At 34.3% G+C, this 139,786-nt stretch overlaps 18 protein-coding genes, 1 long non-coding RNA gene and 1 other non-coding gene across 27 annotated transcripts; 8 read left to right on the top strand and 12 right to left on the bottom strand.

Annotated features, from left to right (window-relative positions):
- Positions 1–12,881: 12,881 nt before the first annotated feature.
- TRNAN-GUU (transfer RNA asparagine (anticodon GUU)) lies at positions 12,882–12,955 on the bottom strand. The gene has a single exon. It is a non-coding gene; the product is annotated as a tRNA-Asn (tRNA).
- Positions 12,956–15,073: 2,118 nt separating this feature from the next.
- Positions 15,074–23,404, bottom strand: LOC133680062 (nucleobase-ascorbate transporter 12). The gene is made up of 10 exons (XM_062102866.1): positions 22,613–23,404; positions 21,800–21,897; positions 21,527–21,697; positions 20,762–20,862; positions 19,659–19,794; positions 19,465–19,515; positions 18,650–18,937; positions 17,298–17,532; positions 16,310–16,596; positions 15,074–15,689 (listed from the first exon to the last, which is right to left on the bottom strand). Exons 1-10 carry the CDS (start codon positions 23,142–23,144, stop codon positions 15,468–15,470), a joined length of 2,121 nt encoding a protein of 706 aa, XP_061958850.1. The 5' UTR covers positions 23,145–23,404; the 3' UTR covers positions 15,074–15,467.
- Positions 23,405–27,622: 4,218 nt separating this feature from the next.
- On the top strand, positions 27,623–29,823 carry LOC133679630 (probable ribosome biogenesis protein RLP24). The gene is made up of 5 exons (XM_062102284.1): positions 27,623–27,781; positions 27,962–28,075; positions 28,928–29,041; positions 29,164–29,300; positions 29,394–29,823. The coding sequence occupies exons 2-5, from the start codon at positions 27,995–27,997 to the stop codon at positions 29,566–29,568; spliced, it is 507 nt and encodes a 168-aa protein (XP_061958268.1). The 5' UTR covers positions 27,623–27,781; positions 27,962–27,994; the 3' UTR covers positions 29,569–29,823.
- A 606-nt stretch (positions 29,824–30,429) lies between these two features.
- LOC133679681 (uncharacterized) lies at positions 30,430–33,044 on the top strand. Its single transcript, XM_062102352.1, has 2 exons — positions 30,430–31,579; positions 32,663–33,044. Exons 1-2 carry the CDS (start codon positions 31,303–31,305, stop codon positions 32,692–32,694), a joined length of 309 nt encoding a protein of 102 aa, XP_061958336.1. The 5' UTR covers positions 30,430–31,302; the 3' UTR covers positions 32,695–33,044.
- Positions 33,045–40,206: 7,162 nt separating this feature from the next.
- On the top strand, positions 40,207–41,583 carry LOC133679781 (uncharacterized). Its single transcript, XM_062102474.1, has one exon. The coding sequence runs from the start codon at positions 40,498–40,500 to the stop codon at positions 41,398–41,400; it is 903 nt and encodes a 300-aa protein (XP_061958458.1). The 5' UTR covers positions 40,207–40,497; the 3' UTR covers positions 41,401–41,583.
- Positions 41,584–48,779: 7,196 nt separating this feature from the next.
- On the bottom strand, positions 48,780–50,144 carry LOC133679463 (uncharacterized). The gene is made up of 2 exons (XM_062102065.1): positions 49,069–50,144; positions 48,780–48,970 (listed from the first exon to the last, which is right to left on the bottom strand). The coding sequence occupies exons 1-2, from the start codon at positions 49,790–49,792 to the stop codon at positions 48,867–48,869; spliced, it is 828 nt and encodes a 275-aa protein (XP_061958049.1). The 5' UTR covers positions 49,793–50,144; the 3' UTR covers positions 48,780–48,866.
- A 535-nt stretch (positions 50,145–50,679) lies between these two features.
- LOC133679464 (stress-response A/B barrel domain-containing protein At5g22580-like) lies at positions 50,680–51,518 on the bottom strand. The gene is made up of 2 exons (XM_062102066.1): positions 51,187–51,518; positions 50,680–51,099 (listed from the first exon to the last, which is right to left on the bottom strand). The coding sequence occupies exons 1-2, from the start codon at positions 51,318–51,320 to the stop codon at positions 50,877–50,879; spliced, it is 357 nt and encodes a 118-aa protein (XP_061958050.1). The 5' UTR covers positions 51,321–51,518; the 3' UTR covers positions 50,680–50,876.
- Positions 51,519–55,436: 3,918 nt separating this feature from the next.
- On the top strand, positions 55,437–56,271 carry LOC133679899 (18.1 kDa class I heat shock protein-like). Its single transcript, XM_062102628.1, has one exon. The coding sequence runs from the start codon at positions 55,614–55,616 to the stop codon at positions 56,088–56,090; it is 477 nt and encodes a 158-aa protein (XP_061958612.1). The 5' UTR covers positions 55,437–55,613; the 3' UTR covers positions 56,091–56,271.
- A 1,427-nt stretch (positions 56,272–57,698) lies between these two features.
- Positions 57,699–58,479, top strand: LOC133679927 (18.1 kDa class I heat shock protein-like). Its single transcript, XM_062102668.1, has one exon. The coding sequence runs from the start codon at positions 57,837–57,839 to the stop codon at positions 58,317–58,319; it is 483 nt and encodes a 160-aa protein (XP_061958652.1). The 5' UTR covers positions 57,699–57,836; the 3' UTR covers positions 58,320–58,479.
- Positions 58,480–59,797: 1,318 nt separating this feature from the next.
- Positions 59,798–65,311, top strand: LOC133680519 (uncharacterized). 2 transcript variants are annotated; one of them, XM_062103520.1, is made up of 19 exons: positions 59,799–60,124; positions 60,199–60,236; positions 60,329–60,351; positions 60,442–60,548; positions 60,632–60,683; positions 60,846–60,930; positions 61,687–61,777; positions 62,337–62,375; positions 62,514–62,581; positions 62,698–62,760; positions 62,890–62,945; positions 63,026–63,099; positions 63,358–63,450; positions 63,545–63,646; positions 63,837–63,917; positions 64,126–64,217; positions 64,350–64,365; positions 64,664–64,774; positions 64,875–65,311. In XM_062103520.1, the coding sequence occupies exons 1-19, from the start codon at positions 60,011–60,013 to the stop codon at positions 64,974–64,976; spliced, it is 1,407 nt and encodes a 468-aa protein (XP_061959504.1). In that variant the 5' UTR covers positions 59,799–60,010; the 3' UTR covers positions 64,977–65,311. The 2 variants fall into 2 exon arrangements, with proteins under 2 accessions (XP_061959505.1, XP_061959504.1); XM_062103521.1 differs by lacking the exon at positions 60,199–60,236 and having other exon boundaries at positions 59,798–60,124.
- On the bottom strand, positions 64,564–68,211 carry LOC133680520 (uncharacterized). The gene is made up of 2 exons (XR_009836337.1): positions 67,201–68,211; positions 64,564–65,438 (listed from the first exon to the last, which is right to left on the bottom strand). It is a non-coding gene; the product is annotated as an uncharacterized LOC133680520 (long non-coding RNA).
- An 8,271-nt stretch (positions 68,212–76,482) lies between these two features.
- Positions 76,483–77,812, bottom strand: LOC133679141 (dehydration-responsive element-binding protein 3-like). Its single transcript, XM_062101646.1, has one exon. The coding sequence runs from the start codon at positions 77,626–77,628 to the stop codon at positions 76,759–76,761; it is 870 nt and encodes a 289-aa protein (XP_061957630.1). The 5' UTR covers positions 77,629–77,812; the 3' UTR covers positions 76,483–76,758.
- A 7,174-nt stretch (positions 77,813–84,986) lies between these two features.
- LOC133679259 (tRNA dimethylallyltransferase 2) lies at positions 84,987–90,467 on the bottom strand. Its single transcript, XM_062101802.1, has 10 exons — positions 90,138–90,467; positions 89,109–89,188; positions 88,635–88,703; positions 88,354–88,426; positions 88,155–88,276; positions 87,715–87,789; positions 86,445–86,855; positions 86,015–86,090; positions 85,763–85,923; positions 84,987–85,619 (listed from the first exon to the last, which is right to left on the bottom strand). The coding sequence occupies exons 1-10, from the start codon at positions 90,448–90,450 to the stop codon at positions 85,470–85,472; spliced, it is 1,530 nt and encodes a 509-aa protein (XP_061957786.1). The 5' UTR covers positions 90,451–90,467; the 3' UTR covers positions 84,987–85,469.
- Positions 90,468–91,569: 1,102 nt separating this feature from the next.
- LOC133680039 (uncharacterized) lies at positions 91,570–93,401 on the bottom strand. Of its 2 annotated transcripts, XM_062102826.1 has the most exons (5): positions 93,343–93,401; positions 93,008–93,310; positions 92,667–92,777; positions 92,057–92,136; positions 91,570–91,948 (listed from the first exon to the last, which is right to left on the bottom strand). In XM_062102826.1, the coding sequence occupies exons 2-5, from the start codon at positions 93,266–93,268 to the stop codon at positions 91,864–91,866; spliced, it is 537 nt and encodes a 178-aa protein (XP_061958810.1). In that variant the 5' UTR covers positions 93,269–93,310; positions 93,343–93,401; the 3' UTR covers positions 91,570–91,863. The 2 variants fall into 2 exon arrangements, with proteins under 2 accessions (XP_061958810.1, XP_061958811.1); XM_062102827.1 differs by lacking the exon at positions 93,343–93,401 and having other exon boundaries at positions 91,570–91,938; positions 92,056–92,136; positions 93,008–93,336.
- Positions 93,402–97,059: 3,658 nt separating this feature from the next.
- LOC133680038 (uncharacterized) lies at positions 97,060–102,796 on the top strand. The gene is made up of 3 exons (XM_062102824.1): positions 97,060–100,160; positions 101,291–101,598; positions 102,257–102,796. Exons 1-3 carry the CDS (start codon positions 97,306–97,308, stop codon positions 102,604–102,606), a joined length of 3,513 nt encoding a protein of 1,170 aa, XP_061958808.1. The 5' UTR covers positions 97,060–97,305; the 3' UTR covers positions 102,607–102,796.
- Positions 102,797–103,162: 366 nt separating this feature from the next.
- LOC133680223 (pleiotropic drug resistance protein 2-like) lies at positions 103,163–109,620 on the bottom strand. The gene is made up of 20 exons (XM_062103029.1): positions 109,457–109,620; positions 109,233–109,353; positions 109,045–109,133; positions 108,875–108,959; positions 108,521–108,805; positions 108,351–108,441; positions 107,306–108,206; positions 107,055–107,215; positions 106,796–106,899; positions 106,528–106,687; positions 106,386–106,436; positions 105,955–106,085; positions 105,534–105,866; positions 105,119–105,409; positions 104,948–105,031; positions 104,591–104,724; positions 104,269–104,496; positions 103,992–104,163; positions 103,625–103,879; positions 103,163–103,432 (listed from the first exon to the last, which is right to left on the bottom strand). The coding sequence occupies exons 1-20, from the start codon at positions 109,618–109,620 to the stop codon at positions 103,163–103,165; spliced, it is 4,110 nt and encodes a 1,369-aa protein (XP_061959013.1).
- A 4,855-nt stretch (positions 109,621–114,475) lies between these two features.
- On the bottom strand, positions 114,476–116,301 carry LOC133680539 (protein BUD31 homolog 2). 4 transcript variants are annotated; one of them, XM_062103544.1, is made up of 4 exons: positions 116,213–116,301; positions 115,830–115,930; positions 115,541–115,728; positions 114,476–114,783 (listed from the first exon to the last, which is right to left on the bottom strand). In XM_062103544.1, the coding sequence occupies exons 2-4, from the start codon at positions 115,921–115,923 to the stop codon at positions 114,628–114,630; spliced, it is 438 nt and encodes a 145-aa protein (XP_061959528.1). In that variant the 5' UTR covers positions 115,924–115,930; positions 116,213–116,301; the 3' UTR covers positions 114,476–114,627. The 4 variants fall into 4 exon arrangements, with proteins under 4 accessions (XP_061959528.1, XP_061959529.1, XP_061959530.1 ...); XM_062103545.1 differs by having other exon boundaries at positions 115,830–115,946; positions 116,213–116,295; XM_062103546.1 differs by lacking the exon at positions 116,213–116,301 and adding an exon at positions 116,110–116,206.
- A 589-nt stretch (positions 116,302–116,890) lies between these two features.
- On the bottom strand, positions 116,891–118,957 carry LOC133680538 (uncharacterized). Its single transcript, XM_062103543.1, has 5 exons — positions 118,452–118,957; positions 118,229–118,364; positions 118,066–118,133; positions 117,892–117,978; positions 116,891–117,216 (listed from the first exon to the last, which is right to left on the bottom strand). The coding sequence occupies exons 1-5, from the start codon at positions 118,854–118,856 to the stop codon at positions 117,151–117,153; spliced, it is 762 nt and encodes a 253-aa protein (XP_061959527.1). The 5' UTR covers positions 118,857–118,957; the 3' UTR covers positions 116,891–117,150.
- A 560-nt stretch (positions 118,958–119,517) lies between these two features.
- LOC133680640 (serine/threonine-protein kinase D6PK-like) lies at positions 119,518–126,155 on the bottom strand. 3 transcript variants are annotated; one of them, XM_062103670.1, is made up of 3 exons: positions 126,021–126,155; positions 121,896–123,798; positions 119,518–120,644 (listed from the first exon to the last, which is right to left on the bottom strand). In XM_062103670.1, the coding sequence occupies exons 2-3, from the start codon at positions 123,593–123,595 to the stop codon at positions 119,786–119,788; spliced, it is 2,559 nt and encodes an 852-aa protein (XP_061959654.1). In that variant the 5' UTR covers positions 123,596–123,798; positions 126,021–126,155; the 3' UTR covers positions 119,518–119,785. The 3 variants fall into 3 exon arrangements, with proteins under 3 accessions (XP_061959654.1, XP_061959652.1, XP_061959653.1); XM_062103668.1 differs by lacking the exon at positions 126,021–126,155 and adding an exon at positions 124,765–124,958; XM_062103669.1 differs by lacking the exon at positions 126,021–126,155 and adding an exon at positions 123,894–124,544.
- Positions 126,156–135,185: 9,030 nt separating this feature from the next.
- LOC133679769 (serine/threonine-protein kinase D6PKL1-like) lies at positions 135,186–139,427 on the top strand. Its single transcript, XM_062102456.1, has 2 exons — positions 135,186–135,746; positions 138,585–139,427. Exons 1-2 carry the CDS (start codon positions 135,220–135,222, stop codon positions 139,378–139,380), a joined length of 1,323 nt encoding a protein of 440 aa, XP_061958440.1. The 5' UTR covers positions 135,186–135,219; the 3' UTR covers positions 139,381–139,427.
- The last annotated feature ends 359 nt before the right edge of the window (positions 139,428–139,786 follow it).

Genomic DNA, 139,786 nt, shown 5'->3' with positions numbered 1-139,786 from the left:
AGTGCTTTTAAATTTAAAATATATCAACATGATTTGTTTAGATTTTTTTAATTTTTGATATCAACATATTAAAATCAACAAAACAACATTTAAAAACATTATTTTGATACATTTTTAAATAAAAAATAATTTAAAAAAACATAATTCACCGCAATATCAAACTGGTTTGAAGTTGGAAAACTTCAAAAATGATATAATTGTCAAATATTGAGATGACTAAAATACTTGTAAAACAAGCCTCTCTAATGAGTTATGAGATCGTTTGATATTGAGTTAGTTAGAGAAAAAAAGAGAGGAGCACCATTTAGGTCAAAGCCCAAATAGGATGGCAACAATAATATCCCCAACAATCCCATGTCATATGTGGCCACCACCCACGCTATAATGTTTAGCCCCAAATAGGAATGCCTCTTTGTCTAGGTCATGGCCTAAATAGAATGGTCACCAACAATCCCACGTCATATGTGGCCACCGACCATGCCACAATATTTGGCCCCCAAATTCTCTCAAACATTTTTCGAATCACAAATTGAATTTTTTAGGGGAAGTCACATTTTAGAAGGGACTAGATAGGTGACTCACGCTATGTCACCGGCCTATCATTTTTTTTATTGTAGAAAAGAATTCAGGAAGATGTAAATTTATTTTTTAAAAAAAAATCTAAGATTTTGGTCATTGACTCGAGATAAAAAAAAGATTTAAATGCAGTAAAAAAAAGCCCAAGTTAAACTTGATAAACTTACTGAATCCATGACCCGAGACATAATATCATGATAACTTTATAGAAAAAAAAGGTTAAAAAAATAAAGAATACCAATTTTCAAAAAAATTAATTAAAAAAAAAATTCATTCGAGTATTGCCTTAAATTTGATGTCAAAAGATGGAATCAATAAATTTAATTTAATTAAAAAAAATTCTTTTTAAAAAAGTGAAATTTAACAAAAACCGAAAACAAAACTCAAGGCAACCCTTGTTATTTAAAAACAAAAGAAGATAAATCTCACAGAAAGAGAGTAAAAAAAGAATGTTAGAGGATGAAATATGAGTGGGAAAAGGAGTTTTTTAAAAAAATCAAGCAAGCCCGAGCAAACCTTATAAATCATGGTTAAACTCTCAAATCCGCAATCTGTTAAATTTTTAACCTGTACTCAACTCAGGAGCTTGACATCTAAAAAAATAAATGTTGAAAGATGAAATTAATTAATTTTATTCAATTTAAAATTAAAATTCCTTCAGGAAAGCTAAATTCAACAAAGACAAACAAAAAAACAAAAACCGAGACAACCCATGTTATTTTCAAAATGACTAAAAAATAGCATAGAAAGTGAATTAAAAAATAACAAAATGTTGGAGTATGGGAAAAAAGGTAAAAAAAAACCCAAAGAAATCTATGTTTATTTCGTAAACTGGGGTTAATCTCTGGAACCCGCAAACCATTAAATTTAGACTCGAACTTAATTAAGAAGCTAAACACCTGGATAATTAAATGTTGAAAGATGAAATAATAATAATAATATAATAATAATAATAATAATAATAATAATAATAATAATAAAATCAATCTTAAAAAATCATGCAAGGTAAAAAAAACACAACAATAAAAATAGAATTAGATTTGACAAAAAAAACAACTGAAGACTGATGAAATTGCAAAAAACAAATGCCAGAACCATCTAAAAAAATAATAATTAAAAGAATAGAAATCAAATCTGATAGATGAAAATATCAATAGTGAATGAAATTGAAAACAATTCTTAATTTAATAAACTATTCTAAATATAAAAAATTACAATAACAAAAAACATGGATGAAATTGAAAAAACCCTTTAATTTCATAAAATATTCTAAATTTTAAGAACCGAAAATCAAGTAGGAAAGAGAATAAAATAAAATAAAATAAAAGATCACACGTGGCACACAAACCGTTATAGAGCTACATGCGCCACTAATCCATGGAGAGGATGTCGAGATGCTCTGGAAGCTGCACTAGAATCACGGTTTTGACCACCAGACAGCGTTGCATGTGCTATTTGAAGACGACTGACATTGTTCAACTGATTCCTTTTTTTTTTAATTTTTTAATTTATAAAAGTTTTTCTACTGCCTTCATGGACACCAATAATTACCAAATGACCATATGTGAAAGATAAAGGAGCCCTTGGGTCAAAGATAATTGTTTTTAATTTTCAAGAGCAACAAAGTAACTTACTTGTGCATAAAAAAAAAAAAAACACAAAATTATCATCCAGCACCTTCCTTTCATGAAATGACCAGAATACCCAGTGAAAAATATCACAATAATACTACTGTACCTAAAGCATGAAACTTTGCCCACGAAAGCTTAAAATCAACCTAGTATAGAGTATAATATATTAATAATGTAATGCTATGGTGGTCCTTCAATTCAACTACCCATCTAACAGTCAATACTCCTCCGTTACGTTAGATGGACAACCTTTTATCGTACCCTGAGGAGGGGAGCATCTCATTCTTTCTCTTCCTTCTTCAGGCTCTTCAAAAACCTTTATCCATCCATACCCTGAGACTGGGGAGGGGATCCACTGGGCTGGCAATTGCTAGTTTACACAAGAGGCTTGACGGAGAATTCTATTCCCTCAAATTTCGTGTCGTGGTGATTATCTTTTCTTCTTTTCCAGAGGTCTCGAGATATTTTTCGTTCTAAATAGTAAATAGTAATACACTTGGCTACGGAAGATTGTCAAAAGGTCGAGATGACTAAAATACTATAAAACAAGTCTTCCTCTTGGGTAACAAATCTTTTAAAAATCTTAGAAAATGAGTATTTTGAATAGAGCGGGGTAATAGTAAAAAAAAATAAAAAGGGAGAAACCCTAATCATGTTTTTTATTTTTATTATTATTATTATTATATGGTATATCATAAAACTAACGAGCTCGCAGATTTTTCACTCTACCTAATTTTGATCAGTAAAGATTTCCTTGTACTTAATTTGGTGAGTTAATCGTGTATTTTTTACTATATGAGGTAAAAAAATAAAAAACGGAAAAGGGCCCTTTGCATCATGCAAATAATATTGTTGAAACTCGGAGTTATAGCAAGCGGTAGCATAGGCTATTATATTCTGCTTGAAGCCTTGAACTGATCTGGAAAATTTACCACTCACAATCTAACGTCAGCTAGTTTTTTTAGTTTAATACATTAACTTTATAAAAAATAATTGATCTCGTAAAAGTTTTAGTGAATCGATTAAACTCGAAAAAGGCCAACAACATCAACTTTTTTTAGAAAAAATAAAATAAAAACAATTTTCCTGATGATCCATGTGCACCGATGGTTGGTAGGAAAGGCTTGGCGTGATTTTTTTCCCTTTCTCTTTTTACAAATGCATAGCCACTCATTCATGGGTGTGGAATATACAGGCTTTCACACCCGATAACAATTGACCTGTCTACACGCTACAGCATTCATTTTTAAACAAATCAAAGTAACAAAATTTAGTAACAGCGTATTTGGTTCTGTCATTTGCTTGAAAATGTTTTTAAATAATAATTTATTTATTTTTTACATAGAATTATTAAAAAAAATAAAAATTGGACACGTTTTCCCAAACATGCACTTCTTCCCCAACAAAACAACGTCTGTCCTTTCCATTAATTGATCATTCACAGGACAAATCGAAAGGCCTGACATCCATTCATCCAATAGGGTCAAAGGGCTACCTGTCTTGTGCAAACACATGTAGTTGGCAATGTTGATACGTTACAATGACCGTTTGTTTGTTTGTTGATAACTACCTGTGTTTTTGGAAAGTAATTTGTTTTAAAAATAAATTATTTTATAATATCATTAAAAATAAATTAAAATATATTTTTTAGTATTTGGTTATGCTACGAGAAATAAATTAAAAAATAATTTATTAATATTTTTTTTGAAAGAAACAATAAATAAATTTTACATATTAAAAAATTGAACAAGAAAAAAATTAAAAAAAATTCATAAATAATATCAAATAAAATAAATAACTATTAAAATAATAAAGATTAAATCTAACAAATAAAAAAAATTAAAAGATGATGAAATTAAAATAATAATAATTACAATTTCATAAATTATTTCAAATAAAATAAATAAAAATAAAAAGAATGAGGATGAAATTTGATAAATAAAAAAAATTCAATTAAAAAAATAATAAGAGAAAAGCAAATAACAATAAAAAAAAGGATCAAAGTTAATACTAAAACCAAATCAAATCAAATTCTAAGGGATGAATTTGAAAAAAAAATATTCAACACAAAACATATAGCAATTAAAAGTTTGAGGACCAAATTTGATATAATTAATAAATAATATGATATTTCTACATTTTCACAACTTTTCTAGAAATCAAGCTAAATTTTGCTTTGACTGAAAAATATTTTTCGTTGATCAATTTTTCTAACGACAAACAATTAACGGATAAAAGTTTGGAAAATAATTTTCAAAAAATCACTTTGCATAAAATAAATATAAATGAGCCTTAAAAAAATAAAAAAATTGAATAGTTAACAAGACAAATAATAACCCACACCAATTTTTTTTCAGCTATAACTTGGTCAAATTACCATCTATATATAAAAGAATAATATTTCCAATTAAAGAATCTAGCACTAACAGATGTGGAGCAAGTCCAAAGTCCAAACCCAACAAACCCAACATCATAAAAATATTTCTTACAACAACTTTATTAATTAAAATAAAGAGTTATCCATAAACTTATTAATTTTTAGCAGAATTGCATGCCCCCAATACGAACTACTATATACTATTGTATATCAATTAAGAACGATCACAATTAGTTTTTTTAATCTCCTGTACAATATAATTGGAACCCCACTAAAACTCGTAACCTTTAACTAAAAATCCCTGCCTGAATCGTCTTAAATCCTTCACGAATTGTTCTAAGATGAAGAGCCTATGCCATTTTAGGCCAGGGAAAAAAAAGAAATTAATTAAGAACTAAGAAACAAAGCTTAACAAGGAAGGTGATCAAGAACACGCACTCGTGGCTTCCTCTGTTGTGATTATTTAAATAAATCTATCCACAAACAAGTTTTGAAGTAGTTTAGCATCCATTTAATTTGGACCAAATTCGTGCCGTAAAGTCGCATCCTAGATAATGTTAATTTGACTTGACTAGAAGCATCTCAAATCCACAGCTTAAAAAGGGTCGATCCCTCTCTCTGCATTATTATTTTTTTTCTTTACCAAACTCCTCCTTTTCAACCTCTAAATTCAACTATCACGTACTCTGACCAATAGGGTCTTTGGTGTTTCGCTATAAACCGCTTGTTATTGGATTTTAATTTTAATTTTATTTTTAAGTGACATGTTGATATATAAAAATCATTTAAAAAATTATCATTATCATTTTAATTTTATAAATAAAAAATAACCACAACAATATTTCCCCACGCTTTTTCGGTCATAAGTTATTGGTGAGAAACACAAGAGACAACATTTGCCTCCCCCAACTACCGCGTAGAAAAATTTTAGACTACAAAGTTACTATATAACACGTTCGCCACGCTCGTGATGCCTCTACCACACGTGCTCAACTCCCAATGACAACAGGGTCTCGTGCTCTTGTCTAAATGAAGAGGACTTGGTCAATTGTTGACGCTTGGAATCCCGTTTTATTAAACTAGGGGTGGTATGTAAACTATTGACTAGAATATTTAGGTTGAATTTTAAATTAAAATTAATATAATAAAATCTAATTAATTTAAAAAATTAAACTTATAAAAACTCGATTTGACTTAATAATTTTTTTAACTACTAGTTAAACTCAATAAATTCGATAAGTTACCTTGTAATAAGATAAAAACTCAATTTAACTTTTTAATAATTTCTTTTTAATTTCAAAAGATCTCTTGAAAAAGCACCATTTTAAATTAATTCATCAGCTCACCAAATCCATGTTCTAGAGCCAGAGTTAATGACTTTGCAGGCATCAATGCAAATACAAGGTTGTTTGTCTTTGTTTCAAATTTAATTGGCGTTGCCATCAAAGAGTTAAAATTAATGGAGAGAATCTAAAGCCATTCGATGACAATCTTTGTGCTATCTGATAATTTTTTGTGTTACCCTTTTATATGATTTTGATTCTTGAAAGAGGGTATCTCTAGCACGGACATCGTCTTCCTCATTTCACCGTCACATCGGCTAAGAGAGGAAAATGTGTAATTACGTTTAAATAGAGATGGCAACGGGCAAGGATGGATTCAGGCTGGCTTCGCCCTCTGAAGCTCTACCATCTGAACTTGTTAATTCATAGGATATTCTTACAAAATGGCCCTTCAAGTATTACACTTCTAGCTGGATTCATCCCTGGAATTCCATCCCAATCCGGCTTAATAAACACCCATCTGGTTATCTTCACGCTAATATGGTTTAAAAAGTGCATGTCTGTATATAAGAGATTATTATTTTCACTATAATGTTTTTGTGAGATTTATAAATTATTATTATTATTAAGATAAATTTATTTTATGTGGTATAAAAATTAATCTCTTGTTAGAAAGAAGAGAGTCATACCTTTGAAAGAAGAGAGTCATACCTTTGAAAAAAGAGAGATGCGAGGGTCACCTGAGCTACAAGTTCATCGACAAAGTTGATTCTGATAGGCTAACTACTAATAGGCCTCCGATCAGTTCTCTACTTCTCTTGAATTTTTTGAACTTGCGATAATGAAAAGGTAATTTGGACAGCAACTCTTCTAAGGGCTTTGGGCTGGGTAAATTACCGGGCCGAGTTTAGTTGATTGCTGCTTCGAAGCTTCTTTTTCTTCAAAAATAGAGGCAATTACGTACATAAGATTATACTCTACGTAAAAACAAACACAGCGTCACAAAATATTGGAACACCCAAGCTAAAGCATACCGTAATGCTTGAGAGGTAACGTAAGTAAAAACTAAAGAGGCTATTATCAGCAAGGAGAAGTTCAATACAAGGTTATTAAACTTGGAAATAATTTAGAACTTGATCTGAGTTAATTTTTTTTTATTTTAATCCCTAAACTATGTCTTTTTTAAAGTGACAATAATCCAAGACTTAGTTCTAAAGTCTGTGTGTGCGTGTGTTTTCCCAATACGACACTAGTGGGGTATAGCTATCTATCCCATTTATTGATATGAAACCTCAGCCGTTTCTATAAATGAGGAATCAAAATAACGAGCTTTAATTTTGTAGGATAGACTTCGATTTGCCAATCAATGCGTATCTGGTGGCAAAAGTTAGTCTTTTTCGAACAAAGAATCTCGTAAAACTGAAGCAATAGCACTCTGTTGGCCTGTTTTAATAACTTAGCTTAAGCTGTTTTGTTGATTTATCTTTACCATTAATCAGGAGTAACAGCGCAGGGTTAGTGCCCAGGCTACAGTTCCTACTCCAGCTCCTTCGTGCATCGCCTAACTTCCCCTGACAACGCCCTCTCCGGCTAAACAATGGGTACTAAAAAAACGGCTTAAATCATCGAGGCATTTCGGAAACCAGCTTTCTGTGAACATTCAAGCATTTGTGTGTCGTTCCATCACTTTGGTTCAGTTTTGCTACTATCAACCAGTCAATAGATCCGATGTTGATACAATAGGATAGCAAGGAAGATCAATATAAAAAAGATGGAAAGAATAAGAACTTCATCATAATAACAGATATATCTGGTAGAATAGAAGAGCTTTATTTATCTATAGGATATACAACATAGAGATGGCTGGATCGTTTTCCCAGATGGGGTGGTGTTTTAGCCACTCATACCTAAGCTTGTTATCGGAGATGCTATGGAAAACTTGTGATAACTCTCGATTTTTTCGATGTCTAGACCCCCTGGACAGATGGGGCTACAGGAATCTAGAGAATTCCTCCTAACTCGACTTTCTTGCCATGAGATTCTTCTGCTCATGCGTTGTCCTTTTTTTCTTGGACTGCCTTGGATTCCATTTGAGTGGAATACTTCACTGGCATTAATTCTCCTGCAATAATAGCATCTGAGATACTATTTTGCAAGTTGTTTCCTTGCAAGGCTTGGAAGATAAACCTCCCACAATCTCTCCAGATGTAGTGATAGGAATAATCTGACAATGCTTGCTGAATCCTGTCTAAACCTTCCATACGAATATTGGATTGGCTTACTATTTCAGGATTTAGGCCTCCATGACTGGTGTCTTCCTTGGAAATCCAGTGTTGTGACTTGTCTTGAACCTTTTCTCTGATTACATGAATGGAGGGGAAAAATTGTGGTTTCCGTGCTCTCATATCAGCAATGTTTTTCCATTCCTTGTTGTGATGGAGAGGACTTGCAGAAATAATTTTGACCCATATCCTGGCTGAGTCTCCATTATTTTGCTGGATGAGGAACCTTGCAAATTTCCTGAACATTGGAGGAGAATTGCAGAACTGGTTCTCTGATTCTATTTTCAGATACTTGACATGCCCCATGTTTAGTGAGAAATTAAGTATATCAGGATTAACGACTCCAAGGATCATTATTTTGTTATCCCTTCGCTTTTGCCGAATGAACTTAATCTTGTTTTCCTCAGCTGCTGCTTCATTTCCAAATAAGGAAAGGTACGCCTTCACATTTCCTTCTTGGAGGTGGCAGTATGATATGAACCATAAATCATAATCTCTAAAATATGTTCTAAAGATTAGATCATGGTAGGTTGTTTGAGGCAGTTGAGCGTTTTCATCGTAGGCACTTGTATCTGCTTCGATCCAGGGATAGAGTGGCTGGTAGGAACACCAGTCTTCTTCTTGCCTGGCTTTGTTAGCTATCTGGCCAACTATGGACCTGCCTTTGTTAAGGCGAGCAAACTCCCTCTCAACCTGCCTTAGAGGAAAAGGTGCCATTGTTCCTGCTCTTGAGTGATTCCAGAGATTGTCAAGAATCTCTTTCTGATAAGCAGATACAATAGAGTTCTTCGAAACCTTCCATCGCTTGAGGTTTTTAGGGGTTAACAAGAATCTTTCTCTTTTGAGATAAGCTGTTGATTCTTTTTCTTCTCTATTGTTAAGAACTTTCTCTTGTCTTAACTGGAGAGGAGATTCCCCTTCATCCATGCCTGATTCTTGAACCGGTTGATCGATGAATTGGTCTCCGATTTTTCCGGTAGCATTCGACCGGTGTCCGTTGGTTCTTTGGTCATGTGGGTTATGGGCCTGTAGAATAGGGTAATTTGTTTGGGTTGCAGTAGGTTTGGGCCGAACGGTATTTACTGTTTTGAAGTCAGAAATGGGCTGATCTTCTCTGGGCTGAACTTTGATCTGTCTAATACTTGAGGAAGCATTAGCAGCTTCTTTAGCCTCTGGGGCTTTTCCCATTTCAGAGGTGACCGGACCAAGACTGACCGTTTTATTTTTGTCTTTACTTTGAGGTCTCGTCATTTTAGTGGGCTTAATAGCCTCTTGACTAAATATCGAGGCTCAGGGGTTGTTTAGTGGTGGTGTGGGTGGTCAGCTGCTGGTGGCGTATTGGTTGCTGTGTGGACTGGAATCGCGTTGTGGTGATGCGTAGGGGCTGCTGTCATGGACTGGTTCGGTTGAGAACGGTGGCTGCGTGGGTCTGTCAGGGCTGTCGGTGTGGTGGCTGCTGTGTTGCCAGGTTCCGGCAAGGAAAGGGGAGAGAGTAAGAATTCTTTTTTTGTTTCTCTCTCTTTTGTTCTGAATGTCTCCAAAATTTCTCTCCCACTGCTTCCCGTATTTTTCTCTCTCCGAAAATTTTCCTTCCCCTTTATCAGGCAGTCCTATTTATACCATCTTTTTCCCCCCACCTTTTTTTTTCTGCATTCCAGCGGGATTTCTGGAAAGTGCCCCTCTTTTTCTTTCCGTTTCCCCTTCGTTCGCAAGTTCCTCTCATTTTCTTTCGTTTTCCCCTTCTTTCCTAAGTTCCTGTCTCTTTCTTTCGTTTCCCTCGTCCTAGTTTGCTTTCTTCTTATTTTTATAGTGGAGGGGTCACATGTTTTCTGACCCGCCTTAGTTCCTACTAGTTAAAAGTATCTCGCATTGCGTCGGGCTCGTCTTTTATTTTCATAAAATAATATTATCAAAATCTAAGACTCAAAAAAATTGAGTTTTATTGCAGATTCCAGAGAATTGGATTTTGTTGTATTACCTATCAATGTTGGGTCCACGCTAGGACATATTAGTCTTGGAATCTAAGGCCAGACTTAAAACTGACGGAGCTCCTAAAATAATTTGATCATCATAATGGACTCATTAGCTTTAAATTGGGTACGGTATTCGGATCCGGGAAAATTGGGTTGTGCGCCGGACCCATTAATACCTATGGCTAATGAGTCCTGCGTCATGATCTAATTTTTTGGGGTTCACAGTCCAAACCCATGTCTAATTTGTCTCGCTCTTGGATCCAAGGTTAATGAGTCCTGCAGCTGGACCCATTCAAATTTATTAATTATTATAGTAACAATATCAACTATAATACAAATAATAATATTTAACTTATCTATCCATGTTCTTATATTTTTTAATCTTTTTAAAAAATATTTATGTTTTTATTTTATAGTAATAATAGTTTTTTTTATTTACTGATGATGATGATGATGATAATAATAATAATAATAATAATAATAATAATAGTTTTTAATTTCACCTTTCAAATGAAACCATTAATGGTATTTCTTTCAAATTTATTAATGGTTATATTAATAATTTTAATTATTATAAAAATAATATTGATAATAATTGATTTTAATTTTCAAATTAAATCTATGTGTTTTTTAGTGGCCTAAGTCCAAGATAGTGGCGGTCCAACATGCATGTCAGAACCACTACTAGTAGATATGGCAGCAATCAAGTCCAAAGTTATTGGACTTGGCAAGTAGCGTAATTCAAGGCACCTGAACTTTGATAAAGTTGAGCAAGTTCAAGAGACACATAGACCTGGAAGCTAAGAAAAACATGGACTTGGCAACGGGTCGAGTCCAAGGGATAATTTGCCCCACCAAACAAATTTGTTATTTTTCATTGCAAGGTCTGTAGACCTAGGAAAACAGGTATGCAGTTAGGCGTCTGTAGCCTCATCATACCCCACCAAACAGTGCAATTCACAGTAAAATCACTCATAATCTACCGTAATTCACTCTATAGTACCAAATAATGCAATTCACAATAAAAACACTCACAATTCATAGTAATTTACTCTATACTAAAACATTGATCCCTTTTAGTTGTAGTTAATTTCTTCTCCTTTTTTTTTCACTTTTTTTTGTTAAATTCCTTCTTATTCTCTTTTCTTCTTCTTCTTTTTTTGTGTTTTGCTTTTTACATCTTTTCTCCTTCACTTGTTTTTTTTTTCCGACTATATATTTTTTCTATTTTTATTTTTTAAAGCTTGAATTTATATTAAAAATGTAAAAATATTAAAATGAAATGGTCATAACCTCCAATAAGCTGGCCAAGTTTCGCTGAAAAGATTTTTTTAAAAAAAGACAAAATGTTGAGACGATGAGGTTAAAAATGGAACATGACATAAGCCAATGTTTTGTATAGTAAAAAAAATAAAATTAAGGTTTTTAAATTCTAAGGTTATAGCCTTATATGCATTTAGAAATGTTTTTATTTCATAAATTCTAATGAATAAAAAAACATCCATTGTTTATATAATAGTAAAAATTAACCTACCAAAATAATCCAAAATCAAGTAAGTTAAATAGTTAAAATTCCAAATTAACTAAACAGATAATTAATGCAGCAAAAATAACAATTTTTTTGATCTAATTTGAGGGCATTTCTGATCTTAACTAATTATAATTATTTTTATCATACTTAACATTTGACCTATCTATGCTTAATTTTTAACTGACTTTATGTATCTGATTAATAAACACACCCATAAGAATTTCCACTTCAATATGTCAGGAATATGATTCATACATTGGGTTCGTGTGTAGCTTCATTATTTGAATTTATTCAATAACCCATAAGAATTTATTCAATATGTCAGGAATATAATTCATACATTCAATATGTCAGTACTAGCTTCATTAATTAATGTATAATAAATTTAATAATTCGGGTTGATAACTATAGCAATTTTATTGAATTAAAAGAAATTAACTACAAAGATTTAATTAAAAAAAATAAAAGGTAATTTCTGAGCATATTTAAAGCTGCCCGATCCCTGTAAGAACTTATTTGAGTTTATTAAATCCTCTGGTGATTTAATAGAATTTAAATCCGGTCCAATGATTATATCTTATTTGAGTTTATTGTCAAATGTACTAATAACGAGAGAGGACTTGCAGTTAGCAATGGAATTTTCAGGAAAAATATCTCTTGATGTCAAACTGATCGTAGCAACCCTAATCACGAGTAACGTTTCAGACATTTTAGTAAGCCTTGGTATAATCAAACCTCTCTTGAGTCTCAATCTACTGGAAATCATATATATATATATATATATATATATATATATAGCTTCTGGCTATGAAGGGAACAACAGAGAGGTGGTCCTTGAAATGAGATCGAGCGGGCTTTAAAAGTAGAGGAGCAGGAGGAAGCAATTGAGGCGAGACTGAGACATTATAGCTAGCACTAAGCACTGGGATAATTTGTGTTTGTAGAGTATTTTTTAAAAAATATTTGACATATATAGCACATTAAAGTTATAGAAAAATATTAAAAAAAAAATTCAATTTAATATTTTTTAAATGAAACTCATTTTTACGTATCTAAAAACAAAAAACTAGCGTATACAGAGCTGAATTACATTGTAAATGTAAACACCATGCTGTAGCAAAACTTTGCTAGGAAACAATGTCCTTTGTTCCTGCTTTTGTAAGTGTGATTTCTGCTCCTCTTTAGTACGAAGAAAATATATAAAAAAAAGTGAAAACAATATCCAAGGCGCTAGAAGGAGGGCTTGAACCTCCGACCTTGTGGTTAACAGCCACACGCTCTAGCCAACTGAGCTATTCCAGCTTTGTTGGTGCCAATGCATGACATAATTTATAAATACAAATACCATCAGTTAGATTTCAAGGTCAAACCTGGATGCGATGGTCACTTGCAAGAACATTCAGACCAGGTCGTGCGAGGACCATTTTTTATTTCAAGTTTGGCAAAGGATTTGGGTTTCATTGTAGACTTTTAAATTAAAAAAATTGCTCAGAAAAAGGAAAATTGAAACATTAGACAAAATTTAGCCCATTGTGCGTGTTAATCAATATTGTAGAGAGGGAGGCACAGGTTGTAGAATTTATCTAGTCATTTAACTCGCGCTTTTGTTATAATTTTTTTTTTTAAAATTAAGTATATATGCTTCTTCAATGTATTTTTTATATAAACCCATAAAAAATTAATACAAAATAATAAGATTGCATGAATTAGAATCTTAAACAAACCAAATGTTAAAAGATAAACTTGAAAAAAAAATTACACTAAAGAATCTAAAAAATTAAGGGTGAAAAAAAATAATTAGAGGGAAAATAAAAATTTTTAGTTAGAAGGTTAAATTGAATTGAAAAATAACTTTAATAAAAAAAAAACAAATTAAAAGAATAAGGGCTAAATTAGAAAAAATAAAACAAAAAAAACTTTGATTGAAGGATGAAATTGAAAGCAAAAAATACTTCAACAAAAGGGCAAAGAAAAAAAACTAAAATTTTAAAAAATAAGAACCAAAAGGAAAAACGAAACGTTTGAAAAATTGTAATTAAAGAACTAAATTAAAAAAAAAATTATATAGGAGGCATAAGAAGAGATAAAAAAAAATTTAAAAGAATGAGAATTGAAATTAAAAACAAAACAGATGATAAATTATAATTGAAGCGATAAATTAAAAAACTAAAAACATCTTTAAAAGGAATAAGAAATAAGAAATTAAAAGAATGAGGATTGAAACTATAAAAAGAATAAGAATGAGGACTAAAATTAAAAATAAAACATATGAGAAAGTGTAATTGAAGGACTAAATTGCAAAATTAAAAATATTTTATAAAAAAAATAAGAATGAAATAAGAAATTAAAATAATAAAGACTGAAATTGATAAAAAAAAAAACGAACAAAGAGGATAATGGTGTTCTTTAGCGGTAAAGAGAGAAAAAAGAAAGGGAAAAAAAAAATAACTGCCAACAACAATTCGACCACCTTTAGCTACCACATGTCACTCCAAATGGATAGGATGAAGCATTTATAGAGACTGCAGAAAGCCAGATTTGACCACCTGGTGGCGCCAAACACGCCGTTTTAATGACACAAACGCCACCCACGTGTTGACACATACAATACATGCGCCAACACCTTTTCCCATTTAAAAATTAATAAACAACATGAAAAATATTAAAATACAACTTTTGCAATTATAGAAAATATTCATATGAAAGTATAAAAATACCCCAACATGCAAAGTGTCTTTTTTATCTCATTCAAGGTTAAGTTCGTATTTATACAGTACAATGACAATAAAAAAACCAAAGAAGCCCTCACCAGCAAGACGCTAATTTTTTGATTTGGGAGTGAAGAAATTTTTTTTACTGTTAAGAAGCTTATGAAAAATCAAAAAAGTCCTTGAATAACTTTGTTAAATTTTATTGATTTTGAGGTTAAACAAGTATTTTTACCATGTTAAAAAGTGAAAAGACACATAAAAATAAAAAAGTGAAGGATAAAATAGTAATCTTATTATAACACATGAAAACTACTATCCTACCTTCAAGCTAAGCCTCATAGATTAATAAATAAAAAAGTAAAATAATTATTTTACTATAACAAATCACACATTTCACTATGAATGAATTGAGCTACAGTTAATGACCAACGAGTTTTGAAGTATTTGTTAATTAATATAAAAAGTATTCAACGAAGAAAATATAATTAGCTACAAAATCTCATAGAAATTAAATGTTCGAAGGATAATTATACAAACAAGAAAAAGCCAGACAGAGACAAATAATTGAACCAGACAGGCAGAGACTAATTTTTCAGAAACGTCAACACAGATTATGCAAAGCTTTTGCAGTCTTGACGACGCAGCTGTGAAACTTATACCTTAAAGGCAGGAAAAAAAAATATGATGTATATAATCTCAAATCCAGCACTCGAAGAAGAAGGTGATTGAAATATAATTGGATAAAATATACATAATGAGGGTGGATTATCAATGTTTTCTCAAACATAAGAAGTCCCTCTAAGACAAATTTCAATGGCAATGATTCAAAACTAGATACATCATTGATAATTTCAAGTTACAGCACAAGGAGATCCCTCTGGATCCTCAAATGTACACAAATAACTCATCTCTATAAGACCCACGAAGGCTCAGCCGTGTAAGAAAAATCAGTCTGTTGCCTGCTATATACCAATTTGAGCCTAAAGGGACTTTCATTTAGAATCACAAGGCAGATCCATCAATCATCCCATCTGGAGGGCTGCCACTGATGAGCTTTTGACAATGGGACAGTGGCCAACGTCACAGCTATAAAGCCTTGTGTCTCACAGTCCAACCCATTTTACCCATCTGAAAATCCGGCCAACTCTGAAGGGCAATTCATAGTCTTTCGTAATGGCAGGCTCCCTTCTTGCTACCTCGGTTTCAGACCATACATAGACTCCGCGCTCTTGTTGACTGCCAGGCACAGTGTTGTCCAGGATAACAGCAACAAGGAACGCGATCACCATATTTAAGGATAGTACTGTGTTCAAAAAATAGTTCAACTGCAAGGAAAAAAAAACATGATTATCAGAACTGTCAAGAGAATCTGCGATGATGTCACAAAGGTAATTTACTTTTATGAGAGACATGGTCTCGTAGGAAAGATCAGGTTTGAAGCACAAGGGTCACCAGAGACTTTCAATAAAACAGGAATTGAAACATGGGAAGTCGGGATCTCAGGCTTGCTTTCAGAATGGGTTGGTGAGCCCAACAATTTGTGGTTTTGAGATGAAAGGAAGTGCTAAATGAAAATGCACTAATTAAAAGATAACAATTACATAGAATAATGGATCTTTGAGATATCGTGTAGATAATAATAGTATAAGCATCTATCCGAACAACCTTGACCTCTGAAGGTACTGGCCACCCTAGACACCGTCATGATGAATGATTTGAGGATAGATGCAATAATGCTTCAACACATTTTAATTGGCCAGAAACACAGAAAGTAATTCTAATTTATGTTTCTAAGTTTTTAGTTTTGTGATTTTGCTACCAACCAATAACACGCCAAAATTTTAATAGAGAATAAAGGCACAGCATTTGCTAGGAAATTGTCTAGATGAGTTTAGCATGCAAACCAAAAAAATTAATAAAGAATAGAAGTTAACAAGATGCATACCCCTCCATATTTGCTGCGGAATGGTCCGTGTGTGGCCACAATGTATGGCTGTAAATAACTCGGGACAGACAAGTTTGTATTTGGAGAGATGCCATATTGCTGAAAGTATGATGGTACTGAAAGGGAGAAAAACAATGATAAACCAACTATGATGATATTCCGGGAGCTTCCCGCCTCACTATAACGCAGGTTTGATAATCCCAATGCTGCAAGCATTGCCCACATGAAGCAAAGGAGAGCAGCAACCATGACTTCAGGAATTGAGGCAATAAATCCTCCAACTTTACCTGTTTGAATAGCAAAGTTATGATATATAAGTACTAGTACAAATGCTTTACCTGTTTGAATAGCAAAGTTATGATATACAAGTACTAGTACAGAACAATAATAAGAAGATTAGAAAAGAAACTGTGAGCCTCTGAACTGGATCAAGTGCCATAAGCTTCTAAATTCTAATGCTTTTACCATTCAATAATAAATAAATAAATAAAACAAAAACCTTTTAGTTAAAGCAAAATGTGCCACATAGCTTGCCATGGGCACTCTATAACATGCATGTGGTGCAAGCAATTTGTCTTCTTCCTTTTCTTTCTTTCAAGAAGTTCCTCAAGATTGCAACAATTATCTGGCACAACTTTAACAGCTACTGCAATCGCAGAGGACATGGTGATGAACTAAATGACCTTTTGGTTTCATTACAAGGTAAATGCAGGCCAAAGATTGCAGCATGTTAAAACAACACAGGTAAGAATTGCAGAATGATAGACATAACCACAAACCACTCAAATACACATTTTGAGCTGACTGTTCCGCAAAACATCCTGGACACACCAAATGGAAAAGGCCCGCCATCATAGTTAATCAAACAATCCATACAAAACATACAATGAACATGTTATAAGGAAAACATTGCAATAGTTACAGGAAAAATCTGAACTAACGCATGCTTTGATTAATGAAGCTGTGAACAGTAAGCTTTAAGACTTACCTATAAGGGATAAGAGGATCAAAGCACAGGCACCTAATTCAACTGCTCTGCGGCTCCCCATTTTAGTCACAGCAATAGTGTGCACATTCTCAGTTATAGTAGTAGAACCAGTTCCAGTACCCCATAGACCAGCCAAGACACTACAAAGGCCTTCAAGACCAATCCCCCGACTAACAACCCCTGGGGTTGGAGGCCTAGAGGCCGCCAACAATGACGATGCATGATATGAGCCAACCTGGTTCAAACCCAAATCCAAATAAGGAATATAGTCATTTAATTCTTAATAGATCATATTAGCAGCTTTATACAACAATAAATGCTTATTTTTTTTCATGTATGTGGGCATTACTTCCAAATAAGGAATATAGTCATTTAATTCTTAATAGATCATATTAGCAGCTTTATAATAAATGCCTTTTTTTTTCCATGTATGTGGGCATTACTTCCAAAGGGATATATGTTTTTACTTTATAATCATGAGACCACATGTCAATGTCTCTAAACTTCAATAAGCACAACATATAAATTTTATGTTTTTCTGGACACAAGCACTCTCCTAGAGAACTTTAAGAAAAAAATCATTTATGAATGAATAAATTCAGAAACACGCACACCCCACAATACTTCTTGGAAGTAGAAATTTGCAATTGTAATAAATGCAACTTTTCTTTATAAAATCCAACAGCTGTTTTAACAAATATTAGCTAACATATAGTTAGACATGGATCTTTACGAGAACTAAATATAAATGAATCAAATATGGGTTAACTCTCTATTGGCCAGTACCGGTCAAAATATATAAATATTAAAGAGAACACTCTATTAGCCAAAGTTGTTAGGGTCATTGTCATTAATATCTATTGATATGAAGTTTAGCAAATTCACAAAGTACTATTTAGACACCTACTAAATTACTTTTAGCGATTTCCACAACTTTAAAATGAGATATCTTATGATCCTAATTTAGACAACCACGATCTCTTTAGTTGGATTGACGCTTAGAAAATGATCCAAGTGAATGTATAACATGATTAGTATTAGCTTCTCAAGCAAGCTTCAGACATTTCACCAATTCAACCAGCTTATTCAGAATTTTACTTCCTCTTTTCCCTTTTTTCCCCGGTAAATTAGGGCAAAATCCAACAATAATATTTCATTTATTTATTTAAACTAAAACATTTGGGTTTTTATGCGTGTGGAAAATCAAGGATCTTTTATAATAATGATCAATACATGAATGACTGCAACTTAAAAGTAAAACAAAAAAAATGAATGGCGTATAGGAAATTAGATTGTTAGAAAATCTTAATCTCCAAGAGAGGTGTCAATCATGACATTGAAGGGAAACTAACCGAATCTACAGATGAGATGATGGACACCGCGCACATAACGAGAGCCATTTTCCACTCAAAAACAGGAGTACCCCATTGTAATGGATAAGGAAACCTAAACCATGGGGAAGATTTCAGTGCATGGGAAGTATCAACTCGACAGTGCTTTATCCTGGAAACATGCTTTCTGCAGTGGTCAGATATAATGTTTGATGCTGGAACGTTTGCATCACAACCTTTGTAACTATAGACTCCTGCTTCAGTAAGAAGGAAAGCAGCCGCCCATGTGATTGCTAGACCCAATGGAACCTGGGATTGAAAAAGTGATAACCTCATTATCTCACAAACTGCACATAATTTTTAACAGTGTAATGGTCCAATAGTTTAAGTTGCTACAGCAGGGTGCAATGTTCAACTTAATACTCTCCCTCATGTGCACCTCAACCCCACCACCAATACTCAGACCACAACCAGAAGGCCAGTGTGGTTTGAGCACTGAAATACTGTGTCAACAATATTAAAGCTTAGCATTGGTTTGAACTTATCCAACGCCCATTTTGTTTCTTCTATTTTGTCAGTGCTGTTGGATTGGGCCAAGAAGTGAGTGGTTTAGACTGAGAAGTCTATTGCTGCTTGTGGAAGAGGACCTCATCGTAGTGGCTGATAAGTTGCACATAGTCTCACACCAGAAATTTTGTAATTTGGGCAAGCTCTAACAAACCTTACATTATATACAATGGAAAATCAACAATAACAGAATGATGGGAAAAGCGAGGAGGGGCAAGGCAGCAGCAACTAAACATATTGATGGAAAGCTAACACAGCAGAAAACTTACCGCATAAATTAGAAATATGCGATGACCAAAAACAGATATCTTACGCAGGTACTGCAGAAAGTACAGAAAACATTATTTTAGTTGTTTTGGCACACAACTGAAAACAGATATCTTATGAAGGTTCTTTTAATTAAATTAAAAGAAATTGAAACTGAATAATAATTCAAGGAAAAATTTAACTTCACCACACTTACAAGAGAAAACATAATAACCAGCAATATCTGCACCACACCAATCTCAAGACAGGTACCAACTCGTGGAAAACCATAACTATAAAAAGAAAGTCCAACAGCAGCAATAGTTGGGGCAACAACCACTGGATTGATCAACCTGAAAATTAAACAGAGACAAACAGAGGTTGAGTTACTGCACATCTTCTGCAAAAGCCTGACTTGGATACATTCTTAACATGCAAAATGAACTTTCTCATTCTTGGAAAATACATATCATCACATATCATGTTATCCTATAAGAAAAAAAAATCTCAAACCTAAAGAAAACAAAAATCAAAATATGATTTGAACAAACTGAAATAAATAATTTAATTGTGGCAGCTAATAAGGTGGTAACACCCCAAGTAGTCATTGACCCGACATAGCATGATGGATTGGGCCTTATCCTCACAAGGTCCAAAAGCTTAAACTTCAAGTTATTAGTAGTGCACTACTCAGGTGCTCACATGCCCTCAATCCTATCCGATGTGGGATTGGAGCAAGGATGTGATACTGAAAAAAGTGGCATAAAGGTGTGTTGGTTAGAGACTTATTTGGAAGTTTTCAATTTAAAAGCTCGGATAAAACTATATTGCAGTAAGTTGCAAATTACTGCGTATACTATTAGCCTGTTGGAAAGAAGAGGATTCACATGACTTGAACACCCATGTTTTTGGTTTCCATAACAGACATTAAGAAAAGTTAATGGATGGGCAATATTGAAACTGTAAAAAAATTTAGGGTAGTATTGCAAGAATTTGACCCTTTAGAAAAAAATTGAAAATTGATGCATAGATAAAGAATGAATTTCTATTTTACTCACAAGGTAACAGGATGTAAAAGAAGGGTATACTTAATGAAACTCTAAATGACAGCCAATGTTTCCCAATGGTTTATCTGTCCTACATCAATTGCCAACAACAAATTGACTCCACTTCATATTTAAGCAATTATTATGATACAATTATGAAACAATGTAATTCAATCCACTCAACCTAGAGTAGCTCTCTAGACGGAATACAAAGATGTGAAGGTGAAGTGACTAAGTTAAAAAGTGCAAAATAATAAAGATGCTGAAAATGTACCTCAAAAGAACTGACATCAGTCCACTATATCCAAGTATTGTTTGAAAAGCTGAAGCTATAATGATAGCTCCTTGTAGCTCCTTCATTATATGCTTGAAATTCTGCAAAGGAATATTTTTTTACAAATCTTGTTGGAACATGAATTTCTCAGTAGCCAAAATTACGATAAAATTATGCAGGTAATCTGTTATTTCTTTGTTTACAACCATATGGAACTTAAATCTCAGAACAACATTTATCTTCCTATGTGTATGTATATATATGCCATAGAACTCTGCCATGCAACGGTTCCTATATGATATCTAGATTCTAGTGTATGATTCCACCAAGTAAATTCATATTATCAGATTACTGTTTAATGTAGTTAACATAGAGTGTTGGAGGCTAGTTGGAAAACTGATTTGATAAAGCATCAGGCATCTGCATTCTACTGCTTTTTTCTCAAAATCGCAAGCTGATGAATACTCTAAATAACTAAAACCATTTCTGAGAATGATGGAAGATAAATAAAAGTAAACGTGGTGCATGGAATGGTAAAAGGTGAACGGGCTGCTTTCCACATCAAAGAGTCCTAATTATTCAAATTAATTAAAAGATGAAATTCGTAACAAACATCAGCCTCATGTAGAAGAGGCATGTGTTTGGGTATGAAAGCACAACACAGCAAGCTCACTTTTTTATCCCAGTTGCCTGGTGACAAACACAAAAAAGACAACCACTAACCTGTATATCTCAAGTAAACATAAAATGAACAGAGGAACATACATTTCCATTTAGTCCTTGAAACTCTGGGGAATTGATTATTGCCAGTGCTGGAGCAAGGTAAACAAATGATGGGCCTTGTATCAGAGGCAATCTTGACCCAAATGATGTATGCAACAGCGTGGTGACTCCTGAAACAAAGAGCACTGTTGACACCACCGTTGAAGTATCCTCCTACACCAACTAGATCAAATCAGATAAAGCTAATCACAATATATTTTCTACCAGACTATGAGAATCATAACAAGTCTAAATAAATAATTCACTACTACTCACATAAGTGCCACCCATTGCAGGAACTATGACAAGTGGAATGAGAATCAATGAACCTAACATTGAAAGGTAATGCTGGAACCCATATAGACCAATGGGAACTGAAACATTACACAAAACCATAAGCCAATAAAACTAACCACAAAAACCGATTAAAAAACACATGTTAACCATTACAATCTATACTTTGAATCAATAAACAACAAAAACTTCAAATATCAAACCAAAAATCAAAACTCTTCTAAATTTCCAACAAATCCAACAACAAAAAGAGTTCTTCCATCATATCCAGTAAACAAAAAGAACCTGAAGCATTATACCAAAAACAAATCATGAATACTTTAAAATGACAACTAAAATCAACAGAAAAGGTGGCATTTTTTATTGCCCCATAGTATCTAACCGTCACCAATAAATAAACAAGCCCCATACATCATATATCCGTTCAAAGAATCACCCAATAATTTCAGACTACCAGCAAGCCAATACAATATTTTGTTTACTTGCAATTCCTAACGAAGTCAAACCTCCACGCTCAAAATCAGCACAACCCAATTTAAAAACATTGCTAAAAATGAATTAAAAACACTTTGTTTTACTCGCAAAACCTAATAACCTACGAAAACTTAATCCAAACTAGCAAAAAATCCAAAAGGAATCATTCAAACTATGAAACCAAATAAAACCCGGTTCAAATTACCAATTACAAAACAACAAAAGCACGCTACTTCCACTTCCCTCAAACATCATTGTTACCAATTAAGAAGCAACTAAAGTCAGTATGTAAACCAATCAGTCGGGGAAAAAAACACTCACCAAGACCGGGAGTGTCTCTTAACTCATACTTCATGTGTGTGTGTCTCCCTCCAGCAAAGCCATCATCCTCCACGTCAATCACTTCCTCGTTCCTCGCCGTTGCTCTTCTCGGTCCCGACGGTGGCCCATTAGTACCCGCCCCATTTGCCCCGTGACCGGAACCATCCTTCTTTGCTCCCCCACTACCACCATCAGAGTCCCTCCTCCTCTTCACCACCGTCTGATCCTTATTCTCTGCTGGGAAAGCCACCACCGTGTCAGCCCCATTCACTGCAGGCGGTGGCGGCACTGGTAGTGGCTGTGGTGGTGTTGCCTTGACCCGACCCGCTTCAAGATCCGGTTGGGCATCCCGTTGCTCTTTTGGCCTCGGAGGGAGTGAAATCTGTCCAGAATCACTTGCATTGGTCTCACCAGAAAATTTGGGCCTGAAACCAGTTTTTTTAGCCCATGAAGACGGCGGCATTGCGGCAGATTCCGGAGCTGGTGGCCTTTTCCCTGGTATGGGTCGGGCTTTCGGGTCGGAGTTAGACATTTCTATCCTTAACACTTCAACTTCTTAATCTCTCTCGAAATCGCATAGCACAGGGATAAAATGTATTGTAGATCTGAAATGGGTTGCAAGGGTTTTGAGTGTTTAGTAGGGTTTTAGAGATAAAGGTTGTGTCTCTTTTTAGAGAGAGAAACTGAAGCTTCTTTAGAGAGAGAAAGGAAGACAGCTAAAAAAGCAAGTGGTGGTGAAGGAGATAAAACCGCGTCAGCTATTTGTTGTTTGGTTTTGTTTATTTATTTGTTTATTTGTGTGTTTGGTCTCTTATGCGAGATTACAGGAGGTGATGTAATAAAAATGTTAGGACTCGTGGAGGGCTTTTAATTAGCCGTTGCATGATTTTGTTTTAATTTAAATCATTGCGTGTGTTTCAGGCAATTTCAAGTTCTAATCAAAGTCATTCCCCAACAACTTTGTTGAATAATGAAGACTTCCTAGTTAAGTGGTAGTAACTGAAGTAACAGTAGCCACGTAGTCAAAGTCATGGGTACAAGACTTGCCTCCGGGATTTGATTAAGGATATATCGTTTTTTAAAATATTTTTATTTAAAAGATATATTAAAATAATAATTTATAACTTATAAAATGACATTATTCTGTAAATTCTTTTTAAAAATTAAAATAAAAAAAACAATTTAAAATCAAATCCAACTTGAATTCTAAATAAGTTGAAGTTATTATGTAAATTCTTTTTAAAAATCAAAATAAATAAAAATTATCAAAGATAATATTGACTGATTTGGGTATTATGAGGATATTAATGGTAAGGATATCTGATTGTGTGAAATATTGATAAACATGTATTAATTTTATTGTCAATACATGGAAGTGTGATTGAAGTCTAATATTGTGGTATTAATTAACTTGCCCCTTCAAAGCCTCAATTTACGAATCATGACGTGGAGTTTCACGAGTCAGAATTAAGCAAAGCATGCTGCATTTGCTAAAAGAGATATTGATTAACGTTAGATATGGATCGAATCAATGCATACTCTAATTAATTTCCATCAACTTTGACAAATAATTGAATTTCTTCCTTTCCACCGGTCTCTTTTAGCTGCAACGCTAAATTCTGCCAACCACGCACAAGTAAATGATTGGTAGTACAAAATAACCATACACGTATAAATAAATAAATAAATAAATAATAGCACATCATAAAATTTTCACCGGTGTTTTAGGATAAAAGAAACAAGTATAAAAAAAATAAAAACATATGCTTTTTTTTATATATTTTTTTATCTCCTCTACTTGGAAATAACAAGTAAACAGTATCGAAATTTGAATCATAAAAAAGAGGGAGAAGATAACTAATTCCTTGCATGCCAGCATAAACTCTTTTTTCACCCGATTAGTAGGGGGAAAAGGACAGGTAGAAAATCCCTATAATTAATGAAGGAAGTGCCGCCTCTTGTGGGTGGTGAAGTCCAGCATAGTTTTCCGGTGACAAAAGAAAAGGGTATCACGGAAATTGGCATGGATTGAAATCTCAAAGCCAATAAGATTTGAGGCTTTTTATTTTGGTATTAAATACCAGTCGCGAGGGTGACATTGAATGTTCCTTGAAAAAGACAATTGAACATGGAGCAATCGAAGTTCTTCTCCCTAATCTGCTGCTTCCAGAAGAAAAGGCTCTTTTCCTCAGAGAATCGTCAGTGGTGTGGCCTTGTGCGTGAAAAGTATAGTAAAAAAACTAAATTATTTTAAATTATTATGGATGACCCAGAAGAAGATTTGATTTCAATATCTGCTGAACCAAAAAAAAGTAAAGGTAACATTAGTTGTTGTTTTTTTTTTAATGTGTTATTGTGGGGGGGATTTTGGTCGTTTCACATGTTATTACCATACTAGAGAGTTTACGTGATAAAATAATTTTCATAAAAAATAATAATATAGAAAACAGATCCGTTTACCAAGTTGGAGCTCAAAAATCATCACACATGCCACCATGCAATTTATAGTATATATGTGTTTATCAACCTCATAATTATATGTCCACCCACAAATCCTCATCGAGTCAAACATCGACACACATTTTTAGTATCATTTTTTTCATATATATTCTTACCTGTATTCTTCTAAAAAGCTTGATCATTTAATTAATTATTTATCTGTGTAAAACTTGATCATTTACATAGAAAATGTATAGCAATGGATCATGAATATGTGACTTGAGATATATATAAACTATATTCTGGAATAGTTTTACAAAGCAAATTAGCATAATATTCTAGCCAAAACGTATATATAGAGTAAATTCACACCAATCTTTTAATCTTGAGATGGATAACGTGGAACCTGAGAATACATCGAGACAAAAAAAACAGGCTGAGAATATGATAGCCCTTGATAACAAGATCATCTCTCACCACCATCCATAGCTTTATTTCTTCCACCAAACCACCAGAGCCTGATCACAATGATTCTTGGGGCAAGTTAAAGAAACAAGCTGGCAAAATGGATAGATGGTCCACAACTCAAAGAGCCATGTGCAACGTGTACAGCAGATAATAATTAATAATTGACGATAGCCTTATTCCACAAGCAATTGACGAAACTACAACTAGAAACAGAAGGGCTGCTGCTGCTAGCTGGAATGTGATAGTGGAAGAAGAAGATATACCCCAAGAGGGAAGAAAGCAACGGCTCTTTTGTCTTCAGCCAGGAACCATAGGCCATGATCAGAGAGCCAGATATGCAGCAGTGTTGTAGTGTATGTTACCAAAGTACCAGCTAGCCGTTCGAGCTTGACAGAGACCCGTGTCAACTGGTCTGGAAATGAAATGACCCTACCATATCTAAATGTGCGAAGCTCATTATTAGTTGTTGCCTTGTTGTGTGTTGATGTGCCCTTTACCCAATTGCTTAACACTTGGCTGTGTTTATAGTGGCTTTTGCATGGGTGCCACAGATTACTATTGCACATGTCTTTTTTTCATCAACAATCATCTCCTTTATTTTCTTCCTTTTATTTTCTTGTCTGTCTTGAATCGTTGATGAATGGAAGTAGAGATGCAATCAAACAGTTTCTTTTTTGTCCTGTACAATGGCAATTGTTTCGAATTGAACTTTATTCTTTTTTGTCTGTCTTGAATCCTTTATTCTCATGTCTAAATAAGGTTAGATCTTATACCTAATCTTATAATTATGAAAATAGGGATGATTTTTAATAAAAACAATTGATAAACTTAATTGAGGTAATTTTCTTTTTTTAAAAAAAAAACCTGTCCAAAATTGCCTTATTCGTGATATAAATGTTTTGCTTCTGCTTACACTGTCACAAGGTAAGCTAAAACAGAGATTCAATGGGTTGAATTAAGGGAAGAAAAAACACTTCGGCCTTGCAACCATGGAAAGCCCAGATACCTGGCATGGAATAATAGATCGTTAGCAAGAGGCCCGAAAGGATTAAATCCAATAGTATGAACTATCGAAATCAAACAATGAAAAAGAATAAAACAAATGAATTGTTTAGCAAAAATAAATAAAATAATGAAAACACACTTGTTTTTGTGAAAACTATTATTCACATGGTGGTAAATTATGTATGTAAATAATTGTTTTTTTTTAATCCAGTCATGCTTAACAATAATCTCATAACTAAAAATATCATAGCAAAAAATAATAAGTTTCAAATTGAGAAATATCATGACTTTAAACAAGAATAAACTATGAAAGTAAATATAAAAGTAGATAAAAACTATCAAATTGAGTAAATTTTTACATGCAAAAATCAAATTAAACACCTCAGTGCAATTCAGTAATAAAAAACACTTGGGTCTAATATTAAATTAAAAATAACAATATCATGTATTTTCATCGTATTACCAAGACATTAATGTCTAAAATAAAAAACAAAATTATAGGTGTTAAACCTTGTACGATCTAGCTTGGTAAATTAACGTAAAAAATCTAAGACTCAAAACTTAATTCAGAAAAAATTTCTAGTTGAATCTAACAAGATATCAGATATTAACTTGATAAAAATTAATTGATCTAATTAGATTTTTTCTCGCGCGAATCACTTGATCAAATCCAATTGAATCAACAAAAAAAATGATATAATGCAAATTTAATAAAAATAATTGATTCTAATTATTTTAATAAGTAATAAACTAATCCACTAGGTAAATTTATTTTTGGATTAGTGCTATTTAAGAGAGTGGTGAGAATTATTTTTTAAAGTGTTTTTTTTAATATATCAAAATAATATATATATATATACACATTTTATTTTTTAAAAAAATTTATTTTTTATATTAGCATATATATAAAAAATTAATTCAAAACTAAAAAAAATTAAATTTGTTTAAAAAACGTAGACTACAATATCATAAAGTAACTTTGTCCGCAAGTTGTGGTCTGACATAACACAAACAAAATGTTACATACGGCGGTTAACAAATAAATTTTTTGAATGGGGTCAATTCGTAAATTTATAAACTAACCGGGACAATTATAAACAAGGAAAAAACTCCGTCTTAAACCCTAACTTGCAGGGTTTTCCTGCCCTCTCCTCCGCCCCTCTCCTCTTCCTCAACCCGAACAACGAATCAAGGCATCTCACCCAGTAATCCTGCAGGAAACAACAAGAACAACAACAAATCGAAGTCTTAAAATCGGTAAGTCATCAATCTCTGCTCGAATACCTTAACTTTTGTCGATATCGATTTTTATTATTGTCACCTAATTTTCTTGCTGTAAGTAAATTGCAAAGAATTTGGGGTTCCGTGACAATTTCTCGTGGTTAACGGATTATTGGCAATTAGTTTATTCTTTATATGTTTTGTTTGCTACTTCAGAAATTGGATTTTGTTTTTTAAAGAAGAGACGCGATGAGGTTGGAGAAGTGTTGGTTCTGCTCCTCCACGGTATACCCAGGACACGGTATCCAGTTTGTCCGCAACGATGCTAAGGTAAAATATTGGTTTATGTCATTTGTTTTGTAGCTGTTAACCTAGGATGCAAATGGTATATGTTGAATCAATTCGAGAGTGAAGGGTTTATAGCTGTAAATTGTCGTTGGCCATGCTTAGGGGGGGATGAGATTGTTACTTCTAAGTCAGTGAACTCATGATGTTTCTCTTTGACCGTTGATTTGGTGAGCTCATCGTAGTTTAAGCAAGTTTCTTTTTATTAGTTGCATCTGCGTCTGGAAGATTTGGTATTGTTGTATCTGTTATTGTTCATCTACATTTTGTTGACCTTTTAATCAGCGGTGATCTCAGGTTGCGTGTTTTTGTATCAGCTTAAGGCTTGGTTCACTAGCCTCAATAATTTAGGAAAATAAAATTTGTGACACTGCAAAGGTTTTGAAGACTAATAGTAATTGATTGAACTTGCTGCAATGGTATTGGATTTCTGTTCTTTAGTTGAAGTCTGGCTATCACTTTGGAGGTTGTTTTTTGTTGTTATCAAGGGTACTCGAGGGCTTGGTTCGCTAGCCTCAGGAATTTAGGGGTCAGAGATTGAAAATAAAATATGTGATTATGCAAAGGTTTTGAAGATTAATAGTAATTGATTGAACTTGCAGCAATGGTATTAGATTTCTGTTCTTTAGTTTAAGTTTGGCTATCACTTTGGAGGTTGTTTTATGTTTTGTTATCAAGGGTACTAGTCAGTAATGCATTGTATTGTTTGTCCAGTGAAATTTTGCTTGACAGTTTATACAGTTGTGAGTTTCTGATTTATATTACTGATCTAACTTATGATATTGTCATTTAAAAAAGTTGGGCATCAAGTTTTCAACAGTCAAGCCTTTTTTGCAGATTTTTCGATTTTGCAGATCCAAGTGCCACAAGAACTTCAAAATGAAGAGGAACCCTCGCAAAGTAAAATGGACCAAGGCCTATAGAAGATTGCATGGAAAGGACATGACCCAGGTTAGGGGACACTTTTCACTTTCACTTGTGTCTTTAGCTGCTGTCATCTTTGGATTCAAAAATTAAATCCTTCAACTTCATCACCGTGCTTGTCCTGTTTCTCATTTTCTTCTTTTGAAAAGGATTCGACCTTCGAGTTTGAGAGAAAGCGAAATAGGCCTGAGAGATACGACCGGAATCTTGCTGAGAATACTCTGAAGGCCATTAAGAAAATTGATAAGGTCAGATCTGACCGGGCAGCAAACCACATAGAGAAGAGGTTCTACATCCATCTTATCATCACCTTTACGAGACAGCATTATTAGATGTACTTTTTTTTTAATCTATAGATATTAATTGAAATTTTTGGCAGGTTGAAGGTCAGGAAAGGCAAGGAGCGGAGGGAGGCACAAAAAGAATTGGAGCAGTCTATTCACCTGGTCAAGGCTCCTCAAGTGCTTCGACAAGATCAATCTCTCACGTTACCCAAGATCAAAGTCCAGGTTTCCCAACCAAAAAGCGAGCAAAATCAGGCAATGGAAGAGTGATTTTATCAGCCAGTTATTTGGTTGTATTTTTGCACTATTCTCTGCATTTCTCTATCCTTTTTTTTTTCCTTTTACTTCTCGAGAAATCCTGGTTAAGTCGTTCTTCAGCATTTCTGCTGATGCATTCATTTGTTGTTAAGGTCGCTTATGGAGGGGTAGGAATTGTGCTCAGTTTTCATTTCTTTTCTATGACAGTCAAGTATCACTGAAAATTGTACTCCAGCTATATCGAGTCTTTGCATGTTTTAGCTATTACTTTTTGTCTCCAATTACTGTTCATTTCCGTAACTTTTTCTTGCGGCCTGGCAAATGCATACCTATACAGAGTGGGCTGGTGTTTATTTTGGAGGGAAAATTTCAACTAAGGATCTGTTCGGCAGTCACTTTACTTTACTTTTTCTTATTTTGATAGAACCTCTTGGCGTTTTACTTTGGCCAGTGAAATGGTATGATTTGAACTCAAAAAAATAGCTCGGTATTGTTTTTGTCTGTTGATAATTAATGGCAACAACAAAAAATCCTTATACCCACCAGTTCGGTCGGCCATGTAGAATTTTTTGTATCAAGATAATTTAAACTATTAATGGTGAGCAAATATTTTAACTGGAATAATAATCTTTTAGTTACCAATCAAGCTTGAAATTGCTATAAAGATTAACATCAAATGCAAAGTCCAGTAGGCAACAGGCTACAATTTTATCAGGTAAATGGAATTTGTTAAAACAACGTTAAAAATTCATGTCTTTTCGTTTTTTTCTTAAAAAAACAAAAAAAAAAAACTCAGGTTTTGCCGTGACACGTTTCATTCGTCTGATGGGATACAGAAACAACGGTAATAACTGTCCACTCAACCAACAAAACGAACACAAATTAGCGCACACTCACTAATCACAAAGAAAACCACACAAGAAACACTCGCAAATGATTTCAATTTCACCTCCACCGTCTCTTCCTCTCCGCCACCACCACAACCGCCTCCTTCTTCACCGAAGCCACCGTCTCCTCTTCACAATTGGGTCATCTTCAACCTCAAGTATCCAAGAGGCGTTAGAGGAAAAAAAAAAAGCAAAAGAAAAGGACTTGTTGAGCTCGGATTAAAGCAGCAAAGAGACTAGTTCTCGTGCGTCACGGGCAAAGCAAGCGCAATGAATGATGGATATAAGCTCCGATTTCTCTGTTTTGACTAAGAAAGGCGAGGCTCAAGCCAAGACCGCCTCTCGCCAAATGCTTCTCGATGATTCCTTCGATGTCTGCTTCTCTAGGTCAGGTTCCACTGTCTCCTTCTTTACTGCCGTTTTATGGAGCTTTGATTGTCGTTTTGAATTTTATTTTTTTTGGTTGATTGTTGTGTGAGTTTTGTGTTTGTGGTTCACTTTCAGCCCCTTGATTAGGTCGAAAAGAACAGCGGAGATCATATGGGGATTTGTTATTGGTTTGTCCTTTATTTGTCTTTTGGAAGCTAACTGGAAGAACATTTTTAAATAAAAATTTTAAAAATTATTTTAATATATATTTAAAAAACATACTTTTAAAAAATATATCTATCACTAATTAGCAACTCTATCCTAGCCCAGCAAAACGCAAAGGGTGGGACTTGTGGTTACTATGGGCCTTGTGAAATTAAGAGGGCCCATGGACCAGAATCCAACGCCATCATCAACATAAAGAGGTGTTGACTGTTGAGGTTTTAAAGAGGTTTTAGGGTTGAAGGAGAGAAAGAAAAGGAGATTGGAAATGGCAAATTGGGCATGTGCAGGGAGGTCTACCTCCAACATAATGCGAGCAGCACTAAGAGCAACAAAAAATTCAGCATCACCAACAACTAGGGTTTCTGTTTCTCAATTTTCTTCTCCAATCCGTCTTCCCAATTTGACCCTCCATTGTCACTCCCGCATTTCGTCTTCGAGATTGGTGCGTCGAGAATTGAGCTCGCTTCTTCCTGTCCACAGCGCCATTGCTTCTGCTTGCCTTGTATCCAAACTCCCAAGCGAAGTCAGCACCTCCTCTGAAGGTCTTTCTTTTCAACCCTTTCTCTCTTTTATATCTTTGAAATGTAATGAATGGCATTTTAATTATCGAAAATGATATTGAATACTATTCGTGATTTAAAAATGTAAAGGGAAGATTTGGGTTGAAGAATAAAGGAATTGGGAGTCGTATTTGCCATGAATCCGGCACTGTCAAGAAGTTTTGAGTACTTCTCTTAGGTCCCAACTGGTCAGAATTGGAAGATTTGTTGCCTTGAGCTTGTTCTCCTGCAATTTTGATAACTTGTAGGGGGGATTGTAGCATTCTATGAAAGTGAAAATTTGAGCTTATTGTTCTACTGTGAAGAATGGTTAAAGAACAACTAGGTATCACCCACCAGTTGCTTTTCAAAGATGAATTTTCCTCTAGCGGTCCTGGGAATTCTGTCTTGAATGAATGGAGAGGAAGGAGGCAAGGGGCTTGTGAGATTACTTTTGGGAAATGTGCAGTTGCGAAATCCTAAGTCAGCTTGGTATCATGAGAACGGTATAAAACAGATTTTGCTGAAAGCTTTCTGTTCTAGTTAGTACTAAGGATTTTTAGATACTGGGAAGGCTCCATGATGCAAAGATCAAAGGCATATCCTGGAAACAAAGATGAATGTCTTAACCCTGATTTTGATGATCAAGGTCTGCCTTTTGCCTGTCCTTTGGTTACTTCAATTGATTTAGAAAAAGTGCTGATGAAAATTTGAGGAACTTGTATTGGATTTAAGGAAGATTGGCAAGGATTATTCTTTTAGTTTGTGGGTGTGAGTTGTCTGTGTTTATTGAATATCCAATGTTGCCCGCTGAAATGTACTTTCCATTTGTTTACCTTTTAAGTAGTAGAGATAAACCGTTAATAACAGAATTGAATGAAGGAAAAGCTAAGCAATTCCAACTAGTTTAGAACTTAATCAAGTTGAAAATAATGTTTTTCCTATTTGTGTATAGCAGCTTTTGCAATCCATATAAGGTAAAGCTATCACCAGTTTTTCTTTACATGCTAAAATATCTAATTGCATTTTGGATCACTTGAAGAATAGGGCTTTATGACAATTTATTTTTTTATGCTTTGATTACAGGTAGATTTGCTAATTATATCAGTCCCATCTAGTGCCGGTGCTTGCAGTGGCAAAGAACGATTAGTTGAATGGCAATCAGTTTTTTCAAAACTGAAATTCAAGTTTCCTGAGGTCAACTTCTAAACATGCTTGTTTAACTACCTTTAATTTAATAGTCAAGTCTTGAGATATCTCATGAAATTCTTCTACTCTACCATGTGATGAATTGGTTTTGTGATAAGTGGCAGGATGATTTTATTCTCTATGTCCTTTGATCATTTGTGAATTTAAAATTTCCACTGAGGTGATAACAGTATCTGAATATGATTATGATACTGACTTTTGTATCCAGTTAGTGCATGAATAAAATGGTACGCATGTGGAGACTGTGTAGTTAATTTCAGCACTGGAAATTTCCACAAAGATCAATAATTTTGGGAAATCCATATAGAGAAGAGATTCTTGTGGTGGTGGCATCCATATTGTGTATTCCTGAGTTACGTAATTTTTATTCACCTGCTTGACATAAAATGCGAATGTTTTATACCTATCAATGGTTGGCCATTTGGTCAGAGAGTTTTCTCAGAAATGAGATGTTGGAGATTCATTTGATTTGTATGGTTTGATGTTCTTTTCTACTCGTTATCCTTGAAAATCTAGCAGAGATTTGGATCTGGGACAAACATCTCAGTTCTGAATGTTTGCTGGGTTTTATATGCCGGAGAAAAAATATTTTTAAAGGCTTGACTTAGAGGATGTCCAAGGACTAATTTGGATCTAGGAAAATTCTTATATAGTTTAATCTATGTACAGAAGCCAGTTTGATTGATTGATGTGGTAGAATCCATTGTTGTGATTGGCTAATTTTATGTGTTCAGATAATGGTGTTTGGCCAAGTCAATATATATGAACGAGTTAACACTGTAATTTCTCTTGATTTAGTTGTTTTCAAATGATTGAAATGCCTTAAATTTGTTTCGCTGCTGTAAAGAGTTATTAAGAATCAATCTTTGATATCGAATATTTTTTAGGAATGTGGTTGTATTTCAAAGTAATTTTTATTTGGAAATGTATCAAAATAATATTTTTATTAAAAAAATTGTTTTTGATATTAACACATTAAAATAATTTATAAACACCAAAAAAAAAATAATTTAAAATAAAAAAAATATAGAAGTTTTTAATTTTTTTTTTTGAAATATAAAAACTTATCGATATATCACAAACTAGATCGCCCATAATCAAAGCCATTTTAACTGCTTTTGTGGTCCGGTGTTGCATTCCACTTTATGTTCAGTGCAATTTTGTCATATTTGTTTTTGTCTTAAAATGATATACTTCATGGGCAATATATCCTAGTTTATTTTATTTTGTGCGAAAAAATTGGAGTTATATCATTTCATCTGTCACTTATTGTCTTGGATTCATGGTCAAAAATTTCAAGTCACCAACTTTCTACTGCTACTTAAGTAAAGGTTATATTATGGTTCTTCGAACTCATGTATGGGTATGGTGAAAAGATACGGCTGTAGTTGTTAAATTTACAGTGTAACTTGTTAAACCAAAGTCCCATGACCTACCCTAAGGCTTAGGTCACGGGTTGGTTGGCTGAACTCGGATTAATCCGGGTCAATTAAAAATAGTGTAGTTTTAATATATTTTTATTTTAAAAAAATTAAAATAATATAATTTTGATTTTTTAAAAATAAATAAATAAATTGTGTTTTGACCTCATCGATTGTTTAATTTGAAACCGTTCTAGTTAAATCCTTAGTTAGTGAGTCCCCGGGTTTGCGCAGTTAAAGAGAAATCATAAGTATCATTTTCTCTATCAGTTTGGCTTGTAGTGTTCAAAGAGATAGTATTTCCTGCAAAGACTATCAGATGCATTATGACAAATGGTAAGATATTTATGCTGGAAAATTTGTGCCTCTATTATGGTCATACATGTAAGCTGGGGCGGAGCTGGGATTAGTTAATAGGAAAGGTAAAAACACAAGATATAATTTATTATTAGAAAATTCATTTATTTAAAATAAAATAATACTATATTATTCTATATATAAACACTAAATAATAAAAAAATCTAAAATATTTTGCAGTAAACCGGCCCCTGCTTGTCTCCCCCTGGTTCCCGCCCCTGATGTAAGCAACTTGGCGATGTAGATGTAATAACAACAGAGCTGGCTACTCCAATAATGACGTTAAAAAAAAAAAAAAAAAACAGGTGCAAAAAATTAATACGGAATACGAAGTGTCATTTTCGGTGGTAATGGTTTCTGTAATTCTGTTGCCAGGGAAATAGAGCTTACAACTTCCCAGAAGCAGCAAACCTATCAGATCTCAGCTGCCACACAACACTACCAATATACAAATATCCATTCTTCACTCTACATTATTATAATTGATATTTTCAATGCTCTTTAGCTTGGAGAACTGAAATTGCACATGCAATTTAGTAGCCAAGATGTTTTTATTTTTATTTTTTATTTACCAGAAGGAAATAATAAATGAGAGGATACGGTGGCGTGAATAAGATAATGAAGAGGGAAAGCGTGCAAGTTGCTGACACTCTTCTTGTTTATTTGCTGGGTGTTTTTGGGATCGATGGTCATCCATTTTTTTTTATTTGCAGTAGCTTCTTGTGATGATGACCAAGAAGCAAATTGTGTAGAAGTCAGCCTTCAGTGTGCTTAGATTAAATACATCGCCCCTTTGTTTCAGGGAATTGTTTGCAGTTGAGTATTACAGTCAAATGGGAGACAGCAACAACTCAATTAGTTATACAAAAATTTACTGTATGCTGCTCTCTTCTGACTCCATTTTCATTTTTTCCGTGCCTGTTTTTGAACTGTTTTATGACAAAATGTTGAGCCTTGCTGATTACTTCCAACTGTATAGTCAATGACTACGTGCCTTTTGGTGATCGTTAGAAGTTAATTTGGCATATTTGGAAAGAAAAGAGGTAAGAACAAAAAATCATTTTGAGGCCAGGGAGGTGTTTAACTTGAGGTTTAGAATTAATGGTTCGACCTTCAAACGAGTTTAAATTGTAGCTAATTAGACATATATATAGGTGTTTTGTCCCATGATGGGTTCAAGGGGTAAGCAGAGATTCATTCAACCTATTGACTATAAATTCGATTTTCATCGTTAACTTTTAAAATATGGTATATATTCGATTAACTTTTAATAAATGAGAGAATATTATTATACAAAAAAAGAGTGTGTGTGTGCGTGTGTGTGTGTGTATGCAAATTGATGGCATCTAGTGATATCAGCACGAATTTGACATAATCAATCCTTCGCATTTAAATTCCTCTCTATTCTGACACTTTCCTCGGTATTATGATTTCTTCAACTCTCCAGTCTTGTAGGGTTGCACACTCCAATTGTTTCAGAAAACAGTTGGCTCTAACTGATTACTAGGTCCTCTATACTATCATCACTAGCAAGTTGCAGCATGCACGACATGATACTTGCTAGCTTTCCTGACAAGAATAGATTCATGTATTCTACCCTATAACCAAAAAGTTATTGCTGATAGGCAAAACCTAATCTGGCTACAAGCCAAGTGTTCTTTAAAAATTCCCTTCATTATTAATGTATAATTTCTGTGAAGTTTCATAAAGTGTAAGCCAATCTCAAAGCACTGATGAACATGTAAATAAAGAAAAGATCATGTGCTGTGGCCCCAAGTAAATCGTGGTTAAATTCTACTCATTGCTGAGAATGGCTGAGACAGATCAGTAACACAAAATAAAATAAAAAACCCAATAAACCTTTCAATGAAAAAAAAATATATATTCAGGTGGGTACGTTTATACAAAATTCAATGCTGGTAATTTTGTTTTTGGTCAAGGAAGATGCCAAATGGTGATTAGGGTTGGTGAGAATTTCTTGGAATCATGTAAAGCCAAAGGAGAAGAATTTCTTCCCGATAGGATCCTGTTTTCTTTATGATTGTTGCTCTCACGTTTCCTGATGATCTTAGCTGCTTCGACGGCTACCTAACACAGGGATTACCAGCATTTAAATACTGCATGAACAACAAGGAAATTTGGAATACTTTTATTTTTCGGTAACCAAACCAAAGAATAAAGTTGTTCCCTTGCCAAGAAATACAAAGCTTTAGCCACGCATGGATTATGAGTTAATGATGACAGATCAATCAGCTTTAATTAAGTATACTAATTAACAAAACCTTTTTTTTTCCTCAGGTGTTTAGGACCATAAAATAGAAACATTGTTAGGAATTACGATTATCTATGAATTACGGACTCCAGTTGTGCTTAGGTTGTTGCAGTACTCTTCACAGATTCGATTCCTTCTCTCATCCTCCTGTTATATATGTCTTCTGTGGTCATGCTTTTGTTTCCCTTTGCATGTGGGAATTAATTTGTAAGAATATCAGGTTAATTTATGATTTCTGGGATTGGAGATATTTTTTCTTTATATTTAAGATAGTTTTAGAGTGCCAAACCTTCTTAAATCAATATTATTCTTGAAAAATAAAGAAATTATATCTATCTCGAGTTTTTTTAAAAAAAATATCAGAAAATAATTATGATAGAAAATTGAAAGAAAAAAAAAATATATGCTTCAATTCTTGGTTTTTTATTTTTTGAGAATTTTGTAATTTCAGTATGGATAAAATATAAAGTACACGTGCCATGAATCACAATTAAAAATAAGGATGTCTAATTAACTTGCTAAGCTATCATATGTGTGACGAATTTATGAATAAATAAAGGATGATTTACAACGCTACAACAACTTTGAATAATTAACAATGATGGTTGTTTTCTAATTACTAGTATGAGTCACTTGATTATCTTAACACCCTTGAGATCCAACTCAATCAACATCTCAAACTAATTAAAAGGGGTAATATATATAATAATAATAAAAAGAGTTACCCTTTATGTATAGCCTAGCCATTGAAAAAAAGGGGGGAGATCAAAATATTGTCGATGCCTTGATGGGATGCTAGGCTGCCTATGAACTTATATATATATATATATATATATATATAGCCCAAGATCCCTCTCAAACAGTTTTCGAGGAGTGGATTCAGCATTCTACAGCATGAGAGTTTGCTTGGTCATAATGAAGGAACATGCCCTTGGTGTAGGGCCAAACCATCCTGTGGCCCATAACACAAAAGCATGCCTCCTCTCTCTTCACTTGTACTCAAGGAGGTGTCATAATGCTCAACTTGGATTGTTTTCTATGTTTCTTGGGACGGATTCCTCTCGTCGTTTAAAACCTTCTTCTTCTTCTTCTTCTTCCTCCTTCTTTTTCCCATCCCATTAATTATTATGTTTCATTAACAATGAGGATAGTATTAGCACCCGCATGTGCTAATCACAAGGCATGCCTTTCTGCTTTCCTTTTAATCACTGCTTTTAGCTTTTCAAAGTATTAAATCATAGCTTGTTTTTCTTTTCTTTTCTTCTATTTATGCAACTTTTTGACCCAAAATACCAGAGCTTTGCTTTACTCTTGCTGGACCTCTAAGATAAACAAATTCAAACAACTAATTAATGTCTATCTATCTTTTCTTCGGAGAGTTTGGGAGAGACGGGGGGGAGGGGATTCTTTTGGAATACTTTATAGTTTTATAAAGCAAATTTATTCATAATTTGAATTATGTGAAAACAAAGAATAAAGGGTTTGTTCCGGGTTGAAATCTTTTAAAGACTAAAAACATAAAAAAATATGGGAAGATAGTCAAAATATTCAATTTTTGTTTATTTATATCATTACTTGTCAAAAAATTATTACAATTCTTTATATAGAAATAAAATAGAAAACCCTAGTAATATCAAATAGAAAAATAAAAGTAGAAAAATCATTCTCTCTAAATAGAAAAAAAAAACACCATAATATAGAATAGAAAAATAAAAATAGAAAGCAAATTAACAAAGAAAAATATATATTTTCATGAAAAATATCTCATGCATCACAATTCTTGATTTCATGTTTGTTTTTTACATGGCAATTTGTATAATATATCACGTATTCTTAATTTTTTATTTGATTTTTTATATGTTGTGGACTTTGTATTTTATATTTATTTATTAATTGAGACATCCTTTTTTAGACGATTGATTTTAATAATAAATTTTAGATTCCATGAACTAAACATCACCTATTTTTCCACCTTCTATAAAATAAATTTGGAAATAATAAACCTCATTTAATAGGAGGAGCTTATTGACCAAGAATTTAAAAATAAAATATATTTCACTATGGATGATTAGTTAGTTTCAAGGTTGCATTTATTTTAAAGCTCTTTCTTCCCAACTGCAACCACATGATATTTTTTATTAAAGGTTGTGTGCCTGCAAGATCATCACTAATTAAAAAAAATTATTTCATATAATAGTAACTTATATAGTATATTACTCCATAATTATTTTAATTTTAATGAATAATTCTAAAAAGTATCATATGATTTAATCTAAATTTTATTTTCTCTATACTTTTATAAATTATACTTTACAGTTTACACACCCAATCAAATAAAAGATTCAAATAAAATATAATATTGAAGATGTAAAATGTTATTGAATATATATATCATAAAATAGAAAATATAATTTATGAAAATATATAAAAAAAATTAGATCAAATTATATAATCTTTTTTTAATTATTCCTAATTTTAATTCCGAGGCGAGAGTCAAATGAAAGTGATAACAACAATTAAAAAAAAGAGGGGGGGGGGGGGTGGAACAAAGGCAACTTTCTTGCTCTCATTATCCCTAGGTGTGTTGGGAGTAGCAGTTGGTGGGTCCCTGGCTCTTCAGACAATTTATTTTGCGGGGTCCAAATTTCGCTACCATAAATCATGTCTGTAGCGGAAATTCACACACAAGTTTTGTTCTATCGTATAATACCCAAGACATCTTGTCACCCTCCTCCATGTCTTATATAGCTGTTCTCAATTTTTTTCCCAACTTTCTTACCTTATCCTTAATGATTAATCTCACTATATAACTAACTGTCTCGGGTTGGGTTAGACCCAACCCAGGACCTGAATCATAAATCAGTCAGCTTGCTCTCTATAACCTAAATTTTCATTAAAAAAACCTTGAATTCCTAGATTTTTTAACTGAATTGTCCTGGTCTAGATTTTGGTGAACCGGGTCGATCCGCTGAGTGGTTTCTGTCTGTAATCAAAAGAAGGAACTAAAAAGAAATTAATCCCATCCCTTAAAAGAGCAATCAACGAAAATCATGTCACTCATTTTGCTCCTTCAATTATTCTTCTCTCTTTATATTACTCACCGAAGCCAAGGAATGGAATTAAAGGCAAAACATGATCATGTCACAAACTCGAAAATGATGCCGGTATTCAGATTATGCCCTTGCCCTCTTTTTCTCCCCGTCTTTATTTTAATTTTAATTTTAATTTTTTAACATGAACTGGCAGCTCAATCTTCTATTTATTTTTTTACAATCTTCTATTCTTTTCCTTCTTATAAGATGCATAATTTAAGGTGAGAGAGAGAGAATCATGTTAAATACAAATGGGCTGTCAGGAAAATAGATTTCCTTGCCTGCTCTCTCCTTATTTCTCTCCTTGTAATATGAATTTCCTTTGTAAAAAAAATAATTAAAAAGAGAGTTCAAAAGGCACCTACCCTGGCCAGCCTTTAAACTATACATTTTCTTCTTGCTATAAGCCAAAAGCCAAAAGCCAAAGGAGAGACTCCCATCTCTCTTAACACTCAGATCTCTCTCTCTATCTCTGTCTCTCTCTCTCTCTCTCTCTCTCTCTCCATATTGAAGAACCCAATTGAAGTTTATTCCATATCTTCATCAAAAGAATTGTTCTTGTTCTTTACAATGAGAGATATAGTATCTTGTTTTAGTGAAAATGCCATAGATGTGTCGCATTCTTCATGTTCTAGTTTCTCACACAATGCTTGTATCTCTCCAGGTCTAACCCCGTCTGTCCAAAACGCAGTCTCTTGTTTCTATAAAATCATCCTCTCAACTCAAAAACAACTCTTGGCCACTGTTTCTTGGTCCAAAAACCACACCAATCAAGGCCTTAGCATTAAATTTGGCAATGACCCTTCAACCTCTTTCAAACTCGGCACTCATACCAGGTTCTTTAGAAAGCTGAAAGGCAACAAATTGATTGAATCTGACACTTCAAAGATTGAAGTCTTCTGGGATCTTTCTTCTGCTAAATATGAGTTAGGACCTGAACCTGTTGAAGGGTTTTATGTCCTGGTCATGGTTGATTCAGAAATAGGCCTAATACTGGGTGATGTAGGAGAAGAAACTTTGACCAAGAGGTTCAAAACTAGCAGTACCTCGGTCGCTAAAGTCAGTCTTATTTCAAGGCAAGAACATTGTTCAGGCAATACTATATATGCTACAAAGGCACAGTTTTGTGAAACAGGAAGTCAACATGACATTGTGATCAAATGTAGTGGAGAAACTGAAGGCTTGAAGCATCCTGTATTATCTGTATATATTGATAAGAAGACGGTGATTCGTGTAAAGAGGCTGCAATGGAATTTTAGAGGCAACCAGACAGTTTTTCTTGATGGATTGCTTGTTGATCTGCTTTGGGATGTCCATGACTGGTTCTTTAATCCTGGTTCCGGCTATGCTGTCTTCATGTTCAGGACAAGAAGTGGAATGGATAGCAGACTGTGGTTGGAGGAGAAATTGGTGCAGAAAGAGCAAGAAAGGGTCGAATTCTCTTTGTTGATTTATGCCAGTAAGAGCCCTTGAAGAAAATTACTAACTTTATTCATGTTTTTTTTTCCTTTGATTTTAAGTGCCATTTCTTTTTTCCTTTCATCTTGAAAGGCATAGATGATTGAATTCTTGTGATCATATAAGAAATAATTTAGTTGTTCAGAAGCAGAAATGTGAAATTCAGATATAACATTTAATTAGTTGTTGCTTGATTTATATTTCTCTGTCGCTCTTTCTCAGTTTTTTTTTTTGGATCATTCTGTCTTTTTTTTCTAGGCTGGGATGAAGTTGAATTTTTTTTTACCAAATTATTAGTTTGATATCTAAAATTTGAAGGGCTAGTGAGTGGGATTATTTGGCGAGGTTCAAATTAGCTAAAAGGGGAAACAAAAGACACCCTGACAAGCTTTTAGGGATTTTGAAGAGCATCAAAGAAGATTTGACAAAAAGGCCAGGGTGAGGAAGATGGTGAAGGATCACAATGAAGATTGCTTTTTTTGGCTTGAAAAGGACAAAATAAAGTTGAATATCATGGCAATGATCACTACATTTTTACCAACTATGGATTTTTTTTCCCTTTTTGTTTTCTTATAGTTCAAGGAAAACATCTTGTGTTTTTGCTAGAAAATTTTTCCAAGCTCATTAAAAAATCTCTGTTAGGTGTTCGCCAGCATTTCTTTCCTTTTTTTTTTTTAATCTTTTTTTAAAACCGGAGGCACAATGAATTTTAGACTGCCTATTTCCAATTCCTAAATCCCCTTATCCTATCTCATTTTGAAAAAATAAAATAAAATAAGTGTTTATTTTAGAGAATTTTACCAATTGCATGTATTAATATTTATATTTTTTAAATAAATATGTGAATTCTCAAGGTTGTAACAATTTAATAAAAAATAAATTAACTGAAAAAACTAACTAATAAAAAATAACTAATTGAAGTTGAAATAACTAATTCTCAAGTTGTATTAATATTTCTTTCTTTTCTTTTAAAAAATTAAAAATAAAAAAATTAACTAACCTAACCAAGAAGTTGAAATGCTGGGGGGGAAAGTGAGAAACTTCCTTCTACAAGTATTGTCATTGTCATTAGTGTCACACCATCAATTATCCACCATATTATCTCATAAATTCATGCCACACATTTAATTGTTATAATTTTGAGAATCTACACATTTATTTGAAGAAAAAACAAATATCGGCATATTTATTATAAAAACTTCTAAAATACACACTCTTAAACATCTAAAGTTAATTTTAATTGCTGTTGGGACTGTTGTTTCAAAGAATTCCCAGAGGATGTGCAAGATTGTCTGACTACGGATAATGTCCCCCTTGTTTTTGGCTGACTCCACCAGAATAGAGGTTGAACCATGTTTTCTCACAATTCAAAACTAGACTGGGAAACTCTTACTCTTTTACCTCTCTAGATTTTATGCTCTGGATCCATATTTTTATTATATAGATGTTGAAGCAGTTGAGGCTTCGAAAAATTAAAGCTGGCGCCGCGCAATTAAGCCAAGTATGAACAAGCTTGTGATCTCTGGGCATGAGTCAACTTAATTCGATTTTGATCCAAAAGAGCTTTGGCCCACAAATTCAATTCAAGCTTGTGACACTGTAATTCAATTAATTTCAACCTCCCAACTTGTATTTATTCCAAACAGGTTACTAGGAGGTGTGTTTACGAAACCTTTTGTTTTTGTTTTTGTTTTTTTTTTAATGATTTTTAAAAGTGTTTTTAACTTGAAAAAATATATATAGTGGCAAAGTGCTAATATTAAAAATAACTTTTTTTAATATTTTTTTAAATAAAAAAATTATTTTAAAAATAACATAAACCACGATCACGAAAACTTCAATACTATAATTTGTCTTCACTTTGTGGTAAATGGTGTGACACTTTCTTTCTCAAGGTTCTTTCTTGCTGGCCCCTCAGCCTTCATATTACCATATGGCCCACAATTAAAACTAGGACAGGCAAGATTCCATTTTCACAACAAGTTGATTCTCTACAAATCTTAGACGTTTAATTTTCATAGTACACTCACTCCTGTTTACTGTGCTTGTGATTTAAGCCGGGTAATCATTTTTGTTTTCATAGTAACTCTTGATCGGATGATTTATCTATATTTGGTTTATTTATTCGTAGAGATATCTTAAACTTTGATATCAACGTAAAGATAATGGAACTTCTCTAATACGCATGGATCTGGAACAATAGGTGTTTGTTCTTGTTTTTTAAAGATAGAAGAAGACAAGGGAGGGAGGGAGGGAGGGAGGAAGAACCATTTAACATATCGAGACATGTAGAAAGGGGCTGGAAAAGGGAAAAGGGAAAGGAAAAGGAGCTGGGAAAAGGGAAAGGTTTGTGAAGACGAGAATGGTAGCTAGGTTGTAGGCTAGATTTGCTTTGTGAAATTCATCTTCACGTTGCTTCCACTAACTGCACTGTATTCTCTTGTGAGGCTGATTCTGATTGTAAGTTAGTGCCAGGGAAGGTCCAGGTGTTCTTGAATTTCTCTACGATGTCGTATTTTCGTACTGACAGTAAATTCCAATACTCTTTAATTTAATGAGAGCATCTCAGAGCACAATGTGGTAATCATATCAGGCATGCAATTTGCTGCCTCTCTCAGATTCATTGCCAGTGAAAGTAAAAGCTGGTTAATTCTGCTCGAGCTTGAGGGCACTTCCAAGTTCCAAATAGCAAGAACTTCCACCGCATTTCAGTGTTTGGAGGGAGGGACTGCCAACTTAGCCAAAACTGTCAAGTGGCTGCTGCCAGGAAGAAATGCTGTTAGTGGGTGGATTGTCACTGCCCTGCCTTTTCGTCCCAATTTTCTTGAAATATCTGGTATTAGCTGAAAGGGGAAAAACCAAATATCCATGCATTTATATATATCAGTTTGCGGATTAGGATACTCTCATGTTAATATAAGAATTATCGAATTGAAAATTAAAGATGACACTTAAAACATGATTTATAAAGGATTTGGATGCTGCCTAGTTATCTTCCAGCTGTCTCCCAAGTGCTTCCCACGTGTCTTCATCTGCAGTCTCCATGATTATCAGCCACTAGAATTGTCTTAACCTTCCTTTTCATTTCTTCTCCAGACAAGAGTTTTTTTAGAATTAAAGGTTTAATGGTTATTAACTGTAGAGTCTATATAATTAGTCAAGCTCGAATATACATATTAATTGAAAAAAAAATTCAGGTTCCATTACACTACCGCACTGCCAGACGGAAAAAAGGACTTGCAAATGCTAGAAATCTAACATACACAATGGCCCGAAAGCATTTCCCAGTCACTAATTCAAACTCAAGCCGAGGCTTGAAGATCCTTCCTTCTCGTCATTGTTAGAGTTCTGATAATTGAGAATTGAGTTTTCCAATATATATATCTCCTTAGTTAACTTTATTTACTCAAACTCTCCATGCATGCTATCCAGATACAATGATATTAGGTCCTCCAGCACAAAACGAGATCCAAGGAAAATCCAAGTCAATTATTAGGCAAGATTTCTATGATTTTGTCCAGATTCTTGAAAATTGGAAAATGATCGCGGACCCGTATACTTGTAAGAAGAAACAGGGGGAGTCATGGACTTAGAAAGTGCTTTCTTGAAGTAACTTGAGTCATTAAGAGCACGACCTCTGCCATTCTGGCAAGGAAAACTTGATCAAACAGAGTGCCGGTCAATCCATGGCATGTGTCTAGATTGTTGGTTTCCGTCCTAACTCCTAACCTTGCAACTTAAGACCATACCTGTCTTCAAGAACAACCGACAGCGTTTTTTTTCCTCTTTAGGACCACTATATTTACTAGTTCAAAGGCCATCCACTTAACAAGCAAGCAATGGTTATAATAGTTTGATGATTTAAAATGAAAGCTATGAAATCTGAAATTCCTGCTCTCAAATTGTGTTATTCAAAACCAAATGGGCCCCTTAATTAGTAGAAAAAACGAAGAGGAAAGTTTAAATTAAGGGATAGAAAGATCCTCTCATCTTCTCGAATTTGGTCCTCAGTGTTTTTGGCCACCAAATTTGATCCTAAACTAGCTGTCTCCATTTTCTTCAATTATACAATCAAATCTCAAACACCATCGCAAGCCTACTCAGTTTGAATTTTGGAACTTGAGGAACTTGACTACTCAGTAGAGGCACCTCCACAGAAACCTAAGAGTGAAGGGGCCTTTTGTTTTTTTTTTGTTTTTTTTTTTGGTTTTTTGTTAGGAGAAAGGCTGGCTTGCTAGTCCAGATTAGAGCAATCTTGGGCTTCTGGAATGCCTGTACCTTTTTATTTTATTTTTTATAAAGACAATGGGCTTATTGGTTAATAGTTAATGATAGTAAAATGCCCAGGTGTTATAAATTACTGTGGGAACGAATATTAATTTTTCATTTTTTATATAATTAATTAGTAGGGAATATTATTTTTTTTAGTTGTATTAAATTGAAAATTTTTTATCACTAGATTATCATTATTCTAGAAATCTCTTAATTTATCTTGATTAATTTATGAGATTTGTTTTTCTCATTGAAATTTATTTTTAAAATGACTCGAAATAATACAGAAACAACAATATGGTTTAATTTATGTTTTATGATCTTAATACATTATTAAAATCTTCAAAGGGCTTGGAATATCCAAAAAAACAATAATAAAATTCCTGAGATAAAAAAAAAATTACTTATAAAAGGTGTTTAGGATTATAGTGTATGATGTTTTTAAAAATAATTTTTCATTTAAAAATATATTAAAATAATTTTTCTTATTTTTTACATTAACACGTTAAAATTATTTTAAAAAACTAAAATAAATATTATTTTAATATCTTTTAAAATAAAAAAAAAACACTTTTAAAAACACTTAAATACAGAAGTTATGGGGAAAAAAAAAACTATATTGTGTTCTCTCCGGAGACGGTAGCCAGAAATGCGTAAATATTGCAAGAGAAAGAACAATAAACAAATCACAAGACACGTGTTCAAATATGCACAGCCATCCTTCTCTGCATGCCTCCCATTAATTTTATATCATTCTAGATAATTTTTTTAAATGCATCCATAATATTTTAATTTATTTTATTTTATATTAGATTTAGTTTTATTTTTTTTTTCTTTTTTATCTAAATTTTTTTTTAAATTTTACTCCTTAATATTTTATTAATAATAATTTTTTTAATATTTTTAGTTATAAGTTTAAAAGAATAACTCGAGTTATATTAGAATTTTTTAAATATTTTTTAATAGTTGAATTTTGTTGATGACATGTTTCTATATCATAATTTTGGATATTAAGAGTTTCCATGTTAACTTGTTTTGCTTTGAACAATATTTTTTATTTTAATATACTTGTTGTTATTATTATTTAATTTTTTATTATATTATTAAATTAATCAAAATTTAATCTGATTATATTTTTTTCTTACATGTTTTTTTAAAAAATAACCGTCTCCTGATTTTTTAGGCTGGAACAGTTTGAACAGTTTCTGCTCCATTGCTTGAAACAGTTTCTATCTTTTTAGGCTGTCATTATAAAAAGCAAAGTGCAGTCCTACTGCACTATGCTGCTGCGTTCGCACAAGTCGCGGCACAGATTTCTACATATTTGTGCATTGCATGCTTGGAGAATTCTTCTATGCACAGCTCAAAAGTGGTTTCTTTCTGCTGGATGAATTCATTTCAAGTGGTCCTTTCAATATATATATTATATGTGTGTGTGTGTGTGTGTGTCAGCACCCTCATGACTCCTGTGGTTTGTGTGTCGTTTTATGCACGCGTGCAAGATTTTTTTAAGTGGATTATTAGTGATTTTTTTATATATATATTTACAAGAAATGAGTTACATGAAAAAAAAATAAAAAAAGTCAAACTCTACCGTTACAACCTCAAATCATAAAGAAAATTTTGAATTAAAAAAATCTGAACAAGTCTTTGAACAATACTCAATTTAACTTTGTTTTTTTGAAAAACAACCTACAAAACTATTTAAATAGTAACTGATATGATTTAACTAGTTAAAACTAAATTAAATTAAAATTCTAAAATCTAATTAGACAAGGAATAGCTAGGGAAGGAAAAAAAATCTCTAACAACATCTTCTAAACCTAATTTTAACATATTCTCAATCTCAATTAATAACAACTAATTGATGATTTACAGAACTAATTACATGCTAACCAAATTTCAACTGGATTCAATATTTAAATTAAAAAATTATATTGTTTTTGTTACATATACATACATGGAGGACTTGATTAGAAATTAAATACTATTTGGCTGGATCTGCTTGCCGCATTATTTGAATCAATGGGAACCTCAATTAGTCATATAAGACCTAGTTATAGCTTATCGGCGTGGTCTAGAATCCTATATACGACATGGTTTCAAAGCACTCCCGTCGGATATTCACGATCCCGATTGAATTGTTTTTTTTTTTAAATAATAATAATTATTATCTTTGAACTTTAAATTTTAGCTAAAATAGATATTTACTTAAATGCAAGTTTATTACAGATTTGATTTTAAGTTTTGATTCAATTAAATGTTATGATTTTTAACATGTTTCTAACGGGCACTTCATTTTAAAAAAAAAATATTTTAATTCAAATGTAATTTAAAGCTAAAATTTATTTTTCATAAGATATGCCAAACATAGCCATAATCAAATAATCTATAAATTGATTTTGAAATTTTTTAGAGCTGTTTCTGAAAATAATATATGAGAAGCAAAATCTAGAATCTCTCAGTATACATGGATAATATTTGTTTACGTGGCTAAATTGTTAAGAATAAAAAAAATATATTTTAAAAATAAATTATTTTAAAAAGTAACGTCTAATTCAGTCAAGAACATCTAACACTGTCACGAACACGATATTATTAACCAGCTTTCAATGGTCTGGCAGTACTTACAGATAGCATAGGAGGCCAGGACCCAATGACACTATTTCAAAAGATCATCTTCTTGAGTAAGGGAGGTGCTAATGACTCCTGACAAGTTAAGCTGCCATTGATTACGATGGAGCAAGTAATTAATGAAAACAGCATTATAAATCTCTCTTCCAACCTAACATTATTAAAGACCAGAACATTGGATTAGTATTTAGTTAGATTAGTTTAATTCATCTAGCATTCTAAGAGTGCATTTGCAATTAAGTTGCACCTAAAGCCATTTTTGACACTTAGGGCCAGCTACATGGTCTATTTATTTCTTACTTTAATCAGTTTTTTTAGCACTAAGCATGCCTTTAACGTTGATTTGTTACGTCATTTGTCATCTCCTCTCCTCTAGTCACTTCCAGAGCCCCCTTTGTCCATTTCATGATGCCCGTTGCCCCATCTTCAATAATGCAGTCATGGGAAATGCCATGATTAAGCGCGATTTAAACATGCAAGAGGAAGGATAAAGAGAGGCAAGTACTAGATGTTTATTACAACAGGAATGTGAAAACAAATCAAGAACTGTGTATACAGTTTTAAGTTCTCTTGCATCAACAATGGAAGAAGAAAACCAACACTACAAAGAAAGAAAGTACAGATAAGAGGACATTGCCAACAGGCTTAGTTGATCCTGCCATAGAAATGACCTTGTCTCCTGCAAAATCAGCAACCAATGTTAAAAACTGGATGGACAAGAAAACAAACCAAAATACCAAACATTCAAAGAGATCACAGATGAGGATATATGCTTACTACAATCTTGAGGGTGGCATATGCACTTCAACCCAACGCCACAATTTCCATTAGATTTTTGGCACTCATTACAGATATCTGGCACATGATCAGGAATGTCAAATGATATCCTTGTACCTAATTCATATCCCTTGTAGTCTTCATCATCTAGAGACCTTCTATACACCTGGCTGTAATGGGAACAATTCAAATCTTTTGGATGAAAAGCCTTATCAAGATTTTCAAGATCGACAAGTGAACAGGAATAAGGGGCTTCAAGTTTTTGCCTTTGAGTTTTAGCAGAAGCTGCACATGGATTCAAGTGACTGCAGTTAAGCACAGATGATGGCATGGGAGAGTTACTATTTAAGCAATTGAAGAGAAGAAGTGAGTTGGGCTGTGGAGGAGTAGGAAAACCAGCAGATAGAAGTGAAGGAGAGATATAGTGCCTTGAAGAAGAACAAGAAGAGTGAGAAATGGTAAGTGTTTTGCTTGCATAATTGATGGAAGAGACTGGAAAAAGACCGAGAGAGGTTCTAAAGTACAGTTTCTGAGATCTGCATAGGATCATGCGGTTTAATGGTGATTTAGCAGTCGAATTTGGACTCCAAAAAGGAGTTTGAATTTGGATTTTTCCACAAAAGCTTGTGTTAGCTGTGTGCTGGCACAGGGAAGAAGTGAAGAAGAAATTGATCAGGGTGAGAAGAAGAGGATAGAAAAAGTTGAGTTTCTTAGATGTATGCATTTCCTTTCCTCTTTCTAAGCTTGTTGATCTTTGAAATGGTGAACAGGTGAAGAAAATTTCCAAGGCTCCTCCTGTCCTTGATGACTAGATGAAAGTAGATGAAGAAGAATCTGCTTCTATTCATCAAGGATAAAAAAATACACGAGAAAAGAGAATCTACTTTTATCCTTGCAATGTATCTTATCTTCTGTCTAGTCTTTTTTTTTTTTAATCCCTAGGTAGCCACTGGCATGGCACCTTTGATAACCGAAATGGAAGAACATGCATTCACATTATGTTTCCCATAGGTTCAATATTTTCTTTTCCTTTTGCTTCCCCTTTTTTTGTAGAATTTGAAATCTCACAGGGACCCTTTTTTACTTTCTGCAACTCTCTTTTTTACAGTGTGATGTTGCTTTTTAGATTCTGTTCGACTCTTTGCTCTTGCTACTCTAGTAGCTGATGATATGTGAATATGTGAGAGTAATGGAGCATTAGCCCACTTGCTGGTTAGCTGATCTCATTGTGCTCGTGCATTTTCTCACACACAGCTGATTATGAGCCGATACAAGTTGAGAATAAATTAAGGCAGAACAGTGAAGCAGTCATGGAACAATTTACTCTACCGTTTATTTACCTTTTGAACTGGGGAGGAGCCGAATAGGCGGACAAGGGTTGCTTTTTGCTAACATGAGCGATAGGATCATGATTAAGAATCCAATGTTTTATGGATCATTGATTACGTTAGATAAAGGTTTTGTAACAAAGTCAAGGTTTTGTAACAGAGTCAAGAGAGTAGTTTAAACACCTTTTGACTAACAAGTATAAGGTTCAAAAGTATAGGTTTCACAGCAGGGCAATCTGTCTATTCATCAGAAAGATGATAAGGAAAAAAAAAAAAAGAAAGATGATAAGAAAGCAAAATGATCATAAAACATTTCCATATTACAGAGGTTGAAGATCCATAGGGTGAGCTAGTAGAGGAAATACCTAGCCACTAACAATTATACAAAGCAACCACATAATGATTTCAAACTTTATAAAACACATGCAAGCACCAATTTGTTTTTTTTTTTTGCCTTCTATTATCATGAGATGTTCTAGATCATGCCGATGCCGATGCCGATGCCGATGCCGATGGCTTAACACAAACAGATGGGAAACAAAGCACCACAATTTTCTCAATAGCTGCTGAAAATGTAGCAGAATATTCAACATGGTTAGGATGGCTCTGAAATGCAGCATGGTCTTCCTTCTTGTCAAACGTCATGGAGAAGGAATGAGTAAAGCCTTGTGTAAGCATCTCTGGGCCTTCAGAATCCTGCCCCCTGTCAAAACCAAGATGCAACATGTAGTGCTTGAATTGACTTGTAAGTTACAGAAGCAAAGGGCTCGATAAAATAATAAAGACTTACCATTCAAAGGACTTGACAAGATCGACCTCTGAAACCAGCTTCTCCATCCCCTTTACAATATCCTCGACCACAATACCTTCCTTGAACTTAACAACCACTAAGTGCTTGATCTCTCCCATGGCTCCTGCACCCATGAACACCAAATGTGTTAACTAAAACCTAGTATATATACACGCAAATATTATTTATGTGTCAACTTCCACAGTCTTGTCTGTCCACTGTTACACCCAATGACACATTTCACCACTAGGGTTAGCAAATCTTCACCCACTCTTGGACAGCAAATGCAGCTTGAAATCTGGAAAAGTACAATAAATGCATTGCATGGCCTAGTGACCCACTAGTCAGTAATTTCTTTGCTCCAACTCTCAGCAAAATTGTCCAGTCTCCGTTGTCTTAACCTTTTTGCTTTTGCACATGAATGGGGTCCTTGATGGTTTAGTGCCATCTATTATTTCTTGAAATTTGAAATTTCAAGTGTGATCTTAGTTTTTTTTTCCATGGACATGATCATCACATATGACAGGCCTTTTGTTCTCTTTCTTTTTGATGTGTGTGGAATAATTCTTGAGGGAGAGCACTTTCGTTTTAGCACTACTCCTGTCTGAAATTTAAGTATACAATTGTTTTTGCTGAACTTTTCTCCATGTCCTTCCCATGTGCTCCTTCCTTGGTCGTCATAAATGGATGCCATATCCCTCCTTAATTATCTTTAAGGAATCTTTATTCAAGCCTGCCTTTCACAGAAAGGGGAAGTTGTAAGGTTACTATCATTAAGATCATTTCATGATTTTGGACATTTTAGTTTACACGCACCTTGCAAAAGCATGTTAACCATTGCCCCACAATTTATAACTAGCCTGATTTCGTTTGAAATTTGGAGAAGCTTCAATTTAGTCCCTGATCTATTACTCCTTTATCATTTGAATCCTAAACCTTTTGATTCTTTTCATAAAAAAATCTACCAAGATCTTCTCCAAAACATAACCGATATAAGATAATGTTATCTCTCTATACATCCAAGACGTTCAAACTTAAAATAAGCTTTAATATGTCTTGAGGGAAAGTTATATAACACTGGCAAAAGAGAACTTTCAAGGGGAAATGGCTCCACATGTTTTATATTTTAAGAGTTTCATAGATCTGTTCTTATATGTTATCTAACCCATCATCCTGTCATGTTTTCACCGTCAAAACTAACAAAAATACATCACCTGACATGTATATATATATAATCAAGTCCTAATTTTACATATCCAAGATACCCTTCACTAAGGAGATAGAGATAAGAGGGGAGGATTTGAGATCTAATTAGGGTTCGATAAACCGAAATTTAATATAAAATTATATTTCATCCAAATAATATGGTTTTTTCATGTAACAATTGTTGTGGTGTGTTGATTGTGTTTGGGATGAAATTGATAAAACTAAAAGGTTTACAACTCAATTGATAATGGAATAATATTTCAATGGCTAAATCATGGTTTCCTTTAAAACTCTGTCCATGGCATTTGGCCAATATGTGACACTGTCAATTCAAAAGGATTTGTTTAGATTCTCAGTTTAGCAATGATCTACAAGCTTTTCGTTATTTTTTTTTTGTTGACATAATGGCATCTAGGCTTCAGAGAAATATTAGCATATCCACCCAAGAGATAGAGTGGTCTTGACGTGTTGTTTCAAATCTGAACATTGATGGGTAGTTTTCTTACTTTTTGGTTGGAGTTGCCGGTTAAACCACAGACATTGGACACTACGAACCAGTAATCTTCTTTAATTATTGAGTAAGCATGCCCACATGACTCCATCAAGATCTTGACCACCTCTGTTTACAATGTCATTAGCTAGCTTAATAGCCAATATAGAAAGCAAGAAAAAAAAGAGTAAATCAAGTTTAACTGAAAGTTCCTCGTAGATTTGGCTCCAAATTGACAGAAAATGCCGGACTTTTCGCACCTTCATTTCCAGCTTAATCTGGTAAGTTGATCGTGATTAATTACTGTCATCACCTTTTTGTCCTAAATTATTTGACGTCATCTTAACAACAAGCTCAATAGTTTCTGGTTAATTAACTGATCAAATCTTGAACAGGGTGGTGAACTCCTTAGTCAATCTTGAACACCTTACTGTTAAGCTCAAGTTAACGAGGCCACTGGCATGGCTTAGAAGTGATGCCGGTAGAAAAATTAGTCTGCAAAATAATTCTGCTGTGAAATACTCCATGGAGGACCTCTGATGACATAAAGATACAAAAAAAATAATATCATGTACCAAAATTCGTGGGACCGAAAAACAGTTTGATTGGTGACTATACACTAGATTGAGGAAGCTTATCACCATGTCACTGGTTCAATTGATGGGTTATTGGCCGGCTAGATTTTCTTTGTTCGGTTCTGAAAGGATGTTTGATGGGCTAGATTTTTTTTAACAATACTATGCTCGTACGCACGTAGGGATTAATCAAAAATTAAATTCGAGAAATTCCTCAAATCTTCTTGAAAAACCAAAACCGGATTCAAAAATTTCTTTTGAAATAACAATATATATTAAAAAAAAACGATGATACATTGAGGGAAATAAACTTACAATTCACTGTATTAAACGGGTTAGTTTCAAGCTAAAAAAAGAAAAGAAAATGAACAATGAATCTTGGTTTACCCAACCTAGTTGAATTGTGACTCGATTAAATCCTATTTAAATTCAATTAGGTTAATTTCAAGATTTTAAAAAATAAAATAATATCGTTATAATAAAAATAATGATCCAATGATCTTTATTTTTTTTTTTAAAAAAAAAACCACTAGATCAGCTGTAACAGCTAAAAAACCAATACACCGGAGATGCTAAAGGGGACTTTTACTCGTATTTCGATCATGACTATCAATTATTTACTCTAGAGGTGATGGTAGAGGTGATGGCATCTATTTTTTTTTGTTCTTTTCCGATTCGAGGTTTATGAATTCACCCTGTGGCTTTTTTTACCCTACCGACAGAAAGAGCAAATCCCCCCCTCGTGCAGGGAATAATGGTTCGAGTATACGTCTTCTTGTTTGTACGACCCCAACGTTAACAAGAGTTGTTGGTATTAGTCAAGGTTCAAAAAAAAGGCTCCACAATCCACATCTATTGAGAGTGCGGTTGCCTGCTGCTCCATTTAGGACTGGGACAGTAGGTTTTAGGACACGGAGTTAAAGGACAGCTTGAATAAGGACACTCTTGAAGCCCTCGTACGTTTGGGTCCTGAAAGAACAGGCAATTTTGGTGTCCCTTCCTTCCGGGTTATTTTAATACATCAAGTCAATATGCAATGATATGTTTTATTCTTCTAAATCTTTAATTCAAATCTCAGGATAGCGTCTGGGTTATTTTAATACATTAAGTCGATATAAATGACGTGTCATAGAATCATTTTAAAACAATTAATTTTAACTGATCTGATAATACTTTTCATCATCGAATAAAAAAACAAAAACATAGTTGGCCGACGTCGAAATAAATTTGTTTATTTCCCTTCAATTAATTGAACCTGGACGGGCCCCAGTACTCTTACCTGGACTCTGTGATCTATGTTTTCAGGCCCTCGGCTTGGATTTATGATAAAAATAAAACAATACTAGCACCGGCCTAGATGTCATGCGCCATCGTTCTGGCGTCTTTGTCCGGGCAAGTAAATCCCTTCTTCCTCCCAGTTTTTAATCACCGCGCCATACTTCACGTCCAAAATATTCGACATAAGGTGTTTGGTCTCTGAGAAATTGAAGGAAGAATCAAAACCATATATTTCTAGAATATATTTATTTTTCTTGGCTTTCTTTTCTAATGTAATTTATTTATTTAGATGCCGGTGTAAATGGACCGGCATTTACAAAATACTTTTAAGGTTCCTTGAATTCTACAATTTGCAAAGGTAATCAATTATATGATCACTAGCTATAATATCAACCTTATAGCTGCTTAGGAAAATTTCCCGATATTTTTTGGCTCAGAGTCGTGTGAGTTTCTCGGCCATGTTGACTCGGACCCCATTATTTTATGACTACCTTGGGCCATCAATTGGGTCCTCACGGAACAATGTATATGATTAGCAGACCCCAAAAAAAGAAAAACAAAGGCTTTCGGCCCATTAGTAAGTCAGACCCACTTGAATACCAAATCCACACACTTCAATTCACAACCGAGAGGATTCTGGAATTTACGAGAAAGTTCGTCAATCTTCTAATTTTTATCTGATGTTTTTGGTTGTCCTTAAGAATCTTCCTTCATCGGCGTACAACTCGATCGTCCAGAACAAACCAGATGCCTCCTTTACTTCTTATAAATACCCGACTTGTTCTGTGACTGTCTCTCGCACATAAGAATCAAGAACTAGAAGAAGCAATCAAAATATTAGCAGCAACCCAGCAGATATTAATTCTCTGAAAAAGAAGATGGCAATGGTTCCAAGCTTCTTTGACAATCGACGAGGCAGTAGCATTTTGGACCCATTCTCTGCTTTTGACATTTGGGATCCACTCAAGGACTTCCCTTTCACTTCCTCTAATTCCCTCATCTCTCGTGAAAATTCAGCTTCTGTTAACACCCGCATTGATTGGAAAGAGACCCCAGAAGCCCATGTCTTCAAGGCTGATCTTCCAGGGCTTAAGAAGGAGGAGGTGAAGGTTGAGATTGAAGATGACAGAGTCCTCCAGATTAGCGGAGAGAGGAGTGTGGAGAAGGAAGACAAGAACGACACATGGCATCGTGTAGAGCGTAGTAGTGGCAAGTTCTCGAGGAGGTTTAGGCTGCCTGAGAATGCCAAGGTGGATCAGGTTAAGGCTTCAATGGAGAATGGGGTTCTTACTGTCACTGTGCCTAAGGAGGAAGTCAAGAAACCTGAAGTCAAGGCAATTGAAATCTTTGGTTGAAGGAGACAGATGCCTGGTGGTTAATATCCCCTGTTTGTAAGAATTATGGTTCTTTTGCGCGTTTGTTTTTCTCAGGCAGTTGGAAGTTCCGGTCTCCCTGTTTAACATGCACAAAAGTGTTCAATGTATTACATAACACATCAATTTTGCTAATAAAATTTTTCATCCCACTCTCGCTTTCCTTCCTGATGTGTATCTTTCTTTTCTTTTTCGTGTTCACTCTTTCACTTCCGTGGAGCATACTTGTTAACCCAATCTGGTCTAACAGCTTAATCGTACAAATTTAAGACTCGAAACTCTAGCTTAATTGAATTCTAATTGATTTAGTTTGGGTGTTGATATAGTGCAATTCATGATTTTAGTGATTTGATTCAAATTTGAACAAGGCCTTTTCCTGGATTAATTCTCGGATAGATTTGACAATTTTCCTCTTTGAAATGTCTATTTTTGTTTTTATGATGTAAAATTGGTAATTCCAAACAAGAAAGGGATATATTTCAAACGGATATATTCAACATGACGAGACCAAGTTCGAAGCCAATCAACAAAAATACAGGTTTGTTTTTATTGTTTGTAGGAAGTAAAACAGATGGACGCTTCATCACACTCACAGTTTGCATACAGGTTGAAGCCCACCAGAAAATATTGGATTAATGCAGATTTTACCAGTTAACAATGGAGAGCCAAACACCACTTATTAGAAGAGCCTGCTCCCCCCTGCGCGCCACCATGTCCGTCTCCCCCTCCTCTTATATCTGGAGTTTTCACCTTAAAGAACGCCGACAGTGAGAAGGATCTTTCTTGACGTTTTCAAGTTATTCTTACAAATTTGTGATCACATCCACTAGAAAATTTATATCTCCACCCATGCGATGTCCTATTGTTAATCATGGAAAAACCTCTTCTGGGTTTCCACTACCAACTCATCGGGATGGTAGAGATAAACGACATACCCGATATTTTCATGGTTATAATTCCTTGACAAGCAGGCTTACGTCTTGTAAATGGGAGCTTACGGAAATGAAAGACCATCTTTATCTCCAATTTCCTATTTTGCAAATACCAGATTACGAAAACGCTTTCACACGTCCATGACAGCATTTAATGGTAGAAAACGTTGATAGTACATCTTCAAAACAATCATCAAACTTAAATGAATTTTTTAAGTTTGAAGATTTGAATTATAATCTTAAATAAAATGATTTGAGAAAAATATATGATGAATAGTTTTAAAAAGTTATTTATCAATAATGACAACTAATAAAAAAAAAAAAACTAAAATCGAAACATCAACAACTTTGTTAGATTCAATTTTTTGAATCTAAATTGATTTTATGCTAATCAGTTAACTCTATTTTGTTTTAATAAAAAAACTCAATTAATGTCAAGTAGATTACAGGGGCCTATAAGCAAAATAGGAGACATAGGTTTGAGCCCATTGGAAGTTCAAAACCCTATCGAACAAGTCCATAAATTTCAATCCACAGCCGAAAAGATGAAGAATTTACTAGAAAGCTCATCAAACTTCCAGTTCTTAGTCCGGCGTTGGACCCAGAATGTTCCACAGTCAGTTCTCACTCCATTGTCCAGAACAAACCAGATTCCTCATTTACGTCTTATAAATATACCAAACCTGTCTCATTGTTCTCACATCATCAAGAAAAATCTGAGAAGAAGAGGCAATCGAGAATTCCACAGCTAGTCGTCAAACCAAAAGATTATATCCGATTAAGAAAGAAGAGAGAGATGGCATTGATTCCAAGCTTCTTTGACAACCAACGAGGCAGCAGCATCTTCGATCCATTCTCATCATTATACATCTGGGATCCATTCAAGGACCTACCCCCCTTCATTTCCTCTTCAAACTCTCTCTTTTCTCGTGAAAATCCAGCTTTTGTTAACACCCGTATTGATTGGAAAGAGACCCCAGAAGCCCATGTCTTCAAGGCAGATCTTCCGGGGCTTAAAAAGGAGGAGGTAAAGGTAGAAATTGAAGATGACAGAGTGCTCCAGATTAGCGGACAGAGGAACGTGGAGAAGGAAGACAAGAACGACACATGGCATCGTGTGGAGCGTAGCAGTGGCAAGTTCTTGAGGAGGTTCAGGCTGCCTGAGAATGCCAAGATGGACCAAATTAAGGCTTGTATGGAGAATGGGGTTCTTACTGTCACTGTGCCTAAGGAGGAAGTCAAGAAACCTGATGTCAAGACTGTTGAAATCTCTGAATGAGATAATCAATCCGTACTTGTAACATCTGAATGTGTCGTCCTTTATAAACTATACTAGGAATCTTGGTCTCCCTGTTAGCATTCACATGCCTTCAGTGTATTGCAATGTAAGATTACAGTTTTGTTAATCAAATTTCCTGTCTTCCTTGTGATTTTCTGAACTTTGAGATTATTGTTTTATTTGATTAACACATGATCTGGATACATTGACAGCAATAACAAGAGCTCCTGTTTAATATGACAAATTCATCAGCCAAAGGGGTAGTTACTGCAGAAGAAGAATTTGTTCAAAAACGTGGATTAAATCAACTTGGAGAACCAGCTGGGAACAAAAGAAGTGCCAATTTCATTATAAATAATTTGAATCAAGCTTGTGTCTTATTGCTGAACAATAAAATGTTAATAATACGACAAATCAAATTTATATTTTTGAATTATAAATATTTTCAGATGATAAACTCAGAAGAAAGTATCATAAAAGTTCTACCATGTTTTCCTCATGTCCCTTGAAAAAACAAAAAACTTAAACCTGTCCTTTTCTTGTTTTACTTTTTAATAAAGCAAGAGGGTGGTTATAATGGTTGTAAAAATTGTTTTTTAAAATATATTTTATTAAGAAATATATTAAAATAATATTTTATTTTTATTTTTATTTTTTTAAAATATATTTTAATATTAGCATATTATGTAAAAATATTTAAAAAATTAATTTAAAATAATTTTTTTTAATAAAAAATAAGTTACATCGTGGCCACATTAAACAGGGTATAAATTGGATATGTCTTGTACTTCAAAAGGTGAAGAAAATTCACTAATTTTACCCCCTTTTTTTTTTATATGGTCCAAATTAGATGATTCTCTGACTTGTACCTACCACTGACATCTAGTATACCAGCCCATATGCTGCTAACTATTATAGTTTATAAATCCCCTGAGCACCATCTCATAAATACCAAGATTTTTTTTAAAAAAATAAAATAAAATCATTTTAATAATAAAAAAAATTGATCTTGATTCACTCATTAACCCACCAAGTAAACTCACAGCGACACACGAGGCTTGCAGCTCAGTGGCCTTGGCAGGCTTTGCCCTGCCTGTGCGTCCTGGATTCGAGTACTCGAGTGTACCCGTATTTGAGGGTTTAGCTGCTGTGGTCAATTCGTGTGACTTGTTCCGCCCCCGTCCCGGGTTTGACCCTCTATGTGCACGCCTGTCACCCCCGCGGTGCCTTACATGCTCCTGGGCTTGCAGGATGTCCAGCGGGCCATGAAGAATAGTCGTGGTGCGCGTAAGCTGGCCCAGACACCCCACGTAAAAAAAAAAAAAAAAAAACTCACAGCATAATAACCTGAGTTTTTTTTTGAAGTCAGATGCCGGGCTTGTTCCGGCAACTATACAGTATACACCAGCACCAGGCCGGATTTCATTACAAGTGTAGCAAAGGGCCCAAAATGTCACTAGCAAGGCAGCTACGGCCTGCTACCCAACAAATCCTTTCTCTTGGAGTATAAACAAAACCTCCTCCATTTTTAATAAACCCTCGTAAGCAAGCGAACTCTCCATTAAATTCCCATCTGTATCAGACTGTCAGGGTATTAAATTAAATTCTGCAGGGCTTCATCTCTTTAGGCTTTACATTCCAAAAAAATTAAAAAATTACAAAAAATCCACCACTTATTTCTACTGAAGAAAATGGGGGCTTATAGCAACGAAGAACTCCCACTGCCTCCAGTTTCCGATTTTTCAAATACCCGACTATCCAAACACGTTCACGATAATGTCCACGGCAACATTTACCTCGATCCGGTACCCTTACTCCCTTTATCTCTCTGTAATTATTATTTTTTTCATTTTTTTAAATTTTTTCCCTTGGACTGCAGCTCTCTTTAAAGTTCATTGATACAGAGCAGTTTCAAAGGTTTTGCTTTTTATTTTTTTTGTTTTTTCATATATAATTTCTTTCCTGAATTATGCAATTTCACGTAATGCTTGTCTATTTATTTGTTACAGGCTGCGGGACCTTAAACAACTTGGTGAGTTCTGTGTTCTTTTCCTGAAAAATAACTTTCTTATTTAATTATTTTTTAATTATGAAAATTAGTTACGGTTTCCGGGTGTCTCAGGTGCTGCGCATATGGTTTATCCTGGGGCTGTGCATTCCAGGTTCGAACATTCTCTCGGCGTGTATTGGCTTGCTGGTGAAGCTGTTCAAATGCTCAAAAAGTACCAGGTAATAGAGTCATACACCTACCTAGCACCTATCCTCTTAATTGCAGCGTTTTTATTTTTCATATTTGCTACTGATGATTGCAGGGTTTGGAGCTAGGTATTGATAATTTTGATATTCAGACGGTGAAACTTGCAGGTAGTTCAACATGTTATACATATCTTTGTCTTCCCAACCAAACATGTTTCTATCCTGTTTCTTTTGTTATAGGACACTAACCAAATGCAAGGCAAGTGCCTCTCTTTAATGTTAGCTGGTGTTAAGGTTTTTTGTTTTGTAATTTTTTCATTCAATTTGTAGGACTTCTACATGATGTGGGTCACGGTCCCTTCAGTCACTTGTTTCAATCCGAGTTTCTCCCTCTGGTTATGAATGGCACGGAATGGTACATTTTACATCTTAGAAAGCGTGTGTGTGAGTGTTGTGATTATACAAATCAATTGTTGGATGGATGCCTTAGAATTAGAAGCCTAAATTTGAGGAGTTAATTTTTGAGAAACGACCTCCATTCCAGAAATCTATCTATTTAGGTGCAAGACTAAATCAATCCAATGAGTTAATTGTTGTAAAGTCACCATATTAGCCAATCAGAACTCGACAAGTGTTAAAATGAACCCAGTGAGATGTTGCCACTTGGAATCTACTAATTAATGAAGGTACTAACATTAAACATTTAACTCTCCCTCATGAATGTTCTTCACATTGTTTTTATTTTCCTCATATTATAATTCTAATAAAATTGGATGTATTGAATTGTCACGTTTTATTTACCATAAATTCCTTTAATCTTCTTATGAAAAGGACGTTGCAAAAACTCCAAAGAGATATGCAGCTAAACCAGTCCACTTGAGTTTTTTTTTTCCTAATCAATAACTCTACTGCCTTTTAAGCTTTATCCAACCATATATGTTAAATACTGAACCTATACTCCAAAAATAACAAATCTGAATGGGTCTTTAGGTCTTTTGCTTGCTTTTCTTTGTGTGAATTTGTTCTACTGAATCTTAGTGTTTAAAATATTGTTTCTTAATAGATAAAAAGGTAACAAAGCTTGAATGTGTTCGCTTCTTCTTCTTCTTTTCTTATATATTATTTCAAAAATCATTTCAATATCTGTTTATGACATTGTTATACTTACCAGGTCGCATGAGCAAATGTCAACAAAAATGGTTGATCATATTGTTGATAAGCACCATATAGACGTTGACTCTGACATGATGAGAAAAGTTAAGGTAATTTGATATTTTTAGGAAATTCTAATTCACATTATCTTTTGTGAATACGTGACTAGCATTCACATGCAAGCTACAGGTTCAATGAATCATGTGAAGTAAAATCAAAAGACAAGGTGTGGATTGACTTTCTGAAAGAAACAATGGATCTTATAAAGGGTTTTTCGCTCTCTAATTGATGCTTCAACAGTAATTTGAGCCATATATACTGTATATCATATTATTCTAATCTCTTAACATGTTTGGAAGCTCCTCTAGGTATTTCTAGATCACATGCATGGAAGCTATGCCCACAGTTCAAATTATAATATGCGTGTAAGGTCATGCTACACTAATTTATAGGCTCGTATGTGCACCTGTGATGATAGTTTGGGCCTTCCATTTTTTCTCATCTAGACATCCATCTTGTAATCTGATCCTTATATGTTCTCATTACATTTCCTTTTCATTTTGATAAAGTAACGTGGTTCATGGATTTTGTAGGATGAAAAACAAAAAAACTTTCTGAGTTTTTTTCTTTTTGTCATGATTTTTATATATACGTTGCATTTATTTACAGGAGATGATACTAGCTAGCTCAAGATCAGCACCAAAAAATGTAAGGTCTTTTTTCTAGGTTCTCCATCATGTTGCAATATATTGATAAAATGGGGGTGAAAGAAACTTGTTGAAACATATTGTTTTTTTATCATCTTAGTTTTATTTTCAACATTTATGGGTTTGCTTTGATGTGCAGGATGCAGGTGAGAAGCGCTTTTTGTATGATATTGTTGCGAATGGTCGAAATGGAGTTGATGTGGACAAGTGAGTGAAGTTTAGGGATTTTCCATTACTAAATTATGTGCTAAGTTTAGGGATTTTCCATTACTAAATTATGTGCTACATTTCTTCTTTTGATTGATGATACTGTTGATATACAGGTTTGATTATATTGTCCGTGACAGCCGAGCCTGCGGTCTGGGATGCAGTTTTGAGTTTCAGAGGTTTTTGTTAATATCCCTAAGTCAGTTTTTTTTTTCTGCAGCTAGTGCATTAATACAATTTATTACCTAGCAAAGCATTAGTAATATTTTGGAATAGTTTTCCAGTGCTATATGCTCTTCATTTTGTAGGTTGATGCAGACAATGCGAGTTATGGGTGATGAGATTTGTTATCGTGCCAAGGAGTGTTAGTATCTCCTATCCATCCATGAAGAAATTTAATTGTGGTCTTTATTGTCATTTTCATAATTTTGGGTATTTTGGCAGATCTCACTGTCCATAAGTTGTTTGCTACTCGCGCGGATCTTTACCGTACAGTTTATGTTCACCCAAAAGTAAAGGTATAAACTAGGATTGGTTATTGTCTTCTATGGTGGCACATCCCTTCTAATCTCAAAAAAAAAAAAAAAAAAAAAGAACACAAAAGTGTAGTATTCTTCAGCTGCTTCTGTCATGTTGACATGTTTTCCCTGTGACATTTCTTTCCTTGTTTTTCTTTACCTGTCAAGTTATTATTTTTTTATCTTTTGTTCTATTGCTCATTTTCCTCACTTGATTTGAAGATCAAAGCGGCTATTATGATGTTGATGCTATTGCAGGCTATAGAGCTGATGATTGTAGATGCCTTGGTGGAAGCAAATGATTATCTGCAAATTTCATCTTTCATTGAAGATCCTTCAGAATACTGGAAGGTAATGAAAGCTGTTTTCAATAAGAAGCTGGGGTGAATAGTTTTATTTCCTATTATAAGATAATGTTGTGCTTTGCTTGTTATCGAGAATGCAGTTAGATGATTCAATAATCAAAACTATTGAGACAGCTCCAAACCAACAACTAAGGGAATCCAGGAATTTGATCCGACGCATACGCACGAGAAATCTTTACCAGGTAGTGAATTTTTGCTGTTTAGCACTTTCTTTAAATAATATAATTTGCCTTTGTTTTGTATGTTAATTGTATTGAAGGAAGCATAGTAATTCATGTATTTGCATGTGATGTTAGCATGCTTTTTACACTACGGTTTCAGATACGGTGTGTGGGTGGTGAAGTTTAAGCAATTCCCTTTTCCTTGTGGCAGTTTTGCAATGAGTATGCTGTTCCAAGGGACAAGATAGAAAATTTCAAAGACGTCACTGCACAGGATATTGTTTGTTCCCAGGTTTTACACACCTTTCATTTTATGCTTTGAGAATTAAGGTCATCGCACAAACATTTCCATACAAAATGGGAGTGTGCTTGCTGCTGCTTCTTCTTTTCCCCATTTTTCGTGTGTGTGTGTGTGTGTTTGCAGGGTTGGGTATGTCAAATTTCCCTTTCTTGTGTGTGCCAAGCACATTTCTACTATATAAGCTATTTTTTTGTGGCAGAAAAATGGTGGGGTGCTACTGAAGGAGGAGGATGTTGCTGTAAGCAATGTGAGGATTGATTTGACTCGTGGAAGGCATAATCCTCTTGAAAGGTACTTGACAAAGTACAAGGGAAACTATTTTATATTTGAACATGGCATCACTTTTTTGTTGTAATTTTGGGTTGAACAGTAAATTCTACTAATTTTTGTTTCTCTTTGTTTGGTACTTGTAATCTTCTCCAGAATCAGTTTTTTCAAGGTAATCTAATCTACTTTATTAACCTCAATTGTCATGCACTCTAGTTTTAGTTTAGTTGGATGTTATCTGGTCCCTAAAATGACTATTTGACTTTTGTTCACGATTCTGCTTAGTTGATGGCATTTTCACACTGTTATCATAGGTGCAGGAGTTTCTATAATCTAAAAGTAATGAATTGGATGAACTTTTAGGAGAGGATTAGAGTGGAACTCAACATTATTATATGCTCAAGCCAGAACCCATATAATATTCAATTTTTTACACGTGGTTTTATTTCCTTTTCTTCTCTCCTGTTTAGGATTATGAGAGTGAAGAAAAATTTTCTATACCTGATGATCGCATCAGTCACCTGCTGCCTACATGCTTTCAAGATATGATAGTCAGGGTCTACGCCAAAAAGCCTGAACTGGTTTGAGATCCAAATGACATAGTAGTTTGATTGCAAATGGATGCCTAACCATGTCATACTATTTCCAGTAACATTTCTTTTTCTGAACATCATGTAACAGGTAGGAGCAATCTCTGAGGCTTTTGAAAACTTCCAGCTAAACGAGTATGGGATTAAGGCGCAAGTACATGCAACTCCAGAGAAGAAGAAACGACGAATGTAAGGTTTAACGAAGTGTTGATTGTCTGTCCATTCTATCTAGCAAGGAAAAATGAATGTAAGATGATTTATGTTTTTGAAAATGTTGAGGGAACATAATATACCTGGTTAATAGCGGAAAGCAGTGTAGATCCAGGTATCCCTGTACCCGCATGATCTTCATGAGATTGAGCTGGTGTTCTTGTCATCATTGCGAATGTAGGAGGGATTCGAGAGACGAAGCATGATGAGAGGTGAATTGCATCTTTCATTGAACGTCTTGAACATTCACACTGCTTTCTCAAAGTGATTTAAAGATGCATTTAATTAAAAGTTTGAACCTTGAGCATTTCCAAGAAATGATGAAAGCAAATTAGAAATATTGTTATTGGGTCTGATATAGCCCACCTCCATCTGGGTTGGTCTGGTGGAGGTAGAAGAAACCATGGGTTATTGTCATTTCCTTTCCTTTATTATAGCATGCAGCCTGCAACCATTTTTGTGAACGTGGAAATTTCTTTATCGTTATCCTAGCAAATTTGAGGCCCGTTATCACACACAGTATTACTTACAAAAAATAAATTCAGTTTTATAGCAATCATTTATGATTATGTTTAATCTTTTTATTACTAGAAATTATAATACAATTCTAAATCTGAATTAATTAAGTAGACATATAAAATAGTTAAAAGAGTAATGATCTTTTTCTTTCTTTATTTTTTTTTAAAGAAAGATTTTGGGTATCAATAATTGAACACTACCCATGCACCAAAGTTACCTGAGGGTCTGCAAGGCTCGGGTCAACTTAATTTTTTTTATCTTAAACAAATGGGTCAAAACTAGTTTGTTTTGTAAAAAAAAGTCAACATAATTTTGTTCTTAAACAAATGGGTCCAAATTAGTTCTGTAAAAAAAGTCGACGGATTAATTGACTGGGTTTTATCGGTTTAATTTAGGTTTTTTACTAGGTCATCTGATTTTATTTTTTTTGCTTTCTCTGTTTTTTCTTCTTATAATAATGTACTCTATTTGCTTATTTAATTATACAAGTTAGATGATATCAAGGTGGTTTCATATTTTTAGGTCCAATATTTTATGTAACTTTTAATACATTCAGTTTGAAGATCTAATCTAATTTCAAACTTGGATCCATCACTGTTTAATTAAAACTCAAGTTCCAACAGTAGTTAAGGTTCAATCATATTAGTTTTAGGGATTGATTTGATGTGGGATTCAGATGAATATATAAATCGAAGTTATGGTTTAAAATATGCCGAGGTTTAGATTTTGATGTACATGAAACCAATTCTCGTAATTTGATTCAATTATAGTATTTAATTGATTAATAAATTCAATCCACTTGTTTAAAAAAAATATAATTCAATCCATTTTGTTTCTTAAATTACTTTTATTATTTTCATCTTATTCCTTTAAATATATCTCAAAAAAGATATGAATATAGTGGGGAAGCTAGTTTTTAACATTAATTAATTTCTAAGAGGAGTTGGCCTTGGTTTGTTTTTGTATAATTTTTAGAGCTTGGATTTTATTTGAGATTCAATTCTTAACACTCAAAATAATTTTAAATATAAAATTTCTGAATTAAATTTAATTAAGAGGATTATTACAGAACCATAACAATTAAGTTAAACAAGGGATGAAAACTCATTCTTAATTTTATCACCTCCGTTGCCAATGAATCAAATATTTCTCAAGTTTGTCTTTCCATCCAATATCATCATAACCTTTTAATTTGAACATGAAATTCTCTCCAAAACAGTGCTGTTTTATTTCACAAAATAGCAAAAAAGAGCATGGATATTGGAATATCTAATGCTTTAGTGTTTTTACATCATCTTGGTCACCGTAGGACAGGGCAAGGGCAATTATTTTTGGCCTTGTTTCTATGGAGGAGACAAATTTGGTCGGTAAGAGCCTCCTCGAGAAACTTGGCTACAGGATTCATGTGATGAGAAGAGGCTTTTGGTGGCGCTAAAAACACTTATTCAACGATGCCTATGCATAGGTAGAAGTATACATCTTTCGTCTCACACACTTTTGTTTAAAATATATCAGAAATTATCCAGCAGGAGTGATATAGATTTCCAATTAAATTGATTTCCTTCCCATTGCACCAATATACATGTGTCACGATCTTATTGGTGTGTAAGAATTATGTTCCAAACGAATGTTACATCATACTAAAGAGAAACATATTTCAAGAAAACATCTCTGGGTAAAGGATTTACCTTCAAAAGGAGATATTGATCATCTGCTAGATATATCGCAATACACAGTTAAGATGGCTCTGAAAGTTTTTTTCTTTTGGTTCGACGATAAAGATATTTTCAAGTTAGTTTGTGTATTAATCAAAGACAAAGATTTTTCCAAATAATCAAAAGCTTTGAAAACAAACACATTAATTCACGAACACACGAGGTAAAAAACAAAATTCAGAGTGGAAGAAGAGCGTACCAAAGTTTGTCTCTTAGAAACATCACACAACTTACCAAGAAATAAATTAGAATGAGGCAAGAAAAATAGAAACAGATGTGGGTTTCACACTGACGAGTAACAATTTAATTTTCATGGAAGTCTGAATATAAATTAGGAGAAGATCTTTCTCCGCTTTCTGCAAAAATAGATAACAGAGTATGGAAAAGGAGATTTATTATAAAAAATAGGATTCAACTGAACCCTACCAATTCTTATTCATGGAAGTTGAACCCAAACAGTAACACATGCGAAAATATATCAATACCTGGACGGACCTTAAGAATAGGAATCAAATGGAGTATGATCATCAGTTAGTAGAAACTCCCTCTCCACCTTTAGCACCTCCAGCACCTCGCAATTCCAGAGTTTTCACCTTGAATAACTCGTGTTTTGATGAGCTAGGCTCCTCATCAGCGTCTGGTGCACATGCATGTCCCAGAAAGAATGCAACTCTCTGGTTCCTGATAGACGCTATAGCCTATTCGGCACCAAGACTACGGCGAACCATTTCCCACACAGTCAGATCTTGGCTTTGAGACTTGTTCCAAGACAAAGGGGTTGCCAACATATATATATATATATATTGGCTGTTTCCTTTGATTGGAGATTAGAGCAGAAGTAGAGCATAAATAAAGCATATAGACCGGAGGCTGGAGCATTGTTTATGACATGAAATTGGGAGGGTTGACCTTGGAAAAAATCAACTCGTGCTTGCATTTCGTGGATACAAAGGCTGAGCCATTTACCTAGTTGGTGGTGTTTGAATTTGGCTTCTTCTTGGCAAGGGACCGGAAGTTTCTTAAATTCCTACATTAATTTTGTAAGCTCCGTCACAACCATATTTTGGAAATTTCTAGATTTATTTTAACTTTAAACTATAATTTTTTATATTTTTAAATCATTTTAATAGGCTGATATTAAAAATAAATTTTAAAAAATAATAATAATAAATTATTTTAATATATTTTCAAGTAAAAAATACTTAAAAAAAAATCTCTACCACAATCTAAATAAGCTTTTAACCTGAATTTATTTATTACTTTCTAATAACTAGAAAATGAATATTGTAAAAATTTAAAATAGAAAACAATGATATAATCTGATATATAACATGAACAAAAAAGAATGTTATTATTTGATAATTTAATTATATATTTAACATCAAAATTTATATATAAAAAAATATGTTAGGATCATATTTAGCTAACAACAATTTAGGGATCTTGCAGGTTTCCAAATTAATTTCTATGACAAGAATTATTATGTTATATCTTAATTAATTTTCTAATTATTTTATGTTTTGTAATCTTATCGGTGTATATGACATCATCCATCGTGCTTTACTTGAGTCAACCAAGGGCACTTGGTCAACTTAACGAAATTCTATCTCAACCTGAGTTGCCTTATAGTATAAGTTTTGATTTGACCAGATGTTAAAAGCAGAAGGACCAACTGTAATTTTTAGCCATCCGAAATTGTATTAGATCTGCTCCCGAATGTTCGATATGTTGCCTGACTGACTCAGCCTAGCTCACTCTGCTCCAACTTTAAGACCTGATCTGATCCGATCATGTGCTGTTTGCTCTTAAGCTTTACAAGATGAACTTGCCAGTTTCAGTTGAGGTTCTTGTTACTTCTGTTTTCCATGGGGATTTCTATGCTGCTACCTTTGAAGCCTTAAAGTTCTTACACGTTAATTAGAGAGATAGTTGCTGTAGATATCGATCGAATGCAGCATCCTTGCTGATGTAACTGAAGAATTGAGCAACTTCCTCCTCAGTTCCCAGGCAATTCTCAACAACACTGTGATCACTTAAAAACTCGGCATCGGTAGGTGTCATGACGATTTCATATGAACTCACAAGACGTAAACGCATTTCAAATCTAAGGTTTGCTAGCACTCTCAAATCTTGTAATAGCCCACCAACTTTCATTGATATGCAGAGGAATTCCTGAACGAGTGTATCCATATTCAGTAAAGGAGTTCGCAGAAATTTATACAGATTTTTTTTGTGCTCGAAGCAGCTTATACAGTTTGGAAAGATTACCCACAGCTTATAAATAAAAATCGCAGTAGAGTTGAACCACGCAAATTTGCCAAAATATGTTTCACTTCATATATATATATAGCTTTTGTTTGAGGAACAAACCCACGGAAAGAAACTAGTTGTAGAATCTATAATATACATCGTATTTTTTTGTGGCAAAGATTATAGTGAATATGTACCCAAAATTACCTGAAAAATCTTTTCTTCTGTGACCTGTGTATCATAGAGCGAATTGGAAACCAAACACATAATACAGCTAGCCATGCATGAATATTAGATAAAAACGCAATTCAAAGCAAGGTTGTTAATTTTGTTCTGTTTCGTTCGGAATGGTCGAAATATTTCATATCAATTCAAAAAATAGAACAAAACAGAATAATTTTCATCTCATTTTAAATCTCAGTCCGTTTCAGATTTTTCGACTAAATTTCAACCAGAACGTTCCAGTTCTATTCCACATGTTCCGTTCCGCTCTTGAAAAGTCGTTGAATCAAATTGAACCTTGTTTAATTTTATTAATTAAATCACCCAAGTATAAAAAGCTCTTTTTCATTACTATTTTCAATAACAATGATATTAATAATAATATTGAAAATTATTATTATTATTTTCATTAACAATGATATTAATTTTTTAAAATTAGATTTATCACTAATATATATGGTTTATATTCATGTTGTTTTTTTCATATTTATACTTTATAGAAATTTGAGCAAAACAAGGGATGTTTTAGATTCTATTAGCCTTGATAACATTGACCTAACTTTATATTTAAAATATTTGTGTTAAAATATTTTACTTTCATAATATTTTGATATTTTGTTTAAGTTGAATTACTTTAAGTTAAAGATCTATTTAATCTTGACTATTTAGAAATATTTTAAATTTTAAAATTATATTTGTTTGGTATTGTGTTTGTATTGCATAATTTATAATTAATTTATCTTGAATTTAAATTATGTTTGTTGAATTTTATATATATATATATATATATATATATATATGAATAGTACAACCTTAAAACGACTTAAAACGACACGGCCAAATACTTCAAAATTAAAACATTTTATTTCATTTAAAAAATTAAAACATTTATTAAAACAGAATTAACAACCATAATTCATAGCAGGATTCATAGCAGGTTTTAACCATCTTGACTTTCCTCTAACTACACACCACAATCTACAACCCCAAAAAAATGGAACAGCCTGTATTGTAAAATATTGGTGGGCTTTCCATCACTAGCAATTTTCAAGCACCTTTATTAAGGGCCATCAGAAAAGCCATGACAAAATCAAAAGCTGCCCTTACCACAGGAGTCAGACATGAGCAAGTGAAGATCCCTTCCCGCCCTGTTCACCTCCTATGCCTCCCTTTAAATCTAGAGTCCTGACCTTGAAAAACTCAAGCTTTGAGCAGGACTCTTCATCGCTAACTTATCCCATATCGCCGACTGCAGCATCAATTTTTTCAGCCATGACATATGCCATAACATGTTTGGTCTGCCGTGTCTTTAATACTAAAACGTTTGTCGGCTAGTGACTAAACCTACTACAGGCCAAATGATTTTTAATTGTGCATATTCTGCCTTTGACCTTTGAGTTCTCTTTCGTAGAAGCAACTTTGCCTCAGCATAAACAATCCAAAAACACACAAAAAAAATTAATTTAAAACAAAAAATAATTCATAAATTTTTAAAAGTTTGGTTTGACCGTACGTAACACCAAACAAGTATCAAATTTAATATTGTGTTAATTACAAACCAATTAAATTGCATCTTCCATTGAGTTGGAACTTCCAGAATAGGCTATAAAATTATTAGAATGTCATATGAGGTAATAATTATTCAATTATTCTGTGCTCAGTTTATATATACTCTATTTATAATGTCAATAAAGAAGTATTCAGATTGAGAAGTTTGAAAGAAATTACAACAAGCTGTTAATAAAATAAAATAAATAGGATATCTTCATTTCATTGCATTTATCTAGTTGTAGACTTGTAGTACTGGGCAACCTACTGAACATGTTTCCTCAGCTAAATTCTTCAGCCTTTCATTTGTGTCCCGAGTTAACTGCAAAATCAAGCTCTCCCATAACCTAATTAAAATGTAGCTGCTACGCGGTTTCGGCTGGCCTTCCTTGATAGCTAGGCAAGATATTGCCATGGAAGTGGGTGTTGTTGAAGTTGACTTCTGCCGAGTCATGACTCCTATTTCTTAATCAATACCAAATGGGTGAGCTAATGAACCTTCCATAGCGTGCACACCTACCTTAGCATTACTAGTCAGCATAATGCATGGTTTCTTTATAAGAAAGGAAAGTTTTGTTCCTTCAATCTTTTTCCCCAAAAACATTGACAAAAATTCCTTACCTATATATATAGAGCTGCCCTGCCACAAAAACTGGAAAATTCTTGATACCACGAGGATGCAGTGAAGACCGAGTATGTTCAAATAAAAAAAATAAAACACAAGGGATCATCAAAACCATTTGCGAGGCCCGTCTTAAAGGGGTGTATATTTAAAAATCATTTTGAAATGAGATTTAGTTTCGATTAACGTTTATATAAAATTTAGTTTTTATTAAAATTCATATAAATTAATTTGAAGATGTCCTTAGCTTTTGAGGGGGGGGGGGGGGGGGGCTTGGTGTGTTGAGTGTTGATGGTTATATGTACTTACAATAAAAATGATTCGAGCTTGTACTGCCATAACCCAGATTAAGAAGGTATTTGGCATTGCTCAGTCCAACTATTTTTTTGAAAATTTTTAAATTATTTTTTTGATTTTTAGATATATACTGATATTTAAATAAATTTTAAAAAGAATAAAATGTTATTTTAATTTATTTTCAAATAAAAAATATTTTAAAAATAACATTTACTATATTTTCAAACCGACACTACATTATGACATACGGATCTCTTACGGCAAAGCTCACAATCAAGCAGGAATGCTGGAATAACGGGTTTTAAGATTTTAGTCCATTTGCTGGGTTTACTTTTATTTCGGCTTTGTTTCGGCTCTTGGGCAGCCTCTAGTGCCAAGTTCTGTAAGAAAATGACATTAATAATCTTTAATGACATTTTAATTATTATCAAACAATATTTTACGTTTAATTTTTGGTGTAAAGGATGAATAAGAACAAAACCCTATTTAAGTGGGTCTTAATCGGATTAGGCATACCCAAACTCATAAAAAATATATCTTAAGAAAAAAACATCTGAACTATAATACGAAAATAAATTTACTTACCAATTAATTAAACTTCAAAAATACATTTAAATCTATCAACATTTGAATAAACGCTCTCAAATTATTGTGACAAACGTCTATCATGGAATTCATTGATTTATCATGAGTTACATCATCGAGGACATGAAAGTTGGTACACATTTTTCACGCAGGGCATGGATATGAATCATGATAGGTGTAATTCTTTTCGTTTTTTTTTCCAATGCAATATTCCTTTTCCACAAGCCTAACTCCCTACTTTGCTTTTGTAATTAATGAAGTTCGAGCCTTGAAAAGAATTGGTGATGCCAAAGGAGCTGATTTGATGGCCTTCTCTCTAGCTAGGGTAGAGGGTAGAGACCACAATGCTTCATTGCGTCTACGATAATAACATCTTCTTCTTCTTCGTAATATGAAAGAAAAGAATTTCTTTCTTTCCTCTGTGTTATTCCTTTCTCGCATGCCTAACTCCCTACTTTTGAAATGAATAGGTTGTAGTAAGTGCTGGCTTGTGAATGCGTGATTAATCGGATGGTGTTGGGGACCTGTAACCAAAGAAACATGTCTCAGTTTTTTTAGGTTGAGAATGTTAACGGAGAAAGAGGATGGTTCCTGTACGTATACTTTATTCTAGTTTATTAATGAATTGGTGTGTTTATTAGTGTTATAATTAAAATTAACCTCATTTAACCGGCTCTTTTTTAATATAAGATCAGGTCATAGAATTTTTATTTTTATTTAAAATAATTTTGTTTTAAATAAAAGATCAAAAGAAATGAAAAAATAATAATTAAATTTATCTTGATTTTGATTGGATTATTCAAGTCATAGATCAAGTTACTTGAATTTGAATTTGCTTGAATCATGTGTAAATGGCCCAAATTGAAAGCTAGCTTATTTCAGTGCTGATTGAAAACGTGGGATAAATGATATTTTATAAAAAAAAAATTAAATTTTTTATTTAAAATTATTTTAATATATTAATATTGAAAATAATTTTAAAAACAATTACATGTGTTGGCACAATGTTGTGGACGGCAGCCTAATGAATACTTCTGGACGTCTGCAGAAGCTATTGCTAATGGGCTGCGGGTTATGTCCTTGGATGGATGGTAACTTCTAATCTCATAGTATTGGCTGCGAGACCTAGAATCTATGATTATTTATACTCTGGATGTACCTAAAATCTATCATATTGAACAAGTCAGGTACTCAAATATATTTTTTAATTTAAATTAAAACCTCTTTGGATTCCCCTCTTTGAACGTTCGGTCCCATGGCCAGACCAGCTTATCTAGGGTTGCTCGTTGGTTATTCCCTTATTTGAGCAAACCGCTGTCGTTCCATCCGGTCTATTGATTCCTGGTTTTGGTGTGCCCGGGAATATGTGATGACATTTACAGTTTTAATGTCCATATATAGAGATATTCTTACAATTGTACTGATGTCATCCAAAATAAGAGTAATCTTGCTCGTAGCGAATATAAAATCTCTCTATCTAATCAAATCCTAAAGTCCCATCACCAGCACAAAAGGGAAGATAAATTCCCCTCTATTAGTTTTGCAATGATCTAAAAATTAATTTTGATTTTTTTTTGTTCAAAAGAGATATTATTAACAAAGAATCTAATTCATAAATCCAACATGTTCTTATGTTATTTTATTTTATATGAATGTGATGTGAAACTGTTACCGGGAATTAAAAAGGAATAAATCCATAAAGATATATGGTGGTTATGTGGTCTCCTCCTATGACTAATAGATTCAAATGAAATGTTGACGGATCCTTTATCGGAAAACCTGGCCCCTCCAAAATAGGTGGTGTTTTGCAAAATCACGATGGAATATTTTTAGGTATTTTTTCTTTGTCGGTTGGGATCTTGGACTCCAATGTAGCTGAGCTGAGAGCAATAATCAAAGCTATCAAATTATCAGCCTTTAATTGCTTCCTACATTATAAACATATTATTATTGAATCTGATTCTGTCAATGTCATTAGCTGGATGAATAATCCTCATAATAGGCCTTGAATTCATCATAAACTCTTCTCTTCAACTCAGAGGGTAGCTTCATGTTTTGATTCAATTAGCTATACTCATTCTTACCGGGAAAGTAATCACATGGCAGATCACCTCGCTAAATAAGGAGTGCACATAATATCTGATTTTGTTGCTTGGCTATGACCCCCTAGATAATCTGTCGGTACTATGTTTAGCCTCTACAGCTTGTGGTATTTTAGGGCAACGTTTTGGTTACTATGTAGGGAACAGATAGTGGAAAGATTATGTTTCTATATTTAGCTAGTTAGTTCAGCGAATTTTTATTCTATGTAATGTGATTGCATAACATAATTATGTCTTATTTAACCCTATCAGCTTCTTTCAAAAAAAAAAATATATGTATATATATATATTCAAAGTAAGTCAAAAAAAGAAAGAAATACATCGTCGTCATCGTCAAGAAAAAGGGGGGAACGACAAGAAGACAGCCAAACTCTAACGTGAGATTTTCCAATAGCAAAGACGCAAGGCTTCCACCATATTGACCATAAAATAACGAGAATCAAGGAATGGAACCATGCATGCCTCCAATAGCAACGAAAGATTCAATTCCAAGAAACCAAAGATGAACCACTCATGGTTTTATAAAACCTTGAATAAATAGCGCATGCAGGGACATGAACAAACCATCATTAGCAACAGCAAGATCGTAGCTTTCAGTGTAGCTAAACTGATCAGGTTCTGAATTTGTTCTTTAAAGATTATTAGTTCGAGTGTTATAAATCTTAGAAACATTAAAAGCTTATCTAATTGTTAATTTTATTGTCCTGAAAAATTAGTTAATGTGCACGTGTAAATTAGCCTAGACATTTATAGTTAAAAAAAAATCAAAGCTCAAAAATATACTTGAGTCGTCGTATACAAGAGATGCATTGTACTCATCTTAATCACTCAAAAATTAAGAATCAACAACCACACTTACGCCATTCAGGACATTGATCGATACCATTATGACATGAATATATAATATTACAGTTGTGGATTTTAACTTTACCTTGGAAACTTAATTTCATTTAAAAAATAATAAATAATTTATAAATTAAAAACTTGAAAAACCTCTAAAATATATTTTCTTAACATAAAAAAGAAATTGTTTTAACTCAGAGGAGTGGATTTAGTTTGGTAAATGATAGGTAAGAGCTTGCTCCACTATGATTAATTAAGTGCCTTGATGTTCAAGTAGTAACCACTTGTATTTACTTCCAAGAAAGATATAAAACAAGGAAAAAGAGAAACAAAAGAGAGAGAGAAAATCAGTCAGGTGAAAATAGTCTTTTCATGAGTTACGGATTTGATTTTTTTTTAATCCAATCTATCTCTTAGGCTTAAAAAATAACTACTCATACACTAAGTACTCTATAAATACTATAATTGTTTTTTTTTTGCCTTCAACCATTATGAAATTTATTTTTATCTCTCCTCTTTATTAACCTCTGATCAAATTCCATAAATTTCATTTTGATTGATAATTGTATTAAATTGGTTACATATTTTTATATATTATTAAATATTTGAAGGGAATATATATATATATATTACAGTCATTAATTAAAATTTTTTTGGTAATATGTCATTCGAGAAGAAAATAAATCCTAAATAAATACTAAATTCTCATGCACTTTGAAAAGGGCACGGGATTATGGGGCATCGATCATGGATTCATGGTTGATCTTTATATAAGTGATCAGATATATAGGTCATCGATTCCAAATTATATACAACGATTCTCTCCCTACATAACAATAAATTGGTAGAAAAGAGGGAAAATTGAACTCTAAAATTAAGTTCTAAAGAGGATGAGTGGACTCCTAGAGCCTATGAACCCTAGAATCTTAATTAATTAAGAAGACATTATAATTAATGTTCTAAAAAGTCCATTTCCAATGAGCCCTAAGAAGGATAATGGATGGAATGGTAGTGTGCGTGCGTGCGTGCGTGCGTGCGTGCGTGTGTGTGTGTGTGTAGTGATCACTGAGAATCTAAGTAGTCGTCCTCCCATAATGTCAAGTCCGTAGAACAAGCCATGTCATCCCAATAAACTCCTCTTGCCATAGCTGGCGGGGTAAGGATCAAACCCTCTGCCATGCTATCAAGTAATCCTGGCATGTTAAACAATGCCTCCTCATCAAAGAACGTTGCATTGGAATGATTAGGCACCTTCTCTGAGCAGCAGTTATTAGAGCATGACATGACCATATTTGAAAAAGGCTCTTCATTAGAAACCTTCTTTTCATATATCTCAACACTTTGTGTGTCAATTAATGAAGGTCTTAAGACATTTTCTGTGCCCTTCTCATGTACTGGAAGATCACTTAAAGATGGACTCAAGACTTTCCTTGACCTCGTCACGCATGAAAGTTTCTTATGATCAGGTGAGGAGGAAGAAGAACACGAAGAAGCACTTCCTCCCAAGACCTCTGTAGCAGCAAGGGCAGCCCTTTGTATATCTCTAGCAGAAGACGACTTTGCTCGAGGAAGTATCAAAGCTGAATCGAGAAAGTTCAAGGCAGCAAGCTCTCCTTTAAGTGCTAAAGCAGCAACATCATGTGCCCTAGCTGCCATTTCTGGGCTCTTGAAGGTCCCCACCCAAATTCTTGATTTCTTGTTTGGTTCACGCACTTCACATACCCATTTATTCCCATTTCTTCTCCGCACCCCCCTATATACCGGATGCCTCGTCTCCTTGAACTTCTTCCTTCCCGCTTTGTTCTTCTTCAAAACTGCAACTGGCCGCTCTTGCCCTCGTGGAAGATTATTAATATTAGGGCTGTTGCATTGCTTGCATGATAAAGTCTGACGAATTGAAGATTGTGACGATGAATAATTCTCAAATTTCATTTAGGCTTTTAGCAAGAGGAGAACAAATAGTTGAGGGCCAAAGCTGCAATAGGTCAAGCTAGATATATAGAGTGATCGGCATATCACATATGTGTTTGGCTTGGAGGTGTACTAATTTTTTTTTTTTTAAGTTTAATATTTTTTAAACACAAATCAAACCTCTAAAAAGAAAGCACAATCTATCTCTCATTCAAATACACAAATGTTTATATATGCTAGTAAGTGATTCACGAGCCTGAGACTGCCGAAAACATTGTGCATGAGATTAATTAATTATTTGACCATTTCCTTTGAGAATTATTCAATCCGCGAAGCAGACATGGAAACGGACACGGTTTTAATTACACGAGCAACACACCGATGCTCGGGCATCCACATGTGTGGATCAAAATCATGGGGCCTGATAACCCCATTGTACATTTGAATTATTAATAGTATGAATAACAAGACAGATTAGTGGGACCGATATTTTCTCTGAAAGGACCCGCATTGATTAATGGTGTTCACGACCTTGAATGAGGACCCCTCGCTGGTTTCGATTTATCTGGAGGCAGTACTACCTGGTTTACAAACTCAGTAAGAGAGTGTTTGTCTACGTTGTTGCGTCTGCATTTTACAAACTCAGTAAGCAATCATGTTGTGTGGGTTCATTGAATTGGAAGGGGAGTAAAGGAAACAAAAGGGAAATCTAATTAACCTTCTCCTTTTGTTATGATTTACAGGAAAGAAGCTCGAATTTAAAACTTTTTAGAGAGAGAAGGACATGGGATGTGATGATTCATACATGTACCATAATTAAGTAGTCAAATGCTATGGTTTATTTTAAAAAATAAACTACGTACGTGTTATGTATGTCTTGTCCAAAATTTAAAACAATTTATTTTTATTGATTAAATTTTTCCCTCTTGGCAGATTTATGAAAACACGAAAGAGAATTAAATGAATCGACGTGAGCTATAACATAATTTCTCTCTCTCTTCATGACACGCATTTCTTCGATCCAAGACAAAAAAAAAGGTGGAAAATTAAGAAATAGCGGGGTGTCTTTGTTTTTCATGATGTGCAAGAAGATAAACATGGAACAAAAGAAAACACGGCCATCACCTCTTTTGATGACTTTAACGGACTACGTACGTTATTTTAGGCTCTTTTTTTTTTTTCTTGGGGGGGGGGGGGGGATAATTTGTCTTGATAAACAAGTGTAATCATGGATAAAACTTTCTTGGAGAGAATAATTCAATTTTTTTTTAAATTGAGTTCTGCCATGGAAAACAAAGTAAAAAAAACATTATATGGTGTTTGGAATACATAAACTGAAATTAAATTCTAAAGATAATATTATTTCTATAATTGAGTTAATATATAACCTAATATGCATATATGCATAGTTACTGTGAATTATGAAACGCACACAACTGCCCCTAAAATTAACAAAAGATATAGAATATACTTTTCCTTTTTGGAAAATGCCCCGCTCCTAAAAAAGAAAAAGCAAATTTCTCCAAATTACTATGACCCTTTTTTTTGTCTTTGAAAACATGTTTTTTTTCAAACAAATAAGTAAAGAACCTTTTTTTTTTCAAACAAATAAGTAAAGAACCTTTTGAGTGTGTGTGTGTGTGTGTTGTGTGTGTGTGTGTGAGTGAGAGAGAAAGAGGTCTTCAAAGGGTATAGCGTGGTGGCAAAGGACTTGAGATCTGCACAGCAGGTCTCGAGTTCGAGTCAGGGCGTGCACTTCTTGTAAGAGCCTAGAACAATCGAGATTTTACTCACTTATCTGGATCCATAAAATACACTTTTCGAGAAATAAAGTTTCCTCGAATCCAAAAAAAAAGTGTGTGATAGATGTGGACACCCAGAAAAAAAAATTCTCCAACTTAGCTTTTGTGCCGACTATTGAGGCATCAACAGTGAAGTAAACAAATTTGACTTGAATTGTCTAAAACACAACAGATTTTTTACTACAGAATTTGATCTTTTAAAGCAGCAGTGATCCCCCCGCCCCCTGAGCTTTCTAATTAACCCTGGTAAACTAAATTAGCCACATATATACTTAGATTTGAACATTTTGATATATTTACAATAATACTTGTATTAGTGGTTTAATCATCTTATCAAGAATTTGCCCATTACTCACCTAGCTTGTTACGTCTCTTTCCACCACCGGCCTTATATATATCTTCCAAGGTGGGAATCCTTGCCAGATCTTCTAGGTTTTAGTCCATGTACTGATCCCCTGATGGACAAATTAGAGCTTAATTACATGACAAAATCGAGGGTCTTCGTTTCTCCGAAGACGATATTTCTGTCATGGGGCAATGATACAATGACACATCGTAGCTGCACTACTTTGTTTAAAGGAAAGAAAGACAGTCCAGTTACTTGTGGCTCAGTTTGACGTTTTATAATATCAATTTTTTAGTTTTTTATTGTAAGATTTTAATTTTTTATTATATTTCTACGTACAGTATGGGAAATCTTGGACTTCGTATTAAGCTTAATCCGTTTGTAGTTCCCATGTCATCTTGCAATAATTATTTGGGTTTTAGCATAATTAAGCTGGTTGTTTTGATTCAATAACTGGTACTTCAGATTTCAATATCTATTGTAACCTCTGCTTGGATGCATATATTTGTTTACTTACTTGAATCGGTTGTTTCCATATTAGTTTGCTTGTAGCGCTAGGTAGAAGGAAGAGAGCCTGTATGTGCTCAACGCACGCTCTGGTAATTATTTGTCGCCATCATGATTGCTTGTTAATACATTCATAACTCCTTTAACAGCTATGAGAAGCAGAATCAAAGAATTTGGTTCAGCAACTTACCCTGAGTTCTTATACTTTCTTTTATTCCTCTGAACATATATAGCGAAGGATTTTGGTGCGGATTCCTTACTCCACTGGGAGGAGCCTGACTTCTTGTTGACATGTTTGCAGACTTGAAAGGCTTTTCCCTAATGAGACATCACTCTAAAGGCAAGATGCTTTCAGTTTTTATTAGTTAGTTCGCGTTAAACATTGATTTATTTTCTCCGTTTTAACAGTAGTCTAGTCCATTCTTTAACTATTGAACGAACACTAATCGATACATGCAGCTGAACAAAACTTGATGTTCATACATTGGTCATTGTTGAATCTTGTTTCCCATTTTCTTCTTTCATTTGTGCATTCTCTCTTGATGAAAGGCAGAAGATATTCTCACAGGGTCCTTTCGTATGCTCTCGTAACTAGTTCAATGAGAATCCTTGCTGAAGTTTTTGAAGCCGTCAATTGGGTGCTGGTGGTTTAACACTAAAACCTCACGCATGGAGGCACAAGTGCGAGCCCAAGTGATTCCTCATTCTTCTAATGATACATCAATAGAATTTTTGAGAAACACGTGGTGGAGGAAAGGTGAAGTGCTCTTTTCTGTAGAATATTACGATTCACGATTGACAGCACAGGTATCAGATATGATGGTGTCAAATCAGTAAGGATAGGGAGGGAAAAAATTGCAGAGTCCTTTCCTCTTAAAGGGCGTGCAGATGAGTGTTTTTTTTTTCTATTTTTAGACACTTTTTTAAAATATTTTTGTTTTAAAAAAATATTAAATTATTTTTTTAAATATGTGTTTTATGTTTGTATGTCATATATATATATATATATATATATATATATATATATATATATATATATATATATATATATATTATCACATAATTGTGTCAGTGCTCCCTCGTGATACATGTTAGTCTATTGACTTTTATTATTTATTCCACTGCAAGTGTTAAAGTTTACAGCCGTGCTTGTTTTTTATGGTTGTACCATGTTTTTTAATATTTTTTTAATTGTTTTTTGGTTTAAAGGTTTTTTTAGTTTTAAATTATTTTTAATAGGTTGATATTAAAAATAAATTTTAAAAATAAAAAATTATTTTAAGATATTTTTGGATAAACAAATATATTTAAAAAACATTGATGATTTCTTCATTGTTAATTAATGAAACTACACTTTCATTAAAAGAAACCAAAAGAGAACTTTTTGTTATTACTTTTCATCTCCTCACGCAGTACTTTGTACTGCAGCAGTGTTTTTTAAAATTTTTAATTTGATTGTTAAATTATTGTTTTGCATAATTTAGCTTTTTTTTTAACTCAAATTAGTGATTAATTACATATTTTTTAAAAGAAAAGATTAAATTAAAAGACAGAAAATTGACGTTAAAAATACATTTAAAATAGGTGTTAGGTTTGAAGTTTGATTCAAGAGTTCATTCCCGCCTATCTTTTTGAGCTATTTGATAATAGGGACATGTAATTTTAAAAAGAAATTAATTTTAATATCAAATCTTATTTTCTTGATTTTCAATCTTTTTTGGTGGAAAAAAAGAGAGGGGATTGCTGGATTCAGTATAAATAAAAAAAATTATGTTGGTGATTATTTTGACCACCAAATACAGTCGATTTTAAGTTCAGATTAGGTTTAAAAGTGTTTAAAGTCTTGAAATTTTTTTGAATTTCAAGTTGGGTTTTTTGTGTTTTTTAAAGTTATTGACTTGTTTAACAAGGTTTCTATGATATTTTCTAGGTATTTAAAGTAAAAAATAAGTTGAAAATATATTTATTTGTTAAAAAATCAAGGACCTTATTTTCCACCCACCACATCCCCAAATTCTATGGATTCCTGGATGGCGCATCATCTACTAATGCAAGTAACATGTTATTTTTTTCTTGAAATAATCAGTATAGACAACATTTCATCCACTCCATTAACAAAAAAAATAAAGACCCGCATACTTGGGCTTGCCCTTGCGAGCTCGCAAGTGGGTTGTTGCTTAATGGGCGAGGCGTTAAGCCCGGCTTACCATGCCCCACTGTATATGTCCAAATTCTTTTCTTTTGTTTAAAACAATGAATTTATTTTAATTAATGCTTTATTTTATATATGATTTAATTAATATCAAATCTTTGTGATTTTTTTTCTATTTATCTGTCTTTTTTAGATTGTAATTATTTTTTAATGATACTGGACATGTTTAATTTTTAATGATATTGGTATGATTCATTTGTGATTTTTTTTTAATTTTATATAGATTAAATTTATTTTTTAAAAAAATATTTATTTTTTATAAGATTTTTAATATATGCAGCTTTGCATAATATTTTTATTTTATTTTATTTAATGAACTTTATGTGTATGTCTGTTTCTATTACAAATTTATCAAACACAACCGGATAAATTACTCGTACTGCGATATTAAATATCTTAATGTACTTTTATCTCCTAGTTTGTTTTGTTTTGTTTTTATTTATTTCTTCACATAGTAGTAATTGACTTGTCTAATTAGATGTGTGCATAATTTCTATTTACATCTAGAAATTTTTTTATGTAAATAAACATATTGAAAAATTATGCATGTTTATTTTTTATTATTATGTTTTGATATTTTAGATTTGATTCTTATTCTTGTGTTTTTTTTTCTTGGTCCTTTTATAAATTTTTTATTAATTTTAATTTCACAATTCAATCCAAATTTATAGTATTTTTTTTTCATTTTGGCATTTATTCTTTTTATTCTTGTCATTTTTTTAATGTTTTTATTTTTTTCAATTTAACTCTCAAATTGAAAATTTATTGTTGTTCTTGAATTTATTTATTTATTTTTGCAATTTTAACCCTCATTTGTTTTATTTTTTTATTTTGGATTTATTTTATAGTTTTTATTGTGTAATTTTAATCCTCATAATTTTTTTATTTATAGTGCTTTTGATTTGATAACTCGAATTGAAAAGTTAACAAGGATTAAATTTTTTTCTCTCAATATTATCATTCAGTATTTATTTTTTTAATTTTTATCTTATATTTTTATTATATTATTAAATTAATTAAGTTAACGATTTTTTTTTTCTTTACAAATATAAGTGTACCCTCAACTTTTTTTCTTCCGGTTTAAAAGAATAGTCCGGCACATGACATGGCGTGGCGCCGATCTAGTGCTGACAAAAGTCGGTAATGAAATCCATAATTGCTAATTAATGAGACAACACTCTGATGCTGACTAAAGTGGGTAGTGAATTATAACACCCTTGCATTCACGTCTATCTGTACACTCACAAAATCAGAGCTTTGATATTTTGTACCCGCTTTGTCGTCCGACTCACTATACATAAAAAGTACTATTCATATTTCATAGTCCAGAGCTTGTCCCCACTGATTAAAAAAGAACAGTAATCATTGAATACCAATCCAATTAACCAACTGATCACTGTATCAACATTAGTTAATTACTTTTTATTAAAAGATATTGTTTTATTATTATTATTTTTTTTAAAAAAAAAAACTTCCTTCAACCAAGTTTATATACTACTAGATATAAGTCCGCGCTCCACTACGGCTTTTTTTTCTATTATTGTGCTGGTTATTAGATTTAAATTGCTTGGATTTAATATAATTGCCAAACTTGTTTGGATCTGGTATATGTTACTTTGATTTGACATGGTTGCTAGATCCAAATCGTTTGAATCTTTTTTTTATTTGATAATGGTGCAGACGACATATTGTTTACCCTAACTAACTTTTTTTTTTAAAGAGACATTAGACGAGGCGTTGCTCATCATACTCAGATTCCGATCACCATAGTGGCCGGCAAATCAGGGTAGCTGTTTTTTTTTTGTTAGAAACTCATTTTCAACCCAAAATATCTAGAAATCACTTTAATAACCTTTTTCAACTGATCTTTAACCTCCAGAAAAGCACAAAAAAACAGTCAAAAACCCAAAATCAACTAGGAAACCAATTTCTTCCTGATCTCATATCTGATTTTTTTAAGCATTTTCAAGATAAAAAAACATCAAGTCAAACTTTTCTCATCATATAAAAATATTTGGAATAAAAATCTAACGTTGTGGTCGCCAAAATCAAAGAAATGATATTTTTCTTTCTCCATCCTCTCCCTCTCCCTCTTCTCTCACCCGTTAAGAACTAAAAAATAATGGAACTAAAGTTTAGTACCAAAATGAAATTGTTAAAACTTCAAAGGACTGGTCATCTTATAGCAAAAAAATGAGGGACAATAACGTACTTTACAAATAAATTTGAACGCGCCACCCATATCACTCTTGTTTTTCACTTCAGTCCTTTGACTTTCAATTTAACCCTCGGTCGTAAAAAAAAACATCCAATTAAGCTTTAATTTGGGCTCAATTGCACTAAAACAAAGTTCAAAAATCAAATTGATTTTTTTATATAATTCTCACTATTACAATCCACATGAAACATGAGAGGAGAAACAGTAAAATGATATACAGTGAAACAGCCACGTGGCTTATATTATAAGTAATTTGTTCGAATCAATTAAGTTACTAAAAACCAATGAGATCAATTAGGTTTCAACGGATCAATGATATTTTTCATTCAACTTGAAATTGAACCTGGATCATACACGGAGTGACAGGTTTTATAGGTCTACCTGCCAGACCAAAGCCAGGTTTAACAAACTACGCAGAAAAGGAATAACTATCAAGCTAGGTCTTTAACCACGTCTTTCCGGCGCTAAACAAAACATGTTTCACATACAAGTAAACTGATATATCCACAACTACATCTCGCATCAAGATTGAGAATAGGAAAAAAAAATTGGGCAAAATGATAAACGAAGTTGCTGGTACCTTCCCCTTGCTAGCTCTTCCCATTTTTCACATTGTAAATGAGCTGGGAGAATCTAAAAGGCAGTCACTGGGAAATAATTTCAAGGATGTTATGGACAATCAACCAATTTGTTAGACCAATACAGGTGAGGTCCGCGTGCAGATACTTAGAACATTCCATCTCATAACTAGGATTGTACGATCATGAAAATTGGGGACTAGCTACTGTTGGAGATGACCTCCTGCTCCACTAAGGAATAGCTGTGACCTTGTGATTTCCGTAGCCGACAGATTCGTTTTCTATGCCCACGGCCCTGTTTGTGCTGTTCCCACTCATGAGCTCCTCTAAGCACTCTATTCCCACAAGCCTAACATCAACAAAGACGCAAGCAAGCATATTTCAGAGCCTGGCCCTTCTTCTTCCAAACACCAGCCGACATCGACAATTCAAGTAAACAAGTGAAAATTAAGAAAAACGGATAATTCTTCAAGTACTTCGAGACATACAAACCTTGCAAATGTATTGAGTCCACAAGTTCCTCTCAACTGATTTCATTCCACTACCAACATGCGTTTCCAAATCAGGCACTGCACTCTCCTCGGTTAGAAAAGCTCTAATAACATTCACAGCGGAGATAACAACTTGTCCAGCCCACAATTCATCCGATTTGCCTGAAACATGAGTACCCGTGTCATTTAGCAGGGTACATTGCAAAGCATGCTAAGAGAAGGGATGAAACAACTAGGACTTGGAAAGGCTTACATGATATGAATTCTGTTGCATCTACATAATGTATGTTCCATCCAAAGAATGTTTGAAGCCGAGTAAGCCTCCTCTTCTGTAAAACAATAATATTTAAATCACTGAAGTCTTTGAGCTGACCATAAAACATAAAGTTACATATGTTGGACACAATGAACACATTAAACAGAGAATGAGGTGCACCGTAGCAATTTCATGAATGATTTGAGTAAAAATATGATAAAGGATATAGGAGCTGCTTGTGCATTCAAGTGGCACAATTTTTGCATGTACAGTCACAAACACATGCACATATACAGTATAAGCAATGCTATAAACAGGAGTGATTGTTTCTGACGTGTGAAAAATATTGAATGTCTCAGATATGATCTTCAACACAAGTGCATGTCTAACAAAGACAAGTAGATAATGTGAGACAATACAGACTTACTTGTACACGAACAAGTCTTCTGGTGTTTGCTTTTACTTTGTCGATAGCTTCTGCCAACAGAATTTGAAGTTGGTTATCATCAGATGAATGGAGCATTTCCCTCATATTATCTTTCAACAGCTTCACATCCTCGTTTTTTGACTGCACAAAGAGAGATCTAGTAGAGTCGTGTCCTTTTTCATCTGACATGTAAACCTTCAGAAAATTATCAAACTCCCGCACACCAATGGCTTGCCGCAAACCTCGAGTATAATCCGCATTATAATTGTAAACCTCACAGACTTCACCAAGTAATCCAGCATCTATCATGCTATCTACTCTTCGTTCCACATACGAGTCCAGAACTGGGATATCAGCATCAACACATATAAAACAGCAATGGAACCTATAATTATCCATGCAACCCCAATTCTGCCCTGCCACAATCAAGATGTTACAAATTTTAAGAGCATGCAGGTAAGAATAGTTTCATTTCTACAACTCTGTTTTGTGAAGCTTCAATTCCAACAGTTGGAATTGGCTTTGATGGATCCAAATCCCATTCTGTTCAGTTAAGAGCTAACATGCTGAACCTAAGCTGCTGTGAGATTAGTTTTATTCCTCCTGGGAAAAGTTAATAATTCTTTCTAAATCCAGAAAATCTCAGTAAGGGATGCAGATACTTGCAGCAACCAATCTTCTTCAAGTAATATATACTGCATTTCAAAATTTTCCAACGTGAAGATGCATGCCAAGACATCAAGTAGCTAAAGTGTCAGAATTTTGTTGAATCATGAAAGGTTAAACAACAAGCAAAACAGCAATTTGAGAAGATGGCCTAAAGACCTAAAATAAAAGTTACATACAGAAAGCAAAGATATGTTAAAAATATGAAAATGAAAATAAAACAGAGTAAAATAATAGGTAAACGGAGACACACAAAAAGCTTTAGCGGGCATCTATTTAATATATATGGAAATCACACTTAAAAGTGAGGTGAAATTGAAAATGTGTAGGTAGCATACCCTCTAAATTTAAAAAACAAGTATTGATAAATAACTGCCCACATACAAGACATTCGTTTTTCCAAAATCAAACAGCTTCAAAATAATAGCAGAGTTCTATTCTGGTATAAAATATCTGAAATATAATGAGAAAATGTATAATCAAGCTGAATGGTGCAAAAGGATCCTTATAGCTGATGCCAACAAGTTTGGATTGATGTTTAGCAGTTGTTTATAATGAGAACAAATATGAACGCATGAATACATATTTAGTAAGAAATACGAACCTCTGCAGCCTTTCCCTGATAAAGTTTGCTAGGGAGGACACCAGAGCGAGCATACAAATTAAGGTACTGATTGATCTGTATAGAAAACAAAATTTAGCGATATCCAGAAGAAAAAAAAGAGTTAATACCATGTCTTTCTAGACTGATTAGTAGATGATGCTGCTGAAAGGGAGATGCCAAATTTACAATAAAAAATTTCTAATGAATTTATCAGTCCTCCCAGGAGAAGACTTTTTGTTCATGCACAATTAATTTTCTCTATAATTATGTTTCAGTTAGACAATTCCTCTAGGTAAAAAGAAGATGAAGTGAGCAGAATAGCGAAAAAATTTCCATTGTGGCACAACAATTAAGTCTATGGAAATAAGGTAGCTACAAAAATTGCACATTTCAACATGTCTTTCAAGGACTGCACTAACATGAAAAGTTCGAATCCCAACCTTTCTATGGTTATTTGGGTGGAGTCTGTTTGCTGCAACAGGATCAAGTTCTTTAAGATAGTCATAGCTATGATTGAAACTCTCTCTCCCAGAGTCAGTTGCATGATCAGTCTGCTCATCACCTGTTAACATGTGAAGCATATCAATCTCATTTAAATTGCAGATTAATGCAGATTAAGCCAATAGAGTTGGTGTATACCAGAAGGATGATTCAGAAAGCTTTCATCTAAATCATTTGCTGTATCATCTAGAAGGAATGGACTTACAAGAGCCTGAACGCAGTAAGTAAATGGAAAAGAGTAAAAGACAGCACAGCAATTTTTAAAAGGAAAATGAAAATGCAAGAGCTAACAATTTGTAATGTGAATATACTAAAAGAGACATATCTCTTCCTGGTCAGCCCAGAAAGCTCCTTGCCAGGAAATAAAAGAAAGACCTCCATGCTAGACCTTACTCAAATGACAACGCAAACAGCATTACCTGGATATAGTAATTTGTACCTCCAACAACAACTGGCAAGCAATTGCGAGACAGAATCTCATTGATGAGCTGAAATATAAAAAACTCAAATCAAATCAAAACATTCACATGATCAATTAAAATAATGAGAAATACCTAAGCCAAAACAAATGGTTGTGTTTGTTATAATTAGGACTCAGCACTAATTATCATTTGACAACTAATTGAGTTAGCAAGGCCAAAAGGATTGCTACTGAGCTTAACCAAATAACACCATTACTTTTTAGCCAAGTAAATAAATGGGAATTAGAATGACTCTATCAACTGTTAGTACCATGAAGCCATTTATTGCATTATTAGTAGCTATAATAAAGACCATGAAAATCCCAAAAACCACACAACATTTCAAAAGGTATCTGCATTTCCCAATGCTGAGAACCTATATGGCATATGCACAGTAACAAATGCTCAAGAAGAAGGCAAAAGCTAACTCACAGGAATAGCAGAATCCCGAAAGTCCTTAGCAGTGAATTCCACATTAGGATTTACTGTTCCCAAGAGATGATGTGGAACTCCTGCATCCATTCACAAAATCATAAAACAAAGAAATAATAATATCAGGAAATTTCTATGAAAATGAAGACTTTTTGAGGAAAAAATAACGAAAGAAAAACCCAATTTCCACAACCTAGGAAAAGAGGTAACCATGTACAGAGAGATGGAACTCATGGGCAGGACCAATAGTCGTTAGAAGATTATAGGCAGTCCAATCTCTATAACATAATCCAAGTGTTAGTGAGCATCTAGAAATAGAGACCCATTACATCGCTCAAACAATAAGCTATCTATATTATATTAGTTTTGCAGACAATAACCTAAATGTTGAGTACACTTTCCTTCCCTTATCTATAAAATATAAACATTTTCATTTCGAGCATTTGAAATCATCACACTCGGAGTCATAAACTCTACACCCTCTAATGTCTTTCTCTCCCGTTCATTCTAAGTAGTTTGGAAACTGGTCTAGCCTCTACGTAGCCACGAAGATTTGAAACTTTGTAAGATGTTGGTAGTTGCTAAGGAATTTCAAGGAGTCATACGTAGGATGCAAGATTATACCGTAATTCCAAAAATAATTAAATGGAAAAGAGAACTTCTAGAATATTTTTGCTAGAATGTTGATCCTTAATTCCACGAAGACAAAGACGTTGTGTTTAGTTAAATCTATTTGTTCTTACTTAATATTGCTAACACATTACCAAAAAAAATCTTTGCTTCGGTCATTTCATCAACAAAGTTGGCTAATTTATTGCCAAACCTCAGTGACTTAATCTTTCTTTTCTTTTTACGAATTTATAACCAAAACCCATCAAGATTTTTTTATTATTATAAGTGAAAAATAAAAAATTCATGGCTGTAATACTTGTTTGTAAATTGCACATTATATAGAAAAAGAACGCCACTTTTATAAAGAAGACGTAAGCACAACATATATTAACATGTAGGAAAAGAAAGAGAACAGACCCTCTTGATCAGAGATGGGGACTTTGTTGGTGAGAACATCAAGACCACGGTAGACCTGCATGGAATCAGCGTTGATGATTTCAACAGGGAAGTGGGCTGCTAAATCAATGGCTAGTTTTGATTTTCCTGAACCAGTTGGACCCATTATTACTACCACCTTTGGCTTCTCTTCTTTTTCTTCTTTCTTTGTAACTGTCGGCTTTTCACCTCCATCGGTATTGCTAGGGTTTTGCAGAGCTTCCTCGGCAGCACTGTCGCTCTCCATTTCTCTCTCCGTGCTTCTCTCGGAGGGAAGCCTCGCGGTACACGACATGTCAATCAAAGTGTCATGTAAAATATGTAATGGGTGGGTTGATGTGGCTCTTGGGCCTTATTAAATCATCTCCATTGGGAATAGTCATCTTGTCTTTACCCAACAACAATAATTTTTGGGCCTAAGCCTAAAAAACATCTGGGCCGATTATATCAGCACCTTCTTGAAATGATTAATGGAGATCCACGGTGATTCGCATCACGGAAATTTTATCAGCAAATAGGTACACAAGATAAATGATCTTGTATTTGGATTAAATTACATAATATGAAATTATTTATATTATTCGTTATAAAATTTTCATTATACCCAGCATAACTCTAGATAGATTAGTGTGGCGTGGGGTGTACATGGTTTTTTAATCCGGTATGGTTTAATGGTGGGTTGATTTGAGATTTAAAATTTAATTCAGATTAAATTTTAATTAAATAAAATAATATATTAATTTGACCAAACTTATTCAACTCATTATGATTTATGTTACCCGATTGGCCGAGTCAAGCTAGCACAAAGAAAAAACCATATAAGAAAAATATAAAATAACATTATTTAATAAAAATAGTTAATCTGAATTTATTTGATAATTTAAATTAACTATTTTTCATGAGTTGATTAATCTCTTGTGGTATTTTTTAAGTTAGATCTGTAACAAGATCTAATAATTATATAATATGAAAATATAATCAAAAAAATTATTTTATGATAGATGGACTATAAATAAATTAATATACTTGGAATTTTACAGTCACATATTGATATAAGCAAACTTAGAATTAATGTTTATAAAAAAATAAAGCACATCAACTTAGAACCAAGTGAGGAAAACTTGAAGTGCATAATCAATGTTGGAACCAGTGTATAGCTGCATGGCTGCAAACGATTAAGGGTTATCTCAAAATATGGTGTTGATTGTTTTTTAATTTTTTTATAAATATATTTAAATAATATATTTTTTTATTTTTTAAAAATTATTTTTTACACCAATCCATTAAAATAATTAATTTAAAATAAATAAATAAATTTTAATTTTTTTTAAGTAAAAGCAAACAGCCACTAATTGTGGTGGCATATCAATTTAGTGATTTTGATAGTTGGCTTGTCACTAATACAATTAGGAAATCTTCATGAAAATTTCAGCTTCAATATTGAACAAACATATCTTGAATTTGACTACAAGAATGAGAAGGTCAAGATTTGACATGTGAGTAGCACCAAACCTCCATGGTGGGTACTTCTGCCCTCTATGTTAAAAAAAAAAAAAAAAAAAAAAAAAAAAAAAAACTGTCCATGAAAAACCCACTAAAAATGAAAATAAAAATCACAGAAATCACAAGATATACACCAAATTCAAGGGCATGCATGGCAACAAATTAGCATAGCATGGCTGACAATTGCTGGGGTGTTTGCAAGAATTCAGGGCAGAGCTTCAATATTCCTGCTCAATTCCTCTAGTTTCTTCATCCTTAGTTTCTCGCTTTCACCCACCAGCTGACCAACCAGTTGATACAAAAAAGAAATAGAAAATATTAGCAAACTAAAATTGAGATTTAACTAATTGAACATCATCAACTGAGCATTATATGGACTAACATAGTATCTAATTACCTCCACTAATTTGGAAACAAGCTGAGCTTTTTCTTTGTTCTTGTCATTAAAAGCTTCAAGGGCTTCTTTGTATTCTCTCTCCTGCAATCATATAAACTCTTGAGGGGCTACTGACATCCTTTTGCTTCAATGCATAATTAATTAGTGCTGTAAATCTTGGATCAGAGTTAATTAATAATCATTAAAATATTCCATTAAGTTTTATTTCTTGCTTAAGGTAACAAACCCAGTATCATGACCGTGTAGCTTAAACATGAAAAATAAGCATACTGTTCTAAAAAAAATGTAGATATATATTAAATCTTTATCTGATAATATAGTAAAAAAAATTGGATTGTCTGACCTGCAATATTTCTTATATTTCCCTTGATAACTAATTCGAAAAAAATATTGAATTACTGGGTAAACTGATCATGAATCATTGTATTAATTATTTTTATTAAAAAAATATTGTTTTTTAATAAAAATTTCATAGCCAGTTCTAGATAAGTTTGACTGGATAAACTGAGAGGGCAGAAATCCAATAAAATCAACTGAATTTCACTCTACGTTGATGTTTTTATCATGGCAAAGGAAGAAGAGAAGGAAACAAGCCAGAATTTTAATCTCACCTTCTTCTGACAACTCAGGCCCAGAGGCTTCAGCTCTCTGTTAACTGTGTCAATCCTCTTACGCACCATCGAAACTTCCTTCCTCATTGGATCCGTCAGAGCTTCGAGCTCCTAAAATATATTTTTTTTCCTTTAAAAATCCACAGTAATAATCTCCCAACAAAAAATAAAATAAAAAGTCCAGGAAATATAAACAACATACAATTTATATAATAATGGGAATTTATTATATTTTTATTACAGATAAATAATTTTATTGAAGTATGAAGACTCAAACAGTAAAACAAAAAAAAAACAATAACAAGAAAAAATATATATATTATTAAGATGTTAAGACTTACTTCACGAATTTCTGCTAAACGTTTGGTTGCTTCCTCCACACGTCCTAGGTGAGCATGAACCTTGTCTCTGACTTCCATCTTCTTCTTCTCAATCTCTTCTTCCTTTGCCCTAAACATGGCCAATGCTGACCTTGACATCTCCTCATCCTTTTCATCCCTTAACAGTGTGCTTTCATTGTAATTGCTGATAATGCCTGAGCTCTTCAATTTGATCTGCATTTGTGACATTTGTTGCTCCAATATTGGTTTTTGTGTTGTCATTTTTTAGCCCCCTGTGTATCCTCTCTCTCTCTCTCTCTCTCTCTCTCTCTCTCTCTCTCTCTCTCTCTCTCTCTTCTTTCTTTGCTCTTTTTTTCTTTTTGATATGATTGCTTTCTTTCTCTTGTTGTAGAGGTAGTTTATAAGCAAAAGCTGGCTTTAAAGGTGTGATACCAACTTGCTTACTTTACAACAAAACAAAACACTAAATGACCCATTTGCCCGATCACCTTTAATCATGAAGGTAAAAAGAGGATTTCATCTTTGTTGAATGAAGACTTAACTTTGAAATATCCTCTTAACCTTCCTTTCACCTTTACTCAAAATGAACATAATCACAAATTATGGTATTGTAATTTAAGAGTGTATATGGTTTTATTTTATATATATATTATTGTGTTGGTATCGTATATATAGAGTATTTACATCATGGACTCTACTATAAATATTCATAGGATTATAAAAACGTTATCTTTTTTATTTTTTATTTTTAAAAATATTGGCGCATGTTGGATAGACTCAAAAAATTTAAAATATTTTTAATATTTTTTAAAAACTTATTATTACTCCACTGCGTAGCGAGAGATAATACTAATATATATAAAAACTTGATGAACGACTGGATGGGCCTCCTTTGGTAGATGGATATTTTCTCAGGTCGGTTTCTTGACAAATTTATCTTAGCTAGCTATACCAAGCCTGATTAATTTAGTGTTCATGTACTAACAAGACAAATACACTTAATAAGTGGTATTTAGTGCAAAACATACATACAATTCTTACCATATCTTAAAGGGTAAAGCCAAGTGATAGAAGATTAGCTGCATAACACAGCACCATTATCAAGTCTATATTTGAAGAGATAGAGAGTAGTATCACAGGCAATCAATTATTTTCCAGATTCTTATGCATGGCAATCTTATTAGTCATGGAGAAATGATGTGAGGGAGTTAAAATTTGGTTGAAGGGTCTATAAGTAGAGGTAAATCTTCTTTTTCACTTGAAGAAGGGTGCTTTGGGTGGAAGTTTTGTTCGTGGAGTGGACAGGAAGGGCTCACCTACGCTATAGATTTTCTTGAGAGCCTTAGGGGACAAGACAGAGTAGGAGAGACAGGCAGAGCTAGCTTGCCTTCATTGCATATCATTACCCTCCTATTTTTAAATTGTAACTAGGAATCTTGGCTTTAACACTTCCAATCCTTTTGGTTTCCCATGTTTTCTATTGCTTGGCATGTCAATGGCTTAGCAACTACGATGCCCGTTTGATACAAATTTTGATCAACAGATTCTTTGGCGACTCTCTCATTTTTTTTAAATTTCAAAACAGAAAAGAAACGCAGACCATCGTGGTTGTAATCAGGGATATAAGTTCATAGAACAAATCTTTTTTTAAAAAAAGCCCCCGAACTATACAGTAAGTATGGATTTTACCCTTAACAAATCGTTTTTATACCAATTTTGTTGCTAAACAATTTCGATTACTCAATTGGGCCTTCTATTAAGTTCTCTATAAGAAGACAAAGTCAAGTTATCTACAAAATCATGTCGTATTGTTTTTTAAAAAGGTACAGTGTGTCAAGAATTCATGATCAAATATGGATGGAAGGGGACAAAATTGATATAGAAATTCATATGGAAGCAAAATCAAGACTGCCTATGTAAATGGGGGGCTATTTTTGATGTTTTCTTTCTTTGCCTTTAATTTAAATGTAGGGACTGAAGACAGGTCCATGAGTTGATGATTCAATACATAGGAAAGCATCAACATTTGATGGCCATGACTTTCCAGCTGATGATGTTCGTGGTTGTTGATTCAATTAGCCCACTTTTCATTTTGTTTTCCTAACTGTTGTGCTGCGTAGGCCCACATTGATTTTATGTTCCACAAATCTACGTTCTATCTTTAACAACTCGAAAAGTTCTGAAGATTGCATGGTGTCCAAAATGTCTAAATGATAAGCTTGATGCTAGCCTTTTCTTTCCAAGTTATGGGGTGTTGTCCAGAAAGTAGAGCTTTAGCTTTTGTATTTTGGTTGGCTCTGTGGTACGTAAGAGCCGGTTCAAGCCAGCGCGATGGTGCTTGTGTGCCTAATTATCACTTGACCAGTTTGTTTTTTTTGCGTTTGCTCATATGGGAATTGCACTAACTAGATGTAGGGCAGCTCCCATAATATTTTTTTCTGTGTATCATTGTGTTTTAGAGACAGCCTGTTCTGCTAGTGTTGGCTAATTAACTGGTTGGTAAGGTCTTGATGGAGGTCTTTGAAGACTTGAATTAAAACGCATCTACACCTGAAATGAAGAGGAACGAAGGAGAGGAGGTTACTCCATTGTCCTGGAGGCAGTCTTTTTGCAAACAACAGCAATATTCAATGTTGTCCCCGTAAATTTTTCATGCCTCTTTTTTCATAGTCTAGACATCTACTTAAATGGAATATAAATTCAAATTCAAATTTAAAACAACTTTATAAGCAAAAGTAAGTAAAGGCTAAGACTTTTGCAACTCCGAATTCATTTGAGAAATATTTTCTTTTCTATTAGAAACTAAACCTGCTTGTTGTAAGATATATATTATATTAGCAAGGGAAATAAACTTTTTTCCTTGCTTTATATAAAATATTTCAGTCCCTGAAAAACCCTACTCTTTGTATATGGAAAACAACAAAATTTTCACAAAGAATCGAGAAGAACTCTCACAATTTTTTCTCGAAATCTTCCCAATTCCAAACGAGCCATAATGCTAAAATACAACACAAGATCTAAATTTAAAATTCCAGTGAAAAATTCTTTTCATTTCTATTGAATTCTGATGTGATCTATCGTTTAAGGTGCGAGGCTTGAGAAGGATCACAGGTAAAGGTGGCAGCTTCTCGGAGGCAGATGCAATCTATGTTGCGCGTATACACTTAGCCCATTTGCTAGTATGAAACAGACCCGACTGAAAATGGGCAAGGCCCAAATAGGTTACTGGTACCCGATGACCAGCGAAAGTGCCAGTCCAATAGGACTTTTTTTTCTTTTAAAAAGGAGTAATTATTTAATCATCTTGCTTTTTTTTTATTAAAATTTTTTCATGTCTTTATTTTAGTCTTTCTAATCAAATCCATTTTTTTTCTAATAAAATTAAATTTTATCTTTTTGGTACATTACCATTTACAAGACATTATTTAAATACAACCTTAATAGATATTTGAAAAAATTAATTCTTTCACATTCCTTTAAATCGTCTAGTTTCATCATTCTTGTTTTATTTAATTAAAAATAATTAGCCAATAATAACCCAATTATTTATCATCCTTTTCTCTCTCATTTTGCTCAAAATTTTAAAATTAATGTTGTGACTTGAAAGATGATTAATTATTTAACAACATAATTAGAGTATCAACAATTCAATATAAATATTAATTTTAGCTTAATTTGATTAGTTGAACAAAAAAATTTGAGATTCAAAATCTAATATTTTTAATTAAATAGATATTAATCCAGTAAAACTTTCTTTACAAAATCTAATCCGAACCTAAATCTAACACGGAAAAAAAATCCTAATCAAACGAAAACACATCTACGTGAGATCAAAAGAGCCGTAACCAATCATGGGTCAACTAGTGTCAAAAGGAAAACCTTTGGTCCACTCAAAATCAATCCAAAGTCCAAGTCTCCTCCTTTAACCCTCCCCCTGTCCCCCACCTCCACCTCTGTCAAATCAACCAACCCCATCATAAGATCCACTGGACATGTCCACACCGTATCCCCGTTTCACCACTGTTAAAAAACCAAGGGTACAGCCACACCACAATTTCTGTTTCTGTACCTTAAGTTATTCGAGACAAGAAAAACCACCGCTCAGCAAACCTCAAAATATCTCTCTTCAGAGGAAAAAAAAAGTTTCAATTTTTCTTCAAATTCTAAAGAGGAAACGAAAAATCCTTTAAACCCACGTCGTCGTTTCTCTTTGCTGTTGTTTTTTCCTCTCAGTTAAGAAACCCAGTAAATAAAACAGGTCCTTTTTTTTGTTGTGTCGCTGAAAGCCTCCTTTTTCAATGAAACATCAACGACACAGCAATATTTACATCAGTAGACCTTTGTCTCCACCACGGCAGACGCCGCGTTGTGGAATAAGAGACTGTGAGCTTGAAGAAAACCGCCGGTTTTCTCATGCTAATCGGTCTCGAAGTCCGGCGAGGAGAGAGAACCAACAACATGGCAATGTCAGGACACGGGAAGAAGTCGAAGGAAACAGGCGGTTTTCACGTTCTTATCGGTCTCGAAGTCCGGTTTGGTCAGAGCAACACCGGTCTGGACAGGCTGGGAGAGAATACCAACAGCGTGGCTATGTGAAAACTCAAACCCCACCTCGAAAGCAGGATGAAATCGAAGGGAACAGACGGTTTTCACGTTCTCATCGGTCTCGAAGTCCGGTTTGGGCTGAACCACCCAGGTCTAGACAGGATGGGAGAGAACGCCAACAGCTTGGCGATGTGAGAACTCGAACCCCACCTCGAAAGCAGGATGAAATCGAAGGGAACAGGCGATTTTCACGTTCTCACCGGTCTCGAAGTCCTGTTTGCGCTGAACCACCCAGGTCTAGACAGGATGGGAGAGAACACCAACAGCATTGCGATGCGATAACTAGAATCCCACCTCGAAAGCAGGATGAAATCGAAGGGAACAGACGGTTTTCACTTTCTCATCGGTCTCGAAGTCCGGTTTGGGCTGAACCACACTGGTCTAGACAGGATGGGAGAGAACACCAACAGCATGGCGATGTCAGGATTCGGTCTCCACCTTGGAATCGTGAAGAAAGAGTAACAGTCATGCGGTCTTCTGGTTCAAATCAGCCAGTTGAGCCGGACCGATTGGGTTCGGTACATAGGAGAGAGGGTGATAGGCGGTTTAATGAAGAGAGAGATGAGCATTTGGAAAAACTGTCACAGTTTTGCGAGTCTTTGTCGAAGAAAGGATCAACCTTCAACAAGTTTCAATGGGACAATTTACTAGCACAAGAAAACAAACCCAAGAATGCAAGTGCAAATTTGGGTCCTTCAGTTGATCCTTGGAAAACCAGTGGGGTTGTTGTTGATTCTGGTGTGGTCCCCACATCAATGTCAATGGAGTATGTGGGGCCAAGAAGCCATTTTGAGTGCTGCTTGGATGCCACAACAAGGGGTGACAATCATGGGCTTATTGATGGTGGCATTGGTAATGTCAATGTGTCGCCTTTTGGCGAACCTGTTAGGGAGAGGTTTGAAAGGAGAAGTAGTAGTGTTATCGACCCAATTGTGGACAAAGTTGAAAGGAATGATGCTTCTGTAGTAGGGCATCATTATGTTGAAAGGGTTAGGGTGTCACATTCAATGAGGCAAGAGGAGAAAGATGTGAAAGATTGTAGGAATGATCATGGAGACTATGGGGTTTTTATTAGGGAGAGGGGAAATATGGGTTCACTTCCCATGGAATCCTCATTTCAGAACATGAAAAATGTCAGAGGAAAGACTTGCTTTGTTGACGTGATTGATGGAAATGATGCTGCTCTTAATGATCACATGAGAGAGAACAAGGTGTTGGACAATCCTGGGGTTTTTGGAGAAAGGTACCCTTATGCTGAACGCGTTAGTGTTTTCCATTCAATGGAACTAGATGGGAGAGATAAGGACTGCAGAAGTGATCCTGTGGAGTATGGATTTATTCAAGATAAGAATGAATCTCATTTGAGGAAAACTTTTGTTCGTGAGCGAGCTAATGTGGGGTCACTGCCCATGGAATCCCCATGTGAAAACATGAGTGTGTTAAGGAAAAGGACTTGCTTAGTTGACCCAATTGCTGACATGATTGATGGAAATGATGCTGCTCTTAGAGAGAGAATGAGAACAAGCAGGATTCTGGACAATCTTGGTGGTTTCCAAGAAAGACCTATCAATGTTAGCAGGATGTCGTTGCGTTCGTTCGAGCAAGATGATAAAGATGAGGAAGCTTTGGTTTCTAGGAATGACAACATGTACTATGAGATGGAAGAGTGTTTGGATCCTGAGAACTTGAAGTCAACAGAGGAATGTGATTTTGAAGGGGATGGGGGTAGCATTGGGTCTTGTGGAGATGGTTATAAGAGGGTGCCGGTATCATATGATGGACTGTATGCGACTGAGAATAGTTCGCAAAGGGTGGTCATGGAAGAGCAGCCTGGTATTCATGGGCAATCAGAATACATGCTCGACGGACAGCATATTTTCGACATGGAAGCTAGCATTCATGATCAAAGAAGTCTGATATCTTCTGATTGGAATGACCTTGAGCAGATGCATGATGTGAGCTATAGAGATGGAAAGTGGACTCATCAGGATAATGAACAATATTCTTCATTGGAGAACTCGGGATTGAGGCATTTGCAAAGTGGGAGGGATGGATGGATGATTGATGACAGGGCAAGCCATGAAGATGCCTATTCTTTCCATCCCTTACCTTCTACAGATAGGCATCTAAGCGAGCTTGTTGAACCTCCGAAAAGCAATGTCAAGCAGCGTTTGGGGCCTCTGCGAAATGTGAAGCAGCGTTTGGGTGCTGTGCGAAATGTCAAACAGCGTTTGGGGCCTGCTCAAAATGCGTGTAAGAGCTTGGGCGCTGCTCAGAAAGCTCAAAGGAAACTTCCTTGGGTTAAGATATATGAAGAACAATGCCTGTATAATTCTGACGGAACTCATAATATTCAAGGAGTAAAATCCTCAGAATTGAAGAAGAAACATGCAAATACTGAGGCGTCTAAGGACTCTGATGAGTTCATGCATCTGGTGCAAAGGGCTTTCTTAAAGTTCTCCAAACTTTTGAACGAGAATTCGGCTAACAGAAGGAAATACCAGGAGAAGGGAGGAAATGCTAATTTGAAGTGCTGCGTATGTGGCAGGTCTGTTTTTACGCATCTTTTAAGTTCCTGATATTGGTGAAATTCTTTTGCTTCTGGATGGTTAAAATTTTTGCTTTCGATTGCATCCAACTAAGTATTCATAGTGTTATTTTGAAATTTTATACTGCTTAGGAATCAAGTTTTGTGAAAGTTGGATTTTTAGTCTTCGCCATCTGGATTTCAAAACACTTGATTCCTGATTATTGTAGATTTTAGTAGTATTTGAGGTTGGTGAGTAAGTATTGTAGGTAACATGCAATTTAAGGATTGTTGAATCTATCAGCAGAGTGTGCAGGGGAAGATTCAGATTGTGTTGTATTTCTACCATGATTCTTGAAATTAACAAGGGCAGAACAGTAAAGGTTGGAGAACGGGAAACAAGAATCCTTTTCTTCTAGTGATTTTCAAAATGGTGAAAAAGTTTAGTTGGAATTAATGATACTTGATTTTAGAATGGTAATATTACAGTTTGAGAATCATGGTTTGCATTCTGTTGTGCACGGATTGGAAGATACAGAAAGTTAAGGAATCTGTAATCTAAGTTCTCTCTACACATGGTACCTTTTATATAGCTTTCAATTGGTGAAGGATAACCTTAACCAGCAGCTTCTTTCCTTCCCTCTGGGTTCCATACTGGTTCGCTGGAGAAAGCTATACTTGTGAAGGAGTGTTAGGGGATATTCAGTAGCATGTGTCTCTTTTTTCACATGATGACAAATATAGTTTGGTGTGAGTTTCTCTCTCTCTCTCTCTATAAAGCTCCCCTCATCCTTTTTTATCTGTAGAATCAGTGGTTGAGGAAAAGAATTTATGTGCACAAGTTACTTGGTAGCTGTGGGAAAAATCTATCCACTGCCAGACTGTCTTTTAGTTCTGTTTTGTGAAGGATTTGTGCTAGTTGCCTATTTGAACTGCTCCTGTGGACCAGAAACTTCTGTATCTAGCTAGGCTTCCTTCTGGCTTAATGCAGGATTTGAAATATACCTTGGTTTCTGAGGTCCTTGCTAATTGTTGATGTTTCATGCTTCATAGAGATCAAGTGGTGCTTCTATAGTGGGTCCTGTATGCTGTTCTTTTTTATTTCAATTTACCCTCTTAACTGACTTTTACTCGTTCACATATTATCTTAGCAACTCCAAAGACTTTGTGGACACATTGAGCTTGGCACAACATACGGTCATGTCTTCTAAGGGCAGTTTCAGAGCAGAGCATTTGGGTCTTCACAAAGCGCTTTGTGTGTTGATGGGATGGAATAGTGCTGGATTCCCTAACAGTCAATGGGTTCGGCAGATATTGCCTGAGGTCGAAGCCTCATCACTGAAAGAGGATCTCATCATATGGCCGCCAGTTGTTGTTATACACAACAGATCCATAGCAAATGATAATCCAGATGAACGGATTATTGTAAGTGTTGAAGGGCTCAGACATATTCTCAGAGGTAAGTGGACTTTTTTAACTGATGATAGTTCCCACATTTTCTGAATGTTTCTCAGTGTTCCTTGTTCTGGAGGATGGAACATGTTTTCCGAGCTGCAATCTAATTGAAAACCTTTTCTTCTCCTTCTTCTGCTCAATTGTGCTGATATTTCTTATGATCTTTCCTTAATTATTTGTTAATTTCCCATATACCATCCTCCTCCCTACGTTTCCGCTTTCCCCCACCATTGTTAATATGACAAAATGATTTCTTCTTGAAAAATAATAAATGTTTAGCAGCACTTTTTTGTTTTTTCTTGAGATTCCTTCGGACATTTTTTGTTACTGCTACTTGAACCTCCAAATGATTTTCTAGGTACCAATTTTACTTTTTGTCCTGATTCTTTCATTAACTTGTTATCAAGAATCTGAAGGAGAATGTGTAGAGTTTATTTGCAGAACCAGTGCGCTCGTCATTAGGCAGGTTTCACATGGATGTCTAGCTTCGGAATTGACTTGAACAAGTCTGACCTTAACAACAAGCTTGCTTTTTTGGCTGATCCCAAGAAATTGCAATGATGCTTGTTGTTTATGTTGCCAGGCATCTTTCTTCCTTTTATGCGATGCATTGCTTTCTGTCCTCTTTTTTTCTTGTTTTCACTTCCTTATCATCATTGCAGGTATGGGTTTTGGTCAAGGGATAACCAACATCTGCCGTGGCAAAGCTGCAAATCAGAGTACTATGGTGGTCATCTTCGGTCAGACCTTTTCTGGGCTGCAAGGAGCTGAGAGGCTTCACAAGCTTTATGCTGAGAGCAAACGTGGAAGGACCGAGTTCCAGCAAATTGGTCTACACGGGAGTATGCAAACTCAAGGGGTGTCATCAAACACAAAAGAAAACGTTCTATATGGCTATCTGGGAATTTCAATTGATCTGGATAAACTTGATTTTGAGACCAAAAAACGATGTGTTGTGAAGAGCAAGAAGGAGATAAAGGCTGTTGCAGATTTTGCTCTGAACACTGAATGAGGAAATTTGATCTGTATAAAATAGGTCACAAGTAGAGAATCAGGTTTTTTTCCTTTTTGATTTCTGTTCGGTACAAACTACAGATACAATTGACTTGGCTTTCGTTCTTTTCTTGGCAAAGAACTGGATGTAGAGTTCTTGACTGGATGCTCAACTCGATTGTAGACAAGGTTAATGGTTTGTCTGATCACTTTATTGCTCGTTAAATTTTTTTCATTTGTTATGAATGGAAGGACCAACTTAATTATAATATGAACTTAATTCCCATGTTTAGTGCAACCCTTTTTGTGCTGATAACAAGGCAAAGATCGCACTTTGTAATTAAAACTTCTCTCGTTCACTATTCTGAATTAAAGAAATGTACAATTGAGTTGGAAAAGAATAGGAAGGAGAGAGATTAAAAACAACTACGTGTGAGGGTAATATGGAGGCTGAGAGGGACCAATCTTTAGCTTTCCTCTCTGACTGGTGTCACTGGTCATGAAATCTGGAACTCCAGTGTTCTATGAATGAACTAATGATATTGCTGACTGAACCTCCTAGTGCACAACGATATTCATCTCCTTTGGAAGTTAAGGAACTTGATGCCGTATGCGAAGGTGAAAAAGAAGAGGAGAACCCAACCAACATGAGCTAGGACTACAGGTAGAAGGAAATCGTGATCATAACCCAAGTACTTCTCAACGAATGCCTTTAATGGCACTGGTTCTGATCCAGGAATTTCAAGAAGGGTGTTTTTATCAACAACTTGTGAGGTGAAAATGCCGTAAATGGTCCAAGCAACTGGAGAAGCCCAGTAATACCACCTCCACCACACAGGAATCAGCTGCAATGATTGGGTAGAAGTGTTTAAGAAAGCAGTAATCAAGGAGCTGACCGAACTCCAATGCATCATGAGGTATTTCAGCAGATCATCCAAAGAAAATTAAAATTGGGAAAAAAAGTATGCGGATTTTCATGAAAAACTTTGTTTTTTGAGTAATATAGAAAAAGAAACTTTGAGTTCGAACTTGCTTACCGGCCTAGCGATGAGATAACCAGAGAACAAGTTCCAGAAACTTATGAAGAAGGACATAAACACGGCAGCGATCTCAGGTCCAGGAGTCAGGGAAATAATCATCATCCCATACATTGAAAAGTAGGTGAAGCTCATGAAAATGAAGTAGTAGAAGTACAAGAACTTGCCCACATTCCATTCAAACCCAATCATTGAGTACAAAAGAAGAGAATATAGAAAAGTTTGGATTGAAACATAAATTATCTCTATAGCCACCTGCAGCAGAAAGGTGTAAGCATCAATTACAAATATGGGGAATCCCTTCAATTATTTTTGTCACGGGGAAATGAAAATGTGATGCACAAAATAAATGATTTCGTTCTCTTACATGAGCAAAAGCATAAGGCAACTCTGAATACATCCCTGCGGCTCTTTCACGGTAGAAAACTGTTCTCTCAGTTGCTATGACAGATTGCACAGCAGAAGCATTAGTGGCTCCAAGGAAAAGAACAGCAGCATATGTAGCTCCCAGAAGATTAATAAGATCATTTCTTTTGTATCTGCCAGCAATAGGAAGAGCAATTAAACTTCTCAAGTGCCCTAATCCAGGTAACAGTGGCATTATGACTTGGAAAATGTAACTCAAGATAAATAACTAGGCATACATTCGATCTCCTCTGCTCCAAAAGACAAGACCAAACAGGATACCAATGATGATTGCTACAACGAACCGGGTATAATTGAATTCTGAGTTTCGCCAGTATGACTTGTGTTGTTTCCAGAAACAAGCCGTGCATTGAGTTATAAAGCTTTGGGAGTATTGAGAGGGGAAAGAAAGATCCTTGGAACCTGGTCGTGGAGTATTAAGTTTTTTTATGAGTTCCTGATTTTTCCTGAGGAAGTGTGAACAAGATTGTGAGAACGACCAACAGCCACTCTTATAAATAGGCAGATTGAGGTAGCAATTGATAATTTGATATGACTAACCGGTAAAGTTCAGAGTTGGCATAAACTTCTGCAAAATCAACTTGAAGTTGAGCTTCTATTGCCTCAGAGCTGATCTCCAACATCCATGTAGCAGGATTAGAGCCTTGTTTGATCCTGGGAACCCCTGGAACAGCCTGCTTGAGATTTTAGACATTAGCTAATGTGGACATTAGCAATTATAGGGCAGCAGAATATTGGAAAATTAAGCGAAGATTTTGTTGGGAGAGTTTTTCTTATATTTCAAAGGGAAAACTTGAGATAATGACTGATCGAAATGGAGACAAACTATATGTAACTCCAACTTGGTGGTGAAAAAAAATTATGGAACGGAAAGCCTATAATGAAAGGAAGACTCGCCTCAAAATATTGCACAAGCTTGTGAGAATTGCGACCAAGAGGTCCAGCATATATCACTTGTCCTCCTCTTTTCATCAACAAAAGCTAGGAGAAGAAAACAAGATCATCATGAAAAAAGTACCATCGTAGATGAAATATAGTATCAATAAAAAAATAAAATTGAGCATGTACTTCATCAAAAGTTTCAAAGATGTCAATGCTTGGTTGGTGAATGGTGCAGACAACAGTTCGTCCTGTATCCACCATATGCCTTATAGCACGCATAACAATGGCAGCAGCTCTAGCATCAAGGCCTGATGTGGGCTCATCCATAAAAATGATGGAGGGATTAGCAACCAACTCTACAGCTATTGTGAGTCTCTTTCTCTGCTCAGTTGAAAGACCGTCAATTCGTGGAAGTCCTACGAGAGCATTCATCAGTGGCTTAAGCTCAACCAATTCCATAACTTCATCAATGAACATCTGCACGAGAGGGGGAAAAATGGAAATAAAGGATGAATTGTTAGAAAATTAAATATTCGTGCAATGCAAGAAAAAACAGTTCAAACAGCATAAAAGAAGTAATGATGGTGAATAAGTGATATGCCTTTCGTGTTTCCTTCTTGACATCCGCAGCAAGACGCATCGAGGCAGAATAGAGGAGAGATTCATAGACAGTAACACATGGTGAATGCATGTCGATCTGTTCACAATAACCACTGACCCGAGCAAATGTGACTTGGTTCTTTGGGTATCCAGAAATGCTTATACTTCCTTCAATGTACCCCATAATCTTCCTTCCTGCCAATACATCCATCAAGGTGGTCTTACCAGCACCGCTGACACCAACTAATGCTGTCAGAGTACCTGGCCTAAAAGCTCCACTCACATCTTTTAGCAGCTGCAATCGGTTTTTCTCAGTCCCTTGTTTCCTCGTTTCCTAGTAAATCCAAGAATAAATATATCAATATGAAGCTTCTTGTTCATTTACATGAATCTTGAAATATGAATTAGTGTACATGAGTTACCACAGGCATATCGACATAATAATTCACATTGTTGAAGGCAAGTGAAAGTGGCTGAAAAGACAGAACCGTTCCTTTTTTATATTGCTTGTTTGGATTCTTGGAATGTTTGTATTCCCCCCGGGAGATTTTCACTGTCAGGTCAACAATAATACTTATGATTAGTAGTTGTTGAATTTTGGCTGAGAAGTATAAAATGATGGCAAAGCCACTAGCACATTTAACCATCATCCGATTTCAGATGACGAAGAACTTCCTATAATGAGTTGAGAGTGGTTGATGTTATGATTGTTCTTCTGATTGTTCAGCAATGTCTAGGAATTCTTCATGGGATTAGGGCACAGTTAGCAGAGTGATTATCAAGATAATGTGAAGTTAAAGACCATACGTCTTAAAACACCAACCTTCAGAAATAGGTGCCAGTTTCCGCGTACCAACATTTTCAGTGTCATCATCCGCAATTACAGCTCTCGAATCGGCAGGAGCTGATAATGAGTTGCAAAAAACTGACTGCTCAATACTTGAATGTCATTCAATATTCTTAACAAAGATGATAGGTTCAAAACACTGACCTACCATTCAAAAATTCGAGTGCTGCAATGAAGAGAAAATTGAAAATAAGAGAGAACCCAAGAAGCACCCCAATGCAAATCCAATACCAGTATTCATCCGTAAAGAATCCCCTTTCCTTAAGAAGAGACTTTCCAACAGTAGACTCATGTGGGCTGCCAGTGAGCTGTGACATATAGACTTGTGTTAGTAAGCCTAGATAGCTCAGAAAATATTTTAATATAATAAATATAAGTATTCACGAGAGAGTTTTCATATGCTTTGAAGAACTCACATTGCCCCATCTGTTGTCGAGAAATTCATTGATAGAAATGGCATTTTGGCCATACATTATAGGAGACAGATAGTAGCCCCATCTCATCCACAACTCTATGTCATCTGCACAACGAAAAGGAAAACGATCCAAATTATTGTGCATCAAAAGTTCCAGTTACTGAGATTCCATAAAATTCAGGTATTAGATTGATACATGCTTCAGAATAATCCAACAATATTAGAACACTAAACAGTAAACAAAATAGAACAATCATTGCCTTTGGTGATGATGAAACCTCCAAGAACAATAACAGTCACCATAGTTAAGAAACCAAGTATGTTCGCGACAAGCAATTTTCTTCCAACCACTGCTATGAAACGGTATAGAGATAGAGTCATCTGATATGTACTGAAGAAAGCCAAGAGCTGTTTGAAGAACCTGAACACAACTGTCATGTATTAAAAGAAGAACCTTTGCCTACATGATCGCGCTTTTATAGAGATCATTAAGAAAAAGGTCTGCACTTGCCTGCTGGCAGCTGGAGCAAAGCCAATGGAGTAATATGTAAGAGTGACCCAAATTCCTGATTCAATCAGTGAGACAGGAATGCTGAAGAGACAAATAGGTAATCCAAAAGCCCATGCAGGATATAGCATTGAACTCCTCTGCTTAAAGAACACGGGAAGTCTGAAAACTGTCATTGTAAGTTCTATCATCGCATTGATTATGAAATTTGTGAGACCGAAGAATAGTGCTCCCCAAAAGTTTGCTGCACCGTTCTTTTGTCCAGCTTTCCTTCCGGTTTTTGAGAAAGCAGTAAATGCAATTATGGCAATGATTGTTATTTGGATAATTTTGAAGATGGAAACTATAGAGTTGCGCTTCATCAGAAGCCATTCCCTTGAAAAGCACGCCTTAAAGAGTTCCCAGTTGGAGACGCCATACTTTTCACTCACTAAAGCATCAGGATGAACTCTAAATTTGTTGAAAGGAACTTTTAGATGTTCTGAAAGCTGTAGGCCAATGTGAAAAGAATTGAAAGCGCGCACGAACTTCGGTACTGAAACATACTCGTAAGGTTGATTCTTTCTGAACCAGTATCGCTCTTGATCCTTCTTGGAAGTTACTTCCAGCAGGAAATCTGCAACCCCCTTCCTTTCAGGGCATTTGAAACCCATATGTTCGAAGAACTCAAGGACATTATCTCGTGGACCCTGGTAAACAATCTGACCCTCTGAAAGAAGGATAATGTCATCAAAAAGTTCAAATGTCTCTGGTGTAGGCTGCAGGAGAGACGTGACCGTGGTCATATCCAGGAGATGGACCATCTTCCTCATGAATTTGACAATCTGGTAAGCGGTAGAACTGTCCAATCCTGTTGAGATTTCATCCATGACAAATGCCCTTGCCGGTCCAACCAATAGTTCACCTGCTTCGTATAACCAATTGCAGTTAGGAATCAGCAGTGATTTTAAGTAACAGACATAAATGGGCAGCTTGGTAGATTCGGCGTTGGTGAAATCCCTGTCAATAAGTTATAGGCATATTCAGCATTCTTAAGAGTTAATCATACCAGTAGTTACGCGCTTCTTTTCTCCACCAGAGATGCCCCTTATCATGTCATCTCCTACCTTAGTATCTGCACAACTATCCAATTTAAGTATCTGTCAAAAAATAATACGATGTTAGGCTTCACACTCAAGGGAACAAGTTAGAACGATAAAAACAATAGAAGTGACAGACCTTCAGAATGTTTTCTGTAATCAAACTGGTATCCTGACAAGTCATGGCTGCAGCTTCCTTACGAATACGAGGATTCGGTTCGATACCTGCTTCTTTCTCCCGTCTCAACAACTCTGAAAGTATTTGATGCCTAGTCCCAGCTCCCATGCATCGTCCTGAAAAATCTAATGTCTCACGAACTGTCATCTGCCCATAGTGGAGTTCATGCTGGCTAATATAAGCACATGTTTTCTGGGGAACAAATTCTGAAAACTCATGGCCGCAGTAGGTGACTTTCCCTGTTACCTGCTTGTGCCCCCACTTAATTATCAACTGTGTGAAAATATAAAAAGAGTGGAATTGAGGAAGACAAACCTTTATGTCATTGTCAAGTTTCCCTGCAAGTGCTTTTAGCAGAGTTGTTTTCCCAGAGCCAGGAGGCCCAAGAAGCAGTGACATCCTAAAAGTAAGAAGCAAATAATGGAGTTCTGAAAAGAATTTGTTGGAAAAAGCAAGTTTTATGACTATGTATTGCATGAAAATACCTTGAAGGTTTTACAATTCCCTTCACATCTTGAAGTATCTTGACAGCTCTTTTCTTTGATGGAGAAAGCCCAACCATCTGAGCAACACCCTATGCACATTAAGAACATAGCAACATCAGGGACTGGAGCCTGTAGAATCGAAGACAAAAATGGATAGTGTTGAAAAGAAAAACTGATTAAAGAATTACCTCAACTGCATTCAAGGTGGTATTAAGCAAAGTTGGAAGTGCTCGGGTCCCAACATATGCTTCTCCCTCAACTGACAAATTCTGAAACCGAATCTCAATCCTAGGAAGCTCCATTCCTACCCTGTGTTCAACAAAACACGACACTCGATTAGCAATACGATTCAAGGTTTGAAACACATCTTGAAAACTTTGGGAGTATACTCGTTGCCACCAACAGAACCAACCTGTCAACTCTTTTCCTTAAACTCCTCCGGTAATCATAGTCTTCCTCGACAATTTTGCATGGACTCTCCATGAATTGCTTCTTATCTTCAGTCCCAAGTTTGGCAACCTCATCAAGCACCATCCTAGGATCATTTCTCATTACCTCCTTTAATGACTCTTCCATCGTGCACCAGGGTGGAGCTAGAATTATTTATTAGAGGAGGTCAAAATTAATATAACAAGACATAATATTTTTTAATTTATTATACATAAGTTGTAAAAGAAATACAAATATATAATGACCTTTGCACAAAGTAAAAGGTTTTAAGCAATATTAAATTGAGTTAAAGCAATGAAGTTAATTTAATCTTCATCGTGAGAAAAAAATTGATAATTTTAGTGGTTCTGTTAAAAATAAAACATAAAAAAATATAATCAAGACAAACCAATAAAATATATCTAATTAATTAAAAAAAAACATCATTATAATACGAATTCAAAATCAAATTTGGTAAAATTAGTAGATCCGAGCAAAAAAAACAAAAAGAAGCAAAAATAATAGAATTATGAAAAAATCTCATCAAATTCTTAACGAATATCTCAAAATAAAACAAAAATAAATTTTAAATTTAAAGTTAGCGATGCTAAATTATCTTGATTTGTTTGATAAAAAAAGAATTAATTGATAGCACTCTACTTCAATCTTTCAGTTTGTTATTTATATTTATATTTTTGTATTTTAGCTTTTATATTAGGACCGAAAGAAAAAAGGGTAAAATCTATTAAGTTAAAAAAGTTATTTATAACTTTATATTTTTTCTTTCCACACGTAGATAATTTTAAAGTCAGTGAACAACAAATATATTTAATATTAGAAGGATCACCTATTTAAATATTACATCTTCTTACACTATTATTAAGAGCAAAAAAACCTACAGAATCAGTCATCACAATTTTTATTTGCAGGCCCCGACTTGCCTCCCCTTGATTCCACCCCTGATCACATGCATGTGTCTCAAGCTCACCAGCCTCTATATATTGTTAAATTCTCCAATTAATTCTTCCTCTTAAACATTAACACCACCTTTTCTGTCACTTGCCCTGAGCAGTACTACTGCTCGTTACACTGTTCTGCCCTGAAAGTCATTTGTTGTCAAAACACCTTCTATTTGTATGGTATAGCATGCACTAATTAATAAGATTTGGTTGCCAAGGAAGGTTTTTTGACAACACCTTCTAGTCAACACGGACTCTTGCATTCTTAAAGAAGCCAAATGAGAATTATTTTGAACAGTACTGGCCTAGAACTTGAGCCAAGTTTCAATCAACAGCACAGGAATTTGTTTTTGACCAAGGAATTGAGCAAGCCATGAAACCCCAAGTTTCCATCAGGGGCGGTTAGCAGACAAATATCGTTAAAACCAGGAGGGCCCTTCTGCAAAGAAAGAAATGCCGTCGGTGACTTGCATTGCAGCCTTTTGCTATCTTTCCATGATAATATATATATCCATGGCTGTTTTTGTGCAAAACGTGCCTTTGAAAAATCAACGTGATTAATTAAAATTTATAATTAAGGTATTAACTCGTAATTTTTTAGTGGCAAATCAAAGAATATTTTAATTCAAAAATTTAAATTCTAATAATGATTTTATATTACACTCTTACCGTGAACAATAAAATTTATATAATATTATTTGTTTAAAGAATGGACTAACGTAAAAATATTTTCTTATTCAAGAATGGAATAATGTAAAAACATTCGGTTACCTTAGGACAAACAATTGGATCATAGGGATCAGATTCACTAGCCGTGCTTTTTTTTTTAATTTAACGTAGGTATCCGGATCAGCTTTTGCGTACCTTAATTAATTGCACGGGCTCTGAAATTAACGACCATGTAAGCCTTCAGTGGCCATCATATGAGCAACCATAGGGCTTGAACTTGAGACCACAAAAAAAACAAATCTTTTAGTCCCAAACTCTTATCATTGGACCACCACCTAGATGATTGCGAGCCGCGCTTCTTAATTTGATCAGTCCATGGCTTCAAGCTGCACCAAAGAACAGCTCCCTGAACAAGAATTTTTCTGCCGTAAGTAGTTATTGTTAGACATGAATTTATAGGCAAATTAAATGGCATCGTGAATAAAAAACATAAATATAAAATTTCTTGTCCCGGCTATATATATATATATATATAAAAGGCATATATATACTTGTAAATGATGGATTAACCTAGGTTCTAAACCCAAATAATTAATCCTTGATTTTTAAATGGATAAAATTAAGGATTAAAAAAAAAGGAATTGATTAATTAAAAGGAGAATAAAGGAAACAATCTTCTACATTCTGCTTCGTGGAGGTTAGTGAGTTCCTCGAAAGCGATATTTTTGCACTATCTCAGTATAAATTAACGATGTATCCGATAAAAAAATATTCTATGAATCCCCTTATTTCATTTTATTACTTGAATCATTAATTCTCTTTAAAACACTATACACATCTCAATCACCATAAAAAGTTATTCATTCAATTATAAAATTAACTTCTAAACTCACCACCTCAAAACTAAATTAATCAATCCAAAATTATGTTTATTTTAGAAAAAAATTAAAAAACTCAAATTAGATTTTACTTTGATTTTAGTTTAATTCTAATTTTTACCAGGTTAACAGATGGATTCTAACTTAATTTAATATAAAATTCAAAACTAAACAAGTTCATATTGAACAGAATGAGCAATGGATTTAATTAGCCAAGTTTTATAGCCATGCACAAAACAAAACACGATGTTTAATCACAATTTTAAGTTAACAATAAAACATGATGTAGAATATTTGATTTCGGCTCTAGATTTTCACGAAAGATTGATGTAGATATAGAGATAGTACCAAGTTTTTAGTTTCAGTTCTTGGATTTTCACACCAGACTTCTTGTTACGAGTTAATTTCGGCTGTTTCTTTTTTGTTTTTACTTTATATATATATAAAGTTTGGTGTTTCTTTTTTGTTTTTTGTTTTTACTTTATATATATATATATATATATAAACTAAAAACAAAAAAGAAACACCAAACTTTTTGTTATATATAATGATATACGGTCGGCAAACTGGAGATCGAAACACCACCTCAGCTTCTTATATTCCCAACTGTCAATTCGTTTATGTCATTCGTTTTCATCGATTAGGCAAAGCTACAAGACTTTCTTGAGAAAATTGCGATCATGAAATAAATAATTGTAATATTTTTCATACAACTGTTGCCCACAGGTGATCACTAGAACACCAAAGGCAAAATCTTCTCAACAGAATTAGTATATTTATCCAAGGTTTCCTATTCAGAGAAAATCAGGGATTTCTAATTAGCATCTGAGATCAATTTTATATTTTAATATCATTATTGCTAGCTTAAATATAACTGGTTAAACAAAAAAAAAAGTTACAGCTATATATTTCAGTGGGAAATTGAAGCTCTTTTGAGGCAAAATTTCCTTCCCTGCGCCATAGAATTGGAGTTATAGGTGTGCCTTTCTGCCCTCAATTACACCATTACGGCTTTCCGAAGCACACTATTCTCTAAATCCAAAGGAGACGTGCATATCTTTTGAATTTCTTGTCAACTTTTCACGCGCCATCTTGTTTCGTGAGCAAGATGGTAATGTTGTAGAAAAGTCTATCGACGATTATTTCAAGCCTAATTTTGTTCTTGTAAACTATAGTTGAAAACTTCACCATTGCATCTAGCAATCATCTTTCGTGTTGAAATGGCATACCAAAGTTGCACAGTATGCTATCATTTATGTCCAATGCATCCCAAATTGGAATATTCGTACAATTTCTGTAGGAGCACTTTAGCCTTCATCCAATCTGTTGGAGAGGAAAAGGCAGATAAAAATAAAGTTGCTTCCTAACAGATAGTGCAACTTCATGGTTAGGATTTGAAACAACCTCGATAGACATCAATCCGAACAGATTTCCCAAATAAGTTCGATATTTTATAGATTGTTAGGATTCGGATTAGGTTCTAGTATGAACAGTAAAGATAAAATTAGGTTTTGAACAAGTAATGTATATTGTTTCACGCGACCCAAAACCCGATGCAAGATTTATTTATGCAGCACCAGCAAGTTTAATACTCAATAAACCATGTTATGACTCGAACAGTTACCGTCATTTTCTGTAATCCATTACTCGCCAATTTTGGGAATCAAAAGGAGCATTGGCTGCGCAACCTGAACCTAGGATGCAGGATAAGAAAATAAGACCTAACAATTGGATGTCCTTAGCTACGAAGCAACCTTTATGCCCTTGAATTTTACAAAACAACTAGCACACTCGACTGGGTTCGGTATTTAACCTGGCATTGTTTCAGAGACATGCCGTGTTTTGCTTGTCCGCCATACATTTCCAAGGATAACATTTAAGATACAGGTCTTGTTAAATTGAATCCAGTTCTCCCACTCCAGGCCAGACAAAACATGAGGGCACTAACAGCACAAGATTTGCTTAGTATAGCATGCTCAAGAAATCACCAGGCATGATGATGCTTTGAGTCCTATTTGGAAATTTCACGTGAGGATAGGGGGTTGTTTGGTGAGCCCAATCTTTTACTAAACTCTGAAGTTATAAATCCATCCCACTTCAAGATTTTGTCAAGAGGGCTCAGCCATAGCAACGTCCAAAACTGTACTAATTGGAGCCCCCCAACCGAACACAAACACACAAAAAAAAATAAAAGGAAAAGGGGGAAACAGTGCAAGTCAAGCATAGCTTAGCCTGCATCAAATAATCTAAGCCTTTAGCCCGAACAAATATATACCTTAGCTAGTAGGGCACGAAACTAACCAGTTTCGCTTGTTGTTCAACCATCCTATGGTCAAGGTCTGAAAAACACTACGAACAAAATGCTTAGTTTCAACCTACATGATGAAATTATGCTGTGCCTTGAGAGTTTTGGTTGCACACGCTATCAATTTCAGTTTCTCAGTAAAAAAAGGAGGCTCTGAAAAACACAGCCTGCTCATGACGAGCATCACCAAATACAACAAAAGTCTCATTCTTCTTCAGTTGGCCGTCCAAGTATCTTTTTCTACATCGAGGACTACATTAGCTACTACAACAAATGCCACACCTGGGCTTCAGATAAGCAGAAAGGTTGTAGCATAAAAAAAAAGGCTCACATAAAGTAGCAATCAATCTCCACTCGCACAGCCTCCACAACCACAATGCACACACTCAACAACCTTCTCTTCCCTCAAATGCTTGGGAACCCTGCACACACAAGTTGTGCCAAAGTTGTGATCCCTGGGCTGGATGCAGCGAAGACAGCACAGTCGTTCATATCCTGGCTGTAATTCAAACAAAGAAACTCAACATCAACAGATTTTCAAATATTCACGGATCAAAAAAGCCATACTTCATGCACTACACATTCAAAATTGCAAATCCAAAAGCAAAGTAATAGAATTCAAGATGAGCAATCTAACTCACATGTGCATCAAACTGAAAGACAAACCAAATATAGGATCCAAAACTTGCAATTTAGCTCATCAACAAAGCATACTAAATTAGCAACTAGCTCAAATAAATATCAAACTCACTCAAATATTATTTGAAACCATTGATTGAAGTGAACACTAAGATAGCATTTGGTTAGCGTCCCTGGATAGAAAGGACATAAACATATTTGATTTATACAAGGATGGAGATGGTGTCTCTAAGACAATTTTAGAGTGAATTTTATCCTAAGGATAAGGGGACATGCACCTTTGTCCTAACTATCTCGTCTTTTCTATCCTGAAATTTAGAGTGAATTTTTATCCCAAGGATAAGGGGACATGCACCTCTGTCCTAACTATCTCCGTCTTTTCTATCCTAAAATAATAACCAAACGTTGCCTAATAATGCATTGGAAGCGTAAATTCATACACATTGAAGTGCATTTTATTGAAAGGGAAACATATTAGATGCGTGACAAGCTACAAACCCAATCACTTTTCTTACAAAACTCTGGCCAAGTATTTGTCAAACAAAAACAAATATCACCAATAAAGCAATTATAAAAAAAGTAAAAGCCATAAAAAAACAGCGAAAAACTAAACAAACCTTCTTCCATTTAGCGATTAGGTTACGATCCCCATAACCTTGGTCCAAGCAGAACTCATAAAGCTCCTTAGATATCTCACTCCTTCTATAATAAAGATCATATACATATCGGCTCTTTTGATGTGTGATTTTGAAAATAGGCCACAGAGCCTCACACTTTCTCTTTCCATCATGTGGATCAAGTTCCGCTGTGAAAACATATATAAAAAAAAGACAAAAATAAAAATCCATCAATCAACCAACAAAAAATAGAAAATAAATTAATTATATAATTGGATATCTAACCAACCTTCCCTCATCTTCCCATCGAGTTCGCGAAGCGTAGGCTCGATTAACTCCCATCCCTCCGGGTATTTGACCCTGTTTGTCCTCACTTTCGGCATTTTGACACTGCTTAGTTAGAAACCTAAAAGCAGTTAATATAATTCAAAATAAAATTATTAAATTTAAGATTGTCAATTTATGATTATAAAAGCTGAATTAGGGTTAGCAATTGAGTTTAAGAAACGAAAAATAAGGAAATAAATACAGGAATCATGTTTTGAATAATTAGGGTTTAACGAAGTGACCTCTGTTTGCTTGCCTAGCAGGATTATTTTGTGATTAAACCAGGAAAAAACAAAAGAAATTAAAAGAAAGTTCGAGAGAGAGACGAAGAGTGAATTAGCTTACCGCTTTGCTCTGGATTTTATTTGAGTTTGTACGAGTACGCGAAAGAAGCTGACCTTGTACTTAGATTTCTTTTTATTTGTAAATAAATAAATAAACTAAAGGTTTTATTTTTCATAAAGAGAATTGGGCCAGATAATGGATCCACGGCCCGGAAATAAAGGTTTTGGGTTCAAAATGGATACTATTCCAGATGAAAAATCAATCTACGAGGCCCATGATAAGCGTGTCAAGCGTGTCATATCCGAAGTTGGGTTTGGCCGTGGGTTTCTTTTAAAAGCATGTTGAAATGGATACCTGCTCGTACAGTTTTGGTTCGCTTTTCAATGGTTCAAATATCAATGTAAAATACGAAAAAAATAGGAAAAAAATTTCATGAAGTATGGTTCACTTAGAAAAATAAAAAATAAATAAAATTCATGATCCATAAAAAATAATAAAATATTTATATTTGATTTATAACTAATAGAATATATTGTTGAATTGTTCAATTAAACAAAGAGTTGAATATCTATGAGATGCGAATGCCAACAGGCTGAAAGTTTTGGAGAGGTAACCACAAACGAGGTACCAGGAGGCAGTAGTACCTGTATAATGATCACAGGTTGAAGGCTTGGCAAGTGCATCTTAAAGAAATTAAAGCCATAACTCAGACATGCGAGTTCCAATTAAAGCAACTAATTCATGAAAGATTGAAATTTCATAAATGTTTAATCGTTACCTTTGCATGAGCACAAACTACAGGTTTAACATCCAAAGCAACATTCACTTCCATTTCTCTGGTAATAACACAAGACAAAGGGACAAAAACAGATCCCTGATGACCATGGGAGTTTGACATTAATCTACTTCGTGATAGATAACATGCAATTGCTTTAAATCACTAATGAAATGTTTGTGCAGGATGCTGAAGGTTGGACCAACCAGCATTTAACCGCAAGTTAATTTTTTTCAGCCAAAATGTTGTCCAACAATGATTCACAAGCATCTTCAAGTAGATCCAAAACCTGTGATAAAAAAAGAAATATCATGAGGTTATTGACAAACAAAATGCACTTGAGTTTCTTTTCTGATATGGACAGTAATCAATTAAGAAGTTTAGATAACTTCTGTGTCTATACAAGCGTACAATTTCTATTGTGCAGAATGGTCAATGCTTCTATCATGAGAAAATTAAAGCAGGCAAGTTAAAGAGTTTAAAACTTAGATCAGGTACAAGCAGTTCGGCCTACTTTCTAAATGAATGCAACACCATGGGTCACAAGGTGAGAGAAGTTAAAGTAGGGAGTGTTAAGAAAAGCAATCCTGTAACAAATACCGGAAGCCATAAGTATGATCTATAATCCAACGTGCATTGAAAGATCAGCAAGCACATCAGCAGTCCGATGAAGAGGCAGCTTCTGATTTGAAATAATATAGGTAATAAGTAAAGAAAAAAATATATAACCCAAGAAAGCCTGTATACCTTAGCTCTCTCTTTAAGCGGCAGCATCTATATTGAAGTAAATCTCAGTTCATGTCTTTAAAATAAACTAATTCAATCACATGACATATTGTTCTAAATGCAGTTTAATGAAGAAAACAATCAAGCAACTTAAGTCCTGGCATTGAATACTTTATCAAGATTTCACTATTTTTCAATACGAGCTCTGACCATTTAACTCAAAATGCTCATGCATTACCTTCTCAAAACCCTGCGATCCACCATAGTAAGGATCCGGGACTTCGGTTTCTTCATGTTTCTTACAAAAAGAACACATTAACTTAACCTGCGAAAACGAGAGAAACATATGAGACTTAACAAAACAACCTCTATGCTAAAATTCATACCAAAGCCCTATAAGTCTTTCACTAACCTTCTTGTGTGCATCATCAGGAAGTGTCTCTCTAAATTTCCATCTATTAAAAGCTTCCATTATATCCTCTGCACAAAGCCCAATTCAAACATAACAATATATCATCAAAAGAATTAAAGAAGCTACTAAATGGGGGGGTTGTTGTGGGGAACATTTTTTGTACCTCTATTTTGCTTGTCCATAGCAAGAATGATATCAAAATCTCTAAAATCAGATGGCCGAATCGGCCTTGATATGGAAGTTATCTCAACCCCACGCCTTTTAGAAGCTGCCCTCATTCTTGGGTCAGCTGGATTACCCTTTATTAACCACGAAAACAACGATGTTGCTATTTTTCATCCTTTCTCTACAATCAAAGCAACAGAATTTTAGAAACATATTTGTACCTCATGGTAATCAATGGTGCCAGCAGAGTCAATCTTGAACTCAGAATCAAGTCCTCTCTTTTTAACAATATCAGTAAACACACCCTCAGCAGCTGGACTCCTACAAATGTTGCCTAAACACACAAAGAGAACAGAGAAAGGTTTGATCTTTGTTGAAGAAGCCATTGATGATGATGATGCCTTGATCACTAAGGACCTGAAATTGATAGCTCCGCTTGTGGGGTTTTTCTGATGATGATGATGATGGGAATATTGGAGAAATGGGTGTTTATTGATGAGAGGAAGTGGGTTTTTTAGAGAGAGGATTTTGGTGGCATTGTGGCAGAATTGTAAATTTAGAGGTGGCTTTGGAAACCTGGTATTAGTAGCACTGATGTACAGGGTAGTTGTTGATGTCCTCGCCATCCCTCCTGTGAGTGTGGAGGTGTTGCGAAGGATATTAGTGAGACGATGATGTTCAAGAACGAGAGCGATTTGTTGTGTTGGATTTTGGTTGGCCTTAAAATAAAATGGGCTGGTGATGGATATGTGGGTCGGGACCGTCGGGTTTTTTTAAAAAAATAATTTTATTTGAATATATCTTCATGTTATTTTGCATATCAATTAAAATTAAATATTTCATCTCAACGATCTTAAAAATACAATAATTCATCTTAAAAATACACTATCTTTGTCGACATGATGCATCCATATTATATATATAAAAAAAAGGCTCAAATTCTATCCACCGATATTTACTAATAAAAATATCTCTCAAAAATTATTTGTCTCTCTTTTTTTGTGTTTATTTTGAATGTTAATAATTATAATTTAACATCATAAAATCTCTTTTAAAAACATGATTAGACCAACATTGGATCCCTCTACATCAATCTATATATAAATGCTGGTTTATCAAGAATATGTAAGATAAGATACCATGCTAAGTTGACTGTCACGTCGATAGAATAAGATTTGAAGGAATTGCAGAAAGCTAAAATATTGAAGGATTGCAGAAAGCTAAATACAGCAGAAATATGGTTAAACCATGGAGAAAAGATACGCAAACTGCACAGGGAGACTGATATGCTCAGATAAATAAGAGAGCAATGCTTCTTCACCTCCACATTCTCAATTACTTTCCCTCATTTCACGTTTCAACTCTAAACTAGAGTTAAAGGTATACATATATCTCATACTTAATAAGTTGCCGCCAATTTTCAGAATTACATTTACACTATATGCCATAAAGATATATTATATATAGTTACAATAATGATGCGAAACCTCATTTTTAAAAAAGAAAAGAAAAGAAAATCAAACATCTTTCCTTTCTCACATCAGATAATTCCAGGCTAAAACATCTCAAACACTCTTTGCTCCTCTGTATCCTTGACATCCTTAAACTTAGTGCAGTCCTTGTTCTGAGAGAATGTGATTGATGTAATTCCAGCATCGCAGTGTTTAGGCAGCTCTGGTGGAATTGTACACCGTATCAGAGCCCAATTAAGGCCGTCGAAGAAAGGGTGCTGTTTGATCTCTGCAGCCCCTTTGGCAGATCCTAGCCGATTCTCAGGTTCCTTTATCAACAATCCTCTAATCAAATCACGTGCATGAAAACTAACTATAGGGCTGCTGGGGAACTTGAGGCTTCGTGACACAACGTTGGACAAAGTTTCCTCATTTCCTGAGCCCTTGAAAGGCGTTCTACCATATAACAGCTCAAACAAGAAGATTCCAAATGTCCACCAATCAACAGCACTGCCATGACCCTCACCTTTGATGATCTCTGGAGCCAGGTATTCGTGAGTTCCAACAAAGGAGTTAGAACGAGCACTTGTTGGCTCCACTACCACCTGTGGCAGCGGACTGACTTGAGCAGCTAGGTCAGATTTTAACTTCTGAGATTTCGCAGCAGCAACTGATAGAAGTCTTGGAGTGAAACATGATACATGCCAGGCTGGATGGAGGCAGAAAGGATCAATGCAGCTAGCTTCAGAGCATGGACTCGACATCTTTTTTGCAGGCTCTTCAGCAGGTGTAGATGATTGAAGCAGAACTGGATTAACAGCACACCTGAGTGATAGGTCAAAATCTGAAAGCATGATGTGCCCATCCTCTCGGACCAGAATATTTTCTGGTTTTAAATCTCGATAAACAACTCCAAGCATGTGCAAATACTCCAGTGCAAGGAGGACTTCAGCAACATAAAACCTACAAACATGATTTTGTCAGGATGGATTGAAGAGACAAGGGGTAAAAATAAGTTAACAATAGTCAAGTACGAGCAGACCTCTTCTAGTGTATTTACTTCTCTATCAAGGTTATTTACAACTGTTTGCTCCTCAAATCAGGACTGGTTTTGGGCAGTTAAATGCTGATCCTTCTTTAGTTTATATTTTAATAAATATCACTACGATGGAGCACAATTCATATAGGAAGGACATAAGCACCCCTTTTTTGTTTGTGTGTGTGTATGGGTAGACATGGAACAAATTTCTGGCTACCAATCCATTCCATCTTTTGATTGATCAGTTAACGGCATCTGAACTTCTGAAGCATAAAAGCAGAAAGACTACACGTGTATCCATTGAAAAAACACATGGTAACAAATAGCTCCAGGAAGGACTTGAATTACTTGAAGCTCTTGAAACTTGACAACGAAGTATAGACATGACTTACAAACAACCCAGAGATTGGGTCCATGCATTCTGAAATTGACATGCACTTTCTACTTAGTATGTTCCAGCTATGAGAGAGATGAAGGGTGACGTTCCCTAGATAAGAGCCCCCGTCAAATGCTCCACTTCTTTGGAGCACAACAAGCTGGCTGTCCAAATTGTGATGTGACGTAGCAATTAAATCACCAGCACACCTTCACATGTATCCATTCACTATACCTTCTATAACTAGCTTCCCCGTAAATTCATTTCCAAGAATTTGGTTTTTAAAACCTGCTGCATATCACCATGTACCAGTAAGACTGTTGCTCCATTAATTTGCTTCCCACTTACCATCAAGGCACACCAAATTCATAAGAAAGGCAGCTACTAGAGCCCAATTGATTATGAGTCCCCAACCTTGACTGTAATTTCAGGTTTCCCATAAACTAACCTATCTTAAAGTAATTATGCCCATCATTTTCAACCTACAACTCCCCCCCCCTCCCCCTCCCCCTCCCCTTTTTATAGGGATGAAATGCTAGGCACAAACAATTTAACAGCCATGATGATCGATGAATGTGGAACAAGTGTTCGTGTGTGTGTACATGCGTCTGTGAGAGAGAGTTTGTGCCCTGCAACCCACCAACGCCCCACGTGTGTGAGGGGGAGAGAGTGAGAGACGGAGAGAGAGAAGGGTGTCCAAGTTGCATAATATGCAGCTAAAAAGATTGTTAAGTCGAATAAAATACGCTGCAAAGCCTATGCCAGGAAAATTTGCGAGAACCTAAATAGAAATTAGTACCTTGCGGCTTGTTCAGCAAAACTCCTGCCAGGTTGTTTCTGCCGCAGCACATGCAGATCTCCACCAGGACAGTACTCCATAACCAAGCACGAGAGTTTATCTGACACAAAATGGGCATATAATGTAGGGAGAAAAGGATGGTCCAGCATCTGTAAAATCTTTCTTTCAGTTAGGGCCCTAGACATCTTCTTCCTGCTTGCCAAATAGTCGTTGTCCATCACCTTCAAAGCAAATAGGCAATTTGTACCACTTAGCTCAGCAAGATAAACAGACCCAATATCCCCACAACCAAGCTTCTTGATCAGCTTAAAATGTTTCAAACAAAAGCTTCCATGCTGCTTCTGAATATGGCGAATGGCTTCCCACCTCACGTCCTTTGACATGTGAGGCCGACTGCCACTACGACTAGACCCGCTTAGATTGCTATCATCACTAATACTCGTGCTACTACTATAGTCACCAATACTACTTTTTGAACTTTGAGAGAATTCCCCCTTCTCTCTTGATCTTGATCTTTCATCAACCTTTGTCGATATAGATCTCGTTCTGTTAACACCATTCAAACTAGAACCCAGCCTGCCTGAACTTGTGTCAGCAATGATTGAATTGTATTCAGTGCTGTGATTTGTACTGCTAGAAGCTGGAGAAGCTTTCGCACCTCCTCTCCTTCCACTCTCCAGCATACAGTCATGCATCGTGCTGTCCGAATTGCTTGTACTAGGATTCAGATCATTATTGACTTTTTTATTACTTGGATTAGAACTGCTGGAGGCAGAAGCTGAATCCTGCTTTACTTTCTTCTTAATGAAGTTTTTGCTCCTGAAGATTGGCTTGATGAAGCACGGAGCATTACATACAGAATTATTCACTGTACGACCAGGGCTTGAACCAGACACGGAAAGTAAGGAGGAAGCATGCAAATGGTTTTTCTCCTCTTCTGGCACTGGAGTTTTTACAGAAACTTTGATTGAGGCCAAAGCAATCTCATCTGCCGCTTTTGGCTTCTCACCAACATGACTGGTAAATGAACAATCTGTAGATTTAAGCTCTCCAACTTCTTCCTTTGATATTTCACTATCAAACCCTGTAGGCAGAGGAACAACCTGATCCCGCGAAGAATGGAGAGTTTGATGTGATAACTCCGCCTTGACCATTTCTGAGGATTCAAACATCTTCTCAGAAGAATTTGATGTGAGTTTTTCTGGTACAAGAGAGATTTCTACCAAATTTCCATTGCCTTCATTTAGGGGGAGCCCAGATCCATCAGCCTCAACTACGACTGCCCTGTACAACCTTTTGATAGTTCCCACTTCTGAGGACCTTGATGAACTTGTTGGTCTTGATAATCGCTTCATTGCTGCCATCTCCGACGCCTGAGAGATGCATAATCCCCTCAAAGCTTGCTTCAAACTAACAGGCTCTGAAATTCCAATTCCTGACATTTGAGGTGAACCAACCCTCAGTGGTCTCTTCATAGCTTTCTTCCTTAAAGCATCTTTAACAACTTCATCATTGTGCTTAGTGGAGGTTCTAATCTCAATTGATTCAAAAAGACGATTGATGTCATCTTCAATAGAATACCTATTTCCCAATTTTAAAACAGAATGCTTCCTCGCTTTCTCATCCATTTTCAATTCAAAATCCAACTCTTCATTTGATTCAACAATTTCAGAAATACTGGGCACTGCATCCATCTCCATGGTGTTCACTCAAATACTACAGACAACAAACTTTCCAAAAACTATATTAACCCAATTCTAAAGAAACATTTTGAAGGCAAAGCTGCACAGATATCAGAAAGAACACCATATATCCTTGGAAATTCTCTTCAAACATAACGATCCCCTAATCCAAACAGCCCGTGAAATCCCATTCACTAACCTCAAAAAGGAGCATTCAAACCCTGCCACAATCACCAATTTTCATTGAGAGAATTATTCATTCCATAAACCCCCCCTCCAAAAAAAAACTAACACGAACTAAAAAAAAATACTCTACCATAAATTCAATATCCAGAGCTCTTCATCAGATCAATCAAAACCCCATTTGCAGACATGATTCAAATTTTACCAAACTTGTTTAGGCACTATTTGTCAAAAAAAGATAAAGAGCTTATTTGACCATAAAAAGAAGGGTTTCTTTTAATTTAAGCAAAAGTGTAAAGATGTGCCTACACTTGGCCCTCTTAGCTTTTCTTTACCAACAATTCATGGGACTGACATTGATCAAGCAACCAACATTGAGACACTCGGATAGCTACAAAACAAAAAGGTTTCCCTGTTCCCATAATCCTTTTCATTTCTTATTTGAACATTTCATTTAATACTTAATAATCATATAATAAATACAATTAGTTGTCAAATCCACTGTTCTAGATCTTGTTGGTCATGTTAAATCATCAAACAGAAAGATGTTTTTGTGTCAACTCATGCTTGTATTTTCACTTATCAAAACATGCTTAGATTTTTAAATTAAAAATAAATAATAAAAAAATGGGCGAGAAAATAAAGTGGTTTTTCACTTCAAAATTGAATATCCCAGTTCAAACCCACCGCCATGTGTCTAGTTACAAAAACATAAATCAACTCAAACAGTTCAAAATGTGTAATTACAGATTAGAAACTAGTATTATTATACTCCCAACAAAATTCTAAGAAAAATAATATTATCATTTACTTCATGAATTAAAAAGAAGAAGAAGAAGAAGAAGAAGAGATATCAAATAACCAGGAGTTGAAAGAAAAAAAATATCAAAGCAAAAAAAAAGGGTCCAAAAATAGATACAGAAACAAAAACAGTACGAGTAAACGCTCTCTGTTCTGTTCAAACACACACCAAAAAAAGAAACAAAGAAACGAAAACTCCTTACCTGAAAAAGATCGGAAACGAAAAGCAGCGGCTGGATAACAGGAAGAAGGCGAGAAGGAAAAGAAATAGCAGAGATGATTGTTAGGGTTGGAGTTGGGGTTAGTAGTTAGGGCACGAGAGAGAGCGGTGGGAGAGTGAATGAGGAAAGAGAAAAGTTGGAATGCAAATGATCACGAGAAGTATCAGTAGCTTACTGTTTCTTCTCTTCTGTTCGAGTAGTGATTGGATGACAACGTTGTTAATGACAACATTTGTCAGTGGCCATTCAAGCTCGATAGAAGCGCGTGCTTGCCATCCAAATATTTACTCGTTAGCATGTTGCATATCAGTCCTTGTTCTTCGAGAATCTTACTAGATTTTCCCTATGCTTTTTTTTGTTCTAATAAATTCATCACATATCGATTTCTAAGTTAGAGAAAAACTGGTAAAAGGTGAATATTAAATATTTTTTTTGTTGTTGCAAGATAAAATAAATTGTTTTATGTTTGTTTTTTTTATAATTAATCAAATTTATGCAATATGTTACTTTTGAAATTTCATCAACTAAATTGATTCGTTCATTGCAAAAATTATTAATTATAGTGACTAAGTTCCAATTTGATTTTAAGGATGATTATAGCAATAATAATAACACATTCATGAAAAACTATAATAAAAAAATAATGTACTTAACATCACGGTGCCAAAAGAAAATTACAAAATCTCCTTCTTTACAAATTTCATGCATCAAATGTATATAAAAATCATAATTATTAATTTTATTTTTATTAATAATAACATCAAGTGAAATGGTTGTCATAGCCTATTTATTATTGTGATTGTAGTTGTTTTTTAAAGTATTTTTTATTTAAAAATATATTAAAATAATATTTTTTTATTTTTAAAAAAATTATTTTTGATATCATCACATCAAAATAATATAAAAACGCTAAAAAAATTATTTGAAAAAATATATTTTTATTTTTTTATAAAATACTTTACTACCACAAAAACAAACGAGGTATTAATCTATTTAATATTTATTTTATCAATAAATATATTTTTGGTTTTAAATTTCTTATCATAAAATAAATAATATCATAATAAAAAGAATTATCTAAACAAACTATAAGAAAAAATGACGTGTTCATGGTAAATAATTTTTATAATGTTCAACATGTAATTATCAATAATTATAGTATAAAAAAATTTACAAGAAAAAAAAAACAGAGGAAAAAACATGAGCCAAGTAAAAAAAACGATAAGAATATCTCTTACCAGAATTTTGAGCATCACGGAATTTTTCAACTTTGAATCCCACTCTCGTTTATCTTCCATTAAACGTGTAAACTGCACTCTGATTTTATCAGCCTGCCACGTCATGCTGTCATATGCTATTCATTTTAAACACGATGTCAAACAATCAGTTTCCTGTTTCTTTCTCTGAAATGGCGGAAAAATGAGAAGAACAGTGTGAATTTATATAAAAAAAACAAAATTAAAAAAAAAAAAGAGCGGTACCCAATGCCGTGCATGGTGGGTGGAGATTGTCTACGTTAAGGTGTATTTTAGTCTCTTCGTTTCGTTAACTAATTAATTAATGTCATAATGAAATGAAGAGGACTAGACGCAAGGGAACCTTTTTCTCAACTTTTTTTAGTAACTGTTTGGCATTCAGGCTAAATTTGTTTTTTAATAAAATTAAAATTTTTAATATTTTTAGATTATTTTAATATATTAATATCAAAAATAAATTTTAAAAAATAAATATATATATTGTTTTAATGTATTTCCAAACAAAAATTAATTTAAAAATCAACCTTTTAAATTATTATTTTTTAAAAACCTTTTATACATTAAAAAAACAAAAATTAGAAAATATAATGGATATCAGCTTCATTTTTATAAAATTTCTCTAGATTTTTAGTGAGAGAGTATAAAATAGTTTTGGCATTTGGGATATTTTTATAAAAGAAAAATAAGAGATTAATCGGAATGATTACAGTAAACATCTTAATCATCCTAAAATAAATTTTAATCAAGTCGGTGATGACAGCACAAGTGGGAGCAAAAGCTCCACCAACATCGAAACTTAGAGGACCCAATGCCAGAGGATAGCAAGCAAAATATCATGTTAATGTTAATCAAACCAACTAAATTAAAGTTCTTTTTGTCGAATGATTACGTTTTTTTGAAACTTCTACTAATTCATGCTGTAAATGTCAAAGCACTGTCCATGCCACTGTGGATTTTGAAGGGTGAGTAAATTTTAGAAGAAAATCCCAATATCCTCCACCATTCTCAATGGCCTCCAAGCCTCAAATCCTTCCAGACCTAAATAATTTCCTTTACAGAGGTAGGTGTACCTGAAGGCCCTACTAGGAATGTCTATGAACTAACTTTATTAAGACTCATTATCATCAAACAAACTTGTAACCAATTCTGCAACTCCTTCCATGAATGAAGGAAAGGGATTAGGTTGTAGTGAAGAGACCTTCTGTCTAGGCATATGAACTAGCTAGGTTACAATATCTTACATGACTTGCGAGAATTAACGACTTTTGATTTTGAGTAATAATTCCTTTTTTTATATTTTACAAGCAGCTAGCCCATAATAAAATTAAGACAAACACATAGTACAAACACATGACATGCGAAGTTATTGATAAGTGAAAACAATGATCATAAAATTAGCAATCTCAAATTCAAGCATATATGTGATATTTATTGCCTTTTAGATTTTAGATTTTATGTTTTTTTCCTCCAATGTAATCCGACTTCATTAGCCAGTAGTACCAAACCAAGCATCGAAGGAACACACGGAATACATAGAATCTGACCACACATGCAGCCCAAGTTCCGACCTTCATAAAGGACCTCATTGATTATACCCCAACCATCAAACATGTTGTTGGCGTCTTAACCAGCAATGTCCTGTGTTCTACCATGCTTTTGTTGTAAACTAAAGGCAAGGTTCCTTTCTCACCAAATTAACTTGGAAAAAAATAGATTGTTAACATTCGGTTGAAACCTTTGTGCTCCAATCGAATCTTTACAACATTTATCTGAACTTTTTTTTTATTTGTTGTTAAGAAACCTGAATTGGCTCGGTTAGTCAGCGCGCATGCCTGGCTTGGATTTTATAAATATATAAAACATGGCGGGACTTGATTAAAAATTTAATATGATTAATAATTTGATTAAAATTCATTGGTCTTTTAAAAAATAAAATTTCAAAAGATATAGTTTGAACTTTTATATAAAAAAAAATCCTGCATCGAATTGTAATCCAGATTGAGATTAATAACAATGTTTTTATAAAGCAACGTTTTCAAGATTATCTGTGATGAGGGAACCATGCCTTCGATATTTGCAACATTGAAGACATGGTAGAATTTGTGGTGACTTCTTTGTTGTTTTATCTGTTCATTTTCACATATCAATTCTTAGTTTTTAGTACATTTTGGACGATAAATTAAAAGGAACTTGATTGTGAAATGCATACAGTGATTGTTTTTGAAGGATATATATAAACCTCTTCAAACATGTGATATATAGACGTGCAGTCTCGGCCTACCTGCAAGCAAGCATACAATTCCCTTCGGAGTATATATATATATATATATATAATGATCCCATGCATGCGAGAGTACTAAAAAGATTAGTAAATTAGCAGCGTGGTATGTACTTAAGGGTGCACAAGGCCTTGCTAGAAAGAATTGAGGATGCTCCAACTAGCTAGTTAATGTCACTCCTTGAAGAAAATGAGGTTCTAAAAAATGTCATCTAGCCAGGTTTCCAGACTCTTGCATGCCTTGAAAATATTTTAGCATTTTCAAGAACGAGACATATATACTCGTGAATGTAATTTCCCCGTTTTGTAAGGGAAATTAATCGACCTTTCTCTGAGAGAGAAAATTGGCATATATATGAAATCTTATATTTCGAGGATTTGAGATTCTCGAGCTCGTAGTAAAATATTTATATATTCTCGTGTGAAATGTTCTTAAAAAAACAAACACGGTCCATTACTTGAAATTAATCTTAACTTCCAAGAAGAAAAAAATCCTATATTTTTCAAATCAAATGAGATACGTACTTAGATCATTAATGTACGTGTTTAAGAAACATGAACATATTAGATTTAAAAAATAAATACAGAAACATGAAAATAAAGTTATTTTTAAAATGATTGTAAAGTAATTTTTTATCCAAAAAACAAAACATGTTCTTGGGTATCCTAATTGTTTTCATCTCTCATGTTTAATTGAGGATATTAACCAGACAATATATACCTGCTGCTAGTTTCTTTTGTCCCGTATGCTGAAGGACCCATCTTCATATTTCCCGCCCATAAAGTTTCCATGCTAGAGTCCTCTTATAAACAAAAAGTTGACTCAAAAAAGCGAGTAACATGTGAAAGGGGAAAAAAAAAGGCTTTTAAGGACACGAGAAATTAGCATATTGTCTCAGTGTCTTACCACATGTTTCCATAAAAATCCACTGAACTTGATCTCCCTCATGATACCTTGGAAAGAAAAAGGATTTTGATTATCCTCTAACAATGATAACACTACTAGAACTGTAATCAAACCCGATATATAATCTCTCTCTCTCTCTCTCTCTCTCTCCCCTTTCTTTTTACTTGGTTGGTGGAGAGCCTTATTGTTTTAACCATCATCATGAGTGTTTAGGGTAATTAACGCTATCTCTCTTTGAATGTCTTTTGAATTCCTTTGCCTCAGATGTACGTACTTCACCACTTTTTCCCGTTGTGTCGTGCTAATCAATTTGTATATGAATTTTCAATTTTTCCACACGTGTTTTTTCATTGATTTCTTACAAGTCTCTTGAGATATATAGTATTTGGCTGCTCTCTCAAAACGTTAAATAAAAAATGTGTATGTTAAAAATACAAAAAATCATTTTTTATTTTATGATTCTGCCTGTCTAACTATATATATTTCTATCTCTTTTATATTCGTGTTTTTTATTATTAAACATTAATCAAATACAGCCTAAAAAAATCATGCTTCGTTCCTGCACATTTCCGATTAATAATTACATCAACAATATAAAATAAAATCATTAAAATGAAGTACGGATGAAGTGGTTGGAATATTGTAGTGCATGTGGTATATACATGAAGGGATGATATTGTAATCTGACTCTTGGAGTGTGTGATATTCTAATTCATTCTGTTTTCTTTTTTTAAGAAATAAATAATTAAATTCAAAGCCTCCATCCAAAAATATCAAAACTTAATAAAATACCTTGAATTTTTTCCAACATAACCAAAAAATTCAATTTTTATTTTTACTAAAATTTAATATAACTTGTATATTTTAGATCGTTTTAATGTGCTAATATCAAAAATAATTTTTAAAAATAAAAAAGATTATTTATATATATTTTAACATAAAAAATTATTTAAAAATTAATAGCTGCTACGCTGTAAAACATGCTCATAGTTAACATTTAAAAAAATTATCTGAATCAAGAGTTATTAGATCATGCCAGGCTATACATGCCCAGGCTCGTTTATTTCTCATTTATAGAGATAGGGGCATGTATGAAAATCGAAAACATTGGAGGAGCCATATGAAATATTTCCTAATAAAGCAGGGGTATATGGGTAGTTTTTGAAGAATTGGAGATGCCGTAGCCCCTATGTTAGATCTCGCGTGGTTCAGCCTATGGAACAGGTTATGGCCTATGGGCTATGGGTGGATTATAACTAGGCTTCATATGATCAGGTGGAGAAGATAATTTATCACAATGCATGTGAAAAACGTGTTGTACTGAACTTTTAATTTTGTTTTGATTCGGGGAATTTTTGTTGAAGACCAACACAATCTAGTTAATAGTATGTTTGTTCTCATTTTATCAGTTAGTTTTTTAATTTTTTTTAAAAAAAATTATTTTTAATATCAGTATATCAAAACGATCTAAAAATAAAAAAAATTAATTTAAAACAAAAAATAAAAGATTTTCATTTAAAAAAAACGTTTTTAAAACACAAAAGTAAATAAAATCTATTTGTTTTAGAGAATAACATGGGTTGAAAAAATATTTAGAAAAGTAACACAATACACGATTATATTTTTGAAAATTATTTTCGTACATAACCATTATTCTTGATAATGATTGCTTAATTATGTTTTAAAATATATATTTTGCAAATTAATTAACATAAACAAAAAACCAACCTAAAATTTTATAAAGATTTAGAAGTCAAAAGATGAGATTCAAGATCCAATGACCATTAAATAAATAGGAGATAGGGTGATATGGCAAGAGTGAATATAAAAAATAAAATAAAATAAAATAAAAGATGAGTCATCGGGAACACACTGAGTTTTGTTTTTTACACACCCAATACGATTATAAAGATTTTGACATAACTATTCCAACTATACTTTTGAAGACCATCAAACGAGATTGTAACCGGCCTTAAATTAACTCTGGACAAAATCCCTAATCAATTACGGCATTGTTTGATGGTTTTTCCATGTGTGATTAAAATCATCTCGTCGGAATCTTTCTAATGATATCATGTATGTCAAAAACAAAACTTTGGTGTGTTTCCATTGACTAATTTTTTATTTCCCTTTTTGTTCTTCCCTCTTTATCTCCCGTACCAAGTTTTTTAATCTTATTTCTTGATAATTGGATTCTCATAAAATTTTGGATTGGTTTTTGTATGTATTAATTAATTTAAAAGGGATATAAATTTTAAAACAAATGTTATTTACAAACGCAATTATGTTTTTTTTACCCGTGTTATTTTTTCAAAAATTTTATCGATTAAGAAAAATAAAATACCGTGATTTGTGTGATTAAACCAACCCCATAAATCGAAAATACCTTGGACATGCCTGCATACATAGTTGTTTGACTTGTTTTGAAGTTTGATGTATAGTTTTTGAAATCCGGCCCGACTCGGTGGGTCAATCCGGGGCTGGAACCGAGCCGAGTCTAAAAAAATATGAAAAGTCAAAACCCGGGGTGACCTGGTAAAAAACCTGGTTGTATTCTTTTTTATTTTTTACTAAAACAATGTTATTTTAATTTTTTTTAAAAAAATAAAATTGATCCCGCCCACCTGGTGACCAGGTCAAAACCTAAAACCCGATCCTTCAACCGAATTGAATTTAAAAACTTTGGTTTGATAAGGTTTAGGTTATAAGGTGATTTTGTTATCAATAAATCAACTTAGATCAATTCTAAATTCCAGATAATGTTATTTTGGGTGATTGAAAAACTTAAAAAATAAAAATAATATTATTTTAAATATTTTAAATTGACTTGATTAAAATACACTTCAAGTTTAGTCAAATTAATATTTAAAATGACAACACCCTGTCTGAGTCATTAACAGCCACATGTTTAATAACTATGCCTTTTCTATCTTGTAACAGCCGCATGTTGAGGTTATTAACCAGCCTGTTTAATAACTATGCCTATTCTATCTTGTAACAGCCACATGTAGAGAACTTCTACATCACACGCGTGAAACACTCGGCATGCCTCTGACTAATTCAAGCCATGAATATAAGATTGTTGTCAGAGGCCAAACAAACAAGACACAAACTGTGATGAACTCCACTGACGGCCATCCTTGCAAAGGACAAAACATACCAGTTGGAAGATGTGTTATCGGCCAAATCCCATGTCCCCATCACAGGCAGACATGCAGGACAAGAAGGGATCAAAATTCAAATATGTTATGGCTCCAAAAGTCTCCCAAGTAGGGCTGTTTTTGTTTCTAGTCAATGTCCCAGACTCTTCGACTTCAACCCTTTGTGATATTGGCGGCAGTAGCAGAAACTAGCAAGAGAATTACACTACAGCTATATACATGTCTTAGCTAGCCAGAAATTGACTAGCAAGTTATGCAGAAGTCTCAGATTTTCTTCTTACATCAAATCATCGTCTAGCTTGTGGTCGATTGCCACAAAGGTTCCAAGAACATAATTAACATTCTAATTGTCCAGTTTGACCCGTTTACATCTGATTATTCAGGGACGAACATCTGCTGGCTGGATAAATATGGGCTAAAAAATTACATCCGCATCGAATTTATCAAGATTGAAAACTCCAAGCCGAAGTGTCAAATTGAACCAACTCGTCTCAGAGACTAATGCATATATTCCACTACTGCATTGGACTGGGATGAATCAGAAGGTCTGGAATTTGAAAAATCCCAACTGTTTGCTTAAGTAATGAATCGCTACCCTGGGCAAAGGCTAGATATAGATTGTATACATCACTGGAAGCGGGTAGAAGAAGAAAAGGGTAGACTTCATTGCCCCGGAAGATTCATCAGTGTTCCACTTCCACCCTTACGTTTTTAAGTGCTTATCTCGAAATTTGATAAAGATTAATTTTCACTTAAAAATTAATTAAAATAATATATATGTTTATTTTTTAAAATTAATTTTTAATATTACTATATCAAAACAACAACAAAAATATCAAAAAATTATTTTAAAACTAAAAAAATTCAAAGAATTAAGATTACATACATAATTCCATGCCTTTTTCTAGATTTACCCAAGAAAGGTAGCTTTCTATATTAATTACGTAAAGCAACTGTCTGGACAACGAACCTGGTGCCAAAGGAAGTTTCCCTTTGCTAATGGGGATACCAGGGTGAGGTAAGTAATGATCTCTTCTTCTTCCTTTATCAGTAAGTACGCAGAAAATCTAAAGTGGATGCCATGGGACCGCGAGACATAAGCCTATTTGACATATTTTACTGTACCATTACTTCCATGTTGAAGATGATTGGATATTGAATTTACGAATTACATTATGGGTCAATCTCGTTTGCGACATGTATACAAGGAAACTATAAGGATAAGAGGAGGAGACAAATTGTGCCATGTCCCTTGCTGGTGTCTTGCTTGGCCTGTTGCAGAAAATCCCAGACAAAACATCAACTAGATAACAACTTAGTGTGAGATTATTGCCCATAAATATTGCAATCAGTTTTCTAGTTTGAGATGGACTGATGATGCTCTCTAACCCACAACAACTGAGCTTGTCATCTTACAGTTGTAATTAGTACACGTAGATTGTGTCAACAAGAATGACAGTGATGGTAGCAGGTTAATTATTGCTTGTTTAATTTTAATTTGGTGGCAGCGAAGCGTTGTTTCTTTATTTAACGAAGGATTGTGAGACTCTGGGGAGTTGAAGACATCTTCTCCGTTTAATTTAAGCCACTTGTATTTAGTTAAAACAAGGATGCAGTATTTTCATTAGTTACTTAATGATTTAATTAACAAAGGATTTAAATAGTAATTATTCACTGATTAATTGATGCGTCACATTAAAATTGACATGAACTTTATTTTTATCTTTATAAATTGTAATGAAGTCAAATATGGTGAATAATTCTACAATATTGAAATTATTCATAACATAAAGGCCCTTTTCAATCCAAGACATTTTGAAAATGACTTTTAAGATGGTTTTTTTTAAAATACAATAACGTTTGTTTGTTAAAATATTTTTTTTTATTATGAAATATATTAAAAAAATATTTTTAATACCAACAAATTAAAAATATCTAAACATTCACAAATAAAATTAATTTGATATGGAGATAAAAATAAAAAAAAATTATCTTTTTTAAAATATAAAAACAAACAAATACTTTAACACTTCAAATTTCTCCTTAATTTTTCTTTCTTTTTTGTTCCGGCACTTGAAAGGAAATTCTTTGGTAGAAACTTTTTAAATCACATGAACTAAGCATTTTCTATCAATTATAACTTACCAAAATCTTCACAAATCTTCTAAAATAATAATTGATAATCACAATGTTCCATAATAAAGCCAAATTTCCCTTTCCACAAATAATCACACACTTTGTTTTTAATTCTCAAATATCCCCGCACTAATTCACGTATTATCCTGGAGTAAATTCTTTTTTTTCTAGATTATTTCAAGAATATATATTTCATATCAATTTAATAAATTTATAGAAACAGATTCTTTTAAATATCAACTTCAAAACATTGAAAGGAAACTAATCTTCTCGATCATTAGACCGACCCCTTAATAGTCTCACAGTTCAAGACATCAGAAATTCCATCCCTGCAAATTTTGACTAATCATGATGCTAAAAGACTCACCAGCACATGACAAAAAGTTAATCATCAATCAATCCCATCACTAATTATCTTCTCAGAGATTTAATAAAATAAAAATCCATTTTTCTCATCTTCAATAAAGAGACAAAACAGTACCCAACTAAAATCATAAAATGGCATAATATCTTCATTAGAAACCATAATCTCCTTATAATTAGACACAGTATATTCCATGTCTATATTGATCCCCCGGCCCACCATTTCCTCTTAATTTCGGCCCAACCCGGCCCATTTAATTCCCTTAAAAAACCAGATCTCTTGTCTATCTCTGTGATTTTATTCATCTCTTCACTCTCTCTCTCCATCTTTCTATAATGGAGCCTCCTCCTCCATGGCTGGACGATTTAACCGACGACCTCCAAAGCATAAGCTTCACATCCAGCGCCACGACAACCACCACACTCCACCGTAGCACCAGCTCCGGTTCCTCCTCCGCCACACTTACTCCCGCTCCCTCCACTCACACCTCTTTCTCCTCCAAATCCACAAGCAAACACTCCCTCTCTCTCTCCGATCTCCGTTTCTCCCACCGCCTCGGTTCCGGCGACATCGGTTCCGTCTACTTAGCCGAACTCAAAACCAAACTTAACGAAACGGACTCTACGTTTTTTGCGGCGAAAGTTATGGATAAGAAGGAGCTAGTTAGCAGAAATAAAGAAGGAAGAGCGAGGACGGAGCGGGAAATACTTGAAACGCTGGATCATCCGTTTTTGCCTACATTATATGCCTTTATTGACACTCAACGATGGCTATGTTTGTTAACGGAGTTTTGTTCCGGCGGTGACCTTCACGTTCTCCGTCAACGACAGCCTCTTAAACGATTCGAAGAAACCGCCGTCAGGTGCGTTCGTTGGCATTTCCACTTTTATTTGAAATTATTAAATTCTTATTTTTAATTTTTTATTGGCATACACGTAATTCGGAAACAGTAGGAGTAGGAGAAAGGAGAGTGAGAGCGATGGATCAGGGACGTGGGACCATATCCTGGGAGAAGGCACGGTGCCTTCTGCGTTCGTGTACCCCGTACCCCACTGATTGTTTACTGTGTTTTTTCTTCTTTTCAGTTACTTTAAAGTAAGTTAAACTAGTGCAGCGAGCGAACAGGATTTACAGTTTGTTTGTCGTAACACTGGATTGTTTTCTGTTGGGGAAGACGATCACGTGCGGGTGTAGTCCACGTAATGGTGTTTGACCTTTGGCTTCTTATTTTTTTTCTTAAAAAAATATTTTCTCGATTATGAGAACGTAATTTACGTAGGCAGTGTCCTTGAGAGTATTCCAATATGTTTTTTTTATTAAAATTTATTTTTTTTAGAATTTTTAAATTATTTTAAATTTTTATTTGAAAAATAAAAAAGTATTATTTTTATATTTTTATAAATAAAAAATATTTTTAAAAACAATCACAATCATATTGTGATTGTTGTTGGATTAATTTTTTAAAATTTTAAATTATTTTTTATATATAATTTTGATAGACCGATAATAAAAATAGATTTTTAAAAAAATTTAAAAAATTATTTTTATGTATTTTTTAAAAAAACATTTAAAAATTAATTTTTACTACGATTTCACAACAATATTAAGTAATATGTGCCAATTTGGCATTCTTTTGAATAACTTATGGCATAAATTAGGTTAATATTACTTTATTGCCATAAACATTAAAGGATTACAAGTTTTTTTAAAATAATTTTCAATTAAAAATATATGTGTTATTTTTATTTTTTATATCAATATATTAAAATTATCTAAAAATAATTAAAAATAATCAATCAAGTAAAAATTAGTTTTAAAAACACTTTAAAAAGCTAATTGAAGTAGAGGAAACAAACACTCCCTTGTATTTAACAAAAGATAACAGAGGAGACACTAATAAAAAAACAACCTGAAAATAAATTATCACAAATTGTTGGTTTTGAACCAATAATTCATAAAGATGATGTTATTTGTTTTTCTTAACGTTCAGCTATTTTTTATTAGAATTTCATGAACATTTATTGATAACACGTGCAAATTTTTTAACGAGCCAGTTACTGAGGTAATGAAGGGTGGTGGTTTTGATTTCATAAATTTAGAAGTGTGTACCGGGTGCAATTACTGGTTTTAAATTTAGTAGCAAAGTAATACCTACCGTATTAGTTTTGCTTATAATGGCGGGAATTGACCATTTTGGAGATCAATTGCGGGACGTGTAAACAGAGATGTCACTTAACCTTTTCATGAGAGAAGGTGGGTTGGAGTTATCATGTTATTAATGGTGTACACTCATCGTTAGTGAGTTCGCAACAACTCGTTTGTACAGGAAATGTACATCCTGTTTTTCAGGAAAACTTGGCTGTCAAGTCCACTTTCCGAGTTAACGCTAAGCTATAGTGATGGATATTAAACTGGATTATAATTGCAATTAGTTTCAATTATAACATGATTATACATGTAATTCATTATTATATATTTATAGAGTATGATGCATAGCAGCAACACCGTCATTTCCCGGGAGAAAATCCTTACGATATGGGAAATGTTAACTGGATATAGGCCGATATTATTGGACAGAAAGGAAATTAGAACAATAGTTGTAGTTTCTCCTTTTGCTTTGGTGAATCCTTTCAAGGAGTTTCACGTGTCGTTCTATGAAGAACTCTTGTTCTTATTTACAAGAAACCGAAAGATCTCCTGGATATCCGAAATTTCAATATTCCTTGCTTTCCGTTATCTTTTGCTGGATTTCTGGGTTTTCTTTGGAGACCGTACGCTGGTGACCAGTGGCCCCGATTTTATCTTGTTGCTTTTTGGCCCCTTGTTAAAACACACCATCAGTTTCTAGTTCCTTTGTCCAATATTTAACAGACATCCTATCCCTATCCTACGAGTCATTTTAATTTTATGTTTCTTGTAGCCCCTTTCCTTAGTTAATGAATATGAAAGTAGGTGCACGAGAGACTAGTGAAAGGTTTTAGCTAACAAAGTAGACGAGAAATCCATTTCTTCCAATAATGAACTCTTAATACTGAATAATAAAGAAGAAAATAAATAGTTAACGTAATGAATTAATAATAATTCTTCTTCTCTAACACCTGATATGCCACGTAGAAAGGTAGGAATAAACAAAAGCTCACGCGTTGCACTGAAAAAGAAAAGCTTACACTGAAATACGAATATGCAAATACAGAAGGACATGGATTCGGTAGCTTTATTTGCTTTTCTTCTCCACCTTACATGCCAAGACATTTTCTTTCAACGTCTCCTTCTTCAACAATTGATTTTCTGCATGAGAGTATAGACGCTGTGGATGTAGGTCCCTTGTCATTGTGGGTATGGGTCATGTAACAAAATTAGAGCTGAATAATTCCTTGTTTCTGTTTAATGATATGGTTATCAAAAAACCCAGGATGCCAATATACAAATAACAACAGTAGGACCTTTTGCTCGATGTTGAGGTGTCGCGCAGCATCTCAATTATTTTCTTGCTCGAATGTATCATTACATTTGCACCAAAATATTCCAAGCACTGATCATCTTCTTTTTCTTTATAAATTGTGTAATCCTCGGTGGACCCTCCATCGAGATTGCGTTATTCTATTTTTTCCCTGATCTTGATCAGATTTAATTAAAACAGAAGGCAACAGAAGAATTGGTTTGTTAATACTTAAGTGTTCTTTTGGTGTTTTTTTTCCAGGTTCTACGCATCAGAGGTGATTGTAGCTTTAGAGTACCTTCATATGATGGGGATTGTTTACCGTGATCTCAAGCCTGAAAACGTTCTTGTTCGATCAGATGGTCATATAATGCTCACTGACTTTGACCTCTCGTTAAAATGTGATGATTCTACGTCAACTCCCCAGATTATCTCCGACAAAATAGATGCTGCTGCAGCCCCAAAAAATGACTATCTGTTTGAGCATCCTTCTTATACTTCATCCTCATGCATTCTTCCTAACTGTATAGTCCCAGCTGTGTCATGTTTCCACCCAAGACGTAAACGCAAGAAGAAGATGGGCAACCGTGGCGGGCCTGAGTTTGTAGCCGAGCCCGTCGATGTTCGATCTATGTCATTTGTTGGGACCCACGAGTATTTAGCACCGGAGATTGTTTCCGGTGAGGGCCATGGTAGTCCTGTGGATTGGTGGACGCTAGGAATATTTATGTTCGAACTATTTTACGGGTACACGCCTTTTAGAGGTATTGACCATGAGCTAACTCTAGCTAATGTTGTGGCTCGAGCCCTTGAGTTCCCTAAAGAACCAGCTGTGCCTGCCACAGCTAAGGACCTCATTTCGCAACTACTGGTTAAGGATCCAGCAAGGCGAATGGGTTCCCCCATGGGTGCATCAGCGGTCAAGCACCACCCTTTTTTCCAAGGAGTTAATTGGGCATTGTTGAGATGTAGACCTCCACCATATGTTCCTCCACCATTTAGTAGAGAAGTTGTATCAGATGAAAGTTGTCCCGAGACCCCTGTGGAATATTATTAGCAAGTTGAACAAAGAATAAATAAATGCATCTCACAATAGTCTGGCCATTTCTTGATTATCTCTCAGCAAAATTTCTATCACTCCTGATATCGAGTTAGCCATATGGAAATGGCCATGGGGTACTTTAATTTTAGCCAAGATTGTTCACCAATAGAGAAGCAGTTGATCTCAGTATTCTATATAAGAAAAACTCGGTGATTTGCAAACCCCTTCCATTTTCATGGTCAATGCATGTGCCGGAAACATTGAATCCCGACAATACAAACATAAAGAATGATATTGACTTCTTAATTAGGGGAAACCAGGGGCACCGCGTGATAGGTTTGTCCACCGATCGCGAGGGCCCTGGGGATGGTCAGGCCACGAGGGAATGACTACTTGTTTTGTGTGTGTGTTTGCTTGTGAA

Source organism: Populus nigra, chromosome 19, assembly GCF_951802175.1.
Source record: "Populus nigra chromosome 19, ddPopNigr1.1, whole genome shotgun sequence".
NCBI lineage: Eukaryota > Viridiplantae > Streptophyta > Magnoliopsida > Malpighiales > Salicaceae > Populus > Populus nigra.
This window is presented reverse-complemented; position numbering and strand designations above follow the sequence as displayed.

Excerpts from the sequence above, each read along its gene's own strand:
- LOC133680062 (XM_062102866.1), bottom strand. The coding sequence starts at position 23,144 with ATGTCTAACTCCGACCCGAAAGCCCGACCCATACCAGGGAAAAGGCCA. Across the intron at positions 18,938-19,464 it reads GCATATTTCTAATTTATGCG|GTTCCATTGGGTCTAGCAAT; the intron begins GTAAGTTTTCTG and ends TTTCAATCCCAG. Across the intron at positions 17,533-18,649 it reads TCATCTCATCTGTAGATTCG|GTTGGCTCATATCATGCATC; the intron begins GTTAGTTTCCCT and ends GGTTTGAACCAG.
- LOC133679630 (XM_062102284.1), top strand. The coding sequence starts at position 27,995 with ATGAGGTTGGAGAAGTGTTGGTTCTGCTCCTCCACGGTATACCCAGGA. Across the intron at positions 28,076-28,927 it reads TTGTCCGCAACGATGCTAAG|ATTTTTCGATTTTGCAGATC; the intron begins GTAAAATATTGG and ends CCTTTTTTGCAG. Across the intron at positions 29,301-29,393 it reads GCAAACCACATAGAGAAGAG|GTTGAAGGTCAGGAAAGGCA; the intron begins GTTCTACATCCA and ends AATTTTTGGCAG.
- LOC133679681 (XM_062102352.1), top strand. The coding sequence starts at position 31,303 with ATGGCAAATTGGGCATGTGCAGGGAGGTCTACCTCCAACATAATGCGA. Across the intron at positions 31,580-32,662 it reads AGTCAGCACCTCCTCTGAAG|GTAGATTTGCTAATTATATC; the intron begins GTCTTTCTTTTC and ends CTTTGATTACAG.
- LOC133679781 (XM_062102474.1), top strand. The coding sequence starts at position 40,498 with ATGAGAGATATAGTATCTTGTTTTAGTGAAAATGCCATAGATGTGTCG.
- LOC133679463 (XM_062102065.1), bottom strand. The coding sequence starts at position 49,792 with ATGCATACATCTAAGAAACTCAACTTTTTCTATCCTCTTCTTCTCACC. Across the intron at positions 48,971-49,068 it reads ATGCCACCCTCAAGATTGTA|GAGACAAGGTCATTTCTATG; the intron begins GTAAGCATATAT and ends CTGATTTTGCAG.
- LOC133679464 (XM_062102066.1), bottom strand. The coding sequence starts at position 51,320 with ATGGGTGCAGGAGCCATGGGAGAGATCAAGCACTTAGTGGTTGTTAAG. Across the intron at positions 51,100-51,186 it reads CTTGTCAAGTCCTTTGAATG|GGGGCAGGATTCTGAAGGCC; the intron begins GTAAGTCTTTAT and ends TGGTTTTGACAG.
- LOC133679899 (XM_062102628.1), top strand. The coding sequence starts at position 55,614 with ATGGCAATGGTTCCAAGCTTCTTTGACAATCGACGAGGCAGTAGCATT.
- LOC133679927 (XM_062102668.1), top strand. The coding sequence starts at position 57,837 with ATGGCATTGATTCCAAGCTTCTTTGACAACCAACGAGGCAGCAGCATC.
- LOC133680519 (XM_062103520.1), top strand. The coding sequence starts at position 60,011 with ATGGGGGCTTATAGCAACGAAGAACTCCCACTGCCTCCAGTTTCCGAT. Across the intron at positions 63,100-63,357 it reads ATGTTCACCCAAAAGTAAAG|GCTATAGAGCTGATGATTGT; the intron begins GTATAAACTAGG and ends ATGCTATTGCAG. Across the intron at positions 63,647-63,836 it reads GCACGAGAAATCTTTACCAG|TTTTGCAATGAGTATGCTGT; the intron begins GTAGTGAATTTT and ends TCCTTGTGGCAG.
- LOC133679141 (XM_062101646.1), bottom strand. The coding sequence starts at position 77,628 with ATGAAATTTGAGAATTATTCATCGTCACAATCTTCAATTCGTCAGACT.
- LOC133679259 (XM_062101802.1), bottom strand. The coding sequence starts at position 90,450 with ATGTCGTGTACCGCGAGGCTTCCCTCCGAGAGAAGCACGGAGAGAGAA. Across the intron at positions 89,189-90,137 it reads CCCCATCTCTGATCAAGAGG|GAGTTCCACATCATCTCTTG; the intron begins GTCTGTTCTCTT and ends GAATGGATGCAG. Across the intron at positions 85,924-86,014 it reads TGCAACAGAATTCATATCAT|GCAAATCGGATGAATTGTGG; the intron begins GTAAGCCTTTCC and ends CTCATGTTTCAG.
- LOC133680039 (XM_062102826.1), bottom strand. The coding sequence starts at position 93,268 with ATGACAACACAAAAACCAATATTGGAGCAACAAATGTCACAAATGCAG. Across the intron at positions 92,778-93,007 it reads GTTTAGCAGAAATTCGTGAA|GAGCTCGAAGCTCTGACGGA; the intron begins GTAAGTCTTAAC and ends AATATATTTTAG. Across the intron at positions 92,137-92,666 it reads GCCTGAGTTGTCAGAAGAAG|GAGAGAGAATACAAAGAAGC; the intron begins GTGAGATTAAAA and ends ATATGATTGCAG.
- LOC133680038 (XM_062102824.1), top strand. The coding sequence starts at position 97,306 with ATGAAACATCAACGACACAGCAATATTTACATCAGTAGACCTTTGTCT. Across the intron at positions 100,161-101,290 it reads AAGTGCTGCGTATGTGGCAG|CAACTCCAAAGACTTTGTGG; the intron begins GTCTGTTTTTAC and ends ATATTATCTTAG. Across the intron at positions 101,599-102,256 it reads GCTCAGACATATTCTCAGAG|GTATGGGTTTTGGTCAAGGG; the intron begins GTAAGTGGACTT and ends TCATCATTGCAG.
- LOC133680223 (XM_062103029.1), bottom strand. The coding sequence starts at position 109,620 with ATGGAAGAGTCATTAAAGGAGGTAATGAGAAATGATCCTAGGATGGTG. Across the intron at positions 108,442-108,520 it reads TTACAGAAAACATTCTGAAG|ATACTTAAATTGGATAGTTG; the intron begins GTCTGTCACTTC and ends ATTTTTTGACAG. Across the intron at positions 106,688-106,795 it reads TCGACAACAGATGGGGCAAT|CTCACTGGCAGCCCACATGA; the intron begins GTGAGTTCTTCA and ends TATATGTCACAG.
- LOC133680539 (XM_062103544.1), bottom strand. The coding sequence starts at position 115,923 with ATGCCGAAAGTGAGGACAAACAGGGTCAAATACCCGGAGGGATGGGAG. Across the intron at positions 115,729-115,829 it reads CGATGGGAAGATGAGGGAAG|CGGAACTTGATCCACATGAT; the intron begins GTTGGTTAGATA and ends ATGTTTTCACAG. Across the intron at positions 114,784-115,540 it reads TAATCGCTAAATGGAAGAAG|CCAGGATATGAACGACTGTG; the intron begins GTTTGTTTAGTT and ends TTTGAATTACAG.
- LOC133680538 (XM_062103543.1), bottom strand. The coding sequence starts at position 118,856 with ATGGCGAGGACATCAACAACTACCCTGTACATCAGTGCTACTAATACC. Across the intron at positions 118,134-118,228 it reads TATGGACAAGCAAAATAGAG|AGGATATAATGGAAGCTTTT; the intron begins GTACAAAAAATG and ends GGCTTTGTGCAG. Across the intron at positions 117,217-117,891 it reads GATCGCAGGGTTTTGAGAAG|GTTTTGGATCTACTTGAAGA; the intron begins GTAATGCATGAG and ends TTTTTATCACAG.
- LOC133680640 (XM_062103670.1), bottom strand. The coding sequence starts at position 123,595 with ATGGAGATGGATGCAGTGCCCAGTATTTCTGAAATTGTTGAATCAAAT. Across the intron at positions 120,645-121,895 it reads TTTGCTGAACAAGCCGCAAG|GTTTTATGTTGCTGAAGTCC; the intron begins GTACTAATTTCT and ends TCATGTTTGTAG.
- LOC133679769 (XM_062102456.1), top strand. The coding sequence starts at position 135,220 with ATGGAGCCTCCTCCTCCATGGCTGGACGATTTAACCGACGACCTCCAA. Across the intron at positions 135,747-138,584 it reads TTCGAAGAAACCGCCGTCAG|GTTCTACGCATCAGAGGTGA; the intron begins GTGCGTTCGTTG and ends TTTTTTTTCCAG.